Raw genomic sequence first — 113375 nt, forward strand, 5'->3', positions numbered from 1 at the left:
TTAAACTAGCTTTTCAACCTTGGTATTAGTCGGTAAATGTTCCAGTACAGTTCAGTAAATCCGGCCTTGAGCACGCTGCTAAAGATCTGTTGCACCCGTCAGTGATGACTACACACACTAGACAATCAACATGCAACTTTGGCATGTTCTGTATGTTTTTGATACATTAGAAACATAGAAATTAAATTTGTTTTTTTATTTCTTGCTTTTTAAAATCAGTAAGCAAAGAAAAACAAAAATAATTTGACAATAAATTTGATCCATCAGCTTCTTTTAGTATTTCAGAAGTTAGCCAATATGGAACCCACAGGGGATTTGGTTACCAGTTGTACCTGAATGTAGCCTGGTAAAAACCAGCCCCTTGTTCTACCACTCTATTTGTTTTGTCCAGAGCGTCTGGAGTAATGAGTGTCAGGTAATGAGAATGCTAAGGTTTACGCAACGTTTGCTTGTGACGTATGTAATGCACCAGTTCAACGCTATGAAGCTTACCAGAAATTGCTTTTCCCCACTGCAAAGAAAGAAGTCCGAGCTGAACAAGATATTCATTAGCCTGCGTTCCTCTGTTCCCATCATCCTGCCAAATTTTGCTACCTGTCACAGGTCTTTCACCTGCTGCCCATGTCATTATCCACCTTGCCTCTGTGTGTACATCGCACCCTGGATTCATTGGCCTTCACTGTCTCCTTCCATGATATAATCTGACTTTCCCAGCTGTTGTCATTCCCATTGCTTTGCCTGTTTCTGCCTGCATTTCATACTTGGACTACAATAATATTCATTATTGAAGATTTTTGCACTTTAATTTCTAATAGTATATTAGTACGTAGAATATTACTGTTTATTAGAGCGAGGACTGTAGAACATTTCTATTACAATATCAACTTTGGCAATTTGGATGACACTTGAGTTGTTGACTCTTTGTCACATAAAACGTTTTAGAAAGAAAATAATTGATAGGGTGGTAAAGAAACTACAGCAAACACCACCTGGAAGTGTCTGTCTGTACCTGCTCAGTCTTGACCCAGTGAACATTTTTCTGTGACGTTGTTTTTGGGAAGAAACCCACTCGCCAGTTATTTTTCGCTGATTTTCTGGGAGTCAGTATCACATTACAGAGACATGGACGCATGTGGGTAGGTGCTTCGATGGGGTGGGTCCGGTCTGTGTGGGTGTGGGCTTTCGGTTCGGTCCGGGTCCCCTGACACTCCTGGGCCCCTAAGAAACTCTCGGGGTTAGTGTGTAGGCTCCCCCCTCCTGACGTCATGTCTGGAGGCAGGCTGCGCGCGCCCCTGCTGACACCGTTCACCTCCAACCGAGGAACTTCGCTGGAGTTCTCCTCTCAGCTTCTCTGACTGCAAACCGAGTCAGGCCGTGTTTAAAGAAGACAGGCGGCGCTTCTACGGCCCAGAGTTCCTCTGACCGTACATGTCCTGCTTCACTTCAAACTTTTTTCTAATAAGCAGACACTTTTTCCCCCCTGACCCCCTGGAGGAACGGTAACTTTGGCTGGAAATCGCTGCTTACCTGAACATACTGAGGAATACCCAAGTTTCCCCTCCTCGCCTAAAGTGAAAGGAGTGGGAACCGGACTCAGACTAACTTCTTCTCCTCTCCTCGGACAGTTGTGGACATGGTTTGGGTTATATGGGGCCTCCTCCTCTCCGTCGGCTTGTTCCTCTCCCCTGTCTGCGAGTCGGTGGAGCGGCAGCCGAGTCGCAGCGGCTTCAGGAGGCTGTACGTGCTGCAGCCCGGGCCGGGGCCGGGCTCGGGCCCCGGTTCGGCTCCTGGGGAAGGCGGGGTGCGCCTCAGCTCCATCTCTACACGCCACGGCCCGTCCGGACAGCCCGTGGTTTATAATGTGGGTCTCACAGGAAGCTTTGGCAGCCAGGTTCGGAACCGCAGGATGGGGAATCCAGCGGCTCCAGCCCCGCAGCTACAGGACCAGAACCAGCAGAACCAGCTGATGAAGCTGTCCGGGTAAGAGGAACGGACGGAAACTCCGGGACTTGTTTCCAGCTTTTTTAACCTTAACCCACACGGTTAGGAACCGCATCTAAAACTCCAGGGGAACAGCTGCGCAGACTCATGGATCGGTACCGATGAAGTTCGTTCCCGTTAATTCTGATCAGAGCAGGAGGTTCAAAAAACCCACAACACTGTTAATTGCGTTTCTCTGATTACACCGACTATATTCATGCTACATAATATTAATAAAAAGTTGTTTTTTCAGCGCCTCACAGCAGACCATCAGTAATGATCACCACACAAATACCAATAAATCAGATTTCTGTTCAATCAATACTTAAAACTTCCATCTCCATCTTCTTTGGCCTTTAATTGTATCAACAGATGATTAACCCCTTAATGCCTGAATTGTACAAAAAATTGGCCATTTGTTTTTGCTGTCAAACAGATGTTACATTACCTTGACATTATGTAAACATTACACTCACCATTAATGTACATTTTTAGATTTGATGCTTATTAGCGCCACCAGACAGTTAAGGAATGAAACAGACTGTTCATTCTTAGTATGTTCACTTTATTGATGCTGTTATACATTGCTACAAAAAACAAAAGAAAAAAGAATTTGAACTTGAATCAAAATATGTTTTTGAACAGTTTTTAAAATACTGCAAAATCTTTGCTGTACTGTCCAAATAACTCCAAGCCTCTCTTTTGCGATATTAAATCATCAATCCATTATCCACTTATGCCTTTACTGTACTGCCCTGGAAGCTTTTATTCCCTGAATATAATAATAATAATAATTATTATATATATATATATATATATATATATATATATATATATATATATATATATATATATATATATACACACAATTATATCTACATTTTTTACAGTACCATTTAATATTAGTGTAGCTCCTTTTAATTCCTCAAATGCCTGGTGTGTCTAAAAAGTGTCATACCCAAATTTAAAAATACCTTTTAGCATTTTGTTTACATGTTTTAATTCTGTTTTAGAACATATTAGTCAACCTAAATATCTTATTTATTACACAATCTAGCTCAGGGTTAAGATTATTCACTGGATTTATGAGCAAAATCGGATGCAAAATATGTTTTGCATCCGAGATCGCACACTTCCGCCTCCATGAATCACATGTAATTCACATTTTTACTCTTTTATTGGTGTCAGAGCTCTCCTAATAGCAACCTTAATATGCCAGGAAGATGAAACAACCAACATTTGTAGTATTAAACATCCCATTGGCTGCATTCTTAACTATAGAGGTGTGAATTTAAATGGCTTCAGTAGTGCATAAGGGAATAATGATGCAATGGGGATAAATGTTGCCATCCACACTCATCCTGTGGGATTCAAAACTTCCAGCTCAATCAAGAAGCGTGCAGTGTTGTTTTTTTCTTTAAAAGATGTTTATGATATTTAATTCCTGACTTGAGTGTCATAGTGCTAATATGTATTATTCTCTTTTAACATCAGCGGGTCAGACCTTAAAGAAAAACATTAAATCAGTATCTTCTGGTAAAATCCCAATCTGTGCGTCTGTGGTCTGCATGGAGCTCTCCTGTGGTTCAGCCTGTGTGACTTTGCTTGGGTTTTCCACACCTGGCAGGACAAATATTTCACTTTTTTTCCACATTTGCTCTGACAAGTCTATGTGCTTTTTCTTTTTTTTTTTATTAGTATTTTTACATTCAATGCAAATGTCATAATTTGTGGTAGTTGAGTGGTGAGGCAGATGCAGCAGACCCAGGTTATGGGGAGTAAATGGAGGTTTAATTATGAAAAATGCAGAAATCCAGGCAGCACAGAATGAACAAAAGCTGGGAGCTAATCTCTGGTAGCAACTGGTAATCAACTGACAGCAGGCAAGACAACAAGACAAGCTGACCAGGACCCAACGAGGAACACAGGTGGGTTAAAGTACACAGGGAGACAATGAGGGGAAACAAGGAACAGGTGTCCTCAATCGAGGGGTAGACGGGACAACACGGAGACTCGGCAGAACACAGAAACCCAAATAAAGACACAGAGAAACTCAAATCCTCACAGTAAATGAGATTCTGCTGCGAGCAAGCTGCTATCCAAATCTATTTAGTGGCGTTTAAATACAAAACCAGCTTCCCTCAGGGTGGGAACCTTTTTACTGTGTGGGCTGGATGGTCTTAGTAGGATTGTATGATCCAGTTGAGAAAAAGATTCCAAACATGCATTTAATTACTTTGTTTAAGCTGGAAAGCAGATATTATAACATCTGCACTGCTAAAATAACATAGTAATAAACAGCCACTGATGTTTTTGGTGGGCTTGCTGCAATAAGCAGTAAATCTATGAATCTGTTTCTCTTTCTACCAAAAAATTTAATGACAAAACTCTTCAGTCTGGTGCTCTGGTCTCAACTGCCCCCTTTTTTTTTTTTTTTGAGGGAGAGTTTTGTCTATTGAGATTTATTTGTTGTTTCTGTTTTGTTTACTTATTTTGGATATTTAAAATGTCTTCCAGTTTCAGTGTTAGATGTTCATTAGAATTTAAAGTTTATTCGTCTTTGAGAAAGTGCCCCTGCATTATTATGCCATTATAATTTTATCACTTGAAAATCTTCTCAAAACAACAATATTTTCGTTTATCGCAGTACATTTTGGGACAATTCCAGCAAAATGTGTTATTCTGACAGGCCAAGTTATTGGTAGTGTTTGAATACTGTTGAAGGTTGTTGTGTTTTTTGTGGCCATAGAGATTTCAAAACATCCACATTGTCTCTAGCTAGAGAGGGATAAATTGTGAGATGCTTGATCTTTCAGACAGCTTACTTCACAGCAACGTGGGGGAAGGGCAGTACTGCATTATCGTCCAGACTTTCTCTCATATTCTGTGACACATATGTGGTTTAATAGAACTGTAGGGGTGCTGTGGTAGTACATTTTTGTTGTTTGGAAGTGTAACCTTTGACACTCTACCCACCTGTAACCAAGGCCAGCTCAGTTCTGCTCTGAAAAGTGAATTTTATGTAGCCTTTGGTTTGTCATGTCGGTTATGGTCTGTATTTTCAGTCTTGCCAATCCACAGCTACAGTACAGACCAAAAGTTTGGACACACCTTTTAATTCAATGAGTTTCCTTTATTTTCATGACTATTGACATTGTAGATTCACACTGAAGGCATCAAAACTATGAATAACACATGTGGAAATATGCACTAAACAAAAAAGTGTAAAACAACTGAAAATAACCCTTATATTCTAGTTTCTTCAAAGTACCAACCTTTTGCTGTGATTACTGCTTTGCACACACTCTGCATTTTCTTGATGAGCTTCAAGAGGTCGTCACCTGAAATGGTTTTCACTTCATAGCTGTGCCCTGTCAGGTTAATAAGTGGGATTTCTTGCCTTATAAATAGTCATGAAAATAAAGAAAACCCATTGAATTAGAAAGGTGTGCCCAAACCTTTGGTCTGTACTGTACACTAGGCTAATGGAAATGAGAGCCGATGAGACGCTGACATAAAGTATCTGAGGTTGTGTCCAGATGCTGGTGGTGCGCCTGCGCCGCAGCTGCTGGGTTCGGTCGTCTGGCTGCGGCTGCGGTTCAGGCTGTGGTGCTGCGGGTATGTACTGCTCTGCTAACAGATCGCCTCTAACAGATGTGCTGCCATTTTGATTTCTATGGATTTATACACACAAAGCCTATTTCAAAAAGATCAGTTCTGTTATACGTTTTCTTCAAAGTAATCCAGAAAGGTGAAATGCTAAGCGCCACCTGGATGCTGCCGTTGGATTTATGAAAGGAGAATGGATGTGAAAATTTGTAGAGGAAAATCTTTGCTTAAAGAATTCAACGTTTCTGTTTCCAGTGTATAATGGAACCAGTCTTTGGACTGGAATCCTGAAGCTGGCACAATGGTTTCTTTGAACACCTCCGGTCTCTGTGGCGACCATGCATCTAGAGAGTCATTTTTCTGGTGGAAAACATACTATTATCCAAAAGTCTAAGAAAGCATTGCTCCTTCTCCCCTTCGTATTTCAGTGTTTAGAATTAGTTTTCATGTGTTGCTTGGTTAAGTAATTTTTTTTAAAATTTGTAACAAAATTGATGTAGAGCCAGAAATGAAAGAACCTTTGAAACATAACTCTCCATTCTTTTGAATTTCATCATTTACTCAAGAAAACACATTTTCTTGCATTTTGCTGCCAGTACTTAACACTGTTGAACAGATTACCTGAAAAAAGTAATTAGTTACACTTACCAATAGGGCTGGTTAACACATTGATAACTGTCTCTACTACAATAAATACATGATCAATGTCAATAGATATGTTTGATACAATGTTCAATAGTTTTACTGAACTCCAATCCAGAACCGCACAGCATTCTGGGAGATGTAGGCAGAGGAAATGCTTTAGCTGCTCAACCTCTCATGGCCTGACAAGCTAAGTGGGTGGCATCAGCTGACTCACTCCTCTTTAGTAACCTGGCAAAAACCCTTTGAATGGCTTGGTTCATGTTTTGCCTTTGTTCCTCATAATGGCTTAAAAAACCCAATGGTATGGAGTTAAAGCTTGAGATCAAATTGGGGTAATGTCCCCAGTTTGACAATATTCCAGATGCTTAAAACAAAAGTAACCCGATGATTATCGATATTGACCGATATAAAGCGTTGACATCGTGATACATTTTTCAGCCATATTGTCCATCCCTACTTAGCAGTTACCACTTCAAAAACTTAACCAAGTTGCAGTCTTATAGAAGTAGCTCATAACATTAAATGTAAAAGAATTTGGATTCCCTTTCAATGGAACTTAAAAATGTGTGTAATTGTTTATAAGATTCAAATAGATGGACACTTGGCAGAAGGAACTACAAACAGGAGACACTGAACACTAATCTAAGCCATTCAGATATTGCTGTGTGACAATATGAAATGAGACAAAACAATAAAACACAATAGATGTTTATAAACTTTTGGTACATATAAACAGCCACCAACCCGGTGGTTATATGTCAGAAAAAGGAGCTTCTGAAATGTTTCTATCAAAGATCATTTTACTCTTTGGAGTGACAGCAAGCATGAACCGTCTCTCTCCTGGGACACTAGATTGTGTTTTGTATCTTAGTGTTATACAGTCCATTTGATCTTGATCTGAAATGTTCTGACTTGAAATGTTTGGATATGTCGCCCTACCTGGTTAGCATCAACACGCCTAGCATGTGACTAATTTTGTTGAATCATGGGATGTTGAGAGGTGCTTTGTGCTATTGTGTGGATTATGAATACCAACCTGAGTGCCTCTGGTTGGTTAGTAGACATTTTCTCAACCAATCAGCAGAATTCATGAAATTGTTTTGCCTCTTATATCCAACTCGGATGAAGACAACTTCAACTGACATTTCATTATGAGTAACGGTAGCGGCATTGTGACGAGAAATGAATTATTGAAAATTGTAGCACCATATTTATTTTAACACTGAGTGGTAGAGCCCATCACATTTAGACAGACTGAGGTCCCATTAAAGACACAAATGTCAAAGCGAGCGCTTTGGCACAGTGCAGGTTTTCACAACATGCGGCACAGATAGACCAATAGACCAAGGATTCGGCTCAGTTTAAACAAGTCTCGGCTTCTAATAGAAAAAGAGTCGACAGATCAGGCTCAGAACTGAAGCTGGTTGAAGTTTCTGTTGGTCAGTTTATACTTGAGCTACAACTTTAGAGGAAGATTCAGTACAACTATAAAAGTTCTTTCAAGTAATATTAATGTGATCAAAAACAAACCTCTCTACATAGATGTCTTTATTATTCCCTTCATACAAATCAATCTGACCCGAAGTTTGGTCCGAGGAAGCTGAAGCAAAGGACTGTGACATATAATGCAGTAGCATGACCACATTAAAAGTGTCACACAATGTCTTATTCAAAGCAAGTAGGTTTCATTTTGATTGTTTCAGTCTTTATCCTTAAATTTACTTGTCTAATTGTCAATCAGTTGGTTAAATTATGCTTAAGCTGAAACATAATTTTTCCTTATTGGAGACACCCATCACTAAAAACCAATAATTTGGTCCAACATCTTTCAGTGTCCTCAGTCAAAGTCAGCCCTGATGTGCTCAAGGCTGCTAGATTCTTATCTGCAGCCAAGCATACCTAGCCTGCAACAGGGTTGTTGTGAAAATCACATACCAAACTTATGAATGTCCATTCAGATGTGACACAAGCAACAGAAATAGTTGGAAAAAGGGAAAGAAACAGCCCTTCAACAAGAAAACAACAGGCAGCATGAGCCCTGGATATGCAGTGTCACATTAACATAACAGGAAGCAGACTGTTGAACAAGTACAACATGAACACACCCCTCCAGATCTCTGCAGCACTGTGGAAGCTGGTAATGACCCAACAAGAGTCATTTGCTGTCGATGGGGGCGACAGAAACTCCCAGCTGTACCTTACTCACTTATCACACACTAAAACATTCTACCAGACTGCAGACTGAGCAGCTGGGACCAGACTGCTGGACCACACACAGCCTGCTGCTGCTTTTTCCCTTCATCTTGCTCTCGCTGAAGACTTCACATGAAAAAATGCAACTGGTACTACCTGGTAAAGCGATTCAGTTTATAGGTAAATTGGGCAAAAGTGTAGTAATTGCTTAATATTTTGAACCGTGCATTTTAAATGGAATGCAGAATGTACTGAGGCTACTTTAGGTTTTTTTCACACCTGGTTGTCCGGTAGACTCGGTTTGATTAGGACCAAAATTGCAACATTTGTTACATCTTCAGCCGGTGCGGCTTTCTTTCACACTGCACTATATCAGATGATCCAAACTAATGGAAAAACCTCACCCACGGGGGCGCTGCACCAAAAACTAATTAATTAAATGACACGAAGACCTCTGAAGAAGACACTGAACTCAACTTTATTCACAAAATGTAAACAGAAATGGAGTGACGTCAGATTTTAGCGGTTGTAGGATTTCTCTTTTGTCTCTGGGAAAGACGACGAGCCATTTCTCCAGTTAAACGTGAGATTCTCACATTTGTTTTGTTTGAATTGACGCAGAATGCCCTGCGCTATAGTCCACTTACTGCTTTTGGACCGGTCTCACGCCCATTTGGTGTTCACATAATCACCAGCGGTCACTTTAATCAAACCAAGACCTGGGTTTTGAGGTGGAAACAGAGTTTGCTTTTTTTGGTCCACATTAGAGCCCAATTACGCATTCACATCTCCACAAACGAACCTGACCTTCTAAACAAACAAACTAAAGTTCAATTAAAGTGGGTTAAACAGGGCGGTGTGTCTCATTGCCTTTTCGTCACAGATTTTCTTGCCACAACTCTTCATTTTCTTCAGTCCATCTTCTCAGCTTCTATTTAAACCACGTTGAGTGTTCAAAAGACTCAAAAGTCAGATTCTGGGACGGTGGGTACTGCTAATTTAATCTTTATATGATTAGATTACAGTCAGGATTCTGGTGTGTCTGTGTTTTTGTTTGGGTGAGACATCCTTTCAGAGAGGATCTTTGGTGGAGAGCTCTAGGCCACCTGTGTTCTCATCAGCCTCATCAAGGTATCTCCTTGCATTTAGACTCATTTAATACACCTGACATGAGCTAATATTCTAGTGTGCGTGGCAAGACAGAGAAATTAAAAGCTATCATTTGGCTATGGATATGAACAATGATGTTTATTTAAAAGAAAGACAAAATAAAAGGAAATTTGGAGGAGTATACCTCTGCCAATTGGGTCGTCTTTTTTGGTGTCACTTCCCTACTGCTTATTGACATTTCATCAGACTATCAAAACATGTTTAAGATATGTGCTGTATTTTGCATTTACAATTTTATTGCTTACAACTTGTCAGACCATAAAACAAGAAACATTAGTAAAAAATAAAACAAAAATTGAGGCCATGGTTTGGTTGATGTATTTTTTTATTTCTGTTCTCTTTAAACTAGAACAATCAACAGTTGTGTGCAGGAGAACCATATGCAGTTACTGCAGCCTGCTACTTCCCCAGTTCCTCCTTACGGTCACACACTGCTGTGGGGTGCCATTCAGTTCTTTAAAAAGCATTTTGCTGCAAGTCAGTTACTGTGTTTTTGTTGGTCACACTGGCCAGGCTGATTCCACAAGTGTTCAGTGGAGCTTGAGGTTAGTAAAGGTTTTTCTAATGCTTCTAAAAGGTTCTGAATCCTGATGGGGCTTAGTTTTCAACATGATGGCACTGTGTTTTGTTTTATGCTAAAATGGTTTTATGTATTTTATGTTTTATTTTGTTTTTTTCCAATTCCGTGCTTATTTCAATATACTTTAAAAACCCGGCCCATCTGACATCCGCTAACATTGTGTCTTTAATTACCTACTGAATGGAAAGTTACATCAGAGTTCCTGCTTACTGAATCCAGTAAGCATCTTTTTCTGACGTAAAGTCTTAAAAATGTTTCACGACTTGCCTTGTGAACCGAGGGCCGTCCCATGAGACGTGAACGTGCAATACATTAACAACATACTGGATAAACGGACCCTGTCATGTGTAAGTCGGGTCAGTGCTGGGGAACTGAAATGACGTCTTTCTGAATCTCAAAGATTACACCAGCAGAGTGAGGTGACGTTTCTCGGTGGATTTAAAACACAACGCTGCTGTTGAAAAAGAGCTGGACAAATGACCATAATTCTGCATGAACGAGCCGATGTTCCTCTGTGCTGGTGTTGCTATGGTGTTTGCAGCGCTGTAACTTTCTCTGCTTGTTTTGGTGTGCAGGGTGAATGTCTGTGGAGGGCAGTGCTGCCACGGCTGGAGTAAAACTCAGGGATCGCAGCGGTGCACCAAACGTAAGTCTACACTAAATCACCTATTAGTATGTAAATGCTGTTTTTAATGTACATAACATATTCTTTACAGCTTCTCTAAAATAATTTATAACACCTACAGATGGTCATTACTTCAATGGAGGTGTCTTTGACAGACGGAAGAAATAAAAAATGATCAAAGATCCCGATCGTTATGGAAACGAGCAAAGCTTTCGCTTTTTGTTGTTTTTTTAAGTGACAAATAGTTTGGGGTTGAGCTAAACTCTAAAACATTTAGTTAAAATTTAGTTCGAATCTAGTTAGAACTAGATTCTCTGTTTTGCGCGTAATGTTGGAGGTCTTAAAAATAAAATTAATGGAAACACTTTTTAACACCTTTGTAAAACCATCTAATGTTCTGCTGAACCAAAGCTTTCTGCGTTGTGAAACGGAATAACAGTAACTGATCTGTTAAACTGTTTTTCGTTCACACCTTCACTGCATACTTTTGGGGTTAATAAAAAGTATGTTTATTAACCCCAAAATATGGTTTATTAAAAAAAAGTGAAATTCAGAATAATAAAAATGGAAAAAGGGAGAAAATAAAAGGAAGTTCACGGGGCCCTACAAAAGACCTCTGGTTGGAGAATCTGGACTTTATGTAAGAGTAGCAAGAAAAAGGATGTTATTGAAATTAAGCCATGAGAGGTTCTGTTACCAGAAACCATTTAAAAGATCCAACCTGAAGAACATGCTCTGGTTGGTCAAGAACAGCTTTGTTGGCTTACATGCAAAAGACTGACTGGTGGAAAACAAACACCTCATATCGTCCTGAGGTCACCATTCCCATCCTAAAACATTGTGGCAGTAACTAGTCGTACTGCAGCTTCTCTACTGGAGGTGCTGCAATTTCATTCTCTAAGCTCCTTTTTGGTTGACGTATATTCAGCTGCTCCCATCTACTGCTAGTTTAGCACTATAGCCCCCTCCTTAGTTGATTTTTTATGTGTAAATCATATAAATTGTTCTGTCATAATAGGCAGCTGGAGCTCCTTTCCTGGCACAACGCACCGAGACGGTGTTCGTTCATGTGAACGGCCGGGGTTTCACGGGCCAGCACCATCTGCTGTTGCTCAGGTGGAATTAAATTCTCACATGTAAGAGCCAGACTTTGTAATAAGCCAAGAAAAATGTTATAAAGTAAGAATCATTGCTGCTTTTTCTATCGCCTCAGTCTTGCTCCAAGCCACTTCACACACTGTTAATAAAAATGAAGTAAGTATGTAATAATATTGTATGTGACTATACAAAATAACTTATATAGTTCACTTCATTATTTACTGTTCAGTCACATATAAATGGCATATACAGTCATATTACATACATTTGAAAATGATTGAAAAGTTCATATCAGTAACTTAGTTCCCCAAGTGAAACATATTAGATTAATTCCACACAGACTGACCTGTTCTGACTCTCAGCTTACAGCTAATGAAAACATGACATTCAGGACTAGAATATTGCATCAGACTAATAAAATATATTTTTAATGCAGAAATGGGGGCTTCATAAAAAACATTTGCTCCTGTTTAAAGGTTGGTATCTTATAAAAGGTACCTTTAAACTTACAAACAAGCTTTATTGGAACCATATTGTAATTGTCAGAGATGCTCTTGTTCTTGCAGAGACTCTAGATAGTAAAGGGAGGCACAAAAGCCAGTGAGGATAATTTTTACACTGAATACAGTCTAAAAGCTACCATCATCCAGGATAGTTGCACGGTCATCCACGTGTGGACGATCAGTTGTGTTGTACCCTCACGTGACCCCTTCGAAACAGAATCGCCCCCTACTCCCTGCTGTCCGGCATGTTTAATCCTACTCTGCTGCAGATACAGGAGATTTATTGACCTTTCTAAATTCCTCATAAACATCAGACTGTTGGTCTACATCAAGGCTCGCCAAGTTTCCGGTGCTTCTTGGCTTTTCAGCCACTGCTGCGTAATTCAGCCTGCATAGGAACTTCTGGCTTTGGGCTTTTGCTGTTTTGTTTGCCTCATAGGGAATATCCCTTCAAGCAACAGTTTTGCTTACATTTTCCATAGAGGCCATAGATGTACCTGCTGTGATGCTGAGGTTTTAAACTCAGCAACAGGCTAGCTGTTTTTTAATCCCAGGCAGCGTTGTTCAGGAGAACTGCAGCAGGGAGTGGAGGGACCACCAGGGTGTCTGCAGCATTGCTGTATGGGATTATGTGCCAACCCAGGAATATGAAAAGGTCTCAATTTGAGTCATTTTAATGCAAATAAGGATTTAAAATAAAAATAATTTTTGGGGTGCTGCGTGGTGCTGTGGTCAGGGCGGGCGTAGACAGAGGCTGCAGACCTCAACGTGGCCGTCCTGAGTTCCACTCTGTCCTTGGTTCCTTTACCACATGGCTATCTCTCCATTTTCTCTGCCACCACAGCATCTCTCTCGGATTCAGGTCAGGACTTTGACTAGGCCACTCCAAAGACTTATTTTTCTTCAGCCATTCAGAGGTGGACTTCCTGGTGTGTTCTACATTGTTGTGCTGCTGCAGAAGCCAAGTTGCTTGGCCAGATGTTCTCCTTCAGGATGTTTTGGTTGACAGCACAATTCATGGTTCCATTTATCACATCAAGTCTTCCAAGGTCCTGAAGCAGCAAAACTCAGATGTGATAAACCACAGTAATGTTTAACAGGGGGAGTAATCCATTTTTCACACAGCCATGCAGGTTGTTTTTTTTCCTCCCTTAAAAATTAACTCCTTCATTTAAAAACTGCTATTTGTGTTTACTTGTTTAATCTGTGACTGATATTTAAATTGGTTTCAGGTACTGAAACATTTAAGTTAGACAACAATACCGAAAATCAGGAACCACTGTATTTTGAAAACTCCTCTCATGAGAGCTGGAATCATTTAGTCAACATTTTATTTATATTCCAGTCTTTGGGATATTAACCTTGCACAGACTGATAATGGTAATGTAATTGGGAGACTGTGCAGCTCTAAGACAGATAACCATCATATGAAGGCCACACCATGCTGCGAGACCGTTCACATCTGCAACCGAAGTTGTGTCATTCTTTAAATATTAATTCAATTAAATGAATTAAATAAATAATTCAATATTCCTTCTGTTATTTCATCCTATTTGCATAAGAAAGCACAGAGACTGTCTTTTGTGCAAAGTGATGCTTCATGACTGTGCATGTGGGAAACAAAAATGTATCAGTCAGCGGTTTGCAGTTACAGAATTGTTTTATTGGGTTTTTCCTGCAGATCTTTTCAACTGCACAGCCATTACCTCTGTGTGTAACCGCAGTGGTTGATGTTTGTCATCCTCACAAGCACCTTTTATAATCAACTTATTGTGTTACGATTTTATTTTACGTGTCTAAATCTAATTTTGACTACCTCTGTGGAACTTATCTGAAGAAAGCTGCTGATGTTTGGTTTATACTACGGTGACATACTGAGGTAAGAAGCACCTAATGTGATAAGCAAAGCAGGTATACCCACCCCATAGCGAACATTACTGCGGTTAATGTCTTTATCTCTCGCAGTCGTGATGTTATAGGATTTGGTTTCATTTTTAGTTCAACACCTACATCTTCCCTCCACCTACACTTGGTTTTTCTTCAAGTGGAAGAAAGTGGAAGTCCAGGTAGCTCAACATTTTTTTCCAAACCGTGCGACAAAAAGAAAAGAAAATCGCCGATAAAGCCAGCGAGTATTATGAAGCCACGTCCCAAGAGCCAGTTTCTGCAACCGAGGATCGGACCGCCAGGGTCCCCTCCCTTGGCCGCCACCCATCACACAGTGCACCCGACCCCTTTGGCCCCTCCCACGGGTGGTGGGCCCATGGGAGGGGGGGCCCATGTTTCCTCTTCGGGCTGAGCCCGGCCGGGCTCCATGGGTAAAAGCCCGGCCACCAGACGCTCGCCATCGTGCCCCCCCTCCAGGCCTGGCTCCAGAGTGGGGCCCCGGTGACCCGCGTCCGGGCGAGGGAACACCAAGTCCAATGTTTTTACTCATCATTGGGGTCTTCGGGCTGCACTTTGTCTGGTCCCTCACCTAGGACCTGTCTGCCTTGGGTGACCCTACCAGGGGCATGAAGCCCCAGACAGCATAGCTCCTAGGATCATTGGGGCACTCAAACCCCTCCACCACGATAAGGTGGCAGCCCATGGAGGAGAATGGTTCACGAATGGGGGAAGAAGGGAGCGGGAGATCGACAGGCGGATTGGCGCAGCGTCTGCTGTCAAGCGGGCGCTGTACCGGTCCGTCGTGGTGAAGAGAGAGCTGAGCCAAAAAGCGAAGTTCTCGATTTACCGGTCGATCTACGTTCCCACCCTCATCTATGGTCATGAGCTTTGGGTCATGACGGAAAGAACGAGATCGCGGATACAAGCGGCCGAAATGGGTTTTCTCCATAGGGTGGCTGGGCTCTCCCTTAGAGATAGGGTGAGAAGCTCAGTCATCTGGGAGGGACTCAGAGTAGAGCCGCTGCTCCTTCACATCGAGAGGAGCCAGTTGAGGTGGCTTGGGCATCTGGTCAGGATGCCTCCTGGACGCCTCCCTGGTGAGGTGTTCTGGGCACGTCCCACCGGGAGGAGGCCCCGGGGAAGACCCAGGACACGCTGGAGAGACTATGTCTCTCGGCTGGCCTGGGAACGCCTCGGGATTCCCCCGGAAGAGCTGGAAGAAGTGGCCGGGGAGAGGGAAGTCTGGGCCTCCCTTCTGAAGCTGCTACCCCCGCGACCCGACCTCGGATAAGCGGAAGAAGATGGATGGATGGATGGATGGATGGATGGAGTATTATGAAGCCGCTTGCAACATACGTTGTTACCTTCGCCGCGGCCAGACATTTAAAGGAAATCAGGAAGGAATCTTCCAGGTGGTCCATGACCAAACAAATGAGTTAGAAAATCACCACAGATGTATCTTGGAAAGTTCCTCTACCCTGAGATTTAGTTTTCCTGCTCTTCACTGTTGTGTGGCAGTAGTGAACAATGTGCTTTAGATCAGAGTCAGAAGCTTATCTGGAAACGTTCCAATGACTCCTCCATACTGGTGGGAGTCAAGCGGCGTCAAATAGTTGAATTGGATGAAAGAATAGCACTTTGTCAAACTGGCCTAATTTAGTCATGTCATGAACATGTTGTCGACAAAAAAGCTGTATGTGGTGGAACTGAAACAGTTGTTTTAAAGTTAAACAATGTATGGATTCCAGTCATACGTCATTTTCCTGGAACGTCTTCTTGACGCTTTTAATTTCTATGCTGAAAATGAAAAAGTATTCTTTATTTCAGAGTCTTTGTAGAAGTTTTTGAGTCAAACTAACTAGGATAGGTTGGGTTTTAGTCTCTTTTTTAAAAATGATTCAACAGAACTGTTACTCCCAATCCTTCAACACAAACATCTTGAAAACCATCAATCTAAACCAGACCATAAAGTATACTCACTGACAAAAACGGTTCTAAACCAGTTTAGGCTCCCAGTAGGAACAGCATCAAATAGACGTCAGTGGGACTCGAGGTTTGCCGAGGAACCACAAACGTTTTTGAGCTTTTCTTTTACTCTAAGCTGATCCTCTCCTCACTTCCAGGTTTTTTCTTCTCTTTCTTCTTCTTTTTGTAATTATATTTCAAGTAGACTATAGACTACTTTTTATTGTCTGTTGTGTTTCTGTGTGTGTCTTACGATACTACTCTGTTAGCTGAATCCTGGTTTTCATTGTCTCATAAGCACTTGGTTATTATGTGACATCATCAGAGTACATATCTTTAACAAAAGAAGAGCTTTATTTATTTTTAGATTTCTTTTTTATAATGTCACTCCTGTCTGGTGGGAAGATAAGCATTTCCTCCATCCGGAGCTTTAATGAGGCACAGAAATTCTCAACAGGCTCTTCTTATTTTTGGGTCTATCTGAGCTCCTGGGGGCCAGCAGTGACTCAGATAATATGGAATTCAGTACCTCATATATTGATGTCATACCTTTCCCCCTTCTACCTACTTTTGAATTCAGCAAACATCTGTCCTCGCCACACGCAAGGTGAAACTGGCTGTTGTATTTGCTCCAAAGTCTGAGCAATTTTCCTTCCTGTTCTTAGGAACATCAAGCTGTTGTACCAATGACATTTAAAACAACCATCAAAAGTGGCTTGATGCATTTCCTGTCTCAAGCTAATTACCAGTCCATACTGCTTCCCCATCACTACCAAGCTGAGCCTTTAAGTAGCTGACCTGAGAGACTGGGCCCAGCAGCCTGGGGGTGGGTGGGGAAAAATATTTACATTAGCCGGAGAAGAAAGGCTTCAACCAAGGTGGAGCATTTGCAGCACTGCTATTTCAAAAATATTAATGTAAATCAGAGGGTGTATTGGGGGCTGGGGAGATCCACAGCAGTGAGGTCATTTTTAATTTTTGAGGTAATCCTGTTGTGAAAGATGGGTGTAACCCAACTATCCTGAAAACACAGGCAGACATTCTGGTTGAGCTGCAGCTGCTTCTAAAATGAACTTTCAATGTTACACCTTTCAGTGTTTGTCCATCTCTTCATAGTTCTAACCTTGTTAGAATATCCAGACAATATGTGTGGATTATTTCAAGAGACCGAAAAGAGAAAAAAATCTCTCTGAGGTTTGAATGATTATCTCTTCTTTGAATAGAATAACAGAGGCTCAAACAGCCTCCTGTTGTTTCGGTGGAACTTTACAGATTATCCTACATGGCCTGCAGTTTTTTTCTAACATAACTGGACATACGCATTTTTTAAAACAATATTTACCGATACTGAAGAATTAAGAAGACTTGAAGATTTTCGGTAATGAACAAATTTTTTAAAGCCCACATTTATTCCCACAGATAAATCCGGTTAGGCACATATAATCATCCACATCTACTTATCCTTAACTGGAGTATACAGACTCAAAAAGAGGCCATTTTGCTGAAAGAAAACAATCAGGACACTAATTACACCAAAACGGTACAAAAAAATATATGCGTTTTCCATTTAAGATAAAAAAGAGAAACTTTATGAAAATGTTTCACCCAGAACTCCTCAAGTGGCAGGTTTTATTTCACCAGGTTCAAATTTTGTAAAAACTAAACTAAAATTAAAAAAGCTCATATTAAGCACTTTTTGCTACCTAATTGATAATCTGTTAATCAAAAGAAAGGAAAAAAAAAGTCATTGGTAATCATTATAAAACTCACAAACAGAACATAGAAAACATTATACTGCAAACTCTCAAACATAAGAATATTAAAAACCTTGAAGTACAAATTACAAGATAGAGCCACCTAACATCTGCCTGTCCTGTCAGGGATTCTTCACATCACCAGTCTGAGAAATTTTCACATTTTAAAACACGTTTTGCTGTCCAGCTGTGTAACAGCTGCACTCAAACATGCAGCATGTTTGAATTTTGATCCTAATGTTCCTTGTAACTGCAGGCCAATTTCCAAATTACCTTTTTTGTCCAGGATTGTAGAAAAGACTGTTTTTAATCAACTGCAGACCTTTTTAAATGCTCATAGTGTTGGCAAAGAATTTCAATCTGGTTTTAAATTCCACCATAGCACAGAGCCAGGACTGCTGAGAGCTCTTAATGATCTCCTCTTAACTATTGACTCAGGTCGCTCAGTTGTTTTAGCTCCTTTAGGCCCAAGCGCTGCCTTTGGTTTGGTCAATCACAGTATTCATTTATCAAGCCTGGAGAACACTGTTAGTCTCAACAGCTTAGTTTTAGTGTGGATCAGATTTTATCCAGTCTTTCTTTGTGTGTCTATGGGAGAATATTCCTCTTCCTCAGGACCCATTTGTTGTGGAGTACCTCAAGGATCCATTGTTGGTCTCAATTTATTTTCTCTATACATTCTGTCACTGGGGTCTATGTTTAGAAAGCATAATATTTATTTCCCTTGCTTTGCCGACAACACATCTGCTGAGCTCGTCATCCAAACTACCAGGCTCCAAAGAACGGTTGTAAACAACATTAATGGACGGCATGGAGAAGCGTTGTTGTGATGATGTGACGGGGGAGAGTTGGAGAGGGTAGAGATTCTTAAAGTGACGGAGGGCAATTTTAATTTCTCACTACTATTACAGATGATGCAAACAGGGTTTCCCCTAGTGTATTATAAGCCTGATGGGACACCAGGCATTACATGCCCTCCCACCAGGCTAAAGAGCTGTTTATTTTAGAGAGGGATTTTTTTATACACCAGTAACAGTAAAGACGATTAAGCTAGGTTCACAGTTGATGCGTTAAAATGGGAACATAGGGGGTGCGCACGCGTCCTGCACCTGGCAGTTGGCTTCACACACAGTTATTTCACAGTTATTTCCAAATTTGGTGCCTGTTTGTGCACCTTCAGATTTTTGGAGGTTCACGAACAATAATGGATTATTGTCTTAACAGACAAACATTTGTTTGGACTCAGTTGCACAAATAAAGATTTAGAGCAGGGGTCTCAAACTCCAGTCCTCGAGGGCCGCTGTCCTGCAGTTTTTAGATGTGCCACAGGTACAAAACACTGGAATGAAATGGCTTAATTACCTCCTCCTTGTGTAGATCAGTTCTCCAGAGCCTGGCTAATGACCTAATTATTCTATTCAGGTGTGGTGCAGCAGAGGCACATCTAAAAGTTGCAGGACTGCGGCCCTCGAGGACTGGAGTTTGACACCCCTGATTTAGAGTCTATGATAAATATTTTATTTTAGCAACACCGTTCTTGTTCTTGTCTCAGTTTGTTTGTTTTTTGTTGCAATTACTGTAGTTATAGTTGAGCTATGCTGATGAGTGTGTTTGTGTTATAGTCCTTACAAAGCAAACTGAAAGTGACCAAATCAGGACCCAGCAGGTGAACTTTCAAAGAATATTGAAAACCAGTCGGGTCCAAAAAGACTGACTGGTGCAAACCAACCCAAACCAAGGAGGAACTGTGCTTCCAGACCTCCTCAGAGTATTCTGGTGTGTCACCGCTGTATTCTTAGACGCACTGAGACACACTGCTGCTCCTCGGTGGGAAATTGCCTCATACAGGCTACAAACCCCGGGTGGAGTTTCATTGCTTAATTACACTGGAACTTCCCACCCTGCTTGTAGCCCATATTTTAGTTCATATTCATTTTTAAAAAAATAAAAAAATAAAGCTATCACTTTGCACACAGATATTGTACGCCAAAAATCCAGAGCGTCTCATCGGTTGGACTGCTTCCTGTGGCGGGTAACTGTGGGGAAAACTGGAACACATTTATCAGCTTAGATCAGACTGAGGCTTCAGAAAAGGAGGAGCCCAACTGCAGAGGGAGTAACTTTGTTCATTCGCCAGATGCCTCTCTGCAGCTATTTAGTTTTCCCCTCATTAATCATTTTCACAAATCTCAACGTCACCAATTAGGCTAACAAGCCCAGTGTGGGGTGACACACCCCTGTGGGAGAGAGAGGAAGACCGAGCTCTTTCTGAGTCATTCCTCCTGCTGACTTCAAGCACAGTCATATCTTTTTGAGGTTGCTGACTTGAAAGGGTGTTTTCCAGTTTTAGTGTTCATTAAAATCATTTCATTGAATGTTTTGTGCGGTGAGGAGGTTTCCTGAATCCCTGCCGGGTTAGTTCAGGGGTGATGGCTTTAGTTCGGAAATAACTGAATTTTAGACATTTGCAATGAATAGTAAGAGTGTTATCTCACTCTCTTTGTGTAGTTTGACCAGTGTGTGAATGTCTGCCATGTCGTCTGGTGAGATTGGCTTTGTAGTTGAAAAATGGATACCCCTATAATCTGCCTGGGGAGAGTAATGCTAGTAATTACAGACTCTCCCGTGACACACACACAGATGCACACATAAGCCCAAAATTTCATAACAGGTACTGCATAGCTACAATCAGTTAGTAGTAGTGGTTATGATTTCCTGTAGCGGGTTTGAAGTTGTGGGATCTATGCTTTTCATTAACCAGTAGATGAGGACAATTTCAGAGATGCATATAATCGGGTTTGTTTTAAATAAATACGAATATTATCAAAAAGTTGCTTTATTTCAGTTCCTGAGATCCTTTCAGACACAAACCTAGCAGGCATTGTGGTCGTTGATCAGCATCAGAGATTATGAGTTTATGATCGATGCGGCCATCCCAAATGTAGGAAACATCATGGAAAGGGAACAGGATAAAGCGTCCAAACACAGAGGGCTGATCTAAGAGCTGGAGAAAGCCAGGTGACCCCCAGACAGGAGAAGTGGTTCAAACAGACACCTGGAAAAAAATCATAGCTCTCAGAACAGCACAGATTTAGGAACAAGCAGAACAGAGTGTATAAAAATCAGTTAAGGCCCTAAGTAGCCAGATATATCATAAATCTGCCGGGCCTGAATGCATGACACTTGCAATATAGCAATTCATCATATTGTGCAGTTCTAAAAATGACTAATGTATATTTTCCAATGTATGAGTAGAGTATAAAGAAGTCAGACAACAGTGTATATCACATTGATTAAACGGTGAGAACACAGTGAAAGTACATGATGGATAGGAAGGAAAGCTCCCAGAATCTCACTATTATTACAAATTATAACATCTACAGAAGATCAAATGGACAAGATGATTTAGGAACAGTGGATGCATAAATAGATTTAGTTTGTTGTATGTACCTCCATTTTCAGAAGGTTTGATGAAGACATTTTGTTTCGTGTACAATCAACCTGGTTTTATCAGCAGAAAGTAAAGCTGTACATTTGTATAGATTTTATAAAATCATTGTGAAAGTGTTTTGTATCTTGTAATTTTCAGTGGATAATCTCCTACCATCCTGACTCAATCTCGTTCGTTCTCTTTCTCTCTGCTTCTGCTCTGTTTCCTTCTGTAATGCAGCCAACTGCTTCCCTCCGTGCCAGAACGGAGGAATGTGCCTCAGGCCCCAGCTCTGCGTCTGCAAACTGGGCTCCAAGGGGAAAGCCTGTGAGCAGACCCCGGTGCCGGCTCACTCCAGCCCAGTGGTGCCTGGGAGCGAACCCACTAATGGTCACACTAACGGTCACACGAATGGAAACAGTGTGGTGCCACAGAGGCCCATACCTCAGCAAGTGCCACCTAACAGCTACACCTCCACTAATAACTTGGCCCAGATGAAGTTAACTGTCAAGGCGGCCCCCCAGTTTGTCAGACCCCAATACATCCAGCAACATATCCAGCAGCAGTAAGTATTGCTCTTTGATTTAAGCTTTATTATGCTGTGTGTTCCTTGTGCTTTACCAACTTCAACACTTTCACTTACTGACTCATGGAGAAATTCACTGTAGTCTTCCACTATTAAACTTACTGCTGAAGTAAGTGCTCACAGTTACATTTAGTTAATTCACACTTGCAGTATGTAACTTTTACAAAAGTCCTTGAAACTGTCACCACGGCGTGACAGTACGATATGAGACAAACAATCTCATTCAATGAGAAATCCAGCTCTTCCAGTGCTACTATCGAAGTCTGCAAAAATGCACCGCTCGAGTTCCTAAACAACCAATCAGAGCCAGGAAGGAGGTCTTATCGCCGTCGATCAACTTCCTGTAGGAGCCTCAATGTGGTAATGGTGGAGAAACGACTCACCACAACAGAAAAGTCATTTATCTGCCATCATCGGTAGGTATGCTAACTAGCCTAAGCATTTAAACCAGGCTATGTTGTGGTGAACTAGCTGTAGCAAAGCAGAGAGCAAGAAAGTGACTGCTCTGATCGGTTGCTTCTGACTGAGTGGTGTATTTTTGCAGCTAGTACTGGGAGCACTGGGAGAAGGCAGAGGAGCTTGACTTATTTTATTTTTTTCCCCCACCAATTACCTGTTCTATGCTGTCACAACATAATGATAATTTAAAAAATAAATACTTTAAAACTTTTTTTAAATGAAAATGACCTTAAATACGTTTTACATAAGAAGTTTTTCACCAGTGAGACAACGGAGTAGGAGGGTTTGGGATTACATCAGGGTTCAGCTCTGAGCCTCCTGTTGTTTGCGGTGGTGATGAACAGATTCAAGCATGAGGTCAGGCAGGAGTCCAAAGAGACTATGATGTTTACAGATGACGCTGTGATCTGCAGTAAGAGTAGGAAGCTGCAGGACAAAAAGTGTGTGTGAATGAGATGGAGGCACCTCAGTTAGGCCGAGGTGCTGACGGTGAATGAGTTTTTTTCCCTGAGGTTCAGTCATCTAAAGCAAAAAGCAGCATAAGGGATGAAGATGATTGTGCAGGCTGTGTTTCCATTAACCATTTTTTTGTGCTCATTCTGAAGTTACGCATTAGAAATTTTAAAATTACTTCCTCAATTTATGACTTGAGGATGTTTTTGGCTTTTCCACTAAGAAAGTTGATGTCGAATAAGTTCTGATGTACTTAACTTTCCCATCCACTGGTAGGTCTGTGCCTTATCAGAGGCTTGAAACGTAGAGAAATTTCTAAGTTTAACCCTCCAGTTCGGTGGTGAGAGCCTTCGCTTTGCGTGGACTGGTTGTTCTGCTTCAAACCAGTAAATGGAAGCACTCGTAATTTGCATTTTCTATTTTTATTTTGCAACATTTCAAAAGTTTGTTTGACATTTGCATGATAATTGGCAGATTTTTGACAGAATAATAACTGCAGGAGCGGAAGGATTTACTAGATGTTAATACGACCTGCTGTAATGTATGATTTGGAGATAGCGGCACAAAAAGGACAGCAAAGCTGAAGATGTTCAGGTTTAATCGGAAGAGATTAAACCTCAGGACATGCAGAGGGTTAGTATGGCAGAGGGGGTAGGATGACATGACAGCAGAAGATCTGCTGCCGTGACCCCTAAGAGACGCAGCTGACAGAAGAAGATTAAATATTGTCAGGGAACTTATGAGCTGGTATGTAGAAAATAATTTACAGCTCAAAACCTTTCTGTCACAGACGTCACCTCTTGCTGACATCAGGCTTCATCCCTGGATTTCAGCATGGTGTCCAGTAGGATGGTGAATACTGCAAATGCAAGCTAGCTGTTGCTAATAGAAGCACAGAGAATATTTAGTTCGGTTTTTTATAACCTGGGCTGTCTTACTAAGGTTGGCCTGCCAACTCATTTCATCATCCATCAGGGCTAAAACTGGCTCCCCGCTCCTTCACACATGGAGCTGAAGCGCTATTAGCTCCTGCTGCGGTTCGCTGTTGGTTTGTTTTGACTGTAAGTAATGCAGATGACTGGAGAGTGTGCACGGTGAAAATGCTCCAACATCTTGTCAGGTCCAGTTTGTGGACGTAATGGGTGCGAAAGCAATTCCCCACTTTTCTGCTCCGAGCCGGTTTGTTAATGGAAACATTGTCAGGGACCCGGCGCGGTGTCTCATTAATGCTGGCGCACATCACATGATGATGTGAAGCATGTGGATGAATGTGATTTCTGTGTTCTGAGATGTCTGGGTTTCGTACAAGGCACAAGTAATCGCTACCAGATCTGGTTGAAAGCTGCTCCTTGTTTGCAGAAAAGATTTATTTTGCACAGAGAGCACATGTTCCCTGTGTTTTATTGTAAAAGCTCCAGACAATAACTGGTAGAAAACCTTTCCTCAGGATAATGTTTCAGCCAGGTAGTAAATTCCTGGCCAGCAGAGAGTGTCCTCTGTTACAGTTGCTAACCTTTTAAAATCCGTCTTTTGCAAGAAAAGTTGTACAACAAGTGAGTGAACAGCTGTTTAACAAGGTCTGGGACAAGGTTAGAAACTACAGTAGCTGTAGAGTACTGAAGTGTTTGTAGGGTTCAGTTAGGGTGCTCTCACACCTGGTAGTCCGGTAGACTCGGTTCGATTGGCAATCGAAGTTGCAACATTTGTTCCTTGTGGTGGTGCTGCGCCAAAAACCACTGAAGGAAACAACACAAAGGCCTCTGGAGAAGACACCGAGCGCAACCTTCTTCTTCAGAAAATATAAACATAAATGGAGTAGCATCAGATTTTAGTGGTTGTTTTTTCTTTGGCAAAAGACGACAAGCCTTTTCTCCCGCTAGCGCTAGACACATGTTTGTTTTGGCTGCGTTTACCCAGAATGCCCTGCAGTTGTCTTCGTGCTTTTGGAGTGGTCTCCAGTCCATTTGGCATTCACACATGCCCTCAAACCGCATCAGAGTTCACTTCAACCGGACTGAGACCTAGTTTTGTAAGCGAGCCAGAGTTTGTCAACTTTGATTGCACGTTCACACCTCAGCAAACAACTGGATTTTCTTAGGCAAAGGAGCTAAAGTTTGAACAGGGCTGGTGTGAATGCACACTTAGTTTTACAGTTGCTTTGGCACATTATTAGCAAAACACAAAATACAAATCTTTATAATAAAAATTCACAACTAAAATAACTAAAACTAAATGAAGCACCCTGAGGTACCACAGGTAGAGCTCAGTACCCAGTAGTTCTATTCCTAGCTGGATTTTTCTGTGAAGGCACAAAAACTCACAATTTGTCTCACATGTAGGCCTCAAAGCAGGATGGGGGCAGAGGTAGAAGACAAAAATAAGCATATTTAAGAAAGTAATCCATATCTTGAAACAAAGACGTCTTGGGTCTTTCTGAACTATATCAATAGCCTTAAGAGACCTGTGCAGAAACTGAAGAAATGTAAAGAACAGTCGCTCTTAGCTTTTGTTATTTTGGCTTTATTTGTTTAATATACAACGGTAAGAAACATTTGAAGTTAGATTTAAATAATTTCATTACCTGGTAAAGAACAAATGCTTTTTATTTTGTACCGGTGTCCTGAAATTGAACAGAGGTGTACATTCCTTTTACCATAACTACCTAATGCATATGTCTCATTCATTGATAGTTTCCTCTCTGTGGTCCAAGAGTAACTTAAGCATGTACATTACTAACATTTAGAGTCATTTTTCAAACAATATATTTTTTTAACTCACTGGTCAAGGGAATAAAAACATGTTTGGCCAGCAGTTAGAAAAAAGAAGAAAGGTTGTGAACTAAAGGGTGGAGACAAAATGTCCAAGGGAAGTGTTTTGTGTCAGCACAAGGATCAACAATTACACTGAGCTATTGGTGCCACTCTAATCCAACTCCCATTTGGTTTTGGGTGCTTATGAAGGTGAATGTGGTGAAGAATGCTTCTCAAAGATCTCTGTCCAGTCCATAAATCATGGGCGACAGGCTAATGCTTTTATAATGGCTGTCACTTTGGTTCAGCTGCACAAGTCAAATCCTGCAGCTCAGAGTATGTGTGCTCATTCATTCATTCCTTAAAGGTGAGAATAACCTGCTTCTATTTCCCACCAGAATAAAAGCACTGACTTGTTGCTTGATATGGCCTGCAGCTTTAGGACAATTATTTGTACAGAAGTCTGAAGCTGCAGAGTTGGCCTTTCATGAAAGCTGCTCAGTAGTGCTGCAAAGATCAATTCAATTTTAAAACAGAAAATCTGATATAGTTGTAAAGTTTTTTGTCCTTTTAAGAAATCTGGATTATGAAAACTTCACAAGTGTATGTATGTTTGCTATAATGACTTATTCCTCCTCTTTTTCCTCTTGTTATAACATTGGTCAGTATATCCAGCTTTGGTGCATTTCTGCTTCTTGTGATTTCATGTCTTTGATGGGAGTCATAAATAAAATGCAGCCATAAATGAGCTGCATTGTTTAGAAACTGTATAAAATATTCAGGCTGAAATAATTTGTTGGCAAAGACTATAAACTGGATAACTCCTTCTTACTGGAGTTCTTGATCTCTAACACGTCCAGCTTGAGTCACCTATAAAGATGCCATTTACACTTATCGACATGGCAGTCAGTGCTTCATGTGGTTATAAAATGATGAGCATTTGATTTATCCTTAACAAGTGGTCTCGCAAAACCAAATGTTTAGCTTTTCTTAGTTGTGAAATCCAATTGCAGTGCTAGCATTAAAACCTGCTCCATGTGGGGGAAAAAATCCTCCCAGGGTTATTCTTAGTGTCTTGCACTGCTGAATTAATCTCTCTTAAACTCTCCATCAAGGGTTTTTGGTTATATTAGGAAGTTGGATCATGTCAAAGACCTTCAAAAATTGAAGAACTCTGAAGAACTCAACCAGGCTTTCAGTGAAACGATGTTACTCACTTCCTCGTCGCTAGCTTTGAAGTGTTGAGATCATGTTGGGAAGGGAATGGTTAGCTTGTAAACTGAGGTAATAAAAGCAACCATCTGTGCTTTGTGTCTGAATATAGAATCGTCCACCCTCATACCGTAGGATCCTAGTCATTGCATGCCCATAATGCTTTTGTTCTTGCATTAGATCACCCACAGTAGCCTCGTTTCCATCAGTGTTTTTTGAAGTATCGCATTATGGTTGATGGAAACTGCTAAATTTGAAGTAACTTCCTCAGCACCACAAAAATGTCTTTATGCTTCTTTTAGTTGGTTAATGCACTAAAGGGGAGATGGAGATACATTTGCTGAATAATATAATATTTACCTCACATGACCATGACCAACTGTTTCCATCAGTCGTGTAAATCTTTTATCAGCATGAAACATCACCAATTCTAATTGACCCGACAGAGCAATGACAACTTGCCCAATAGCAACACATTTCTGAGAACCTCTCTCCATTTCTGAGATGTGTGAACCAGGCTTAGTTTCCAACCTCTACTTCCTGTTTGTTGCCGCCATGTGTAGTGTCAACATTTGATGAAATTACACTTTGCATAGCCTGGTTGATTAGTTAAATGCTTAATGTGCATATTCTTTTTCACAACCTTTTAAAAGTTTGCTCAAAATTCACACGACAGCGGGATGGAAACATAGCCAGAGTGATGGGCGAGCTTGGATTCAACTGGATTAATACTCCTTGCCTACTATTTCAACTCCTTTACCAGAAGTTGTATCCATAGAAAACTCAACATGTACACTAATGGACACCATCACACTTTACACATGGTCTAAGACGAATAAAAGTCCCTTTAAATACACTGACACTATGTAGCCATATGAATGATATTAACATACAATTCATAATATTGTCATAAGCATTAAGACAATTCATGATATAGATGGATTGTGTTATATCTGCAACAGTTAAGAGCAGTGAAAAGTACAAATCAGTCAGATGGCTGCAAAACCCCAATTTACATAGACCAGGATTTCATATATAAATGAAATTAAAGTCTGAAACACCCAAGTGAGGTGAAAACATTTTACATGCATGGAAGCTGTCACTTTCTGTGGAATTGGACTATCATAATAATAGCATAAAAAATATGTTTAAGGAGTTAAACCTTCCTGTGTTGTTAGGTCAAATATTCAGAGATAAAATATGAAATAAGTAATAAAAATAAACATATGGTCTCATAACATTTGTGAGGTGAGTGGATTTATGGAAGAGTGTTGAGATTAGAGTTGTCAGAGAATCTCTGTATGTTTTCCACAATAATGTACTTCCTCTTTGTTTGATGAAGGGATGTTGCACACGGCCAGTCACTGTTCACATCCTCATCCACTGGCAACGGCGCAGGTTCCCCTGAACATGGGCTATCACTCTTTCCCACCATTCATGCTGAGACTGATCTCTGTAACTAAGTTGAGATAAGCTGCTTATCTCCATTAATGTCATGAGTGCATGATCACAATTCAGAGCACATGCTCCGTTTGGCTGAGCAAAGACCTGGCATCCAGTGTGTAGCTAACAGACAGTGTGGGTAAGGCCTGTGTGACCTGACTGAGAGGAGAAAGAGTGGGAAACACCTTGTAGCTTAACGCTTAATAGTAGAGGAGGAGGATGAACTCAGTCATTATCTGTGACCACCAACAACTGGCCTAATGATAATGGGCACAGATTCATACAATTATGTCAAGAGGTGCTGTATGCAAACCATATTTTAGTTGAGCATACCTAAATGTAGATAATAAGATCCAATCTGCGACCCTTTTCCGCTAGCATATCATGAAAGCTGTTTGCTTTGTGAATTCACTGCAGAAACAAAGCTACTAATATGCTTAAAACATTCTGTGAGAAAAAAAAGAACATATATGGAACATTATTACTATATAGTATCATCTTTAAATGTGAGTTGGTTGTTTGAATTTCCAACAGATTATTGTAGCCACAATCTTAATTTCCACTCGAATCATGATAAATAAGGGACATATAGAAATATATAGAAAGTTAAAGATGTTGGACAAGCAACTAAAATTGCTCTGTTAATTGAACTGGTATCCCAGAGCATTCAGATGGGAACAACACTGGATGTTGTGTCCTGTTGGGTATTTGAGTGATACCCAACAGGACCTTCGTTACTTGGGAAGTATTTCCGATGGATGGAAGTATTTCATCCATTTTCTAACACCCTTGTCCCTAGGGGGGTCGGTTTTTACCTCTTATTTTTAGTCTCTTGATCTATCATGCACACACGCGCACGCGCCCACACACACAGCACCCTGGCATGGTTATGGGGTTTGGTATCTGTCCTTAGATGCTTCACTATGTTTGAGGACCGAGTTCTTAGCTTCTGTTCTGTCGGTGGTTCAGATAGCATTCCAAGTCCTAAGACTGAAAAGGTAAGGTTGGTGACACTGCTGTTGGTAGAACCAGAGGAATTTAGCAACTCTTGACAAAGTGATTATAAAGTAATTGACAACATCTAACTCATGGTAAAGAACTGCATTCTTTAAATATGGAGAAGATTCACTAAATGGAAGTGTTGCTGTAGATTGGTCACTGATCACGACTGTGAGTGCAGCTGCTTTCTGTCCACCTCCACAACTAAAACACCTGCTTTATTCAGATTCACTGTTTATGTTGTTGAGGAAAATCTGCGTGTAACTTAGTTTTATTTATGTTACTCTTTGTAGAATTTTTTTAACTCCCTCTCTATGCACTGGTTAAATGGATTGTCTGTTTCTGTTTATTTGTGTTCTTATTTTTTTCCCTCCAGAATCCGGCCTGTGCCGATCCACTCTGGACTGAACCAGCAATACGTCATCAAGCCCAAGTACTACCACACACACACCACACACACACAGATGCATGTTCAGCCCCAACCTGAGCGCCCCATCCCTCTGACGGTGGGACACAACTCCATCCATGGTGAGCAGGTCCTCTTCTTTCTGCTTTTAGTGTTTTGGTTTGTTTTATACATGGAAACCAACTTTCTGCAGGAATTTCAGACAGTTTGCTTTGCACTTCCTAAGCTGCTACTCTTCATATATGCACCACACAGTGTGATGTCTGTTGTTTTTAACTTTTCAGAAATCTTGACAAGCATTTCTGATCAATGATTGGTATTTATAAATGCCAATGCAAACAGGAGTTGTAGGCAGGATTTATGAACACCAGCAATTAGAATTTATATTGAAATCGGGGAAAAAAAATAAATATTGAACTGGGCCGCTTCAATTAAACTATTTAATAATCTATTAATCTAAAAATGAATTTGAGACGAGTAAAGACCTGAAAAAGAATATACATACTTCTGTTCTGTTGTACATGACTGTCTCTTTTGCGTTATTTCACTAGTTTTCTGTAATAAGACTAGTCTGAACTGCAATGAGTTCAGACTAGTCTTATTGGAGTCTGAATGAAGCTGAAGCATTGTTTGGTTTTTGTAAAACATAACTTTGTCAGAGAGGTAATCATTTTACTTTATACTTTACATTTTGTCAAAGAACATAATTTGAGTCTACTTGACACATTTTCACTTCCATATTTTATTATTTTGTAGAAATCATTTTTCACTTTGGCATTTAAGGTTTGTTGGTAATGCCTTTTGGCAAAAACAAAACAATTTTGTTTGATAATGACTGATTTTTAAAAGCAATAAGGAGATAAAATATCAGAGGAGGTGAATACTTCTTATAGCATTTTAAGTTGTGGGCAGCAAGTATCTCAGTTGAAAGTTAAAATAACAGAAACTGGTGAAATGTTGGAAAGTAGCAGGAGAAAATTTGATCAAACTGGTCACACTTGTTGATTATCAATTACTGAAATGCATTGACTCGGATCTGTTAACCTTTAACCTCTAAAGCGATAAATGTACCAGAGAACACCAGACACATTTCTTCCAGACTTCTGTAAAGGGATTTCTCTCTGCTTTCTCTGCTCTCTGCAGACTGGATGGATCTCATTGTGATCCTTTCTGCTCTCAACTTGGCTGATGTCTGTGTTTTTGTCTGAGACACTCTGCTGACTTCCTTTCCATATGCTTGACAAGGCTAAGAGTCTGCAGGAGGCGTGTGCAAAACCTACACACTTACAGATGTGAAATCAGTAGATAGGGAAGTTTTCTCATTGCTGTGGTGAGAAGAATTTCTGACATGTTGTCACTGGGCGAACACGAATCTGCCTGGAGAACTGCTGACAAACCTAATTATAGCTCCATATTTTTCATCTAGAGAAGTTTAGCACATTTCAAAGACAGAATTTAGTATGAGAGATAAACATGACTGTTCTGATTGTGTCCCAACCAGTCAGCTCTGTCTCCTACACATGGCCCTGTTGACTTAGCCAACAAAGATGCTGCTAAATGTTCACTCATTCTCACAGTTTTATTTCAAAATGGCTACAGTCCTGTGGGAAAGTATTTGCCCCCTGAGAAGGTGCTGGCCTCTCTGTGCCGGGTCCAAAGCTCCTATGGCCATCAGCTTCACTCCATGATTGTGCTGTGAAACAGCTGAGAGCCACAGAGAGAGCAGAACACACTGGCGTTCAGACACACACCTCGCTAAGACAAGAGAAAGATAAAATAAATAAATTGATCTCATTGTGATCCTTTCTGTATTTATTGGGATTTCCTGCATTTTTTCTTATTTTGTCTCATATCACAAAAATGAAACCTTTTCCGTCTGGTTATTTCTGGCCCATGTTTTATATTTTATTTAACCTTTTATTTCACCAGGAAAATCCCACTGAGGATAAACATTTGGTTCAGTTCTGCTCATTTTTAAACAGATGAGAGAGGCGGCAGAAAGAGGGACAGGGGCTTTAAGAGAGGGGCGGGAACAAGAGCAAGCCTGGGCAGGAGCACAAGTCATCAGCTTTGCTTCTGAACATATGCAAAGTGCAGTGAGGATCTAAACATTAAGACCAGGATATGGGGAGTGGCTAGGTAGCATAGAGGGTGTTTAACCTGGAGGGAAAACAGAGCTGAGGATGTCCTTGAAATGTCCATGTTGCTGAAAAAAAGAACTGTTCTCTACAACATGGTGGCTTGACATACATCTTACACATCATACACAAGACAATCCTGGCCAAGGCCGGCCATGCAGAGGTCACAGGACATTCACTGTAAAAACAGAAAAAATTGACACCGTCATGAATAAATAAATTAAAATATTCCTCAGTTAAAATATTTACAGACAGATGACATACAGAAACAACATAGTAGGCACAGTAGTTTGGTAAAGAAATCAAAGTTGTGCAGAAAAGTCTATATTTTGGGCTGACAGATGGGAGACAGAGAAATTGCTTTAGTTGAAACCCGCTTAAACTAAAAATAAATGAATAAAATGAAATAAATAAAATAAATGCATAAGAAGAGAGAAGTAACGCCTACGTTTAAAAACAATTACATATCCTTGAGATAGTGGCAATAATCTTGAAAGTATATGAAACTAGTATTTCTTTTGTATAAAAGAAAACAAATCTTTTTAAACATATTGTTTTCACTTTTAACTTTTTATTCATCTTTTGTCATTAAACTTAAACTGTTTTTGAAATATTTTTGTCCTACGATTTTTTTTTAAAGAGAAACAAGAAATAAAGAGCAACTCCACATACAAAGCTCATATTTAGCCAATAATCGCTGGTCTAGATGCAAAAGAAGTGTAAATGTAAAAGAAAATAAATAAAATGTTAATGAGCATACAGTCATTTTTTCCACTGAAGATAATTGAATGTAACAAAAAATAAATTAGGTAACTAATTTAATAACATATTTTAGTGATAGAAATTCCAGAATGACTAAGTGAGGAGAGAGTCTCAAACTCTAGTATGTAGAGATGAAGAGTTGTTAAAAAAGCACTTTGTTTGATTTATTCTGAAATGTCACTTTAACAGGTTTCTACGATTGTTCTTTAAACATTAATACTTTGTTCCTGTTACATAAATAGTAGATTTGACAAACTTTCAAAATAACACACAGGATTCAGTTTGCTTTTTTCCATGATGATGAAGTGTTAAAATAGGCTTAAGAACAGGTTTGAAATCCCAGCCAACAGCAAACCAGACTAAATGACATGCATGTGATGAGGAAAAGTTTTTTAGAGGCTTGAGACCTCTAAAAAAAACCCCCACTGGAATAAAAAACAACAAACTATGGGCTTGAGAAAAATTTGTGAGTCCAGTGTGTGTTATGAAAATCGGTTGGTATGTTTGGCCTGTGTGTTGTTCTAGTAAAGATCTCACCTGTACACATCATGTTTAAATCAGGCATCCTTCTCTAAATACTGCATAATATTCAGTAAAATGTTCCCCTGGCTGCTCAACTTGATTTCATAATTGTGCTGTGAACCAGCTGACAGGCGCAGACACAGCAGAGCTCTGTGGAGACAGGGGTTTGGACCCGGCACACAGAACCCAGGAATCAGCGCACAGGGAACAGATTTGTAATAATGCAGAGAGACGTGAAGATAACAGAGAGAATTAAAACAAAACTTAATAGAACAAAGAACCCTTTGATGCTAAAATGGACAGAAAGATGAACTAACTGTGAGGTAGATATGATGTGCCTTCAGGTATCTTTTCTTCCGGCCTTTTGTTCTGTGGGCTGGCATTCCTGAGGGTGGGGAAAAGTCGCTGCAGACGGGGAAACGAGTTGATAAGCTCTTCCCGGTCTTATTTCTGGCTTTCAGGATGAGCCGTTCAGTTTTCATGTGAGGGGAAGAAGTTCTGAGGATAGTTAAGTGAACCTGAAATAAAACCAGACAGGGGGAACAGGCACCAGAAGGAGAAGTGTGCACACAGGGGCAGAAGTTGCTTGTCGTTTTGTCCAAGTCTTCTGATGAAGGGTTTTACAACAGCTCGGAGTTTTGTTTGCTAACCTCACCCACATATTTTCTTTTTTCCTTGCGTCTCATTCACATTTCGGAGACGCTTTTGGATTAAGTGGAGAGGGAGGAGTAACACGAGCTCTTTGAAGGAGGATCCACGTTCTGAAGTTTTCCAGAAATGTTAATGACAGCATAGTTTAGTTCACTGTTTTGTCTCGGCAGTTCTGAGTGACCAGATTCAACCGGAGAGTAATTCGGCTTCTTATGGCTCTAACAAGACTCCCGCTCTCCCTCCTTCTGGTTTGTTCCATTTTGTCAGCAGCGCTGGGGAACCAAACAGGAAGGATCAAGGTGGTCTTCACACCCACCATCTGCAAAGTGACCTGCGTAGGAAGCAGATGTCACAACAGCTGTGAGAGGGGAAACACCACCACCATCATCAGTGAGAACGGCCACGCCACAGACACGCTGACAGCGCCAAACTTCAGAGTAGGTAGGTGATCCTGACTCTGGCTTCTTCTGGTTTCCACCATTATCAGTGATCATTGTCTCGTCTCTAATCATAAAACAAAGATTTAGCTCAACGGAAGAAAAGTATTTGAATTGTGTTGACATTGCTCAGAGAATTTGTGAATGATTGCCGGTCTCTGATGTTGTAAAGCTGCGAACTGCCAAAATCAATTTTAACTGCTTTTATTTCTCTCTTTAAGAACTAAATGCAATGACTTTCAAATATGCAAATATAATCTATTTCTTCTTTTTGTATAGGACAAAAATTGAGTTGCCTTCATGCTAAAGTGTCTGTGAGACAGTGACAGACAAGAGTTTACACAGCTGCCTCTCAAGGAATTACTAAGACTACAAATACAGCAGTGTTTTCAGACTAAGCTAAAGCAAACCTTTCATGCTAGACCATTCATAACCCCCAAGATAAGGAGTTGTTTTTTATTTGCACACCTCAAAATATAAAAGTGCATTCTGTTAAAATATATATTTCTTGTATTGGATTAATTTCAAATAAATAAATAAAGAAACATAGTCAAACTGTGCTAGAAAAATCATTGTTTTACTTACTGCAAATGCGGGAGCTTTAAACAGCCTATCTATCATGACCAGAGGCGAAGTCACACTGTGTGAGAGCTAGAGCAGTCACTGTTTCACTGGTGTGCAGTTTACAAAGAATTTCATTATTAGTTTAAACCATGACAACATTAAACAGTCTTAAGTGTTTTATGTCAGATATTAGTAAGATTAATGCAAGTTGCCTAGTTACCCGTCCTGACTATGTAGTTAGTAGACCCTCATTTTCAGGGTTGTAAATACTTTATCAACATTTCCCAATGCTGGTTCAGGTTTCCAGCTATGTCTTGGCACATCTCAAAAGAATCAGTCTTACAAGCTTCTATATTAGTCATGACTATTCATGACTAAACAACATAAACAGCAAAGTGTTCTAGGTGCAAAGAACCAGTGAAAGATCAGCTGCGGCTCACCTGTTTTTCTAAGCTAAGGAAGCCAATATACAAGTACACGATGTCAGATTTCTGCACAAAGTGACAGTAGAGTACTGAAAGAGTATTTATAGAAGGGGCATGTTGGTAACAGCTCAATACATATCTTAGCTTCTGTTTGGTGGTTCTATATATCTGATTCTATATCCCTTGCCTTCCCTGCATTGCTTTGGAGCAGAGTACTTTAGACACTAACTTTATTCATTCGTTATTTTGTGGCACTGATAATAACAGGAGGACATGTGTTTTTGATTCTGGGTGTGAGTGGTGACTGCATTTTTCTCCTCTCATTGTGCCTTTGTGGCTGTACTGTGACATGTTGGCTTAGATGTTATTCACAATATACAGTAGAGAATTGGATGGAATGGCATTCTAAAAGATCAGTTTCCAGATGTATTTGCAGGCATGTGAAAGAATTATTCATTTCTGAAGAATTTTTCCTTTGATCACATAACAAAGCAGACTGGGCCAGATATTCGGAGAATTATTTACTCACCTGCCGCCACAAGAAGCTCGACAACCACAGAGGATCTCCTTCGGGGTCAGAGTCAGGGGGCTTGGGATGGGATGAGGGTTGACTCTGGAGGCTGACTAAGTTGCTCCTCCACTTCTATACCTTATGAAATTTTTCTTGTTGTTTTCGGTTGAAATGATCTGGTTTCTAGACAGTCAGCTGTGCGCTGCGACAATCCTTAAGCTGACTCTATCCTGAAAGTTTAAACCGGAGATCCCATGAAGCAGCTTCGGTGCTGTGGATGCCATTACATGGGAGTACTGTTGCATGGATTCAGCAAACTCTGTCTCAACCTGCCTCTGTTTGAACAAAGGATAGCTGAGTGTCGGAGCAGAACAAGCTGAATTCTGCTCTGACTCAGCTGAACAAATGATTGGGACTGGATTAATGCAAGGTTTAAAAACGCTGTTAACCCTGCATGAACCAGGGAGTTCATCCCTTTCATGTTCAGTTCAATATTACTGTAGCAAATGTAATGCATAACTAATGTCATTAGCAACAGCTCTAGTACATCACTTCTGGGTGTACACATTTTGCGTTTTAAGTTGCCATAACTTCATATTCAAGAATAGAAAATGAGAGCCATTAGAAAAAACTAAGACAACATTAAGTGAATATCATAACAATTATTATCATTTAAGATATGCCAAGACTGTTAAAGTTTGTGGAATGGAGTTCACAAACTCTAATCCACAAATAGAGTTTGTGAAAACCATTAAGTGTTTTTGTGTCATTTTGATACATGCTGTTCACTGAGCTGTTTTCTTTTTAAATCTGAAATATCTGCTTTTTATTGAGGATTATTAAACTGAAAGTTCAGTATTCTGTTGGATCATATATTCCTTTAATGATAAATCATCTTGATAATTCACACAGCTGTCCTTAGACATGGCGTGGTGCAACTGTTTATCCAGTGACTGTGTAGACATGAATCTCCTCTTTGACAGAAGAAGAGCACAGCCTGACAGCCTGTGCTGATCTGATAGAACACTGGACAACTTCCGAAGGACGTACATTTGTGCTCTCAACATTTCTCTCCAGAAGACTTTGTCATTTGTACGAGCAAAACTGACAAAGGCTTTGTTTTAGCTTGTTAAGGTAACAAAGTGCCTAAACCTCATTGCCGCCGGGTAGAGATAAAAAAGAAACTCAGGGAGAAACATCAGACAGCGCTGGAAGCTCTTTTAAATGTTAACAGAACTATGCGGCAGTAGAATAGGTGGCACTACTGCCGCCATGTTTGCGTCCACACAGGGAAACCAGTCACAGAAGTACTTACCAGATCATGCAGTCTGACCAGAGGTATGTGTCATTTATTGTTTCATTTAGGAAGCTAAAGGTGACAGCAGAAGCAAAACACCAGCTCTGACAGCCAACTCTGTTCTCTTAATCAGTTTGGCCCTCCTCAACTTCATTACCTCTTGTGATTCCTACAATTTTGATTGATTTCATTGTGCTCCGGTTCATATTAAAAAAGCTTAATGACGTTACTCATCACTGTTTTGGCTGGACGGATCTAGCGCAGTTGGACCATTATATGTAATTTACCCAGAATGCATTGCAGCATTGCAGCATGACCAACATGGCAATGTTCTTTGTGTCACAATATTTTAAAATTTATAAAAACTAAACTGCCTGCAGTATCCATCCAACCCTTTCTTACACCCTTATCCCTGGTGGGGTCAGGAGGTGCTGGTGTCTATCTCCAGCTAACGTTCTGGGCGAGAGGCGGGGTCACCCTGGACAGGTCGCCAGTCTGTCGCAGGGCAACACAGAGACACCTACAGTATTATTAATGTATTGTTTTACATCTAAAATAAGTAGTTCTCAAATAAAGTTTATTTTTACAACTAATCATGGGTCCTTTTAAGGGACTTTGTAGATTATAGTATTGTAAAAATATTGAAGTCAATCGGCCTGTTGCTCTTAAATAATAGAAGATTCAATCATAAAAGTAGTGGTGATAATGTCTTTGTCGCTTCTTCTAGTTACTAAGTTCTGGAGTCATTTTCCAGCCAACATTAGAGATACTCCAAATATGGGCTTTATTTTTCAAAATGCATTTTAAAGATGTATGTCAAGCCACCATGTTGTAGAGAACAGTTCTTTTTTTCAGCAACATGGACATTTCAAGGACATCCTCAGCTCTGTTTTCCCTCCAGGTTAAACACCCTCTATGCTACCTAGCCACTCCCCATATCCTGGTCTTAATGTTTAGATCCTCACTGCACTTTGCATATGTTCAGAAGCAAAGCTGATGACTTGTGCTCCTGCCCAGGCTTGCTCTTGTTCCCGCCCCTCTCTTAAAGCCCCTGTCCCTCTTTCTGCCGCCTCTCTCATCTGTTTAAAAATGAGCAGAACTGAACCAAGACAATGGTTTATCTGAAATCCAAACTGAGCTAAAGGGAGTGCAACAAAATAAATCACACTTGCTATGTTATCATACTTTTGTTATGAGAGAAAAGAGGAATCTGAAATGAGTCATGATGCACTGAAAGCAAAAAGGTCGATCTGGTTGTACTCCCTTCCAGTCTGTAATGTTCTTTACATCTCCCATCAGAGTTGTCGTGACCACATGCTCTGAATTTCTGTCAGGTCTCAAGACATTCTAAAGATCGAAAGTGATAAAAGTTTAAACATGACCTAATATTGAACATGGTCTTCTAATATTCATCCAAAGGGATCACTGTACAGTAAACCTCCGTTTTACACCAGATCTTGTGAGCCTGTAGATTGGTTTGATAATGAGGCATTTAACCTGATAATCAGCTGAAGAATGATAACAATGGCAGCCCCGTTCTTCATTCATCTGTCAAGTGTTTAAAATGCTTTAAAACTTGAAGTCTGTTGGTTGGCTGCTGCATTCAACAACTTTCCTGTTAAACATTCAAGTCTATTGATGGAGGCCGAATGTGTTTCCTCTGTAGAGAATTTAGAGGGAACTGGGAAGACAGTGGAAACCTGATCTTTGCTTCAATTTATCTTCCACAGGATTGTGCTTGCACTGAGCCAGAACCTGTTATAATCTTTAAAAGTCATCTTGAGAAATGGTTCTTCTGGCTTTCAGGGGTGCTTTTAAACATTTCTTTTGACGTTTTAATGGATTTCCAGTCCACCCGTTTTCAGAAGGAAGCTAATGTTTACAGCTGTTCAGAGAGTTAATGTGATCCTGCTTCAAGGAAACTTTGTGTTCGTGATGGCTGGGCCTGCTCTGCACAAACAGGCCCAAACAGGAAGTTTGTGCTGAGCAGCGTGCATTCAATAAAATAATAATAATAAAAAAATTCCCTAAAGTAAAACTCAACAGTATCCCAGTATCAATGCACAATTGGAAAACGGAAATGTAAAACCTCTAAAACAAGAGGCAGCAATTGTTATATTGCTGTTGCTAAAATAGCATTCACTATTGTGAATACTATTTTAAATAACAATAAACGTTTAAATAACAATAAACGTCACAGGCAGCATATTAATATTGCCTGTGACGTTTATTGTTATGTATGTTTTCAGGCACAGCCACATAACGACAATGAAGGAAAAGGATGAGTTCAGAGATTTTGTGTAAAATGAAAATCATCTATTTTATATGCCTTAAATTTCTCCATTTTTGATCTGTTTCTACATGGAGACATTTCTAATGAAATGAAGTGGTCCTTAAGCAGGAATTGTGTTTTTAATGTATAATAATATTCTGTCTAGTTTTCTCCTTCTCTGTCTATAAACAGTCTTCAATCATCAGAAAAAACTCAGCTTTGCGAAAGATCTGAAAAGTATCTATTTTTCTCCTGGTATCCTGAATGTTTCTAATTAAATCTGATGAGTAAGTGGTGATGAGGGTCATGGTTTGGACAGGAAGCTAAACCAGTAATACCTTTGATGACTTTAGTCTGACATGAGTCACAATGGCTGTGCTTCTGTGTGTGAATCATAAGTAGTGCCGCTTTCTGACTGGTAAGTGTGAGAAATGAATTTGGGATGAAGCTGGAATCAGTGTTGGACCACGTCTGGTTTGGCTGTTTTGTCTGGAGTTTCATCGGACTCTGTTAGATAAGTCAGAAGTGGAAACTTTATATTTTTATATCTGGCCTCTTGTTGGGTATGTAACAATTATATTTCTGCGATTAATGACTGGTCTGCCTGTTTTCAATGTAGCATTTTCTGTTTGTACATGCAGTGTTTGGGAAAAGATAGTACAGTTGATTGAAACTTAGTACACCCCATGTTTCAGCAACTCTTGAACTACCAATAACTTCCAAGAGTCATTTTTGGGTCAGCCTTGCTTGTTGAGGATTTTTGCCCCACTCTTCTCTTTAGTTATTTTAGTTTGTTTTAAAACCACACCACTACATTTTTCTAAGGTCATCGTCTGGACTTTAACTGGACCATTGCAGCACCTTTTGTCCTTCAGTTGTAGATTTGATCCTGTGACTGATATCATTGTCTTGCTTTGTAGTTGAGCAGATGATCCCATATTTGACTGGATAATACTTTGGTATGAGGTTGTGGCTGTCAAGGTGGCTATAAGGTGCCGACTAAGGAAGCTCATACAACCAACCATCCACCACCACATTGCTCCAAAGTGGTCCAATCCAAACATCGATTTCATCTGTCTTCTTAAAGAAGTCTTGCTCTTATAGAAGCCTTGTGGTCTTTGCACAGGAATGAACGTTTCTTGTGGTAGCTAAATGTACATCGTTAATTATCAGCAAACTGTATTTAATTTGAATGGTTGTCAATATTAAGAGACATTTACTCTATCAACTCTTTATTTTTGTTACTCTGAGAGGATTGTAGGGGGCTGCACCATGGCGCAGTTGGTAGCACTGTTGCCTTGCAGCAAGAAGGTCCTGGGTTCGATTCCCGGCCGGGGTCTTTCTGCATGGAGTTTGCATGTTCTCCCTGTGCATGCGTGGGTTCTCTCCGGGTACTCCGACTTCCTCCCACAGTCCAAAAACATGACTGTTAGGTTAATTGGTCTCTCTAAATTCTCACTAGGTGTGTGTGTGCATGGTTGTTTGTCCTGTATGTCTCTGTGTTGCCCTGCGACAGACTGGCGACCTGTCCAGGGTGAACCCCGCCTCTCGCCCGGAACGTAGCTGGAGATAGACACCAGCACCCTCCTGACCCCATTAGGGACAAAGGGTGAACAGAAAATGGAAGGATTATTCTACCAACAGTTCCTGCTCTAACATCTTCTTCTTTTTTCTGTTGTGTCCTCAGTGGTGTGTCACCTGCCGTGCATTAATGGTGGTAAATGTAGCGCCAGGGACAAGTGCCAGTGTCCCCCGAACTTTGCTGGCAAGTTTTGCCAAATGCCCGTTCAAAATGGACACCAGCAGCACCAGCGGTCGTCTGTGACCTATGGCCAGGCTCAGATTGTCTCTACACATACCCTGCCTCTTACATACAGCCATGGACAGACGCCTGGTGAGTAGACACTACTGTTATATCAGTTCTGCTTTTTAAAACTGAGTGTTTGGTTGTTTATTTCAACTCTTGATTTGCAGACCATTCCTCTGTGATTGTGAACGAAGGATTTTAATGATTCATTAAAATCCTTTGGTTAGTGGTCCAGATCAACTATGTGAAGTGCAGCTTGTAGTGACCAAAGCCTTCTGCTTCCAGAGCTGGAATAAAAAAAGTATTATCATTTAAAAAATATATATTTTTCTCAAACTTTAGCCATTATCAGAACATTAGTTTTTTTTTAAAAACACTATTAACTTTAAGGGATTCTCTTTTCTGTTACCTGGTTAAATTTCTAGTACAGCTTTAGAACGTCTGTATGTTTCTCTGTTCACTATAGTTGTCTGGTATAGACAAAAGGGATTATGGGTAATTTAGTTGATGCCGCCCCATTTCCTCACTTTGTCTCACTTTGCTTCCTTGTAAAAAAAAAGCAGAAAAGATGCTTCCATGCTGGCCGGAGCCATCTGTCCCACCTTTAGGGAGAGGGTGAATGGATGGAAATATGACTGAACCATAGTTGAACATATGGAGCCAAACAGAATTAGAATAAATTGTGTTGAATTTATCTTAATGTAGCTGGATACTGATTTGATTAGGTCAAACATACAATTTGAAGAAGATTCATAATGATAGTATAAGACTTTTAGATTAACTTAGACATATTCAAAGGCTAACATAATATTCTCCTGATATCTGTTGCTTATTAGACTCCATTTTTCCTCCCTTCCCTTAAAGCTGTAACTGTAATATCCATGTCTTGTATCTCACCAGTGTTCAACCCAGGCATTGTTAACATCCACATCAAACATCCCCCAGAAGCCTCAGTTCAGGTTCACCAAGTGTCCCAGTTGGACAATTACTCCAACAATGGGCACCAACAACAAGGGTCCCACTCAGGCTCCTCTTCATCCAGCAGCTACAGCTACCACCACTCTGAAAGCAGCCAGAAGGTTCAGCATCACGGCTACAACATGGTTCATCCCAACCAACATGGCTACAAGGTTCCCCATTACCAGCCCGTTGCCTCCAAGAACACCCTGGGTCGCTGCTTCCAGGAAACAGCAGCCGGTCAGGTAGACCGTCAGAGATCATTACTACGAGTTACCGTCATGTCACACAACAGGCAGCTTTTCACTCTGTGTCTGTGTATGTATCCTAACAGAGAAAAGTTGTCGCATGTTTTGACTGTTTCCAGATTACCCTGATTTCCTAATTTCCTCACATTATGTGAAAGAACAAGATTTGATAATTTATTTAGTTTAGGGTAGTTTGATTTAAATACATGCCTGTTCTGACAGGGTCTTTGCGTCCTGTCAGTCTCTGTCTCGCTATGTTTCCATCCAATTGTGAAGCAAAATACAACCTTGCCAAAAAAGAGAATGAAATGTTCAGTTTCATCCCTCTAGGAAGGTGTGCACTCAACAGTCCATCATAATCTATTTTTACTCATCATTTTTAAAAATGACAATACTTCACTCAACTGCATTTCGTTTTCAAACAGTTTAATTAATATTCAACAAGCTGAACAGAGAATCCACACCATAAAGCCACACATCAAGCAGATACATGTAACTCACACTTAAATCATAAACATAAACATGGATTACCAATTTGTCTCAGAGTTTTGATATTAATCTTGAGGCTGAGTTCACACTCTTCAGCCCCACTGGAGCCTGGAATTGCAAGTGGCAGCTAAAGTTTTGAAATCAGGGAACATCTCTCAAATCGAAGTGATCAGAAATTGGCAAGATTCTGTGAGTGAGGGAGGATGCGCTCATTCTGTATCAAGCGCTCTCCAAAACCTCTATAACTTTTCAAAGTGCTGTCAGCTCCTGGTTAGCAAGAACTTATATGTGTTTCCATCTCCCTTTTTGCGCATTAACTCTTTTTTTTGCAAAAACCATCTCAAGTGAGCATAAAAACATTTTTTGGAAAGTTAGGATGTTTTTCAAATTTTGACGTTTCCATCAACCTTTTCTAATGCGAAACTTTGGCTACTGATGTTTAAAAGAGTTCCTTTTCCAAGGACAGATCAGCAGGTTGTGGGGGAAGCTGGAAGCAGTCACAATCTGCCATCTGCTAGATGACCACTTATGATAGGACTGTTGTGAGAGTTGTCATGATGTGTGATCAGAGGTTGTGGCATTTTCAAACAGACCTGAAAAGAAGGACTTGTCTTCAAAATGTTCAGTTCAGGTTGACTAGGCTGGAGATAAATTTAGAAAGGCAAATCTGAAATGGCTTAGGCATGAGCAGAGGACGTTAGTGAACATTTTGGACAGACGACGTTGAATGTAGAGCTGCCGGAGAGGAAGAAGAGGATGTGGCAGTGAAGGAGGTTGGTGAGTTAGAGGAAGGTTCTGTAATTAGGCTGAGGCGGAAGCAGGTGATCTGCAGTGGCCCCCCTAAAAGGAGCAGCTGTAAGAAGCAAAACATCAAGTTAGAACCTAAAAGCAAATGTCTGCATGGGGTTTGCTCCTTCCAGACTACAGCCTACTTTAACCTTCACACACCAGACGTAGTAAAATTCTTCCACTGAAATGTGTTCCACATCTGTCAAGCCAAGGTTAGCACAAACAGACCACAGCAGGTTGTTAAAAAGGACATCTTTATCGTGTCACTGCCCGGACAATACAACCCGAGTCCAGTGGATGGTACTGATATCAGGTCCTAGACAAATAAAGAACAGATTCGCTGGCTGATGTGGAAAGAAATATCACTCCGCCGGGTTTTCAGGTCTTAAATAGTCATGAGCGGGTCACATTTTGTGAGGTTGTTTTTGCCATAAAGATAAAGAGTTGGTGCTGGCAGAAGAGGAGAAGCATCAAAATGATTTGGAGAGGTGGAGGTTTAAATGTGTTCGACTGTAAATAATCAGGGATGGAGAGAATGTTGAGCACAGATACACTTTGAGCTTTTCTTTATGAGATAAAATAATAATCCATCTTCCTTCCATCTGCAGTGTGGAAAAGCTTTACCAGGTCTGACCAAGCTGGATCAATGCTGTGCAACAATTGGGACCTCCTGGGGCTTCCACAAATGCCAGAAGTGTCCAAATAAACCCTGTAAGTACAAATGTTCAACCCAGAGTAAAGACCTGTTTACCCTATGTGTCCTGGATGCACAGACTCTAAGTTTACAGACACAATAAGAGATGAGAAGAAGGTCTGGTTTGTAGGAGTTGGATCATTAAGCAGTTATGCAGGCTTTCCCCCGGTGTATTATAAGTGGACCACCAGGCTTTGCTTGCACCTTGCAAGGTCTAAGACTCGCCAATGGTGCCGTAATCGTACGCTCTTACAGTGCCTGGTAGTGCGCCTCTTAATTTTTGTACCTCTGCGCAGATCGAGTTACTATATTTGTAGCATATTTCCATATAATTTTAAAATCGGATTCATTTTTTCTTTTATCAATGACTCTTTATCTCTAAATTATTTAGTTATTCCAGTTATTTTGGCAAACCTAAGTATATGGCAACAACTGCAATTTCAGGAAAAGCTTTACTTCAAATTCAACTTTAGACTGTGTTGCCTTCACAATGGGACAGAACTAATTATCAACCAGTTGGCCACCTCATGCTTAGTTTCCACTTTGTGGTACGGCATGGGTCAGTGCAGCTCGGTTCGATATTTTATATGTTTTCAGGAGAGCATTTCTACCGCCACACTCTAGAAAAAAACATTTAAATGTGTTGTTGTTGTTGCAAGTAGTGACATTTTTCTGTCCTTCAATTAATGGAGAGTGTTGTGAGATGGCAGCAGCTGTAACTCTACCGTACCATTGTCCTGTGAACCTACAACTGAAGGAGGAACAGGAATGGTGTGGTACGTAAAGGTCTGTTTTATTGACTGCTTTGTCTATGGAAACAGAGTAAATAGCATACCGTACCGCACCGACCTTTGCTGTTCCACTCAGAGGAAACGAGGCTTTAGTGTTTGTACGCTCTGAGCGTGTCAAACCGTAGTCACACCCCTATTTTTGTGAACACAATCTTGACCAATGAAGTTGATCTTGATTCTGGTTCCAATAATAAAAACTAAAGCACTGAAACATGCTTTATATATTAACACACAGATTGCTCTGACCACAGGAGTTATTTCCAGAGAGGAAAGGGACTGAATGCCATGGTGGCATGTGGTGTCAGCCCTGGCCTCTCAGCTCTTTTTATAGAGTTATACAGAGTTGTGAGGGGGAGCTATGAAAGGTCCTGTCAGTCTTTTTATGTAGCAGCTAGCTATTCAACACTACTCCTTTTATAGATGGATGGAAGCTTTAAAGCCAAGGTTCACCATGTAAACCCAGAAAGGCTCCATTGAAACTCCAGTAAAGGATTTTGATTAAAACTCCTTTAATCAAAATCTTGTTTCAGGGTTTTAATTGAAACAGCTTGATTGCACCTGCATTTTAATCTGGCCGTTCCATCTTAACATAAAAGGTAGAGATGCTGATAAAAACTAAAGGTTTGGTTCATAATTCTTTTGTGGTTCATTACGACAACTTGAACCAAGGATCTATTTTCCCAGGTTGGAATCATTAGCCCCTGAGAAAGTGTTACTCCAGGTGAATAATTAAGATTTTGCACATTTGCTTCTGATGGACATTTGAAAGAGTTTGTCTTTAGTGGTAAGTAGTTAAGCACTTTGAGATAAATACTTATTTCATGTACATACAGTGGGAGGTATTACAAATCAGATGATTTGTCTGCTGTTTTTTTCTCTGCAGGCAAGGCAAAGGTTTAAGTTCAGACATTTTTTTCCCACTTTGTTTTACAGTTGAATGTGAAACAGTCCATTGTGCCTTAGAGACATTGGTAGCTGGTAGTTAATTTGGCTTTCTTGGTCAAACAAATGTTGCTTTGTTGTCTCCCACAGAACAAAGCCTCCGCTTGCAGGTATTTGAGTACCAGTTCCCCGCTGGTGGCCTTATCCAGCAGTGGGGCTAAGCTTGGTTTCAGTTTCAACTGCAATGAGCTTCTCAGAGCAGTATTTGACTCACTGGAAGTTGTATTGCTTTTTGATCAATATTTACGCGTGTCATTCATACCTGCCTGACCCTGTTCTAGGTTAGGATCTAGGTTGCAGGCCGTCTCGGTTATCATTGGATGAGAGGTTGGGGTCTTCTGTCATTTTTACAAAGACTCAATCATGCTTTGGACTATGATTTACCAAACAGCCAGCACCTCTGACCGATGTGAAGGGAATGCTTAAAAAAGCAGCTTTTATGCCATTCATTTGCCAATTTCTCACCCCGTCTTCCTAGATTTGCACAATATTAGGAACTTTTAATGTTGGAAAATGATTATTAAATATTGCAATGATGATACCAGTTTACTCTTTTAAACCATCCTTATAGTGTCCCCACCTCTCCTGCTCAGCTTAAAGACATTAAAGATCTAAATGAGCTCTTGACATAAGACAGTAAACCAAAGTGGTCAAATTTAGTTTAAGCCAGTAAGGCACGTGAAATTATCTGAAAATTGCTATGAATGACGACGAATGACAATCTCTGCACCTTAACTAGACTTTAAAGATGCTTTATGTTCATTGCAGAAAGTGTGTGCAGTTCTAGAAACTCATTTAGATGCTCATAAAATATGCTAGTGTGTGTAGATTTATGAAGCTAACATTCCAGTTGCTCACTTCCGGCTTCCTCAGCTATCCCTCTGATAGACTGTCCTCCGGGATATAAGAGGATCAACACTTCTCACTGCCAAGGTAAGAGCTTCACCTTTTAATTATTTTTTAGTGGTTCTAGTTGTTGACCTTCTGTTTTCAACCGTGAATGTTTTGGAAAAATTTGGACTGTTTGAATTAACTCAATGACATTTAGTACCAAACTAGCTGCAGAAGCCACACTTTACATGTGTGTACATTTATGGCTTTAACATGACAAACGTGGATGACTTCATATAGAACAAAATAAGACATTTTATTTCCTCATTGTTTGTTGCTACAGCATAAGTCTGTGTAAAATTTAAAAGGAACTGAAAGGTGCATATTTGACACCTTGTCATGGTTCTGCCTCGTCTCTTGGTACGTGACCGCCGAAAACCCTGAAGCAATAAGAAAACACGATGAAGGGATGAGTGAAACTTTCTCTCTGATTGTGAATTTGAACAATCTATCGTAATATAAGCTGCAGTGCTGAAGTGATTAATTTTAAATGCCTATTTCTATAACTCTGAACTCACGTTGCTGTGGTTTCATAGGAAAAAAGCATAAAAAACATCTTCATTCAGGAAGATGAACGTAACATAAAATAAAGCAAATACATTTTTACCCGACATTTAAAAATGTGGCAATGTGTGCAGATAACAACGATGTTTTAGAGTTGTTTGTTTATGCACGTTTTAGCATAAAGATTTTCCTAAACATGTTAGCGCCTAACGGGAGACAAGACCAAAAGTTGCTCAACATTTTGATGAACACCAGTAAAATCAGCCGACTCTGCATCTTAAAGATCACTTCATTGTTCTCGGAAGTGATTGACTCTTCAAAAGAACTCCCCTCGACTCAACATGTTTTCCATTTTTACCCACTGACAGATGTGGATGAATGCCAGCTGCGGGTCGTTTGTCCTAACGGAGGCTGTCTGAACACTGTGGGCAGTTACATGTGTACATGTAAACCTGGCTATGCCCCCGACGCCACTCTCACCAGCTGCATCCGTAAGTCCTCCAGTCTGCAACTCAGTGGTTTCCTCTGTTTGACACATCCATAGCAACCAGTGGCTGCATTTTTATAATAAGTGTGTGCAAATCTGGGTCTGTATTCCGCCAGTATCGAAAAACACAATTTCGCAGTTGCGGTGTTCCCATTAAATAAAAAATTAAACTAAAATCACATGTGAATAAGCTTGTTCACATGATAAGCCGTTAAAAATCATGGCAGCGATGGATGTGAACAGTTAAATGAGATATATTCATAACTCAGCCATGGCGCTAGCCCTCATCATCTTATCTGCCATCAGCCACCTATTCAGTCATCGGAGCGACAAGCCTGTTATGCTTGGGTATGGCTCCGTATGCAGCGTTTTGGGGAAATTGCAGTCTGTGATTTAACAGAAGAGCTATGGATTCAACACCTTAGGATGACACACAACTTTTTATGAACTGTGTGATGCTGTGAGAGCCCTGGTTTGGCCGGATGCACATTGTCCGAAAAAACAAAACAAAGACAAAAACAAACCATCATCCTACTACCACTTCCTGTCATTTTCTTTTAGGTTTCTGCCAGTAGTTACACCCCGTTGTTAATCACATGACTCGTGCGATGCAAAAACAAGTGTCTCTATTGCAATTTGGGGTAATACATTTAAATTAATACCTACACCTCATCCTGGAACAAAAACTTTTCATTGAAAACTTTTTTTTTATTTTTAAATTGCTAGGTTTCCATTATGCAAATTTATTTTCTCACGTTCATTTTGCGCAATTTTATGGTAAATGGAAATGCAACTGGTGATGAAGTTTGGCTTGTTTCTATACTCTTTGAGGTTGATATTTCCTACTACACTTTGACAACAAAATGCTTCCTAAGACTAACTCACTGCCAGAGACGTATGGAGACAACATAGGTTTGTTTACCAAGTTACAGTAAAAAAAAGATAAAAAAAAAATCATTTTGACAGTGAGTGTGTGTGCCAAGCATCGGGGCACCAGAGCAGAGTGTGTGTGGCATTTAAAGATTAAGACAAAATAGAACCTGAGTTTTCATCACTGTTCTCTTTAGTATGTCTTTGAATTCCTGACTCATATTATTATTGTCATATATATATTTGTTGCATTTATTGACACAGTTACTGATTTGCTGAGCAATCTATTTCTGTATTCATTCTTAAAACTTGGGAATCGTCACTGGATTTAAAATTTAACGCAGTTCCCCTTTTCCAGCAGCACAGCCCTTAGTCTTGTATAACATTCCACAAAGTTGGAGGCTGAATTACCTCTTCAGCTCGTCATTAAGTTTCTCGGAGGCCTGGTAATGAACCATTCTTTTGATTCAGGTGTCAAAAGAACACACCTGAACAGCAGCTCTTGAGGACTTGAGATGGCGACCCCTGCCGCACAAGATTCAGATCTGAGAACCGAGATGACTAAAGATGATTTTATGACCGGTGAAACATTTCTGGGCTGATTTAGTCAGATGTTATGTTCTACATCACAACCTTTAGTGAGCTTTCTTTTAAAGCCATTTTGTAATGATTTAAAATCCTCGAAGAATTTGAAGACTTCAACAAGGTTCCGGCGCATCGTAGACCTTCTACCTTACCTACCTGTGTGCATTGTGGTTTTCCAAAGGTTCATCTTTTAGATCCACCTTGAGTGTGTGTTCACTAAGCAAAACACGCAGTTCCAGTTAAGGCCCCGGTAGAGTTTAACAAACTCAGTGTTTACGTTTCTTGGCGAAACAACAGGAATGTATTTCCTGGCAAGCCTGAGTAACTGCTTGCTGTGTAGATACCATCTGGTGACCTCAAAAAGCCACTCTTTGCTGTTGTCCTCTTAATGGTGACCTCCTGCATGCCTTGAACTCAGTCAGCATGTGTGTTAGTGCATGACGTGTTGGCATTTTTCTTGTTTTCTTCCAACTTGCAATCTTTTATTTGTTTGGTGGACATATGTTTCTGTGTTGTTTTTTTTTCTTAGCTTTGATTGTTTAGAGACCAATGATGGGTTTCTGTGAAACCACAAGAAGTCGTTGTGGAGAACCCAGCAGTAGAATGCTTGTTTATGTGCCGGGGTCCTGTTTTTGGATTTGTGGGCGAAGGAAGGTTTACTCTGGTGAAGGGAACTGCTTTATTTCTTCACGTTTTGCCCTCTCTCTTCAATATGTGTCTCCTACGCTTTGGTCTGCCATTTCCTACACCTCCACGTTCTCCATCCTCCTCCTGGTGCTGCTCTTCAGCCAACACACCTGCCGTCCAGGAAGAAAAGGGCGCTTGCTTCCGCTTGGTCAGCTCAGCGAGGCAGTGCTTACACCCAGTGTCTGCCCAGCTAAGCAAGCAGCTTTGCTGCTGCAGTGTGGGCAAAGCCTGGGGCCCTCGTTGTGACAAATGCCCCCCTCCTGGAACAGGTAAGGCTCCCAGAGTATTTATCACTAAGGAGCGTTACCACTGGTCCTTCCTCCCAGCAGCTGTATAACTTTATGACCATAATTAATTAATAAATTAATCTAAAGTCGATTGATCTTATCGGTCGACTAACGATTAATTGACAAGCGGCCATTTTCTTAAAAACCTGAGTTTTCTCTTGTGTCCAGAGAGTCGACCGTCTTTCCATAAGATGAAGGGCTACATTCTTTATATTATGCTGAATTAAAAAAAAAAAGAAGCATGCAGTTATATTTAAAACAAATTTTGTCAGGTGTATTATACTGACCAAATAAACAGAAAATTGTGGTTTTCTCATATTATTAAACTTTGCCATATTTATAAAATCTAAAAAACCCCGGAACCTCTCAGGTTGCTGAATAGAAAAAACAAAGATGAAAAGAGTAGAATATGTGGACCACTTAATTTCCCATGAACACAGGGATGTTTGTGTCAGTGAAGTGGAGGGAAACTGATTTAGCTCTCTGCTGGCAGGACGGTCTACAGTCAGTGGTGAGAGCGATGCCCTGTGCTGTTAGTCGTGCTTTCAATTCAGCTTCCTTCTTGTTGTAGCACCACTAAGCGGGTTGTTATGGTTACTCTCAGAGGAACGTTGAAGCTTCAATCACCACAGCACACAAAATTAACCGTGCTCATTGGGATCAGGTCTTTTTCTTCCGTCAGGTTAGTTATTCTGTGTTATCCCCTCTTCTTTGCTCTCATATTCTCCCTCTCCGCAGCATATCAGTATTTTTTGATTAAGAAGTTGAAGTTGCTGAATGAGCGCCGTTAGGGAGAAAATAAAGGAGTTTGTTGAGTGTTTATATTTCAAAACAGAACCGCAGTAGGTGCGTCTTGAATCCCACACCAGACTGTTTCACCCTCCCATTTTGGAAAGCTTCCGCCATTATTATTTCTCTTACAACTTGCTCTGCTTACGGATGACCAGCAGCGCCCTCTTTTGGATGGTGACCACACTACAACAGAAGGTTTAAGCAGACAATACCAGTTAATTGATTGGAACTAATTCTAATCTATGAAACCATTAATTGTATGTCAATTGTATTGTATATCAGTTCATTGTATGTTGATTAATCGTTTGCATCCCTAATGCTCTGCTGTTAGCTGGACTGTTTTTCCATGTCTTTGAGGAATATGCTCTTCTCTTGTATAGTCAAATATATGTTCACATTTTGTACAGTTTAAAAAAAGTACCTCAGTCAGTTACATGTTTCTTTGCTCTGAGTTTACGTTTTAATAAATCCACTGGGTTTCTTTTCTCTATGCTGGACGTTTTCCCTTACTGTCTCCTATTGTTTTCTGGTTTTATATTTTTACTTTAATGTAAGTCTATATGATCTGCTGCCACTTTGCTACTGATACACCTGAATTCTCTCATTGGGGAATAAAAAAAGAATGGTTCTAATCTATTCTATTCTATTCTATTCTATTCGTGGGAGGTGTGCTGCGTATGTCTTTTTTTTCTCTAGGAATTATTGCTAAATATGTCTTTTAATGTTTATCCTAGTACATTAACAGCAGTTAAACTTTCAGCATTGGTGTCATAATTTTGAATTTGTGAATCACAGTTAACATTATGCTTTTACTTACTGAAAATAATGATGGGTTGCTTTGTTGCCTGTGCTTGTGTCGTCTGTAGCCTTGTTTAAAGAAATCTGTCCCGGTGGAATGGGCTACACCGTTTTACCAAACCCTCCTGTAAACAAGCCAGTCACCGTTTTCCAGGAACCAGATGACCTATTACCTCCGCAACCCCTGCCAACGCCAGAGAAACCAGTGGAGGCCTTTGGGACACAAGAAGAGATTCTTCCAGGTCAGGGTTTATTCATTTAGGATTCATATTTGCCACAGGAGTGTAAATTCAACAGCTTCATATGTTTTCCTCTCTGGCAGAGCTCTTAACATTCTGTGCCTGTTGTTGCAGAAGGTCTTGTCCTGTTTGTCAGTCCTGACTTTGCTTTGGTCATGCATGGTTTAGTATTACTTGCATTGTTAAAACTTAAATCAGAGTATCGTTCTCTTTTTATAGCAGGAGCTGCTCAAGAAAGAATCTTCTGGTCATGCACATGCTGTACAGGTTGACTGGTCATGTTACTGGAACTATTTTAGATTAAAATATGTATTATCTCCATCCACCATTTACATATAATAACAAATATGTAAATATGTCATCATATTTACTCCATTATCTCATATTGTAGCTCTCAAGTCCTTTAATTCACATTGATGTTACTGCAGTGTCTCTAAGAAGCTAAATAAATCCTCACAGAACCAAGACAAGTTTTCTTTCAGTTTTGGTTCTCTGACCCAGAAATTTTGATTTCTGGGTCTAATACTAGACCTGGTGTTAGACCTAATGTCATACAGAGATCCGCCTCATCTGTTTTCCAGATGGACTGCTTTAAGGTGACCAGGCAAGCTGAATTTATTTGGCAGCTCACCCTCATACAAAATGGAAAAAGATGATTTCTGCACTTTTAGTAAAGATAAAGATGCTACAAGACCTATTCTGTCTTGTTTAGTGCTTTCTATTTATGACTCTTAAAAATATGGTACTGTAGGTTCAATACTCACTTTGGAAAATTACAACTCCAATTTAGCATTAGAAAGTCTAATTTGGGAGTCTTCTGGCATGAGAGTAGGATGATGAATCCTAACAGAAACATCCCTCATGTTGTTTCATTAGGGGAAAGATTAAGCGGCTTTAGCTCGGTGTGGGCTCAGTTCAAACACAGCTCAGCCCAGCGGCCTGCAGGTGAGGGCTGGTGGGGGGTGAAACCTGGCTAAGAGAAGGAGATCAGCTTCAGCTGTTCCTGGTTATGAACCATGTTTGCCAACCTCCATGAAAAGAGAACACCGTGCAACATCTTATCCCTAATTGAACCAAAAATCCTGCAAACTTTGAATGTTCTGTTGTAAGTCGCAGTCAGAAAAGGAAAGATGAGGATCTCATCCACTGAACAGTTAGTATTATGAAAGTTATTAGTATGAAAATCATAGCTGATAGGCTTTTATCGATGCTGTAAACCTTTACAGTGCCACAGTGTTTATTTTTTTTCTCTGGTGGTTGGTTGCAGCTCAACCATGTGGTAGTAGGTAGTTTATCCTTGTCAGGGGGCTTTTAGGCCCTGTTTACACTGAACTGTTTTTTTTTTTGTGTGAAACCGTAACATTTTTGCTGTTTGTTGTTTACACGTCGCCAGTGATCGGAGTCTCTGACACAGAACTTCTCTGAAACACTCCATGCGGAGGTGTGAATGCACATGCGTCGACTTCATGACTGCAGGGTTTGCTCTACCCATGCTCTGGCAGATAGTAAAAAAAATGGCGGATAGCATTGTACTGTGCTGTGCTGCGCAACCTGTTCAGTTTGACACATATTCTGAAGTGAAATACTGTATGTATGTGTTACATGAGAAGTTGGTCATCGTAAAAGGAGATGTACTTTGGGATTGATCCAGATACTTCACACACCGGTGAGGTGAAGAGTGACAGTCACATGCCAAGCTCACAGTGCCATCTAGAGCCCTGGCATGGCAACTACAGCACAGTCAAGGTGGTTTGGCGATCTTGTCTAAATGTGGAACTTTTCCCCGGTCAACATGTGAATATATTGGCAGTTACCAGACAGAGACCAGACAGCGGTCTCTTACAAAGTCTTAGTTTTCAGATGACATGCAGGGCTTTTGTCATCCTTTTAAGTTACATTTTTTTTAACATCACCCCTGCTGCAGCAGCACTTCTGTTGCATTTAAACCTGAAATCGGTGAATGATCAACAATCCTGGGCAGCTGGGATTGCTTTATTCTGTTTATTCAGCAGATAAATTGTAACTTCACTGGCTAAAATGTGTTTGATATGGTTACTTGATCTTGGTCTTCAAGGAGATGCTATAATCCTTTATTTAAGTATTTCCATTAAGGATGGCTCAATTTATCTAAAAAATATTTAAATGCAATCTCTGTAAAACACTGTGGTTGTTGTCGTGGGTAATGGGGTTGGAAAGCTATTTCTGTCTTATTTGGCCTTGGTTTCTGCAGCTGAAGCTGTGTTACCCTCTGTACCTTTGCTTTCATGCTAAGATGTGGCATTCTGATCATGCTTATCTACCTGTGCTTGTGCGCAGTAAAGGAAGCCCTGCACACTGAACTAGCACACATTCAAACATATTCTGACTAATTTTCAAATAAGAAATGCAGAATTGTTTGCACAATGTTAAAATTTAGATATTTCTTTTAAAGAAATTTGATAAAGTTTTCAATTAAAGTCATGAACATCTCTATCAATATACTCGCGTTCAACTTAAGATATTTTCCAATAATGCCTGTCTCTACATATGTTGTATGGTTGAAAAATGTCTATAGTGGTGTGTCCTTTGTGTTATTTGATAGAAGTTGTTGAGAAGACGTCTCCTCCTGCTCCGGTGGAGATTCTCCCATCCAATGCGGGTCAGGACATCGCACCCACTCAGTTAGCTGGTCAGTTTCCTGCCTGACTGGGTTTCATGTTTTCTGATGGTTTCACTGTGCAACATTTAAAAGACAAATATTGCCAAATGTTATGCTACTTTTCAATAAATGCCATGTGTCGCTGGTATTTCTTTAGGACAGTATCTGGTCTCTCATTCCTGTGGAAGCAATTTATATTTGCCTGTTTTTGTCAGAGGTGGACGAGTGCGAGATCCCTTACATATGCGGGCAGGGGGTTTGTTACAACACAGCTGAGAGCTACATCTGCCACTGTGATGAGGGATTCCACCTGGATGACAGCCAAAGCACCTGCATAGGTAAGGATGGAACGAGGGAGGTCGGCTGAAACACGTCTAGGGATGCATGTTTCACTAGAGAGCTCAGAAGGGAGCGCATACGGAGCTCAGCAGACACATGCAGCTAAAATTTTGTTTCTAATCAATGTAAGATCAGTCCTCCTGTTCAAAAAAACCTCCAGCAGGTTTATGAAAAAGTGAAACATGTTTGGAGCATCCAGCTTCTTGCAAATTGCAGTTTGAAAATACCAAAGAAACGAATCCAGTTCAACAAATGCAGAGCTTTAATCACGATTGTTTTAAAAGTTTAAAACTTTTAAAAGCTAAGACTGATACTGAAGGTTGTCGGCGGTTGAAGGATTTCTCTTTTGTCAAAGACAAAAGACCAGGAGCCATTTCTCTATTGCTAGACAAATTTTTTTTTGTATTTACCCAGAATGCCCTATGTTGTAGTTCTGCTTCAACATAGCAGAATGTTGAACAGCTTGGCATACACATATGCATTCGAAATGGCACCAGAGTTCACTTCAATTGAACTGAGACTTAGGTTTGTAGAGATGGACCAGAGTTTGCTGTTTTGGTCTGCATCAGAATTCAGTTTACGCTTTCACAACTCACAAAGCAACTGCACTTTCTAGGCAAATTATCCAGAGCTTGATTAAAGCAGATTAAACAGAGCTGATGTGAATGCACCCTAAAAACACACAACTCTTCTTTCCTGAATGTGTAACAATACATCTGACTGAAGGTGTCTTATTTTTGAATATCAAAGTAATGAGAGAATCTTGATAATCTTTACCTGAACCAACTGAAGAATGTGTTCAGTTTATTGGTTTTGTCCAAGCTGTCATCAACCTGTTCCTTCTTCTGCTTGAGGCCTGACGTCCTTTTCTTCCCTGGCTATCCACATCTAGCATTGCTTTGCTGGATTTTACTGTCTACCTTCTTCCTGTATGTCTCATTGTTGTTTCCAGTCTTCATTCATTTATCAGGAATTTGCTGTCTTCCTCCCTGAAGACTCTTTTTGGTGAGAGAGTTCTTTTAGGTCTCTGGTGATTTCAGGGTTTGTGGTTGAGGAATTTACTGACCTGATGGTCAAATTGTGACGACAGAGTTATGAACAAATTGCCTCCTGATAGACGCAACCATGTAAACAATCACGACTTCCAAAAAGAACAAATGTTCAGTCTAACTAAATATCTTGGTATTAACAGGACTTATAAATCAGTGGAATTTTAGGAGAGACCAGCAATCAGGCTCTTACTAGTCTGTGCACCCACTGGCCTCACCACTCTTGTGAGGACATAAATACAATTCACTCTATCATTATGTGGTTTCCTGCCATTTCAGCCCAGCACTCCCTGCCCACCAAAACGACACTGGGCCAGTGCTGGCTGGGCAAGCGGCCCTCATGATTATTTCCTCGTAGCTGCGGTAGAATCTCTTCTCCGTCTTTGCAGAGGAAGAGGGATTGCATTTAGATTTCTGTAAAAAAAAACAAAAAAATGTACAGAGCTTATTTATATGCAACCAAAATATGTATTAACAGGAATAATAGAGAAAACATACTGAGAAGAAGATGGTTTGAGACATAGGTGGGATCCTAAAAAGAGAAACACCACACTGTGGTGAAACATGTGGTGCAACGTTTATTCAGCCATCATACAGTATATGCACGTGCCAACTAAAACTTCAGCTTACACTGGTTTAACCAGTGTGTGCCCCTACATTTACTAAATGAAATACAGTTTGAGATCTGTGCACTTAAAGGTGAATAACTGTTTCTCATCATTATGCAAAGTTTATTTTTTGCCAGTTAGAGCCATACCATACTGCACTAAGCACTTAGCATTGCCTTGTTGCTGAAAATGTGCTATATAAATAAAATTACCTTTACCTTTACATGTTAGTTGATTCTAACTACCGTGTTCCGAACTAGTGAGCTCAAGAGGAACGTGCTGCTTGGACATGACAATTCTGTCATTCTCCATGTCTAAAACAGTTCCTGCTCGTTTTACAGACAATTTGTTCAACAGTAAAGGAATATCAATCACTTCAGTTTCAATGTGGCACTTTGTTTGCCCGATCGTGGCTCGAAGGTTCATTTTTTCAGTTGTAATGTACCAGATAGACCATCTCCAGATTTGAAAGGTCTGCAGCTTTTGTCAACTTGGCTATAGCTTGGGTCATTTATGCAACTATCCAGCTACTTGCTACCACTTACACATGCATGCAGTGTCAATGATAGCTGATCCCAGTGATTCAGTTTGGAAGATCTCAAAGTCTCTCTTTACCTTAGTAAATAATATAATGTTCCATTTATCCTTATTTTCATCTTCTGTCAACTTTACTTCGCTTCTCTGATGCAGGCAGTCTTCGGCCTAATGGACAAATGCCCCATATTTGTCAAATGGATTTGTACTTTGATGAGACTACTAGTGTCTGCTTTTTCTTGTCCAAGTCTGTAGCAAGTCTCCAATTAGTAGCTTAATTTTTCCTGCACTTTTAAGGCCCGGCTTCATCAAACATCAGCGCTACTCTGTCATTTGAAACCATTCTCTACCATGAAACTGCCAAAAAAACATGTTCTTAGTCTTGCAAAATTTATTGTATCTCTATCTTTATTGCAGGGGAAAAGGTAACAAAACCTTCTCGCAGAAATGACACACTTCCTCCCAGAGGACTTCAGCAAATTTGTCAGCTGGTCTAATTTTAGCAATCAATTTTCCTAAAAACAAATTGATTGCTAAGGGCTGAAGAAGTTTGCTTTTCACAGCAGATTTATTTCACAAATATCCGGGCGCTATCACGATGAACATAAATATATATAAATTTTGTTGCAGTTTTCTCTTGACTAAAGATCATTTCTATGAAAGCCAATAACTGCACAGTTAGAAACCAGCCTTAAGCCACATCTTACTCAGGTGTCATACTTGATGACCTTTAGAGACAGCAACCTGAAAGAAAGAGAAGGGAGAAGACAAGCAGCTCAGGAGGTGAACAACAGATGACTCTATTGAGGACTAATGCCTTCCTCTGAGTCACAGATGCCTGGAAATATCCTGTTTGAAGATTTGATATATAAGCAACAACAATATATGCAGATCTCACAAGAAAACTCTGTTATTGTCACCAACAGTGTCAAAAGGATTTTCTCAGAATTGTTACACAGCATCCCTTAATTATTGGAAAATGTGTCTGTGGTTGAGGAACAATTTGAAGTCATTTCCTGAATTCCTGAATTTTAGAGGAGCTAATTTTATTTGCATCTGACATAGCTGTGGCTTCATGTATTGTTTTCACAAAAGCATCTCACAGATAATTTTCAAGAAATGGTCAAAAGAAAAACAATAAGGAAAGCAAAAGTGACCTTAGAAAAAGGCAATTTATCAATAAAAATAACCCTGTATCTGAAATAAACTGAGGAATTAAAGTGTTTACATTTTTCAAATTAGAAAAACACCAAATGACTCCAACCCTTAGTTAAAATTTTCCTGCTCGAGGTGCTGTGGTGGCACAGGGATCAAGCACAACCCACATATGGAGGCCTTAGTCCTCGACGCGGCTGTTGCAGGTTCCTGACCTGGTGGCCTTTGCCGCATGTCTTCCCCCTTCTCTCATTACCCTCTTTCCTGTCGGCCCAGAGTCAATAAAAAATAATTCAGGCTCAGTTTGTTTCTCATCTGGCAATGAGAACAGAGATAAACACAATTTTGTTTGGAAGCCTAATGAGATTTTGGTCAGTTATCCATAAACAACTTTATGTCCCTCATGCCCTGAACAAGTTTTCTTTGGTTTTTACATATGCAAGTGCCCTCAAGGGGGACCTCAGAGTGTTTGGTGAGAGGCGTCTCCTTTTCTGGTAATGATATAATTACCATTGTCCAAATGCTAGCTTACAGCTGCCGTACATTGTATCTCAGATAATTTCTTGCAGTTTAATTGGCTGCTGGGTGGCAGAAGGAGGAGCTCTTCAAGAGCGCCATTCAAGAGCTGGAACTGGACACAAAATCACAGCTGTCTGCTTTTCTTTTGTCTCTCCTTCACAGACATTGATGAGTGTGAAAACAGGACAATGTGTCCTTCAGGTATTTGCTACAATAATCCTGGAGGTTACAGCTGTGGTACCTGTCCTCTCGGCTTTGTAGGGCAAGGAGGTCACTGCATTGGTAGGTCTGACTCCTTATGTTCACTGATACTCTCTTATTGTAACTAACATGCTCTAGGACTGCTTGATTCTTACTAAAATGTGAACAATAGTTCCTTTATGTGAACAACCTCAACACTGAACTGGATCAGTTCTCAGATTTGTCTGAATTGACTGTGTGAGAATTAGCTGCTGAAAAGACAACACTGAAAAAGCACACTGTTTATGCAATAACACACAACAAAGATGAACTCTTCGTTGACAATGTAAAGTGCAAACCTTTGTATCTTTCCAGATATAGACGAGTGCCATGACGAGCGAGTGTGTGTCAGAGGCCACTGCCTGAACACTGAAGGCTCGTTCCTGTGTCAATGTGGGCCCGGGTTCAGAGTGTCATCAGCTGGGGACCAGTGCAATGGTTTGTATTTATCACTTAGACTTAACTGTTAACCATTCAGCTTGAGTCAGGCTCTCGCTTTCACTTACTGAATCAGTGGTTGACGTGCAGGTGTGTCTCTCCGTATGGTAGAGCAGCACTGAAATGCTTTTTTTTAATATTCAGAGTAAAACTCATTATATAAGATTTATTCCTTACAGGATGATGTATTTTATCTACACAATTATGGGGAAGACGGCAGAAATCCTCCAAAAGCTGGGATACAATTGGTCACAGAATGCTGTAGCGAAGCATGTTAATGAAAAATCCAGTGGAAGGAAAATGTGTGGTAAAACTTGTATATAAGAAACAGAAACAACCCAGCTTTGAGAGGAGTACAACCCTACACTGAGACAAATAGATTGATGAAACTGAGCGAAATTTCCCAATAATTTATTTATTATTTGCACTTCACTTTTCGAATTGAAGTGCGGAAAAATTTTTTTTGTGATATTGTGAAATGCACCTGTGTTTTGGATAAATTGGTCAAGAATCAAAATTTAAAAATGTTTATATAACTAATTAGTTTCTTTTTAATAGAATCTCTAAATGTGGACAGAAACTCTCTTTTTCTGTATCTTTCACTGAATTAGATAATCTACTAACTTCTTCTTCTTTTTACCAAAACATACTCTGCAAACTATTTATGGTGATTGTTATAGTTTACGGTAGATGCATGACCAGTTGCTTTTATTTCTTTTGTCTTCCTTGTCTGTCTGTCTTCCTTTTTTTTATTTTAAATAACTGCTTATCTGAATCCAAACCTGGCATATTGATACTTAATGCGGCAAATATGCCCTCCAGTTTTACCATCCTAATCGATAAAAATAGACCAAACAAACTGGCTCTTCCTCCTCCCGTGTTTACAATCCAGATGCGGATGAGTGTCAAGAGGAGGTTTCTCCGTGTGTGTCTGTGGGAAAGTGTGTCAACAACATGGGCTCCTACACCTGCACCTGCCCCGAGGGCTTCAGGCAGATCAATGACACCAGCTGCATAGGTGACGAGTCACACTGCTTTATGTGGTTGCTATTGTTTGTGTGTTTTGAGGTTGAAGTTCCTCTTTGAACTGATGGGGCTCCAACATCCTAGCTGCTGTAAAGCTGCCAGACGCCTCAGTAATACTACATAAAGTTGTTAAACTCCATTCTCTGCTGCTTTGGCCTGTCACTTCCCAGATGTGGATGAGTGTGTGGAGGAGGCTGAGCTCTGCTCCCCTCATGGTACGTGTCTCAACACCGAAGGCTCCTATCTGTGTGTGTGTGACAGTGGGTTCACCGCCAGCCTCCATGCGCCCTCTTGTGATGGTAAGACAACTATACATGCACAAGCACACCAATTGTTTTGGAAGGATAAATATGCTTAATAAATATACCTAATAATACCGTTTCCCCTCTGTTGTAATACCTGGAAAATCACATCGGATCAGAAGTTCCACAGAATAAATGCGATTCTTTGCTACTAGTCCAGCTTATTTACCTTTAAAAATAAGGGTGGTGTTATCCTGTCCTGTTGAACCTTGTTGTGTTTAGAATACAGAAGATGCATAAAAGTGAAAAAAATTCAACCTGATATCAATAATAACTTTCACTCATGTATTGCAAAGACTGAATATCCTCTAGCAGTGTAAGTTAGAAGTAGATGGATCGATCCAAAATATCAATACCAAGTGTGTGTCAGTATTGGACCAACACTAGCATGACAAGCTTGATGCTTTAGTTTCAGTTTCCCTCTTAAAATTGTATTTCGTTTTGATATTGTAATTTCTCAACTCTATGAAAAGATTTGCTTTGATCTCAAATGATCCTTTTTTGCACTTTATTTAGAAAAAAATGCATGCCGGCTTGTTTTGTTCGTTTCTGTTCGTCATGTTCGTCTTACAATTTTTGGTAGACGCCTATAAACTTCATCTAAATTCTGCCTTAACAAGTCTTAACAAAATAATTCAAAGGAAAAGCACAAATCAGAACGATCAGAATTTTGATGACACACTTAATAACAAGCATTAGTAATGATATAGGTATTGGTACAGGTATTGGCGATACTGGCCTTGTTTCGGTATCAGCAATATTGACCCTATTTTCAGCTGTACTTTGGTACTGGTATGGTATGACACACCTCTAGTGTAAGTAAGGAAGTAACCCCAAGCAGCGGGGTTAGTATTTATTATGGACCACCTGTTGAGACAGTCCTAGAAAAGTACTGGTTGATTGGAAGGGAACATGACATATAAAACATATACAGTATATGTTTTATATGTCATAAAGCTAAATCAGCACTTTTGTCCTGAAGAAAGTTCTGGACAAAAACTTTGTAAAGAAGTTTTATCTATACAAGATAAGACTTGTATAGATAAAAGTGTAAAAGTATACTTTTTTTATTGGTAAAAAAGTATACTTTTTTATACTCAGTATATTCCTGATCCACTGTTGAAACCATGGCAATGAGATGGGTTGAAAGGCCTTCAGTACCCCCACAAATGCTGGGGGTCCACTGTACTTCCAAACAGCTAAACTAGTCAAGTGTAATTAGCATGTAGTAACCACCTAACTGGCAGTAAGCATCAGTATTTCCTCTCATTGAGTAAAACAAGTCTAAGCCATAGGAACGGTGTTATTGTGGAACGCTTTGGTTTATCCTGATGCAGAATCACATTCAGTGGGTCCAGTTACAATGTGGAGAAATAACTACGTATTGTTTTCTATTGTGTTCACCTACAATAAAATTTTATCTCCAGTCTATTATTCAAAATAATAATTTCTGGAATCCTGGTTGGTTTCCATACACGTCTTGTTAACTTCAGGCGCTTCTCGCAATATTTCAGTTGACTTCCAGGCACCATTGATTTATTCCGATTCAGCCATTGGGAATGCCTCAGGTGCCGACAGCTCTCCAGATCAGTTCTCCAGGCAAACAATAGCTCTGTGTCACCATGTCTGCCCTGGTTTTCATCACCCTATTCTATATCTCCATCACTCTGAGACACTCGGGGACGACACGGCAGATGAGAAGAATATCAACAATTTCCTTGAGATGTGTTGCCCCAGCTTTCAGCACCGTGGAGGGAGTCCAGGGCGTCGTGTGTCAGAGCTGTTTCATGCTCCCTCTGCTACCTCCGAAAACCCGAGAGGAACAGGAAGAGAAGCAGACGGAAGACTTTAAGCTTGCTGTCTAGACTTGCAGGAATATTTGTTGACCTCTCTCTTGTGATTTATGCAAACTCAGACTCCAGTGAGAATGCATATGTGTGTGTGTGTGTGTGTGTGTGTGTAGCAGTCTGAGTGTATATTTTTTACGGCGGGTCCTTTAGTTATAGAGCATACCAGAATTCATTACATTGCACTCGTCCTCGTTTACTCTTAATGCTGCAGGTTTTAATGTGTCTCCAGGGGAAAGTGAGGAAAGGCAGATGTTTGGTCAGATATATCATTCTTACACCTCATAAAATACAAAGCATAAAATTGAAAGGCTAACATTGAGGCATGTGAGTGGTGAAGTTGTTGAGCTTTTTTTTCGGTTCCTGCTGTTTTCAGACATTGATGAGTGCGGGCTCAACGAGACGCGCTGCGGGCCCCACGGCTACTGTGAGAACCGGCTGGGCTCCTTCCAGTGCCTCTGTGACCAAGGCTACCAGGAGTCCCAGGACGGCCACGCCTGCGAGGGTGAGTGTTTGGCTCATATCGAGTGCGTGTCTGGTTAGACTCACCGATGAAAACAGTTACAGCTCCAGATGAAATATGGCCCACATGCAGTTTGATTAGGAGCTGACACATCCAGAATGGCACCGGGAAGCAGTGCTTTGCAGTGTTCATACTCCTCATAATAGGGCTGGATTGAAAAACTCACCATGATATAAGCATTCCAAATGAGTCGATATTGATAATTGTCGATATCAATAATTATTGATTAGTTTTTTGCTTTAAATATCTGAAATACCGCCAAAGTAGTGGCACAACCTTTTCCTGTTTTATCCAGTTTTCACCTCACGCCGTTGTTGTCAGGCGAAACATGAAACTGCTGCTGCGCAAGTTACTCAACAGGTTGCTGCTAGGGAACCGAAGAGTGAGTTAGTTGATGCCACCAACCTTGCTCAGCTCACTGTGAGAGGTCGAACAGATAAAGCCTTTCCTTTGCCTATGTCTCTCAGAATGCTGTGCGGTTCTGGATCGGAGTTCTGTGAATATTTTTTTAACCAAGGGCCAAATTAATGCTTTGTGCATACTGGTAATATTTGTGTAAGTGAAATATGTGCCTCTTGGCTGCTTCTCTTATTACTGCTTCCCTGGCCATCCCTGACAGATTAGGTGGATCCATGCTTTGGTAAATCTGCAGCTGGTAACTGGTTGCAGTGAATTTTACTGAGGGATATGAAAGTAAAGTGAGGTAAATGCAAATCCTTGCCATATTATTAGGATTCAATTGTAAAACCTGTGAATTTACTTTCCACTTTACAGTGACACATTGCTTTATGTTTGGTCTGTCACGTTAAATCCCAATAAAATAAATTCAAGGTTACGGTTCTAAAGTGACCAAATGGCTGTACTTAAAGCTGCAGCGTTAATGCTCTCCTGTGTGAAACCTGGACTCTGTATGCAGGAAGGATAGGAGAGCAGCCAAACCATCTCTGAAGCAGTTACAGTTTGCCTCTGTTATCTTTGGCAGTGACTTCAGATAAGATTTGAAAACAAGAATAATGAGCATAATAATGCATCCTAGTGGAATGGAAGGACCTGGAGATCAGGCTGAAAACCATTGGTTTTGTTCAGATTTGATTTGGAGAAGCTGAAAGGCTTCATGCTGTTCCCATCCAGTTTGATTTCCTCCAGCATGATGGCTTGTCACCACCTATTCCCAGCCACTACACACAAATACGCACACACACACGCACGCAACACACGCACGCTCGCCCACAATATCCCTACCCATACCCCTAACCATCACATACCTCTAACTCTAACCCTCATCAAAAGTCAATTCACACCTTAGTCCTAAACCTAACCCCTAACCCAAAAACATTTCCCCTCATGGGGACCAAACAGCAGTATCCCCACATTGCAGACAGAAATAGGTCCCCAAAAGAATATAAAAACTTTAGGTTAAGTAATTAACCCCGGTTCTCTGAAACATGAGTGAGGTATCTCACTATGGGACACGACCCCAGCGCCTGTCCCCCAGAAGCTCTATTACATTACGCCAGTCTTGACTGGCCGGTAGAAGTGACGTCAGCTCCAGGAGGAGGAGCTTCCTCCTAGTATAAATGCCTGACGACACGCAAGCGATCTTCAGTCTTTTAAGCACACCTCTTCCTCGCTCCAGGCAAGGAGGGTGATCTGGTGAGATACCTCACTCATGTTTCAGAGAACCGGGGTTAATTACTTAACCTAAAGTTCTCTTTCAACATTCGTTTCGGTATCTCACTATGGGATGTGGCGACTCCCGTATTGCCAGATAAGCTTACTCGAAGACCAAAAGATGCATCCTGCAGTTATCCAAGTGTGGATCCCACGCCCAAAACTGTGTGAGCCAGAGTTGGTGCCGTGACATCCAATCTATAGAACCTGGTGAAGGTGTGAGGAGTTGCCCAGCTGGCAGCATCACATATGTCCTCCAAAGGTATACCCTGAAACAGTGCCCAGGATGAGGCCATGCCACGAGTGGAATGAGCTCGTAGACCTGCAGGGGGTGCAAGGCCTTTACTCTGATAGGCCATAGCAATAGCTCCGACTACCCAATGGGAAAGGCGTTGCTTCGTTAGAGGTTTCCCTTTATGTGGTGAAGCCCATGACACAAACAGCTGCTCAGATTTGCGAAAACCAGCCGTTTTCTTCACATAGATCTGAAGCGCTCGCACGGGGCAGAGCGTATGCAGTCTTTCATGCTCCTGAGAGGAGAACGGTGGAGGGCAAAAAGCCATCAACTCCAAAGGGCGGCATGGCAAGGCCGGGTTAAAAACCTTTGGTATATAAGCTGGATTGGTTTTCAGTAAAACCTTATGATTCTGCTCAGTAAACCGCATGCAGGAGGGGTTTACTGAAAAAGCTTGAATGTCGCTCACACGTTTGGTAGAAACCAATGCGACTAACAAGGCTGTCTTAAACGAGAGCACTTTAAGCTCAGCCTGCTCCAAAGGTTCGAAAGGTACATGTGACAAGGCATCAAGTACCATCGGTAAATCCCATGAAGGAGTGAGGCTTTTAGACACCAGCCGGAGCCGTCGTGCACCCTTCATGAACTGGCACACCAGAGGATGTTGCCCCACTGTCTTGTCTCCAAAGCCTACATGACAAGCTGAAATAGCTGCCAAGTATACTTTGACAGTTGAAAAAGCCAAACCTTTATCCAGCAGTTCTTGTAGAAATGTCAGAATAACTGACACAGGGCTCTGTATTGCGCTAAACATGGTTTTAGCGCACCAACCCTCAAATGCACGCCATTTTCCCTCATATGCGCTACGAGTCGAGACCGCTCTTGCGCTCTGAATCGTGTCAATGACGTTCTGGGGAAGCCCACTGGCTGCCAGATTCACCCTTTCACAAGCCAGGCCCATAGAGCTAGGCGTTCCGGATGAGGATGAAATAGTTCTCCACGTGCCTGTGTTAGGAGATCCCTGCGGAGAGGGAGCTGCCACGGCTCGCCCTGCAGTGACTGGAAAATTTCTGCTACCCAGTGCTTCCCTGGCCAACGGGGAGCTACCAGGATGAGTGAATGTTTCCTCTCTCGCACCCTGGCGAGGGTAGGAATAATCAGTTCCAGTGGTGGAAAAGCGTACAGGAGAACCGGGGGCCACTCGTGTGCTAGAGCATCCAGGCCCAACGGAGCACCTTCCTCGGTCAGGGAGAAAAAACTCGGACATTGAGTGTTTTCCTCTGATGCAAAGAGGTCTACCTCCGCCTGACCATACCGCTGCCATATTTGGGTTACAACCCCGCTGTGGAGTCTCCACTCCTTGTAGCGGGGATTGCCTCTCGACAGCAGATCTGCACCCCTGTTCATCACCCCTGGCACATGAGTGGCTCTCAGTGACAGAAGGCGTGAGCTGGTCCAGACTATCAGTCTGTGTGCTAGCATGTGTAAATGATGTGAGCGCAGGCCTCCCTGCCTGTTGATGTATGCAACCACCGTTGTATTGTCTGTTCTGACCAAAACATGGTGCCCTCTGATAGAGGGCAGAAAATGTCTCAGAGCTAGTAGAACAGCTTGGAGCTCCAGACAGTTTATGTGAGCTGTCCGTGTTTGTGAGCTCCAGACACCGTTTACCATCATGCCCTCGTGTGTGGCTCCCCAACCAATTAACGAGGCATCCGTAGTAACAACCTTCCGTGTTAGGATGGTTCCCATGGCAACGCCGGTGTTCAGGAAAGCGGTGTGTTTCCACGGACTCAGAGCGCGTGCGCATGTCCCAGAAACGATCACCTTCCGGTGGGCATGGCGTATTAGGCTCAAATTGAGCGATGCTACCCACCGTTGAAACGGTCGCATGTGCAGACGGCCGAACGTGATGACCGACAGTGCTGACGCCATCAGACCAAGCAGCCTGTGACACAGTCTGAATTTCACGAGTGCGCCTCTGCGAAAAACTGCCAGACAAGCCTGGAAGGCTTTCAGTCGTTCTGCTGAGAGGCGTGCTCTGAACTCCTCTGAATTCAGGGACATCCCGATGAAGGTTATTGTTTGTACTGGGGTTAGGATACTCTTCTCCCAGTTTATTGTGAAACCCAGAGCCGCCAGATGTGATATCAGCATCGTGGCGTGTGCCATAAGTTCCACTGGAGACTGAGCTGCAATCAGCCAGTCGTCTATATACGTAGCCAGACGTATTCCCTTTTCCCTCAGAGGTGCGACTGCAGCCTCGGTGCATTTCACAAACACGCGTGGGCTCAGTGAGAGGCCAAAGGGAAGTACGAGATATTCGTACATCTTCCCCTGAAAGGCAAATCTGAGGTATTTTCTGTGAGGGGGGTATATAGGGATGTGAAAATATGCGTCTTTCAAGTCTACGGAGATGAACCAATCTCTTCGACGCACAAACCGTATCAGAGCTGCGTGTGTCAGCATCCTGAACGTATACCGTCTCAGATATGCGTTCAGAGCTCGCAGATCTAATATCGGCCGCAGACCCCCGCCTTTTTTCGGTACGAGAAAATATCTGGAGTAAAAGCCGTCCCTGCTGTGCTCCTGCGGAACCAGCCGAATGGCGTTTTTGTTCTGCAGAGATATTATTTCCCCCTGCAAAATGCGTGCGTGTTCTCCCCGGGCATATGACTGTACTATACCTTTGAAACGGGGAGGAGCTGTTCCAAACTGGAGCCTGTATCCTCTGGATACAGTCTTTATCACCCAATTTGATGCCCCGCACGCTCGCCACAGCTGGACTTTTCCCGCTAATGGGCTGGGAAGTGCTTCTGTGAAAGCATTGTTCCGTGCCGGTTGAGCAAGCTGTAGCTGCTGTCGGTCTGCTTTCTCTTTCAGAGACAAAGCTGCCGAGTACGCCAAAGGTGGGGCAAGAGCTCCCCCTGTTGGCCCCATGTGCAGCCGCACGGCCACGTTCTGTCCTAATGTCATTTTTATTATTTTTCTTTGTTTTGGCTGCGCCCTCGGTTCCTGACCTGGATGCGCGCCTGGGAACAATTTTATTGAGTTTGTGGTGAAGGGAGATATTTGTGTTTTCAAACACTGGTGTGTGTTTGTGCACTGGTGTGTGCTTTCTGGCCACAGCTCTGGCTCCACTGAGCTCTGGCCATGTGTAAGCTTTCTCCTCTTCGTTCGGCTCTGAACTGCGAGCTCCAACGCTGGCTCTGCAGGCCGTTTGAATTGCCCTGAACGTGGCTTCACAAACTCGAACTGGGACAGAACGTTTTCCGGTGGCGGGGGAACAGGTGTCTGGCAGTGCCTGCTCTCCCACCCCGGGGCGAGCTGCCTAGGTAGCCCGCCTCTTTTTCTTCGCGCTAGCGGTGGTCGGAGGTTTGGTTCCCGAAGTCACCGGTGGCGTGAAGGGCTTTCTTCCCCAGGCACCCTTGAGCTCGATCTGCTTTCCCTGGCTTTGGTCCGCCGACTGCTGCTGAGGGTGGCGTTTAGGGATGCGGTAGCCCGGTCGGGTTGTCGCCTGAGCGAACGTTTGACGAGGTGCCGCAGAGAGAGGAGGCTGCGCTCTTCTGGGCAGACAGAGTTGCAGCGCTTCACCTTCTTTCTTTTTCTCCTCGCAGCGTTTTTGCATTGCTGCAACGGTGGGGCCGAATAAGCCCTTCGGGTCCACCGGCGTGTCGAGGAGTTGATTTTTCTCTCTTTGAGAGAGGCTGGACAGATTCAACCATCTGGCTCTTTCCTGAGTGACCATCAGAGCCATTGCTCGCCCTGAGGCCTGGACAGCGTTTCTGTGGAGACGGAGGCAGAGGTCTGTCACCACGCATAACTCGTCCCACAGATCTGCGGTTGCTGCACCCGCCATCTGCTCCTGCAGTTCTGCTTGATAAGCGAGGAGGAGAGAGGAGGCGTTCAGGGCTTTAACCGATGCTGCCACTGCCTTGTAGCTTTTTTCGTTTAAAGCTGACTGAAACGAATCGGCCTTGAACGGGAGGGTTGGTCCTGCCGCTGTCATGGTCGATTTCTGTGAGGGGTGCAGGTGAAATGCTAGCTGAGGTTCAACAGGAGGCAGGCGGAAAAAACCGCTGTCCTCCACGCCGGTCCAGTCCAGCGCCGACCCTCCCAGAACGGGGTTTTTGGCGGTGAGCGGATTACTCCAGGACCGGGTTGCTTCCTCGAGGCACTCCGGGAAAACCGGCAGCAGCTGTCTGGTGGAAGATTTGGCTTTTGGAAGCCGTTTCCCCTCATACCGAGATGTGGTGGTCTCGGCCGGGGTTTCCGGCCATTCAATGCCCAGCTTTGCAGCTGCTCTTCTGCAGACGTCGTGGAGGTCCGATGCAGTCGGGTTTGGAGGGCCGCTGCAGCGGGTTTCACCAGTTTCCGTGGGCTTTGCAGCCAAAGGGATAGAGAACGTCTCGCCGTCCTGCTCGTAGTCGTCAGACCCGAGACTGACGGATTCCACCTCGGAGTCAGATTCTGCACCCGCAAAATCACTGAAAACCGGGAGGTCGGCTCCATCTTCCTCCAGATCAAGAAGTGGTGCGACAGCATCAAGCTGGTCACCCCAACTGGCTTGAGCTAAAGGGAGCTCTCCCTCATCGGTCGAGGCAAGAACCGGTGGAGGGGGATTGGATACCCCCAGCACAGGGTCCGCCTCCGACAAACTAGCTTGGCGTGCTAGCCTGCGTCGACGAGTTTTAATAGAGAGCCGTGCACAATGTTCACACCCCGCTGGTGACGCTAACCCGTCCTGGGCATGTTGCGGCCCCAGACACGAAGCGCAGACAGAATGGGTATCTGCCCCAGCAATGAGGTTGCCACACGTGCAGGTTTTAGTCGGTAGTTTGGTCCTGTCCATTGCGGGTACGGGTCCAAGCTACGTGACTATCAGCTTCGTTTAAAATCAAAGCCAAAGGTCGCAGCTAGTTTGGAGACTAGCTGCAGCTGCTGCTGTTTGGTGACAGACCAGCGGTAGAAAAACTCAGAACAACCAAGCACAGCTACCGAGAAGCGTTCGGCGACCGAGTTGTTAGCTCGCTCTGCGAACAGTTAAGCTAGCCCAATAGTTACCGTGCTAGCCGTCTGAGAGTTGCTTCTGGGAGCGAGAAGAGGTGTTAGACTGAAGATCGCTTGCGTGTCGTCAGGCATTTATACTAGGAGGAAGCTCCTCCTCCTGGAGCTGACGTCACTTCTACCGGCCAGTCAAGACTGGCGTAATGTAATAGAGCTTCTGGGGGACAGGCGCTGGGGTCGTGTCCCATAGTGAGATACCGAAACGAATGTTGAAAGAGAACCTGGTTCACACACACACGCGCACCCCCCTGCACACTTAGTGGGCAATGCCACCGAAACACACATTTTGTTTCCAGACTTAGAATACAGTATTTGCTGCGTGCCCATTTAAACACAATTGCCATCTGTTCCTTGGCAGTTTCCTGGTCCCACCCGAGTTCAGTCCAGCCTGCTGCCAAACCGTCACTGCACTGTGGCCCTTACACATGGAATCACTTACACAGAAACACCCCGACTGGAAGCCAACAGCGGTGGTGTACCACTAACCAGTTAGAATGAGTGTTATTTCACTTTCTTCCTCTTTTCCAGCCTGGTCTGCTGTCTGATCAGCCAGCGCCGTCTGTTTCCTCTCCGTTTTCAATCTGTCCTCCCCTTTAATCTTGTCATTTCCCTCCAACCAAAGTGAACTTTACTTATTTTTAACAGGACTATTTAACAATGTCTCCAGTTTATCATCATCCTTGTTCTGTTTTTACTTTGCTTTTCTGTGCTTTTTAGCCTAACTAGTGACATAGTGATTACACTGAAAGGAATTTATACACGACTGTTTAGGATTTTCCAGTGAACTTGCTAAGTCAAACATTTATTTGAACTTTGTTGCCCTGACAGATGCAGGATTAATAAAAAAATAAAATAAAACTTTACAAATGTTGTTGTTTTACAGCTTGTAGTTGAAAAAAATAAATAATGAATTGGAACTCATAGACAAAAGAAATCACACCAAAATTAAACATTACTAGTAGATTCCTAGCTTTAAGTTTGTCCTAAATTTAAATCAGACTTTAGCGCTAAGCCTATCCCACAAGTCTTTGGTCCCCATAAAGACACAAAATGTAATTAAAATACCAGATGATTTCCAAAAATGGGTAAAATAAATAATAAATTAACCTTAACCATAAATGTGAGGTTTGAGGGTTGTCACTTTCCTCATTCGCCTCACAAAGCAAACACTTAATTTAGAGTGTGCATTTGTACTTCTTTTTAAACATATAGACCAAAGTAACTTTTTGGGTTCAATCCAAAATGTGTATGTGCACATAATACATGTATTATCAAGCTAAAACTATGCGTCACCTGGAACACTGATGGTGAAACATGGTAGAGGCAGCATCATGGACAGGGAAGCGAGTCTGATTTATTGGAAGGTGGATGGAACTAAATGGTGGAGTATCCTGGTTAAAAAAATAAATATAGATTGCCTATTTGTACAATCCTTAACCTGCAACTGGCTCTGGCCGCTAAACGTCATTATTTCTCATACTGTGTTTTATTAAACTGACAAATCTTTCAGTTCAGATTCTTCATCAAAACGTTCTCCATGTGTGTTCTCCCACAGATGTGAATGAGTGTGAGCTGCTGAGCAGTGTGTGTGGAGAGGCCGAGTGTGTGAACGTGGATGGCTCCTTCCTCTGTGTGTGTCCCAACGGCCTGGACTACAACGTCATGATTGCCAAGTGTGAGCCCACTCAAACAGGTAACCCACACTGACACCCACAGCTGACGACGAGTCCACAGCACAGCGCCTTCATTCCAAAGACGAGTCGAATTTCATTAGCTTGGAATTTCAAGCAGCATCTCATTAAGGACACTTGATCTATGAAAATAAGTCCTGATCCAGTGACTAAAGACAAATAATGGATTTTTTTACTTTTTATTATAGATTCTTTCAGTTTTGCTGTCAGCTTACACTGCCATTTGAAAGTTGGCTAAGAATGCATTTTCTGGATTTCTCCATCTTGTTCATTTTGTTCTATACTATGTCCTATACTTCACAACAGACTCTGTACTGACATATAGTTCATAAATGTAATCCCCTTCTAGCTTTAAGGTTCTACTCATCCAGACAGGTTTATAAAAATCTGCATATCGCACAACGCAATTATGATGTGGTTCCTGAACCACCTTCAGTGTGACTCCATAAGATTAAAATCTGGTCTCCTGTTCCATCATGTGGATAAAAGTAATCATTTAATTCATAATGAATTAAATGAAATGATCTAAAGTTAACTGTGAGGTCGTCACTCTGAGAGCTACAGGAAATTATCCTAAAATATCATATATGTGAGTGTACGTGTCAAAAAAGGTTTTCCAGAAGTCCAGTTAAAGTCCAGCCTGGTTGGAATTGAGCCTCTCACAATAAGCAATGAATCAATTAGTGATTAATTAAAATTAGCTCAATAATTTCCATTATCGGTATTATAATCCACTTTAGTCATGGTTTTGGTTTTAAGTTATTTTTTTCCATTTTATTTATTGTTTTTGGTTGTGATGTTTTATTTTGGTTATTTAAAATATCTTCCAGTTCTGGAGTTCATTATTTTTTTTTACAAAATTAAAGTTTATCAATATGGTGTGACTTAAAAATGGTCTCCAAACAACAACATTATCATTTATCGCAATAACCTTTGGGACAATTTATTGTCCAGCGAAATTTGTCATCCTGACAGGCCGAGTTAGAAGGCTGGAAAAATCCCTCAACAAGCTTGTTTAGGATTTAAAAACCTGTTTGGAGATCAGTTGCAATTTCAGTTCATGTTTTTCTGTCGGTTTCCTTTCAGCGCCTTCAGTGGAAAGAAAGGATTGCTACTATCATCTCAGTGCCGAGAACCTCTGTGAGAATGTGCTGAGCAGCCACATCACGCTGCAGGAGTGCTGCTGCACTCTTGGCGCCGGCTGGGGGGACAACTGTGAGGTGTACCCTTGTCCTGTTAATGGCACAGGTGAGCTGGTGGATCAGAATTTCTCCAAACCTGCGCCTCCATACAGTGTGTTGTTAAGGTTGATTGGCTTTAAAATCAAACAAAGATAAACTCCCAATTAGAAAACGGTTGGTGAACTTGGTTAGAAGTCAGTGTGAGTCCTTGGTTTCCTATAATATCCATCCACAAGTCCCCATTTTGTCTCCATGGAAACCCATCCATGGAGATCTATGACAAAAGGTTTGACTGTTTTCCTCCAAAAGACTGTATGTGCAGAGAGTCCGGTCCCTGCAGGAAGCAGCAGCAGTATGTAACTGTGTTTATGGAAACAAGCTCAAAAGAACAGCTCAACCTTGGATCCTCCATGTCTGCTCTCTTCTAGACCAGTTCACCCAGATGTGTCCTTCTGGAAGAGGTTTTGTTCCCAACGAAGACCTGCTGTATGGAGTAACGTTCTCAAACAGTTACAAAGGTAAGACAAGTGGAAATAGTTTACCCTGATCCAATGTAAAGGCATGATATACAGTATTTTAAGATGTTATCTGGTAACGATGATTTTTATCAACAGCTCTTCTTCATTTTGTACGCACCAAGCACCATCTTATCGTTTCTGTAGCGGTTTTTTGTTTTTCTCCCCTGAAAACTGAATAAGTTCCACTAGCTTGAAATCCTCTGCGAGTGTAATGATCTGATTGGGCCTTGGTCAAGTGTGAGTGATGGGTTTCAGTTTTGGGTTTTGTGATGCTTTTTTTTTTTTTGCATGTGCAGTCAGTGAGGAGGCAGTGCCCGCTTGTGTTGAACAGACCGCTGACACGGAGAAGGCTAGATCACCAAGCACACAAAGCTGTTTGGTCGTGTCAACTACGCTGAACCCCAGTGGGGTGGAGCTCAAGTTTGCCCGTGACACAGCTTGTCATAAATGCTAGGGCTAGTTAGCATGGCCATGACAGCAGACAAAGAGTTTTCCTTTAACAGCAAGTTGTTTCTCCACCATTAACACATTGAGCAGCGAGTAGACAGGATTGATTGACAGCACTACAACACTCCTCCTGACTCTGATTGGCTGTTTTTGACCGGGAGTGGTGCATTTCTTTAGATGGCAATAGTAGCTCAAGGAAGAGGTGGAGGAGATCCAATTGTTTTCACAGGTTGTCTGTCTCATGACACAATGACAGTTTTAATAAATATGGAAAAAACATATTTTTGTAAAGGTTACATACTGCAGCTTTAAGCAACAAGCAGATGGGAATTTTGTCAAAGTTCCATCTTTGCAAACTGGAAAAGGGTGGATGTTTGCTTCATGGAAGGGAACAGCGCAGCCAGGTGGGGGCAGGGTTCATTGATGGTTCTTCCCCAGTATGCATTAAACAACCACTCCCCAGCACCCCCGCAAACCTTGTTGAGGTTTGAAAGTGTGTTTTGCTGAGAAGTCTAGATGCACAAAGATGAGTTTTTCAGAGGTGATCAAACAGACCATGTTCTGTACTGTTTGCAGACGCAGATGAATGCAAACTGTTTGATAAGGAGGTGTGTAAAGGCGGCTACTGTGGGAACACAGAGGGAAGCTATGAGTGTTACTGCACCAGCGGACACTACTACGACCCAGTCCAGCTGGAGTGCACAGGTCAGTAAGACAGAGATGTGTGCTAGAGAGTCAAACGGCTCTGATTTGTCGTCTAACTAATGAATCTGGTCTGTCTGTCTCGTGGTTCTGTAGATGTCAATGAGTGTTTGGATGAGTCCGTTTGTGACGGAGGAGAGTGTCTGAACACAGACGGCTCCTTCAACTGCTTCTGTAGACCCCCCATGGTGCTGAGCCCCAAAAGTCACCGCTGTGTTGTGCTTCCCCAGCTGGCTGGTGAGAGTTCAGTTTTTTCATTAAAGTCTCTGTATTTCAAAACTGTTTTAGTACAAAAGAAATGTGGACAAAAAAAAAGAAGCACATTTTGCCATCTTTTACAAAACACATCAGTTCAAAAAAACCAATCAGAGCCTTAGGATTGATTTCTGATCCCAGATTTTATAAAGCTCTGATCTGCGTATGCAGGTTGTAGACGCTTCTCATGTCTGCATGCAGCAGGCTGGACAGTGATGCAGCTTTTAGCATCGTCACCACACAGACTGAAGGTCCTGGGTTCAAATCCTCACCTTGGTCCATGTTAGGATTATTGATCTCTATAAACTGTCCTTATGAGTGTGTGTGTGTATGCGTGCATTTGCATGTAGGGGTGTGTGTGTGTGTGTGCTTGCACGCCCCTCCAGCCCTGCATAGATAAGTGCCTATAGACAGTAGATGGCTGGACCTATAAGTAACAAAAAATACTTGTTCTACATAAATGAACTTGAAATCAAACTTTCTCAACAATGAAATATTGACAGTACAATAAATCAGTAGTTGTGTGATCTCTGCATCAAAAACAAACCTACAAATACAGGAGATGGATTTATAAGTAAAAATTTCAGTTACATTATGAACAGCTTATGTAATTTTTACATTATCGCTGTAACCGAAAAGCATTAGCTTTTCTCTTTTTTTACACAACTGAAAATGTACTAACTCAATGCCCCATAATACCCATTGTCTACATCTGCTTATCCTTACAAGGTCGCAAGGAAGGGCTGGTGCCCTTGTGCAAAGGTCGTTGGGTAAGAGGCAGGGTGCAGCCTGTAGAGGTCGCTAGGTCATCACAGGCGAATGCAGTCCAAATCTAATATTTTCTGTTTGCTTTTTAGCCCAAATGTGACGCAAATCCAACTTTTTCACAGCAGTCATAATGACCCACTTCTGATCGGTGCCACTTCCATACGTGGAACTAAATCGTATCCGTATCCGAATGTTTACGAAGCGTCCGCGATCTGAACGGTCACGTCACCTTCAATACGACTCGTACTCCACCAATGTGAGACATGCATCGTAATTCTGCACCAGGAGAAACCGGACGCAGTTAATTCACACATAAACAAAAATATGATTATGAAAATTATAATAATGCCACCACTTTTGGTCCGACTTTGCATCCAATCAGACTTCTTTACAGAAGCTGCAGTCAGTGCATCACAAAAGGCTGAGCTTTCTTTTTTTTTTAGCTTCCTTTGTCTTATGATCTTAGCTCAACACCAGACGATACTCTCTATCTGCTATGGAGCAAAGATGCTCCATAGCAGAATGATGTATGAAGATAGAAAAAGTAAAATCCGTGGATGAAAAGTGAAACCTCTTCCCCAGCAGATCAAAGGAAACTGAATGATTCTAGTCACTAGCAACATGGACAGATGGTACTAATAATTGACAGTTTTGGTATTATTTGCATATGATGTTCCAGTTGATAACATAATTTTACAGTTAAGTGCAAACAGCGCCCATAGGCTATGGTTCCTTTTAGATAGTAAAACTGTCTGTATTTGTAGAGCAACAAGAGATGGAGCAGTTGGACTATCAGATCTGCTGGCAGACAGTCACAGAAACCGAGACGTGCACGCGGCCCCTGAGGCCCAACAGGCAGATGACCTTCACCGAGTGCTGCTGTCGCTTCGGAGAGGCCTGGGGGATGGACTGCGCCTTGTGTCCCCCCCGACACTCAAGTACGCGACTCAGACACACACTGCAACACACCGTCACAGCTCTGTGACGTACCAAGAGCATCTCCTCCTTACAAAGTATTTTGACACTTAAGGTGTTTTTCTTTTTTTTATTCTGAAAAGTGGGAAAAATAATGCTGAAGTTTACTTGCCTGTCATTTTTTGCTGTTAATATAAAGTTTTAATTCATTAAGATAAAGGTTTTAATATATTTGAAAGTCCTAATTCTGCTGAGCAATCTTGATAGCTGTCATTAGTTGACGATGGTAGAGACGGAGGTAGAAGTTCGTCATGCAGTCGGTGGGTTGCCGGTTTGATTTTCGGTTTCAGACATTGTGACCTTGGGCAAGACACTTCAGCCCCGTCTTACCTGCTGGTGGCAGTAAGAGGGCTGAACAGGTGGCGCCAGCGCATGGCAGCCTCGCCTCTGTCAGGCTGCCTGTCAGAGCAGCAGAGGCTACTATCCAGTTGATAAAGTGCTATTCAAGTACAAACCATCTTAGTCATACAGGAGGTTGGAACCTCACTTATTTTTTTAGAGATTACTAATTCTTTAGTTTCTCTTCTCCACAAACTGTTTTCTTCTCTCCTCAGACGACTATGCATCCATGTGCAACATTCATCTGGCTGGGAGGCGACAGCCTTACGGCCACGACGCCCTGGTTGCCGGTCCGGTTTATGAATATGAAGAGAGCCCAGAGTACTACACATCACCCGATGAGCAGCATGTCCGCAAGTTTTACGAAAACGAAGAGCGTAAGTATTTACCCTTTTCTTCAAGCCACAACTTCAGACGTACATCTGTTTGATCAGATGACTGAGAACCTTTATTAGCGGGTTTGACTTCGGGAAGCAGCAACTACTGACAGACAGGATGGCAAGTTTGAACAAAATGGAAAAAAACAACAACAAAACAGGGAACCGAAACTATACATGGCTAATAATGGTATCTGATTTAAAACCAGTTCTATGTGATATGAAATATCTACTTGATATTTCATCTTCACTAGTTCGATACCTGGAAATTAGAGGCATAGTTCCAGAAATGTCAGGTTGAGTTTCACATGTGTAATACTCTAAAGTACTTCAAATGAACATAACATTTTCAGAAAAGCTGCGGTTTGTATCAGGTAATGTATGTCTCCATGTTGATTAATGTAGAAAATCCATCAAGAAGAGGCTTATGTGTAATTATCTGAAAAACTGAAAAATGTAGCTTTCTTGCTCAAGTTTGGCTTATACTTTAAAAATCAGTTCTTGTACTTTTTCATGTGGAAGTCTTATTTTCCACCAATGTAGATTTAATTTACTAGTATCTCAGATTAGTAACACTTCATTTTTCTAAAGGATATGATGAGGTAGAAAGGTGCCTGCCTTTAATCGATTTTAGTGATAACAAGTTGATGTTATGGAAGAGGAGTGCAACATTTTTTCTGTCTTTATAATATGATATAAAAAGAGGTTTTGCACACTGCAGGATTGATTTAGTTACCACAGGAATGCTTTAAGCGCCTTTTTCTCCAGACCAGAGGAGATGAAAAAAACCAAGAAGCTCCAGGAAGATGTGAGGATGTTCATGTCTGGCTGTTAGTTCCCCTCAGCTGCATCCCACCACGCAGAGCCGCTGTACTGGCTGAGCTGTTGTTGAGATGAGCAGATTAGACTAATTCACCTGCGCAGTGCTTTTAACATTGCAGCTCACAGACTTCAGCCCAGTCTGGTTTGGAAGCACTTTGCTGCCATCTTGTGTCACAGCAAGATGAAAGCGGCGCTTCCGTCTTTTGGAAACCTTACTCATAATGTGTGTAAGCATACCATAGACTGGATTTATTTATTCATTAGTTACTCCCTTGACTCTTAAATGTTGTGATTAAGTTATATATGAACAGCGCATCCTACAAAGCGTTTGTTTTTTGTTCCTGCATGCATTCCTGTGGAATGTAGTTGCTGTTAAATATGAAGAAGGAGGAAGAGGAGGAGCTCCGCAGCTCCTTTAATGAAAACTGGAAACACTTTATCACCATATAGAAATACATATTTCTCTACTGCTACAGTTCAATAACTCCAGATGTTACATAACAGGGTCTTTATCATTTAGTTATATATTCAGCCACTGTCCAGCTACATTCCCATTATAAATGTGCACAAAACCTTCTCATTAATAATAATAATAATGCTGAAAAAAAACAACACAATTTCATAAGTGCAGCGTTTTCATTAAATAAGAAATACAATTAAAATCACAAGTGAATGCGTTTGTTAAATAAATCCGCCATTCATCTAAGAAAAAGATAAGCATGAATTGTCTGAGCCCACCGTTAGAACGACGGTTCAGTCCAAACATCCAGGCTCCTTCACAGTCTCTGAAGTGAGGAGCTAGCTGTGACTCTCCAGCACGAACAAAAAGACCTCCAGTAATACGTAAAGCAAAAGACATGCAACACATTCTACTTATTTTCCACTGATAAATAGAAAGAAACACATTAACAATAAAAATCAGACCACTGTTCATCCATTTCCTTACTTTGGCTGAATCAATCAAACATTAGAGTGTGTGATCTTTTATTTTGGTTGTTTTGTTTTCTTGGGGGGGGGACCTTTTTTGTGGCCAGGCAGTTTACTCTCTGACATTAGGTCTGAGATGTTACGATTCTGTTGTAATATTCACCTGTTAAGTTTCCATCTTTACTTCCGCTGCTGTTTTCCAACGCCGATCAGATGATGTGAGGCAGGTGAGTTTTATTTACCACTGCGATCTGCACTCACCTGGTTTAACCGGTCAGGCGTTGTGTGTGTGTGTGTGTGTGTGCTGCATGCCTGTGCTGCAGATCGCCACAGCGCCTTCGAGGGCTTGCGAGCCGAGGAGTGCGGGATCCTGAACGGCTGCGAGAACGGCCGCTGCGTCCGGGTTCAGGAGGGCTACACCTGCGACTGCTTTGCGGGATTCACCCTGGACCTGTCCCGCATGGCCTGCGTCGGTAGGCGGCCGCTAAAAAAAAAAAAAAACCCGGCCGTACTTGTTCTCTGTTTCACGCCGGCACCTCTCTCTGCGTGCAGATGTGAACGAGTGCTCGGAGCTGAACAGCCGGATGTCGCTGTGCAGGAACGGAAAGTGCATCAACACGGTGGGCTCCTACCGCTGCGAGTGCCTGCCGGGCTACAGGGTCTCCGACAAACCCAACTACTGCGTGAAGACGGACAAGCAGCAAACATCCACACACACTCAGCGGGAGGAGGCAGAGACCAGCAGGGCCACAAAAACCACACGCACAAGCTCATAATGCTACACTTGTGAGGACATCCACTGACTACAGTCGGGCCAATGAGAAATTGTCTGCAGCAATCGAGTCGTGAACATCCCGCAGCGCAGCTGACCGTCGGCGGAGCAGGAGGAGCACCGGGAGCAACGGTCTTCCTTTCCTTTAGCATAACCGAACCACGTTTCGTTTTACTTATCAGATCTCAAATATTTCTGTATCATTTTTATAATGGACTGTTAGATCGTGTTGTCAACAGCATCATATACACCAGCTGCCTTTTTTTTTGTCTTTATACAATTAAATTATTATGCCTGAGAGGTAAATTATTGGTCAGCTGGATAAAAGAAATTACTTTCTAGTTCCACTCTAATGGCGCATATGGCCGACCGATGGTTCTGATTTACTTGTTTTGTTTTAGTCCAACCAGTCGATGGGATTAATGTGAGCAGCGAACTGTTTCCAGTTACCTGCTTTGAAGAATCCTTAGGAAACCTCTATATAAATACGTGTTTTGCTGCCAAAGTTACATAAATGCCTGGACGATTATCAGAGACCCGGTCGGGTTGATTGTAAGCCCATGTGTGGGTTTCCTGGAAGTAAAGAGTTGCGGTGCTTTTTAGATCTGAGAAGAGTGAATGACATCAGCAAGTCCATGACACAATACACACACACACACACACCAAATCGAATCCACTATATTCAACACTGTATAAAGAAAACACATTAGGCAAAGATGAATTATAAAGTTACTTGATGAAGCTTATTTCTGGGAGTGAGACATGTAAAAGAAAGTATGTTTGTTTATATCTTTTTTTTTCTTGAATTTGTCTCTAAGTGGTGCTTTATGAGGCAGCAGAGGTGGATCTGCTCTTTTAGCTTCCCGACAAACCCAACATATGGATTTATGCTGGGGGATTCTGTCGTATTTCACAGCACTTCAAAAACATCGTTGAATATTTCATGCCTCAAGGATTCCGGCTGTCCGTTCCACTCCTTCCTCCGACCTCTGACCTCTGGGGACTAGCTGTCGTCATCGCACCACAGCACCATCAGGCCGTTTAGCCTGGAAGTCTTTCTCTGAGTTGACGAAAGTCACTCGGCTTTGGAAAGAAGCGTTCCTCTGGCTTTTCTTTTCGATGTGCAACAGCTGTCAGATGCAATCAGACGCCTGCAAAACACAGAACTAAACTCTGCTTCATGTTTTCTACACGAGCTGCTGCTTCCTCCTCCTACGTCTTCAAGAGACTCTAACCGTCTTTTCCTGACTCTGTTTCACTCAAATGTCTTGCCAGGTTGCGATGCTGTTGTGGGACAGTAATGGGAGAAGAGAACCCAGTGTACATTTCCACTAAAGAGTGGTGAGAATAGCTTGTGTATTTGTAATTTGTATATGAACAAATGGCTTTTTCTGTGAATTCATAACATAATGTACATTAAACCCATTGGTAATAAACCACAAATTGTTTTATTTAATGGTACTGTTTGGTCCTTTATTTCCCATCTTTAAACATTTACTGAATGTGATTATAGGCTGAGTTATACTGAGTAACTCTGCCCATCATACCCCCCCCCAGCTGTAAAATAAAAAAGTTTACAAGTTTGAAATGTTTATTGTTTTAACTAGGACTTCTCATATAAACACAAATTTGCCTATTTTGACTTTTCTTTTCATTTTGCTCAAATTATTTAAACAGTGCGATACTATAATCTTGTCCATCTTTGAAGTGTTCTAGGTGTTGTACTTTTGGAGGTAGAGCAGTTGTAGCGGGATCCAAATGCATAAACAGGACCTTATGTCTTTCATGTCAAAAATCAGATAAAGGTTCCACAAATCACAAAAATATACGAAGAAAAAATATTCCCCATTCCCCGTGGGGCGGCTCATAGTATTGCATCTTTGAAGTAACCCTGGATCCAAACTAAATATTCAGTTTGTGGTCCGATAATCAGTGGCTGCAGTCGCTCTGAGGAATAACCCTTGACCCTGACTTATTTAAAATTCTGCAGAAAGAATGATTGAATTATAGATTCCCCAAAAGAAACATCCCTTTGACGAAACTCCTCTAAAAAGCAGCTAAAAACATTACAGTTCAATTTCATGTATCTTTATATCAACCAAGAAAAGGACTTACTGACTCCCATCATCTTGGCCTCTGTGGTTTTGTCTCTGCCACATCTGTTACAAGTCGTTCTTCCAGTGAAGTTCATGTTACCACGGTTTTTATCAGGACAAATCCAGTCCCTGTCCCTGACACGAAAACTCTTCCCGTGTCTTTTGGCTCAACAGTTGCTCTGGTCAAGATAGACTTCAGCACAAAAACACAATTTCTGTAGTAAAAGATTTGACAACAAAATCACTCCAACCATTAAAACAGGACAGATAATGTGGCAAGACTGAGAGATGTGAATACTTCCAAGTTTTTAAGAAGCGATTTAAACATGTCTGAAGTAACAAGCTCCTGTAGATTTGAAGTGTTTTGTTGCTTATGACGTGCAGAAGGAGCAGAATACTAAAACCCCAAATTTTATTTAGCTTATCATAGACATCAGGAACAGTCAGGAAGAGGTCTTTAGAACCAAGAGGGCAGCTCACAGCATGTCTCTGGACCTGTAGGTATGATGGAGGCAGACCAAGACATGCCAATGACCCACGACCAGATAAAGATGTCCATCCCTATAGTGTACAATAAGTAGGACGGCCACTTTTACCTCACTGCTCCATGCTAGTGTCCAGATGATGTGAGCATTGAGGAGAGCAATTAACACACTGAGACTTCTATCATTGAAAAGTGCTGTATACATAAAAATTACTGCTACCTACTTACATGTTAACCTTACAAATACTAAAAGAAAAACATTATTTTTTACACATTATATTAACAGTCCGTTACTGTGTAAATCACATTCATCTCTCAGCCTCAGTTTCTCTGAGAGCTGTGTGTGTGTATGTGTGTGTGTTGGTTTGTTTGTAATATCTTGTGGGGACCATTTTCCTGACACATACTACATTGTGGGGACCCACTGCTCCTTGTGGGGACTGAAGCCTGGTCCCCACAAGAGGAAAAGCTGTTTTTGGGTCAGGGGTCAGATTTAGGACTAAGGTGTGAATTGAATTTTGGTTAGGATTGGTGTATGTGTGTGTGTGTGTGTGTGTGCGTGTGTGTGTGTGTGTGACAGCCCCAGTGTCTGTTGACCATGGTGAACTAGCAGGAGCCTTTCAAACAAAGCTTGGATCTACTGTGTGTTTTAATTTTGCAGGAATAAAGTGCTGAATGTGTTTCTGTGCTGAGAACCAGATTTAGTCAGACTGTGTGTTTCAGTAACACAATCACTGAGAGATGTTGGCTGGGCTCTCCTGAACCCCGACCATGTTTCCAGTAAACGCAAAGTCTATTCATAGACTGAGTCTCTCTCTGTCTCTCTGTTTCACTCGCTCGCTCACTGTGCATCTGAGCTACTACTACTACTACTATTATTATTATTATTATTATTATTGTTAGCCATTATCTGAGTGAGCCCATGTATCCTCTGATAGGCCAGGATCTCAGTCTGCACGGCTGACAGTCCTTCTGTTTGCCTGGATTTCTACGAGGTACGTCGTTCACACACAACTTGTTTTCTGTGCTTTTCCTTTAAATGTTAATACTTTGTGTGATGTGTTTTCTCCTATTATGTATCTAGAAAGTAACTCTGTTCTCTTTCAGTGTCATACTTCTGAGGAAGTAGCTGCTCATGCTCTCTGTTCTATTTCTGTTTTCCATGAACAGCAGTGAGTTTTGGTTTGGGAGCAGCACAGCATCAAGCTGTAGTCAGCTTTTGCTGAACGGAGTCAAAGGTCACAGTGTGACTAAACACATGTTAGGTCCAGGTTTGGTGGGGACTGAACAGCAAAATCCAAAATAACAAACCCGACCGGACTCTCGCTTTACATTCCCAGTATTGCTGATGCGCGATAATGAGAAAAACACAAAACTACCGATACAAATGTTACATTTCACGTGATGTTGCCTCTAAAGGAAAGGTGCACAATGTTTCCACTGCAGACTAGGTTAAAAATGAAACAATTGAAAAACTGAAGAATTACTTTCATGCGTGCCGTCCAGGGGAGCTTTCTGCGTTCAGCATTTAGCTTATTTCTCACAGAACCGTCACATCGTCAAAGCCAGAGAGTTGGCCCACCTAATTAACCTGGAGTCACTGCTGTGCTCAGTACTGCCAACGTCATTATACATTTGATCTAATTATTCTAGCCTGGCCACTGCCTTCATGCGCAGTTCCACTCAATTCTCATCTCCCTTCAGTTCTTCATCTGGGATTTCTTCCATTGAGCTCAACTCCTCCTCGAGGTAGAATTTCAACCAGAGAACAGGAGGAGTTGTGAATGACAGCATTGATTTTCTGAGCTGTTTTAGAAACATAGCCTGCCTGTGGTTATAATGGCAGCAGAGGAAATGAGTAAAGCCATTCCTTCCTTGTTGGTCACACTTCCAACTATTGAGCAATTAAAGTCGGATCAAGAGGAATGTTTAAATTATTTTATTGCTGGCAAAAGATATAGTTTGACTCAGTACTTCTCTCTTTGCAGTGGGGGATAGTTGGTTGCAGCACAGGCTTCATAGCAGTCGAACGGATGCATGACATGCACCAGAGCCAAACATTAACGACTGGACAAAATCCGATCCGATCATTTAAAACCTCAACTTAGTTCACGCCTTCAGAAATCAATCGTCCGAGATCCTTTCAGACATTCTGGATGTAGCAAAGAGTAGAACAAGGGACTGGCTTTTACAAGGCTGCAATTATTCTAATACCGTCACATAAACGTCCACACACAGATTTCAACCACTCCGTCTAGGTTGGCTTCATAACGAACAGCTTAATTTCACCATGGTTGTTCTTTCGTTTTAATTCAAATATTGATTACGAGTAAATTTTAGGAGATCGCAGTAAAACACCAGCCAGTCTCCTTGGTGGAACACGGTCTCACCACACTTCCAGTAAACATCTAATCGAACCTGAACCCCATTTCCAACCCCGTGAGACATTTCCATAAATGAGACACCAGATTCCCGCCCGGTGGCTGTGGTGCCAGCTGACCGTGTGTGAAACAATCAAAACTGGAGCTGAATTCTTTTTGTGCAGCCAGACAGCAGGATGTGCTGTCAGTGCTTTTGTTTAGGCAGACCTTTTTAGAAGCCCAGAGACAAAACAATGTGTACAACGTCATCGGAGTGGAATATAGGATGGGTTGACCCTCAACAACAATGCAGCCATGCTCACATGGCCTGGCTCCACCCTGCCTGTCGGTTATCACTCTGAGAGAAATCCAAAAACAAGTGAAAAGCTTGCAACACTGTGTCGCATTCACCAAACAACGTTCTCCTGAACTGTTTTTGGAATCTGCTGCAGGAAGACACACACACACACACACACACACACAAAAACAACCCAAAGATGAACATGCTCACGAGCGTGTTGTGATACATTTCCTGCACAGCTTTTTTTTTTTTTTTTTTTTTTTTTCACGTCGCCTTGTGTGAGCTCTATATTTAGCCCGGCTTAACTCAGGCAGGAAAACTAAGTTGGGAAAGAATTGAAGGAAGTCTAGTGGTCATTTAGACAAACAAAGCTCACACACAGGGCTCTGCGCTGGCTGAATACACAACATCAGTACGTGTAGCTGAACAAAACAAAGGACTTCAGATGAGAGAATCTGAGAGACCATCTGAAGAGAGGAGCTATGCTGGCTGGAGAAGTCTCCTAGATTCAACTGGATTCTGCTTTTTAAGTTGTAGGCCTGAGGAGAAAAAGGAAATTGGTCGACCCATGGACATCTTGAAAGGCTGCATCTATGACTTGTGTGGATAGTTCCCGGGTATAAAGCGAGGTAAGCTGCATGTGGAAAACTTCAGCAATGATTATGAGTTGCAGTTAGTTAAGTCTGTCTGGCTGTGAGTTACCAACTGAGAAAACGCCACAGTTTTACAGCTAGTCTTTTATGTTGGGTGTGTTAAAATCTACATGTTTACTGTGTTATTAGGCATTTTACCCAGATACAGTTCAACTGAGATTGAATTGTACTTTACATCTTTTTATTCTTGGTCGATGTGTAAGTCCAAGCTTAATCTCACAGTGACATCAGGGTGTTTGTGTGTGTGTGTGTGTATCCATTGCAGAACATCTTCTTCTGCCTGGTAGACATTTATACCACCACCCTGGTGACGTGGAACGTAAAGAAGATGAAAGTGTGATTTAAAAGTGAATATCTCTGTCAGGGAGAGGCAGGTACATGCTGGACTGGCTGCTGCTCTATCACAGGATTAACAACCACATTCTTTTCACACAAGAGAATTTTAAGTGATCAGTTGAGAGAGTATCCATATTTTTAGACAGTGGAATGGAAACTGAAGCGACATGCATGCAGAAATGCTCCTGGCTGGGTTTCTAGCCCAGGGCAAGCCAGCAGTGATAACAACTTGCAGCCAACAGGACAGTGACTGGACACTGTGACCGGTGGCCTTACATGTAACACACTGGTGTAGCTTTAAGAAATCAGAGCAAAAACCTGCCACTGTTGTGAGCAGTGTGCTCTAGTTGCAGACATTTAGGAAGAGCAGCACCAACTCCACTGCATCAACTAATCAGAATAATTTCTTCATTGACCTGTTAGTTGTGCACATGCATGGAGCAAACCGACGGTAATCCGACTCCGCTCTCTGTTTATGCCAAAAGCTCTCCATTTAGTCATCAGCAGTTGTTGGTGTTATCACCTTTAATAATTAACTCACCCTGGCTGCAGCAGGACTCCACTTTCCCACATGTTCCAACTATGACCTGAACCAAGTTTTCTTACTGGAGTCTTTTGACATTTGTTACACAATATGACGTGAGAGAGTCTGTCGGAGACTTCTCTCAGGTTAGCAGTCATTTTTGTTTTTTTAAACACCTAAAACTATTTTTGACCATTGATTCCTAAAAAGACATGCAGTTTTTTTTTCTCAAACAGAAGGATGGCTCCCACTGCGACAGACTGGCGACCTGTCCAGGGTGAACCCAGCCTCTCGCCCGAAACATTCGCTGGAGATAGACACCAGAACCCCTCCTGACCCCACTAAGGGACAAGGGTGTAAGAAAATGGATGGATGGCTCCTACAGTTGCAGTTTCTCTATTGATCAATGACATCATTATTTCTAAATGCTGAGCAGGTGAAGATGAATTTAAAAAAATGTGATTGTGTCAGTGAATGAATTTTACAAAACCAACTTTTAGAGCATTGGGTCTTTGTATCCGTTAACTCATCGGGCCACTGGGTTTATTAGCTGAGCCCCCTGTGAAAGCAAAACGTCACCCCTGAAAAAAATCCAACAAAATGGTTGGTTGTGAAGAGACACAGGGTGAGTGGATCCCCTTCTCTGTTACATGGTAGCTGTTAGCTACCAAAATTGATTAACTGATTTGATTTGAGTTGTTGGAAATATGCAGAATGTTTTTTTTTGCTGCTGATTCCAGATAATCAGGTTTCAGTTCAGTCATAGGAAAACAGATCTTCCCTTCATCCCTGTAAGTTATCAGACATGTCTGACTGATCCTGCCCAGAATTTACAGTAAAGTCAATTAGTAACACTGCTAAGAAAGTACTTGAAAATACCACCTGTTATCTTCTGTTTACATCAAGAAGGAACAGATTGAACTGTCCGTCCATCCATCCATCCATCCATCCATCCATCCATCCATCCATCCATCCATCCATCCATCCATCCATCCATCTATTTTCTTACACACTTGTCCCTGATGGGGTCATCAGTGGTGCTGGTGTCTATCTCCAGTGGTCAACAGGTGAGAGGCTTCAGTTCACCCTGGACAGGTTGCCAGTCTGTCGCAGCAGATTGGATATATAATATAAATTTTCTATCAAGAAACAAAACTTTGATATAATTGGTCACATTGTATTTATTTTTCACAAAACCAATCCTTTTTGTGTTGGGAATTATGCTCGTCTAGGTGTAGATGATCCCATTGGTTTTCATTCAGAACATTAAGATCTAGATGTCGAGTGTTCCATGAAAACATGGCTGCATCAGTCTGCAGTTCCACCGGGCAAGGAAGGAAGCTGCAGCACAGCATGTTCTTGATGTGCGTCCTCGTCTTTGTGGGAGTGAAGAGCCGGTGCTTCAGTCCAATTAATGAAATCTATCAGTGTGTTCCAGGTCCATTTGGCCGATGTACAACAATGTGTCCTCACTCTGCCGAATGTCAAGTGGTTGCATGAAAGGCCTGATGGAGGAAGAGTACACACTGTACATGTTGTTATGAATATGCGTCACACTGCCGCACGGTTTGCATGAATTAATGATTACGAGTCTGTCTGTCAAAATCAGGCCTGCTGGTCACTTTTTGTCCTGCATCTGTTTTATTTGGTTTGATCCCAGAGAATGGGTCATCAGAGTTCAACTGCAGCTTGTTTTTACCTGTAAATGTGAGACACACTGATGTCCCAGCTGTACCTCAACCCTTTTCTGCACCTAATCAACTCAACCCCTCCTGTACTTATGTCCCCATTTCCTGATTTCCCAACCTGTAGAGGCTCAATCTAACTATAAACTGAGACAAATTAAACAGGTACGTAAAGAAAGTGCTTCATGATGGAAACAGATAACATCTTTTTAGCTCAGTTCCATCTGTTTTCTTGAACCTAACTTTTTCAAAGTCAGTTTGATTTTTCATTGAGCTTGCTCAGTGTGCACATAGTCGGGGTTAAGACGGGGGCAGCACAACTGTTTACCTTCAGCATCAATACAATTTAATGCAGGTTGGTGCAAAGTTTACATTTTGGCCCTGAACCAATACTCGCACTGCCACCCTTGTCCTTCACATGCGTGCTCACACCAAAGGGTTTGAAAAAGAAGTGTGTCCTAATTCGCTGGAATGGTCTTTCGCCTCGCCCCCCTTTGCGCCCCGATACACACTTCAGTTCAACCCGCATCCACGCTGACATCAGCAAAGTGAATCACCCACAGTTAATTGCTTCATGCGATGTTTTGCATTAAAAGACGGAAATTTGGCAATTACCACTGTGCAAGCTGTGTTGGTCATGAAAGATATATATGTATATTTTCAAAATTAAAGTATTGAAATACTTTTTGTTTCACTCTACTGTCAGATTGCTATGCCTGATCGTACTGCGCAGACCCAGTGGCACCAGGCCACAGGCCCCTAACATTAGGACGAAGCTAAGCATGCTAAGCCACCAAAACACAATTAGCATTATCATTTACTTGTTTGTGAATCTGGGTTAAAAAAATTTTTTTTCAGAAGATGTTGGTCAACAACAATCTCAGACACTGTGCCTTCAGGCCGTTAGCGCATCGATATTAACAGGTGTGGTTCTACTCTCTGAGAAATAAGCCTTTCATTAGACGAAAACGTTTTTTATGAAACAGCCTGGTGAGGATATTGGTCTTCATTGACCTCTTAAATAACAATCGATGACGTCCAAATGGTTAAAAACTCTCTGAATTATTCATGCGTTCTGACTCCTCACTCTGGTTCACATGTTTAGGCCACAGGCCAAAATGATATCTTGTGCCTCTGCATTTAATCATTTCCATTTTCTTGTCTTCCAGCTTATACTTGAACAACAATAAAGCAGCTTACATGTACTTTTTATTCCTGAAGATGATCTTTCACACTGTCGAAAGCCACTGGCCAAACAATCTTGCTGGGTTCCATCTGGGAACATTTTTTGTTGACGCCTCGTCTTTCGTAGATTTTTCTCGCTCCTTGCATCGCCTGCAACAAAATCAACCATGAGCATATTTGTAAATATATTCAAACAAAGGTACTACCAGACAATGTATCCAACTAGAAAATGATTTTGTAAGACTGACACTCATTTACATGAGTGACTATAGAATTTAATCAATGAATACCTTAATGATATTACGTTTCTGTGCTACACCCACCACTAATCTAACTGCAATTTAAACACTTTTAGAAGGCAATCTCACCAAAAAAGAAGAAACCAAAACAAACACAATATACGATTGTGAGCAAATTTAGTTTGGTAGTTTTAGAAATGATGGGCTACCACTGGAAATGGGTCATTAAATGTAGTAAAATGTATGGGAATTGATCTTATCTGGAAACATCATGTTGTTTTTCATCTTGTTTGGCAGTAAAAAAAAAGAAAGTTGCTAAGAAACAAAACAAATAAATAAATCATAAAATATAGACGTATCCTTTACAAAGAGGCCAACACCGTGGTGATGAGCTCTTGCTACTTTGAAGGCACGACAGTGGTTATAAAAAGTGTGAATTATTGCTTCTATGTCATGCCTGGAAGAAAATATTTAATTTCGGAGAGATGTCTGAGATTAAAAACTAATGCCACACCATTTGTGTGGTTAATAAAATTACTTCAGTTTTGCGTTTGTTAAAATACCAAATGTTTCGGGGCATCCATAATTCACTGTCCTCAAGACAGTTAAAGAAGAGTTCAAAGAGAAAGAGCATCTAGCTGCTGGAGGGAGAAATAGATTTGACAGTCATCAGCGTAAGACTGGAACCCCACATTTCCTTAATAAAACTTCCAGTGGCAGAAGGTACAAAGAGAAAAGGAGTGGCCCCAGAATAAAGCCTTGTGGAATCCCTCAACCCCCCCGACTGATTGCACTGATGATGATGATTTTTATAAAAACCTGTGGGAGGGTCCATTGGGGTTTCTGATCTGAGCGACATATGCAACCGCCCAGGGTGCCATCTTGTTGGGGGTGGCATTAGTGTCTCTCCCCCTACCCCTCTGTTGTCAAATCCCCCCACCCAGAGAATCTGGATGTCAACAGTACCTAATTGTAGCATACCCCAAATAATTGTGTGACCACTTTTTTGTGTGTAGCAAAATTGCTGTAATTTTCGATTATTTCTGATAGATTTTACACCTTGTTTTAAATGCTTGGAGGAAAGAATTGATAAACGCTCCCCTCACGTCAGACACAAACTGGATGACAAATGACACAGATTGTATTCATTGCTGCTGCGCTTTTCCTGCATTTGTACAGGTTAGTGGTCAACCAAACACTCAGAAATGTTCCCTGAAAATGTAGTTAAACTGTGTGGATGTTTCATAAAGAGTCATAACATGATCTATAAACAGTTTTTTATGTTAGAAAGGTGGTTCGCCCAGGGCACCCAAAAGGCTAGGAGCTCCTCTGGGAGAGTCATGTAATGGAAACGTTAGGTCAGTGAGGCGACTGTCAGCAATAGCAAAATATCTCCTTGAGATCATCCTGTGACACAACTTATGATCTGGTACTAAAGGTCGCGTCTCGAAGTAAAAACGATTAAACTCTGAAGGCACAGAGGAAACAACAGTACACATTTAGATCCATCCTGTCTTCTTAAATCCTACATTTCGGATTAAATCGCAAACTAGGTCCAGCACAATGAGTTAAAGTGTCTGATATTATAAGAAACCCAAATTCTCTCTCTTTCCGTGGTTCTCTTTGTGTCTGTGTGTGTGGGGGTGTGTGTGTGTGTGCGTGTTTGCGTGCACAAGATCACATGGAAAACTGCTGCTGCTCCAGGCTGCTGTGTTTACCAACAAGAGGAGGAGGAGGTGGAGGAGGTGGAGGAGGTCATACAGTGGAGTAGCTCCACCATGGGAGGCTCTTTGTGCTCGTCAGCCAGCAGCAGCCTGCAGCATGCAGCAGAGCTGGATGTATCACTAAACAGGACCGCTCCTTAGCCTGGACGTTTGTGTAAACGTGACGGCTTAGCAGGTAAGACTCGACTCTGAAGCCTTAAATGATGATCGTTGATCTGCCCTTTAATGCCTCAACAGAGTTTAGTGGAAGTTTTGAGATGATTTGACTTTAAGCTGCTGCTTGTAGCTTCACCGTGGGGTGCATGCCAGCATCAGAACATCACGTTTATAAAACAGAAGAATGGATGTGAGTTTATTTGTGTGAACCTGAGAACCAGTAATAAGAGATGTTTGTTTCGCGCTTGCCACTGGGCATTAAGTGATGCCGCCGAGCCAGAGGGAGACACACGGTGACCCCTCTGTCTGTCAGGGCAGAAACAGACCAAGTTGTGTCGCCACATCGTGCTGCTGCACCGTGAAATCAGAGGCAGGAGCCAGCAACAGCACACAATATGAAACTCATGAATGTTGGAAAAGTTGCGCTGAGTGTGTGATGTTTGCAAAAGAGGAAATTAAAGAGAATGCTGTTAAAACAGTTTCTCTGTTGACTGTGTGACTGTCACACTGTGTTCCTCCACACAGAGCTGCTCCTTTATTCTAATCGCTGCATTAGACAATATACAGTATATATACTATATATATATATATATATATATATATATATATATATATATATATATATATATATATATATATATATATATATATATATATATATATTTGAGGCTGGATTCATTTTTTTAACTCAAGTTAACATTTTACTGAAGAAAGTCACTTCCAATGCTTTTGAAAATCCATATCCGGTACGAGGCCGGCGTTAGTCTGAATGGACGGTTTGTGTGTCTGGATTGCTTTCCTCTCATCCAGTTCAAGCACAGATTGAAGAGCCCTACTTTAATGATCATCTATAAAAAGGAACACTCAGTAAACATGTTTTTGCAAATCCAAATAGATCCCAAAGAATACAAAGATGAATCATGGCCAACATGTAGCTCCAATACACAACCTGTGTCATCTCAAGGCACTGCAGGACACAAATAGGTCCAATTTATTGCCACATTGAAACCAAAAGTTCACATAAAATAAAAAATGAAACACATGCATCTTTTTTCCTCACTACCTGAAGTTAAATTAGACCAAACGTCTCTTGTTTTTGGTCTAATTGCCAAAGTGATTTCTATTTGCTAAAGTCCAGGTTGAGCGAGAGAAAGTTATTTGTTGATATCTTCAAAGTCAAAAATGTACATACAGTAAACTTTATCAGTAACTGGTAGTATTGTTTTTAAACTGTATGATTTGGGTCAAACCTTTTGGGTTTCCTTTCACAAGATTGTCGCCATAGTGAGCTGGAGTTCTGGTTCATTCATAAAGACATTAACAAATAAATCTCCGGTATACTCTTCATTATACTAGCTGACATTTAACAGGAGAAGTTTGGTCTGCTTTAACTTCAGACAGTGAAATAAAAAGGAAGTGCCTTTTAATTCAATGGACGTATTCAGTCCAGTAGAGACTGGTAAATCCACCAAGGACTAGTTAAGAAGGGTGATGTTAGTGGTTTTGGGGCAACTCTATTTTCCAGAGATGAATAAAAAAAGTAACATGTCCAGTACGTCTGAAGATACATAAAAAATAAGTAAGTGTCTAATAAAAAAGCTAGAAGACTTCATAACATATAGACACAATGGGTTTCATTGACATACAGACTATAAATCAATATTAGAAATGACTTGACTCAATGGCTGTGTCAACAAAATACCCAATGAAATATGGAAGATAACAGTTTGGCAGAAAGAAAATATTGTTTAATCTTCAAGATGCAAACAGTGGATAATCAATTATTGGATTGTAGTTGATCCATCTCAGATCCTGTTTCAGGTGTTTCTAATTAACATATTTGCATGTGTATGCTTGTTATTCTATTTATTTGGGTCTATTCAGTCATACTTAAATTACTTACATCACTCATATATATATATATATATATATATATATATATATATATATATATATATATATATATATATATATATATATATATATATATATATAAAATATATAGAGAGAGATAAAACTGATGCTGAGTAACAAAGTTCCTGCAAAAAGAAGAAGCACAGTATCAAAACTAATTTAACAACAAAAAATGAAACTTTCCTGGTATATCAACCCATATATATTTGTCTCTATAAATTTTATAGACAAAAATAACAGAAATCACTACAGGTGTTTTTATCAAGGCTGCTCCATCCTTAAACAATACAACATGTGGATGTCTTTAAGTGCACAGCTTTGAGATTTGAAATTGGATTGATTAATTCATTCACTACATTCATTTGAAGATAAAAATGGTGGCTAAGCTTTTCAGATTGTGCAGTTATTACATGAAGGACCTTCTGAGCTTTTCCTGCCATCACTATATCTGGTTATTTTCACAGAATGAGTGACAAAGCTCTCTGGTTTCCCAGTGCACTTTGTTTATTAACCGCTGCATGTAAAGCACCATCTGCTGGGAACATGGTTTAAAACAACAACAGGATTTGAACAGTGAATCCCTCTTGCCATGTGTTTCGTCGTATCGGGGTTTGAACATGAGGGAAGGATGTGTGCTGTGTTATTTAGAAAGTGTGTGTGTGTGTGTAACTACTTTTGTTTAGTCATGTCACTGTTCAGTCACATCACCGTGTTGTTTAATATATCAAAGGATTACCGGACCGTTTGGGGATTAAAGTTCAATACTTATAGTGCCTCCAAGTGTTTGGATAACTGTTATCTTAATTTTAAACTAGATTGTGTGTTTGTCTAGAAGCTGCAATCAACGCTTTTAATGCATAGTTTTGAAGCATTGCATTGGAAAAAATTGATGTAAATAGCAGAATTTAAAAAAAAAATCTTTGTGAATTTTGCAAAAACGTTTTTGTATTCACTTCAGGTGGTTTTTCACGTTTTCTAACGGTGAGATGGAAACACATTTGCCTAGTAAGACCTAACTTGACAAACTTTTCCATCCACCGGTGGGTCTGTGCCGACCAGAGGCATGACACTCAGAAAAATGTCAAAGTTCAAACATCCAGCAAGGAGGGAAGGCCGGCGAGAGGCACTACAGCATGAGATGGCAGTGGTTTTTCTCGTTTAGTGGCTTTTCAAAACTTAGCGTAAAATTCTTATGAGAATTGGACGGAAACATAGGGAAAGGTGATTCAACACCTTCAAGATGTTAAAGATAAAAAATATGTACATTTTGTGGAAAATTCTCAAAACAAACCATAGAAATCTGAAAATCCAAAGACACCAGCAACAACTGAACTACTGACAAACCAGGAGGGAATCAGGCTTTGGCTTGTGGTCTTCATGGGGGTTTTCACAAAACATCAAACCGTTGTGATTAAAATTTTTTTTAAAACAAAAGTATTCTAGTTATCCAATCACACTTTCACACAAATAGACTGACCAATCAGACCTAAATAGGCTTATGGTTGCTAGGTGACCAGACATACACTGTGGTATGGGCAGAAATATATTTAAAGGCTAGATTGTCCAATTTCATATGTGCACTTTTCTGCTTTTTGAGATAAATAAATCAAAGAAACGGTACGTACTGCTCTTAGCATGCTGTGGGGGGCCACACAAGTTCAGTCGAGAAATGAACTACATTCAGAGTTAAAATCATGCAGCCAATTCCATCCAATATAAGTCATTATAACATTAGGTCAGAGACAGTAGATTGTAAAATAAAAGCCTGTTCTGAGATAAACTCCCTTTTTAAAAGGAGGAAACATTCAGCAGAGCCTGGCTAGGCATTAGCAGCAGGGCCTCGATAGAGAGACAGTAGCAAACACAGAGGCCGGGTCAGGTGTGTACTTTCCACAACACAGGAAAAACAGACAGAGCACATGCAGATACATAACAGGGTGTAAAGACAGCAGGGTGATGAAAGGGGTCAGCATGTTGTCTAGAAGAGTGGCGCCCAAAGTGGGTCCTCAAGGGCCGGCATCCTGTGTGTTTCAGTTCTCTCTCTGGTTTAACGCACCTGGATCAAATGATGGCTCATTACAGGCCTAAGAAGAACATTGACCTGCTGAGGAGGTTGTTATTACCACCAGGGAGGAACTAAAACATGCAGGATGCCGGCCCTCCAGGACCGACTCTGGGCACCTCTGGTTTAGAAGTAGCAGCTGAACATATTACTGGTAGATTATTCAGTCATTTACCACTAAGTGTTGTAGACATTTTCACTTGTGTTTCCAAAGAGGTTTTCTGTTGACATGGTGATCCTTGTTTTCTCCTCAACTTCTAGGGTTTGCTGTCTGTCTGCTGTTGCCAGGACAGCCCTGAAAAGCAGAGCGAGCCGAACTCTGCCTTCCCACCACTGTGGCACTATGGGATCCTCCACTCTGGGCAAGGCGGCTTCTCTCGATGCGCTGCTAGTTGAATGCATTCACGCGTTCGGTGAGAGACGCACAACATCTTAGTTGATGTGAAGAACTGACGTTTTGTGATGGGCTGTTAGCGTTGGCATTATTTCATGGTAGTTTACATTTTATGCTATTCTGGGACTTCCTTCTCTTCACAGATGATAACGGTGATCTCCATGCCAACCTGCTCCCTCGTACCATGCTGCTAATGCATCGCTGGTATGTTACATCCTCTGAGCTGGCAGGAAAACTACTAATGATATATCCCATCTGGCAGAACAAAAGTCCTTATGCAATTTATTTTTCTTCAAATATTAGCATAAGTTATTTTTTCTAATGGATCCTTTTCCATACAACTGCCCAGGAAGAGTTTGCTTTTAGGACCAACACACTGGTGGGCCTCAATGCACATCGACATGTTATTTGTAGTTGACTTTAACAAGATTACATTTTTGTACCAATGACCAATCTTTGAACCTGCAACCAGTTTCCGTTTAGTTTATCTATTTTTATCATAAAGTCCTTAACCAAAGTCTACGTACCGTGATGACAAAGAAGACGGCTGCAGGATGACCAGGCTGAAGATTTGCTATTTCATGAGGTAAAGAAATAAACCCATTTCAGACTCCCAGCAAACAATGCTGTCCAATACAGAATTGTCTTTAATTACTTAAGTTTAACTCCACCTAATTATGATTTCACACTTTGTATTTTTAAGACTTAAAGTCTCTCTCAATGTTTTTGTTACATTTCTTAATGATTAATGTTGTAACTTTAAATAAAGTCAGAGACCTCCTGGGTTTTAGAAGAACAACTCGTTGGATGAGGGCAGTTCCAGCACATCGGGGCCTTTCTGCACCTTAACACCTGCTAATGTGAATGTGCACATGTAGGTTCTGGATAGTGACCTTCCCTGCAGAGTTCAACCTGGACTTGGGACTGATCCAGATCACAGAGGAGTTCAGGGAGGCAGCCGCCCAGCTTGGTTGTGAGGAGCATTTTAAACTCATCGACATCTCAGCCATGTAAGCCACCAAACACGCACACCCCCACCCGCACATGCCCACATGCCTACACACCCACGCCCACACGTCTGCACACACACCACTGTAGAAACTAAAACGATTGATTGTTGCTTCTTGACAACTGATCTCGTTACAGTTGATTTTTTTTTTAAATTTCCAATGCATATTTTGCATGAGAAAGTATGAGTATCTGAACAGCAGCTCACTCTGTTACTAATGCCTCTCTCTAGTCTCTTTTGTTGGACTGGGGGTCTCAGTAGGAGAATTGTTATGATTATGATTCTTTTGCCAGATTGATCACACACTGCAGTGAAAAGGCATCCGATTCTTCGGCCAGGATTTGTTGCGAGTTACCCAAAGTAGTTATGTTCGTCATTCTTGCATGAACAGCACACCCCAGCTGATCCCACCAGTGTTCAGTGGGGCTAAAGTCTGGACTGTTCGAAGGACCTCTAATCCTCTTCCCTCATTCCAACTTTCAGTCAAACTCTGCTCTGTCGGGGCAAACATCTGCATTTTGTGGGATAGAGTTCAGACAATAGTTGCTAGTCTGAAACTAGCGACATGTTGACAGAAAGCCTTGTTTTCATAGAAGGGAAAACTCCATCCCACACCATCACACCGCCTTTACCAAAAAACTGTCTTGCTCTGCATGGAAGGACTCAGTTTTCACAGATGGGAGCCACATTCCCAACATCTGGTGCTAAAACTAATTTATTTTAGTGCTTTAAGGCTAAGATTGTGAATAAGAAATTGGATTTTTTTGCCCGGTAAAAAAAAAAGGTTATCTAAACCTCTTATGAGTTGTGTTTAGAAATGTGCTGTTATTTATGGGGTAATGGACAGACTTTTCAACGATCTAAGATGTCTTGCCAAGAATAAGAGTTAAAACAATCCCATTTCCTTCTCTGTTACATTTATATTTGCGATATTACTATTTTACTAGAATGAAATTCCTACTGAGTAGATTGGAATTTCCAAATACAAAGTAGAAAACAACACATAGAAAGCCCACTGAAATTTGAATCTGATGTCTAAAGCTTAAAGCTGTGCACATCCTTAAGTTCAGTTCTGCACAGAAAACAGACTGAAAGAAAGAAACGGTTACAGTTTTTATGTTTTCTGTCCCGTTAGGCCATTAGCACACGATGTGTCTTAGAATCTCTATTCATGAATTTATGTACTTTCTATGTATGTTAACCCTCTATGGCATGACTTTTTATTTTTGTGGGGAAGAATTATTTTCCTGCATTCTTTGGGAGCTTGGTGGTCCCTAATTACATGTCAATCATAAAATCGGACTCTGACACCTCCTGGAACCAGATTTGGGTTTGTTGCCTCAGGGTAACATTGGTCTAGAACACCAAGATTGTCTACACTGATTATGAGAAATGAAATACAAATCAAACAAAAACTATATTCATAAAAAAACTTTTTTTTGGACAAAAATATGTCAAAAATCATGCCCCCCAAAAAATAAAATAAAGGAGCAATGTGAGGTACAGCTATGTGGTTTGTTGCCTGAGGGCAACGCCATGCCATAGAGGGTTAAGTGCAGAGAATCAGGACAAATACATTATTAGCAAATATTAGATTATTAGCAAATAGATTTTGCAACCAGAACTGACTCTATTATGAAGATAAATGAATAATTCTTTAAAAATATATATATGTCTAGCAGAAAAGAATACTGAGTTTTACTCACATTATTAGAAAGTAGCTGGACAACTATTTATTCAACTTTTATATTTTTAGTTTACATCAAGATTGGTTAAAAATTGTGGTGGCTGTAACAACAGTCATCAATCTAATCACATGTTCGTTCATCAGCCTTGATTTTGTCCAAATAACACATTTTGAATTGCTTCAATATTTAAGATTCTAGCTGGTGTTGCTCAACACCAGTAACAGTAAATGTAAATGTACAGTAGAAATACTACAATGCATTATAACAGTGAAGATTTCTGTGAAGAAAAGAAATGATTTGTTTTGTTGATTGTTCCTTATTGCTTTTGGCTGTAAACATTTAAACCCCTAAACTAGAACCGTCCTGCTGATTTGACTGGGTTCAGTCTGCCAGCTTACTGCTTCTGACCTGATCTCCTTACAGCCCATCATACGATTGGATGCGGAAGTTGACCCAGAGGAAGAAACAAGCCAAGAAAGGGAAAGCATCGCTGCTGTTTGACCACTTGGAGCCTGTGGAGCTGGCAGAGCATCTCACCTTCCTGGAGTTCAAGTCTATCCGGAGGATATCGGTGGGTCAACCTGTCAACCTCTGAAACTGATGGTGGATGCACAGAAATCTCTTTATGCTGTCATATTGAATAAATCATTGAAAAGTTATTTCAGCGACTCGGTTCACTCGGTGAAACACATTCAGCACAGACTGAAGTTTTCAAGCCTTTATTTTCTGGTGACTGATTTTCAGATAACAGCTAATAAAAACATGACATTTGTGATTAGGATGTCAAATGAGACCAATAAAAAACAACAACATTTTAATACATTTTTAATGTGGGCTTAATGATAAACGTATTTAACGTTATTTTCAATAAAGTAATTTTAATCTGACAGATGAGCCTCATCAGAACTCATCATTCATAGGACGTTTCCGTATTTGGCGAAACGTTATCAGCGGTGACAGTAGAAGAAAACTGTAGTGCAGATATAAACCTTGTATGAAGAGGACTTTAGTCAATATGAGCAACATGATGGGAAGTTGCTCACCTGCTACAAAGGCTGGCTGGTCTCATGGAAAACTAGTCATTTTCCCCAGGCCTGACTGATTACAAATTATACCCACAATAATGGAAATATCTGGATTTAGTGTTTTCAAAGTGAGAAAACGGAGACAATCTAGAATAATGTTGGAGTGTTTTCAGCTGAAATGTAATAGTGATGAGAGAAGCCTGCTGCTTGCGAGAGTAATTCACTTTTAAGTGTACAGTACGGTACTTACACGCTTGAACAGGAAGTCGGGACATTCCAGATCACATATAAAACTTTTTCCAAATATAGAATTGTAATTTAAAAAATTACAATCAAATCCTCTCGCTTTATTATTCATGTCTAATTAATAATTGTTGCGACATCAAATAAATGTTGTTGTCTAGATTTCAAGGAAATAAATGACCTTTTTTTGACCCATACATTTTTTTGGTTCCTACATTTTCAGCAGAATCCTGTTTCTTTTATTTGTTTTGTTTTTTTATCTTCCTGCAGAAAATTTTACAGTAAGCAGTTAGTTGTTCCCAAGGGCGTAGGTTTGGTCTAAGTTATGGTGGGACCTTACAACTTACTGCGCCCCCCCCCAACCCTCCCGCACCGACCATTTTTGACCAGTGGGGGGGGGGCACAACATTGGCTTAATAACCCCCTCCCCCCAACCATAACCATAACTTGATCATGCATCTTGTGTATACAACCAGATACAGTCATACTCAGCAGATCAGTTCAAGAACACTTTACTTTTTCCTTTTCAAAATTCAGCAAACATTACAAGTAAGATAAAAAGAAATATCCTCTGGATCTACTGATTATACAACAAACACAATTGCAGATAAGAACAAAAAATGACTTCTTGCACTTCAGGAAAAAGATCCAATTGTTGAGATATTATTGCGTGATAGATATCTAACTTATGGGTCCACTCACTGTACTTACAGCCGAGGTAGCGAAATAACTTCTAATGTCTGTCGTGCTTTTCTTTTTTGGTGGCGACATGGTCTCGGAGACTCATAATAAATGTCAAACTCAGAAGGAGACGCGTTCACTTTCAGCACCATGGACCAAGCTTCCGTTCCGCGTGTGGCCAGCTGGCCGCCGCCTGTTGCAGCTAATCAAAGAACGTAGATCCACGTTCTTTGAGCCAATAGCGGCATGGGTCGTCATAGTTCATAACAGCGAATTTTAAAATGAATGCTACCACTGCGTAGTATGTTGAAATATTAAACTAATCAATGTAGATTTTCGTTTATTTATTTTGTTTTTGTTAAAAAATACATATGTTTTTTTTTTTTTATTAATATGGCAAAAATTGGTCGGGACTATTTTATATCCCTTGAATATTGGTCGTGACATGTCACGACCGTCCATACCCAAACCTACGCCCATGGTTGTGCCTTTCATTTAACTGACTGTAACATTAAAATCCATGCAGAGCTAAGTTACATTGCATAGCCTCCATGAAAATGATTCGTATAAATGAACCTTGGTAATAATTCTCATTCGTCTGCAGTTCACTGACTATCAGAGCTACGTGATCCATGGTTGCCTTGTGGAAAATCCAACTCTGGAGCGCTCCATCGCTCTCTTCAACGGCATCTCACAGTGGGTCCAGCTGATGGTGCTCAGCAAACTCACACCTCAGACCCGAGCAGAGGTCATCGCCAAATACATCCACGTGGCTCAGGTAACTCCTAAAATAGGCTAACTGATAACATGATTATATTATTTAGCACATTTTATGTAAGCAAAAAAAAAATGATATTCTTGGCATTTTTCATAATTTCATTCATTGAACTCTCTTGAAAAGAGCCCAATGGATATTAAATCATGTTTAATGAAGGGGAAATTATTTACAAACTGTACCTGAATGCACCGTGAAGCCTGTGCATCTATTAAGAGTCTTCTGTCACTAAAATAAACCAGCTGTCACTGACAAACATGTCCAGACAACTTGGTTGATGGTGATAAATATTTCAGAGCAAAACAGCCAACAGAATCTCTGACACACCAAGTCAACTCAAGTCAACATGAGACTTTGGGCTTAAAGGCAGCAGATGAGCAGCATATCTTTTTCAGAGTTTTATTACAGACCATGGCACTGACTGATCTCTGGTGAACATTGTTAAAGCCAAACATCTTATCCCTCCCCTCTGTTTTCTCAGAAACTGCTGCATCTTCAGAACTTCAACACTCTGATGGCGGTGGTGGGAGGCCTGAGCCACAGCTCGATTTCTCGACTAAAAGAAACTCATGCTTACCTGGCGCCAGAAGTTCTGAAGGTACTGAACATGGGCCACGCTATGCTATTCCACACACTGATTTCTTCACTTACGTTAATGTAAGAAAATGCGAGCCCCCATTAGCCTCTGCAACTGGTCTATCTGTTTACCCATCTATGTCACATGAGCTGCTTCAAAAACGACTGTGACTTATTCATTACATGATGCTGTTTTCCTATTGCTGTCCCAGATTTGGAGCGAGATGACAGAGCTGGTCTCTTCCAACAACAACTACTCCAACTACAGAAAGGCCTTCAACGAATGCAGAGGGTTTAAAATCCCCATCCTGGGCGTTCACCTGAAGGATCTGATCGCGGTGCATGTCGTCTTTCCTGACTGGGTCGGTGACGGCACCATGGTGAACCTGGTGAAGATGCATCAGCTGTACATGACGTTCAATGAGCTGGTGTCACTGCAGAGTGTGGTATCCCAAGTGGAGCCCAACATGGACCTCATTTACCTTCTGACGGTGAGGGCAGCTATTTGCTTCAGGCCTCTAATTTTATATAGAACATAGAGAATATATGTTTCACAGTAAGCTTCATCTGAGATTATTGACTTTAGAAATGGAATCTAACACCAGAAATTAGAGTTGGTCTTAGGTAAAAGTTGTCTCAAAAAGCATCACGATGTGTCAAATATCCATCATCTCTGTCTATACTTCATTAAGCCTCTGTGTTAGGGTTTGGCCATCATTATGATTGTTTTATGACTTTTACCTGAACGCTCATATTTTTCAGCTTTCTCTTGACCTTTATTACACAGAAGATGAGATTTATGAGCTGTCGTTGCTAAGGGAACCACGTAACCCAAAATCGCAGGTAAAGTTCTATTCCAAGCTATGATTCTGAATTAAACACACTATATGCTGGTAAAAGTCTGGCTGTTATGGTGGGATGAGGCCAGTTTAGTGGTGCTCAAGTCACAGTGAGCAGCTGCCAAAGAAGGTTTTATATCCATTTGATATCTGTCATATTCAAACTCTTCTTCCTGATTATCTATGGTCTATTGTCAACATGCATTGACGTGTAACTCCCCTGTTCAGTCTGTGAGTTTTCTCATGTTTATGTTATTGGCAACCTTTAAATTTTACCAATATGTTTTATGACTAAGTGATATTAGCATTTTGGAGCTCCAGAGAACTTGAATCTTATAGAACATTTCAGAAAGGAGTTACAGATTAGTGGTTGTCAAACTCCAAGTCCTCAAGGGCTAGTCGCCTGAAACTTTTACATGTGTCCCTGGTCCAACATACCAGAGTCAAATGGCTCATTTTGTCCTCAGCATGCTGTCGTCCTTCCTGCTACAAATCCAAGTATTTTATTTCGGTGTGTTAAATAATTTTTAAAAAGTATATAAAAGTTGTCCAACGCTGGCGCTTGAGGGCTGGAGATTAACACCACTGGCAAGAAGGTTTTCCACTCTCACAGTCTTGGAATTATAACCAAAGATAAATTGTCCAAAATATAAGTGGAAAATAAACTTATAAATAAATATTATGAGTTGAATGAAATTATACTGACTCCGTATTCTCAGCCTACATCTCCAACTACTCCCAACAAACCTTTGGCCCCACTGGACTGGGCCTCTGGGGTTACCACCAAACCAGATCCTTCTGTGGTCAGCAAGCACATTCGCAAACTAGTAGAAGTGAGTAAACCTTCCAATTTTTAATAATGCCTTCAAACAAAAACGAAGATAATTGACATTGCATGATGCTACATAATGTCATATGATATTAATTACCTGTTTTTCTTCTACTAGTCTGTTTTCAGGAATTATGACCATGACCATGATGGCTATATCTCACAAGAAGACTTTGAGAGTATTGCAGCTAATTTCCCATTTCTGGACTCATTCTGCGTTTTGGATAAAGATCAGTGAGTGTGAAAAATAACTTTGACACATCTGTCTTCTGTCATAGCAAATCAATTTCCCTAATTTAGGAATGATTTGGTGGATTGTGGAAAACTTGTGGCGATTGGTCTATGCTTTACTTACGGTCTGCAGTAATGCTCAAGGAAGATCGAAGGTTTGCTTTTTAAAAAGGAATTCATGATTGGGATTTCATTCAGTGCTGGAAATTAGTTTGCATCCCCTCATCACCAAATTCAAAGCAATGTAAATTTTAGAGGATTAACCAATTTGTCTGAGACATTCTTCTTTCAGAAAATGGGAAATTTGTGTTTACGATCACTTACTAGCTGGTACACTCAGCTGGATTGAAGTCTTACTCATCAGACACAAACTGACACTTCAGATAGAAACTAGACAGAATGGGAACAGCCCAGAAATCACAAAGGCACAACCCTATCACAAGAGCTTGCACAGCTCCTCCATGGTGTACAGTACACACTCTTTACTTGGCAGTGAAAACACCAATCGCACCGCAGTCATCATTGGAGTCACTGTTCTGGTGATTCAAGTCATCCATCTTTGTTCAGACCCTCAGCATGATGCTATCCTACCTGTTTATGACAGTCAGTTCTGTGTTATAAGGTTTGAAAGCCTGACATTGACTCTTCCAACCATCCTGATAGTCCATGTTGATGTTAAACTTACGTCAAATACATATATAAGTAGCTGCTTATATATGTAATGTGTATATGCTGTATATATGTATATATATATTGGATTACTTGGGTTGTTGGTATGGATTTAATGTCAACACAATCACCAGAAATATATTTACAAATTTATTTTACACAATTGCTTGGCCCCTAGATTGTGGGATGTTTTGCCTCCATTTTTATGCTGCTTAGATTGTATTGATTCCTGCATTTTCTTTCAGTATAAAACAAAAATCAGATAACTCTGCATTGATCTAAAGCAGCAAAAAGAAGCAAACTGGAAAAAAAAGACTCCCTGCCACCAAAACAATGAATATTTATCAAATAATAAGCTGCATGCATTTGCATCACTGCCATAAACTTTGTCCATGACTAAAAGATCTCCAGTGTAGCTGATGCTCCTGTTTCCTCCTCCTTGTCTTCCTCTGCATGTCTTCATCAGAGACGGATTGATCAGCAAGGATGAGATGGTTGCGTATTTCCTCCGGGCCAACCCTCTGCTCCAGTGTAAGATGGGACCTGGATTCATTCACAACTTTCAGGAGATGACCTATCTGAAGCCAACCTTCTGCGAACATTGTGCTGGTTTTGTACGTATTTCAACAGTCGCTGGATGTGTCAGAAGTGAATTATGTCGATTGATGCCAAACATGCTGAATGTATTAATACATAATGTCATCTTTTACTATTGAATTATTAAATTACAGAAAACCAGGTTAAAAAAAATAAAAAATTAACAGCTTATAAAAATGGAAAAGAAAGGGGAAGCAGGTGAGAAGCCGGCTGAAGTGACAGGTAGGTTTTCTTATAAGTCCAGAGTCCAGCAGTGTTTGTTCACAGACGTTGCGTGAAGGGAAGCGCAAACCACCAGAAGGCACAAGCAGGACCTCTGGCGTCCAGTAGGTGGCGGAGGGATTACATGCACAGGAGAATCACTGCTCATCAATGCTTCTGTAATAAGGGCAAAAACTGTGGAGATGAAAGCTGATCATCTTATTAACCCGGGTTTGAGGATGGATGGATGGAATCTATCACATTATGAAAACAGTTTTACATATTTGGTAGTTCTTTGGATCCTAAACTAGAGGATCACCTCTTGTCACCTCATTCTTCTGAATAAGGCGACAAACTCACAGATTGGAATTTGTGAGCACTACACTTTAAGCAAGACATGAGGTGTTCTTCTGGGCCCCCTGTTGGACTGTTTGTCCTAAGCAGCTTGCCGGTCCGCTTGTGTTTTCTAACACCTGTTCTGGGTCCCAACGGTTGGCATGAAACCCAGTAGGCTGCTGTGACTGTGTCTGTTTTCTCCATCCATTATGTAACATTTTCCTCTTTTTCTCCTTCCACGTGTGCAGCTATGGGGAATCATCAAACAGGGATACAAGTGCAAAGGTGCGTCTGCTGCTTTATTGTAAGAGTGACTTTCATGGATATGAATTCACTTGTTAGCATCTCCTCTCTTTTTTCTTGTTTTGACACCAAATTTATTAGCAGTAGATATAATAATAAAAAAAACATTTTTTTTACTGACGCTGCTTGAATACCGCAGGGATGATTTGAGCCAATAAATGTGTTTGCCTTGCAGACTGTGGTGTTAACTGTCATAAACAATGTCGGGAACTGCTGGTTCTGGCCTGCAGGAAGCTGATTCGCTCAGGCTCTGTAAGCAGCGGCTCTCCAGCCAGACTGACCCACAGCTCTCTGCCCAACAGCCCAACGCTGCCCACCTGTAAAGGTTGTTTTCAGATACTGTTACTCATACGCAATATTCTGGTGTTATCAAGATTTGGCTGAATGTTGTCATAAGTTAGCCTTTTCATAAGAGTAAATAAATGTAAGTCTGTAGTAGTGGTACACTGATGAATCAACCCCATTGTTCTCAATTTTGCGTGATCGGCCGATACTCACATGTGAAGCCAATATTATTTACCGATCTTATCTTATCTATGAACGTCTAAAAACCAGCCACTGTCCTCTTTTGCTCTGCCATGAGAGAGGTTTGACTGTCAGCCCACCCCACCAGGTCATGTCTGCATGTTTGCGGTTACCAATAATCACCCCCACACTCCACTCCGTTGCCAACTCAACGACCTTCTTGCTATTTTCATTAACATTAAAGACAAAAAAAAAAAATCGTTATTGGAATTGGCAGGTCAGAATTTTTAAAGATCATAATCGGTAATCGGTAATCTGTAATCGGTAATCAGCGTGAAAACTGCAATCGGTGCGCTCCTAGTCCTTAGTAACATCTTATTGTATTCAGTATTAAGTTACTAAGTACTGAGGTACTGGACTTTAGGTCAGTAGAAGTATTAACACTGTGATAAAACCATCTCTCTGTTACTCAGAGTTATTTTTGTTCAGTTGGTGTTCAAATTTAATGTGCAACTGGGAAATCTATTTCTCTTTGTAAAGCTGAAATATTATCTATTTGTTATCATTTGCATGATAAAACTAGATTTTTTTTTTTTTTTAGATGTAAAGCATCTCAAATAGCTGTTTATTATGGCCTTTCAAAAACCCATCAACAGTTCATTCATTTGAAATAGGGCTGTCAATCAATTAACATATTGTCCACAGGATTCATGGCTAACTTGCCATTTCTTGAAATTGTATTAGATAATTAATACAATTTCAATTACAATTGAAATTACAATTTACACAAAAAAGTGTTTATGATTGCTTATGATATTCTTAGCATTGATGTGGATAAATATGCTTATTTCATGCAAAATTATTTTTATTATAATTGCAACAATACCAAACATGACGAATATTATCAAGAATATTCTGCAAAAAAAATTGATAAAGGAACCGGATTCTCTAAAACAAATTGCCAGAGCTACTATTAAAGAAAACAAAGTGCAGTGTATGAAATGTAACAGTGGGGAATGTAATACAGAACATTACATTTAAAATGTTGCTAAAATTAGACTTACTAGTTTGTGTTTGTGCCGTTTTCACATGTTGGGTTTATTTGACGCAGCCCTGAAAAACAAGAAGAAGATCTGACTCTCCAACCAAAAGTCTAATAATCATGTTTAGTTTTCCTGAGGAAGTTTCATTTGGAGATCATTACAACCAAAAAAGTTTCATTAATTTACAGATTATTTCACATTAGCAAACCTTAACAGCGCCTTTCAAATTAGACGACGCAGTGACAGATGTAGCAGGCTGAGATAACTCCTCGTGCCTTTGTTGTTTTTGTATTTATAATTTTTCATTTGCTCACATAAGTTTAAAGTAACTTCAATAGTGAATATTGGTACTGAGTGGCGCTCTCAGCTGCTCTAAGCGCAAACAGTGCTGAGTAAGAAGAGAGGTGGGCAGGAGGAGAGTTTTCAAATGTGACTTTTTAAAGAACTAGAAATCAGCTCAAACAGAGAAGGAAGAAATGCTCAAACTACAGCGCAGGCCGGGACCAAAGCTACGGAAGCCTGTGTGTTAAAAAAAAGACCTCATTTAAAGGAATCTGCATTTTCATTGACTTTGACAGTCCTAGTTTTAAAATAAAACTGGTCTATTCTATGCAGTATAGGACAGACCACAGTTCCATTCATTTAAATGAAGTGGACTCTCATCTTAAGCTGTGCAGGTCTGGACAGTGTCACCGTTCATGATCCATTATAAAGCTGTGTGGCACGCTGTTGCTGTACATTGTTTTTGAACGGAACATTTTATTTATTGCTTTTTATGTGCTCCTTTTGGCCATCCACTCATTGTCATTGCTTGCTTTTACTTGGCGAGAACAAATTCACATATATTCCCCGTTGTGTTCCCTTCTCCAGACGAGGACGATGTGTTCGAGTTCCCAGCTGTCGCCCCGGCAGGCCCAGCTCCGGATCCTCAGTCCATCACCCTGATGACCGGCTCGGCTCAGAGGATATCTGTGCGCCTGCAGAGGGCCACCACCAGCCAAGCCACGCAGACCGAGCCCCTGTGGTCTGATCTGGGCTGGGGGTCCGCAGACAGCGGCTCACACACGTTTCCTAAAATGAAGTACAGGACTCCCAGAAAGGCGTCTAAGAGTCCAGGTGTTGGCAGCTGGGAAAACCACAGTAACAGACAGCAGCACGGAGTTTCCACTCAGAACTATTTGAATTGTCAGAACAAGCGCGACGTCTGCGAGGGACGGAATGGAGAAACGAACAGGATGGAGGTGATGAGACTACATGGTTCAGATATTTGGATTAGTAGCAAATAAAATGAGCCTACAGGCCACACAAGACTTCTGCCTCATTTCTTGTTTTACAGCGCCCCTTAAGGGAAGTGATGCAAGAAAACATAAAATAGAGATAATCACAAAGTAATCTATAGTATATCTATGTATATATGAATATTAATGCACTATAACATAACACTATAACAATGCACTGGAGGTTGAGATCTGTGCTATTATTTATTTATTTATTTATTTTTGGTGATGGCAGTTTTTAGGTTGTTTCCAGGAAAATGCATTTTGACTTTTCAAACTCAAAATGTACAGAAATAGACATTTTAGATGTAACGTAATATGATGAGGCAATATCTGAATTACAAGTTTTGAATTGAATTACTGAAATAATTCAAATATTCAAATATTGAGCTACACTTAATATTTTCTTATATTTTGAAGTGTCAAATGTCCTTATTAATACACTGCTCAAAAAAATAAAAGGAACACTTAAACAGGTGTTTAACACTTAAAGTGTTCCCTTTATTTTTTTGAGCAGTATAGTTAGATCATCCTAAAAACATGGCGAAGTATGTCATTGAACCGATGAGCTGTCTTGTGGCCCTCGGTGTTATCGAACTGAAAGGCAGCTCAGACCACAGACTCAGAGTACAGCTGGTAGACCTGCATGTATAAGGGTGCAGATGAACTGTATGGTGGAAAATATGGATGGCAGTAAGAGAAATAACGTTTCCTTCACCTTTGTTTTCCTTAAGGACAGCTGACTTGGCCACAGCAATGAAGGCCAGGAGCACAGGACCTCCAGGACCACTAGGACCACAGGGAGCAGGAGGTTCTTCTCACTGGGGAAGACCTTGGGATGCTTCAAGTCCCCATTCAGTGACTTGAAGTGATTTCACCCTTTCTAGACCCCTGGGTAGGCACATGGCTGCTACCAAGGAGAAGCTCAGTGGATCGTGAACACCTGCTGTGAATCAAATCCTGAGACCACAGAAAGCTTTAAAGCTGTAAAGGCTCCTGAAAAGACGACACGTGAGGATTTACAAGTGAAAAAGTGTGCTTCGGACACAGCTCAGTGGATCAGTCTTTAATTAAAACTCAAAGGTTTGGAGAGAAAACACCCTAAATGAAAGGTCAAAGTTTCCTCTTGAAGAGGCTGATATCTCTGGGCACATACTGTATGTACATAGTGTGTTTATAACGTGCTGCAAATAAAGGGAAATTGTTATTCTTATTAATAGCAACGTTGTTCTGCAGATGGTTTTGAAGCTTGGTTCATTCTGTTCACTCCATGTTCATTCCAGAACAACTCAGTTCACTCAGATTCAGAGTTAAGGTTGCAAACAGTTCAGTTAGGCAACAATCCAGTCCCATTTCCTCTGGATCAATAAAAATGCAACTAGTTGCAAAGGGTTCAAAGGAAATCAACACCTTGTGTTTTTATCCTATCCTGGTAAAAACCAGCTTCTTTCAGTGGGTCTGGGCTCTCAGCTGCTGAAAACGATTGTTTCCTGGAGGTGTGGACTGGATTGAAGTTTTCAAATTTTCCCAATCACTAATATTTGTCCCTGACGTACGCGATGCAACAGTACGATGTTATGAAACCTTCCTGCATCGTAAACAACCGACATACGCGGCTTCCCTGGTGAAAAAGTAGCATACTTTAGTATACTCAAGTATATTTTAAATATACCGTATTTTTCTGAACTACATTTTTAGTATGTTATCAAGTGGGTATGCTTATTAAGATTATACTAAAAATGTAAAATAAATACATTTTTAAAAACATGCTTCTAGTACTCTTTTTAAAAATGTATTTTTGGTACAGTATATATATATATATATATATATATATATATATATATATATATATATATATATATATATATATGTGTGTATATATATATATATATATATATGTGTATATAAATTCCCTTCTCACCCACCGCGGGTGGTTCTTATCCTCTGAGCTCGGGTCCTCTACCAGAGGCCTGGGAGCTTGAGGGTCCTGCGCAGTATCTTGGCTGTGCCAAGGACTGCACATTTCTGGACTGAGATGTCTGATGTTGTTCCTGGGATCTGTTGTAGCCATTGGTCCAGTTTGGGGGTGACTGCCCCGAGGGCCCCGATGACCACAGGCACCACTGTGGTCTTCACCTTCCAGGCCCTCTCCAGTTCCTCCCTGAGGCCCTGGTGTTTCTCTAGTTTCTCGTGCTCCTTTTTCCTGATGTTGCAGTCGCTTGGTATTGCTACATCTACCACAACGGCTTTCCTCTGTTGTTTATCCACTACGACAATGTCTGGTTGGTTCGCCATTACCATTTTGTCTGTCTGGATCTGGAAGTCCCACAGGATCTTAGCTCTGGCGTTCTCCGTCACCTTTGGGGGTGTTTCCCACTTTGATCTCGGGGTTTCCAGCCCATATTCTGCACAGATGTTTCTGTGCACTATGCCTGCAACTTGGTTATGTCGTTCCATGTACGCTTTCCCTGCCAGTATCTTGCACCCTGCTGTTATGTGCTGGACTGTCTCAGGGGCCTCCTTGCACAACCTACACCTTGGGTCTTGTCTGGTGTGGTAGATCTGGGCCTCTATTGCTCTGGTGTTTAGGGCCTGTTCCTGGGCGGCCAGGATGAGGGCCTCTGTGCTGTCCTTGAGTCCAGCTTTTTCCAGCCATTGGTAGGATTTACTGATATCAGTAAATCCTACCAATATATATATATATATATATATATATATATATATATATATATATATATATATATATATATATATATATATATATATATATATATATATACATATATATATATATATAGTGAATATCTCAGACAACAGGGAACGGAGGTTGAGGTGCCAGAGATACCATCATGGCAGGACAAGCCCCTACATGGGATGTACCACCAGCAAATAACCCAAGTGGCTGATATCAGTAAATCCTACCAATGGCTGGAAAAAGCTGGACTCAAGGACAGCACAGAGGCCCTCATCCTGGCCGCCCAGGAACAGGCCCTAAACACCAGAGCAATAGAGGCCCAGATATACCACACCAGACAAGACCCAAGGTGTAGGTTGTGCAAGGAGGCCCCTGAGACAGTCCAGCACATAACAGCAGGGTGCAAGATACTGGCAGGGAAAGCGTACATGGAACGACATAACCAAGTTGCAGGCATAGTGTACAGAAACATCTGTGCAGAATATGGACTGGAAACCCCGGGATCAAAGTGGGAAACACCCCCAAAGGTGGCGGAGAACGCCAGAGCTAAGATCCTGTGGGACTTCCAGATCCAGACAGACAAAATGGTAATGGCGAACCAACCAGACATTGTCGTAGTGGATAAACAACAGAGGAAAGCCGTTGTGATAGATGTAGCAATACCAAGCGACTGCAACATCAGGAAAAAGGAGCACGAGAAACTAGAGAAATACCAGGGCCTCAGGGAGGAACTGGAGAGGGCCTGGAAGGTGAAGACCACAGTGGTGCCTGTGGTCATCGGGGCCCTCGGGGCAGTCACCCCCAAACTGGACCAATGGCTACAACAGATCCCAGGAACAACATCAGACATCTCAGTCCAGAAATGTGCAGTCCTTGGCACAGCCAAGATACTGCGCAGAACCCTCAAGCTCCCAGGCCTCTGGTAGAGGACCCGAGCTCAGAGGATAAGAACCACCCGCGGTGGGTGAGAAGGGAATTTTTTTTTTTTTTTTATATATATATATATATATATATATATATATATATATATACGTATATACAGTATATAGTATATTACTGTATACTGTATACAGTAAAGTATACACAATACTTTTCTGAAGTTGTATTTTCAAATAGGTTATGTGTATAAATATATATATATATATATATATATATATATATATATATATATATATATATATATATATATATATATATATATATATATATATACGTATATACAGTATATAGTATATTACTGTATACTGTATACAGTAAAGTATACACAATACTTTTCTGAAGTTGTATTTTCAAATAGGTTATGTGTATATTTTTATATATACATCTCAATAATATTTGTAAGTACTTTGTAAATAGTGTCTAGTAATTAGACTCCATTATATAACATTTCAATCAAACACTTTCAGTGTTTACATACATGATACTTTATGCTTACTAAGTATGCCATAGATGCCTTAATATGCCGTATTTTTATGAGCTTTTGCTCATTTGAAAATGAGTGGGAATCGATCCCAGTAGAACCACGCTGAGGGTTGCACTCCACACATGGTGCAGGCTCTTCACTAACCGAGACACCCAGTGTCCTCGCTCTTCCTGTTTTGCCAGGTTGCCGCATGTGAGAGCTTTAAGATCA

The 113375-nt window shown here is 41.1% G+C and overlaps 2 protein-coding genes across 6 annotated transcripts; both read left to right on the plus strand.

Annotated features, from left to right (window-relative positions):
• Positions 1 to 1203: 1203 nt before the first annotated feature.
• ltbp1 (latent transforming growth factor beta binding protein 1) lies at positions 1204 to 81604 on the plus strand. Of its 3 annotated transcripts, none has more exons than XM_023326989.1 (28): positions 1204 to 1980; positions 10753 to 10823; positions 21680 to 22004; positions 29718 to 29869; positions 34088 to 34261; positions 41014 to 41220; positions 42034 to 42335; positions 44225 to 44327; positions 46917 to 46976; positions 47807 to 47929; positions 50169 to 50336; positions 52013 to 52186; positions 54765 to 54851; positions 55037 to 55159; positions 59188 to 59307; positions 59581 to 59703; positions 60596 to 60721; positions 60900 to 61028; positions 63255 to 63383; positions 71930 to 72067; positions 73152 to 73313; positions 73675 to 73764; positions 74788 to 74916; positions 75010 to 75150; positions 76701 to 76874; positions 77466 to 77627; positions 79700 to 79849; positions 79929 to 81604. In XM_023326989.1, the coding sequence occupies exons 1-28, from the start codon at positions 1634 to 1636 to the stop codon at positions 80150 to 80152; spliced, it is 4413 nt and encodes a 1470-aa protein (XP_023182757.1). In that variant the 5' UTR covers positions 1204 to 1633; the 3' UTR covers positions 80153 to 81604. The 3 variants fall into 3 exon arrangements, with proteins under 3 accessions (XP_023182757.1, XP_023182758.1, XP_023182759.1); XM_023326990.1 differs by having other exon boundaries at positions 1205 to 1980; positions 34091 to 34261; XM_023326991.1 differs by lacking the exon at positions 50169 to 50336 and having other exon boundaries at positions 1205 to 1980.
• Positions 81605 to 85700: 4096 nt separating this feature from the next.
• rasgrp3 (RAS guanyl releasing protein 3) lies at positions 85701 to 110282 on the plus strand. Of its 3 annotated transcripts, none has more exons than XM_023327042.1 (17): positions 85701 to 86018; positions 96128 to 96279; positions 96404 to 96506; positions 96784 to 96846; positions 97139 to 97270; positions 99381 to 99528; positions 101511 to 101684; positions 102163 to 102279; positions 102470 to 102748; positions 103020 to 103100; positions 103816 to 103929; positions 104044 to 104159; positions 105292 to 105439; positions 106208 to 106244; positions 106438 to 106587; positions 108641 to 109011; positions 109782 to 110282. In XM_023327042.1, exons 2-17 carry the CDS (start codon positions 96210 to 96212, stop codon positions 109788 to 109790), a joined length of 2112 nt encoding a protein of 703 aa, XP_023182810.1. In that variant the 5' UTR covers positions 85701 to 86018; positions 96128 to 96209; the 3' UTR covers positions 109791 to 110282. The 3 variants fall into 3 exon arrangements, with proteins under 3 accessions (XP_023182810.1, XP_023182808.1, XP_023182809.1); XM_023327040.1 differs by having other exon boundaries at positions 109787 to 110282; XM_023327041.1 differs by lacking the exon at positions 85701 to 86018 and adding an exon at positions 91838 to 91909 and having other exon boundaries at positions 109787 to 110282.
• The last annotated feature ends 3093 nt before the right edge of the window (positions 110283 to 113375 follow it).

This window comes from Xiphophorus maculatus, chromosome 22, assembly GCF_002775205.1.
Source record: "Xiphophorus maculatus strain JP 163 A chromosome 22, X_maculatus-5.0-male, whole genome shotgun sequence".
Lineage (NCBI taxonomy): Eukaryota > Metazoa > Chordata > Actinopteri > Cyprinodontiformes > Poeciliidae > Xiphophorus > Xiphophorus maculatus.

Bases quoted from the DNA above. Each gene is read 5' to 3' on its own strand.
- rasgrp3 (XM_023327040.1), top strand. From the start codon at position 96,210: ATGGGATCCTCCACTCTGGGCAAGGCGGCTTCTCTCGATGCGCTGCTA. The intron at 102,749-103,019 runs GTGAGGGCAGCT...CATATTTTTCAG, and splicing joins ACCTCATTTACCTTCTGACG to CTTTCTCTTGACCTTTATTA. The intron at 103,930-104,043 runs GTGAGTAAACCT...TTCTTCTACTAG, and splicing joins ACATTCGCAAACTAGTAGAA to TCTGTTTTCAGGAATTATGA.
- ltbp1 (XM_023326989.1), top strand. From the start codon at position 1,634: ATGGTTTGGGTTATATGGGGCCTCCTCCTCTCCGTCGGCTTGTTCCTC. The intron at 73,314-73,674 runs GTGAGCTGGTGG...GCTCTCTTCTAG, and splicing joins TTGTCCTGTTAATGGCACAG to ACCAGTTCACCCAGATGTGT. The intron at 77,628-79,699 runs GTAAGTATTTAC...CCTGTGCTGCAG, and splicing joins GTTTTACGAAAACGAAGAGC to ATCGCCACAGCGCCTTCGAG.